This window comes from Crocodylus siamensis, chromosome 10 (genome assembly GCF_052110815.1).
Source record: "Crocodylus siamensis isolate JL-2025a chromosome 10, ASM5211081v1, whole genome shotgun sequence".
NCBI classification, from domain to species: domain Eukaryota; kingdom Metazoa; phylum Chordata; order Crocodylia; family Crocodylidae; genus Crocodylus; species Crocodylus siamensis.
Window position 1 is genome coordinate 2988422 of NC_143404.1, and position 144179 is coordinate 3132600.

The window sequence follows — 144179 nt, forward strand, 5'->3', positions numbered from 1 at the left end:
TAAAGCAAAAAGAGGGGTGGTCCAGACGAGGAAATCCCCAGGGTGTTCGCAAGGACAGAGCGTGGTTATGTCAAACCCAGTGGTCCCTGCTAGGGCGGCAGGCTCTTTTTTGGAAAGGACACTGTACCGTGCAAGAACCAGGGCCAGACAGGACTGGGCACCATCACTGCGGGAAGGGAAAACAGTAAGGAGAATGCAAGCGGGCAGTCTGTGGTGTGAGCAGAGCCGTCCTAACCTTGCAGGAAAAGGATACGAGCTATGGGAAGTCAAATGCATACGGGCTTCTGTGCTTTAGCCCTTTCCCCCATAGCTACATACCTATGGGCAAACAGAACAAATGTTTCAAAGCTGTTGAGCATGGCTTTAAAATTGGAAGCTCCTGAAGAAAGCTTCCCACCTTCTGGTAGGTGCCACACCGCCACGGCCCATCACGCTCCCACGGATGGGGGTGCCCAGGCGACCTGCTGGGTTGCACCCTGCAGAGCGGAAAAGGAAATCGAAAGCTCATCCCACCGAGTGCCACCTTCCCGTATCTGGCAGGAAGGCCCCATGGTTAACACCCCTTGTTAAGTCTTGATTACAGCAGTTTGCAGACAGAGACAGAGAAGCCACCTGGGCTTTTTCTAGGCGGAGTGACCCTACGGCTGGGCAGCAGCCAAAGCCCTCGTGTCTGACGGCTCCCCGGTGTTGCCAGGAGGGCGAGACAAGGCTGCCCAATGATCCAAGCGTGAGGGGGGCAGCAAAACCGTGCTCTTGGCATGCCCCGACCAGGGCATCTGCTTCGTGAGAAGCAGGTGGGGAGAAGGGGGAGCAAACAATTGCCATAGCAAGAGCGAGTCACTTCTGCAGACACCGAGTGTCAGAAAACACATTAAAAATTTATTTTAAATATATTATAAAAGGAAGTCCATTCAACTTTTAAAAACACTATGCATTCTATCCGAACGATCCCCGACGTAGGAAAGCGACTACATTAAAGTGCTAGACATCGTTTGCCCTCCCCGGCTATTAGGAGCTTGGTCCTAATACGCACAGAAATAAATATACACTGCTTTAAGAGGCACCGTCCAGTTTGAAAGTCATAAAGTTAAAATGCATGCAGTACAAGGAGTGAATGAACTCAGATCGTACCACCGAGGCCCCGGAGGCTGCATTTTAAACTGACATCCTAAAAGTTAAGGCTATTTGTTATTACCCTAAGGGCTAATGTTTTAATCTATTAGCTTGATTAGTTTGTATATCATTTCTTGAGCCACATTCACATTCATCTGCTTGCTAGCTGGGATAAGCGCTTTCCTCCTCATGCCAAACGAGTGGTTTTAAAGACCCTGCGGTTCCTCCGTGGTGAAGAGTGAAACCCCATGCAACTGCTGGAATCGCCGCAGCCTCCTGGGCAACACAGAAGCATCAGGAAAGTTGAGGACACAATGTGAAGAGAGGAAGAGCTGGGTCAGCGAGCCCAAAACACCCGAACAAAGCTACTTGACTCTGGTTTTTACGATGGCTCACGCACGGGTCTCTGGGGCAGGTCAGTTTGCTGCAACCCAGGCAAGGCAAGCAGGCAGCTTAGTTGATGGGCAACGAGCCTGCAAGTGAAGACAACCCTGTGCCACGGGATTTTTGCCTCTCAGCTTCCCTGGTCTGGACGTGCCACACCATTCCCACGACGTCGCTTCGAATTGCATTCGCCAATTGTCACTTGGATTGAATCGAGCGACCCCTTTTCAGTGGTACGTGGCAGAGCACTTACCGGAGGAGGTAAATATTGCCCACATTTACAGATGGGGCACTGGGAACTCAAACAGCTGACCAGTAGCTGAGCTGGGAGCAGAACCCCGGTGCACTGGGCCAGGCCGTCTCCCCTGGAAGCGCGTGAAGCTTTGCAGAAACCCCGGCGGTCGCCGATACGCCTCTCCCGTATGTTGACAACGCTGCTTTGCCACATTATTAATCCGTATAAAATAAAGCAAAAACAAACCATTAGAAGACTCTTTGTGGCAAATGATCCTTTCAGAATGGAAACAGCAAAGCGCTTTGCTGGTTTTTATGTTTGGTAACGACTGCCTTGGGCATTTAATGCTCCCTCTGCCACGGGCTGTTAACTCACAAGTGTGGCACTCTCAGCCTTCAGCGTTTGGGTGCATTTCATTACGCGTCTGCTTGCGGGAGCGCAGGGGCCGAGAAGGGCAGTAACGCGGCAGAACGTGCACCCCTGACCCTCACGCACTAAGGAGCCAGAAGCACAGCCAGCCAGAGGGGCGAACCCCTGCTAGGCTTGGGGGTTCGTTTCTTGCCCAGCGTTACGGGCCGATGGCTCCCAGATGTCCCCACGGCCCAGCCACAAGCATCTTCTATCCTGATTGCAGCAGATAAAAAGACCAATGAAAAGCCTGCTCCCCTTCAGCCAAGCGATCCTTCAGGACGGCCGCGTGGCTCCTACGCGAGCCAATTCCCGCAAACCCGCTGCAGCCGCTTGGCTCTGCAATTGCTTTGGGGACATGGCGCTTACGCCAGGCGGCTGTGCACCAGGTTCGCAAACATCTTGTAGGGTTTTAAATAAGCCGGCTCCCAGAGAAGCACGGGGCAAAGCTTGCTGAACTGCCTGATCTAGTTTGAACGCCAGTGTTAAAACATGTGAGCGGCTGCAGAGCGGAGGGAAGACGACGAAGGATCAGAGGAAAGTACGACTGGAAGGGACCTTGCCAACTCACCTAGTTCAGCCGCCTGCTCAGGGCAGGAGCATCCCTGACCAAATCATCCCACCCAAGGAACTGCCCAGGATGGAGATGCCACCGTGTCTAGCCAGTCTGCCCAACGCTTGACCACTTTCAGAGTCAGAAATGTCTTCATTTCCAACCTAAATTTTCTCTGCTGCAGATTTAATATCAGTAGGCCACTGCTGCTAGTTCCTGTCCCCTTGGTCACAGAGAAAAGCCCGTCTCCACGCAGGTATCTAAACAGACTTATCAAACCACCTGCCACTGTCTTCTCTTTTCCAGACTAAATGACCCTAGTTCTTTCAGCCTTTCCTTGCAAGTCTGACTTCCCAGGCCTCTAATAGTCATTTTTGTTGCTCCGTGCTAGTCTTTCCATTCTGTCCACATCCTTCTCGAAGTGTGGGAGCCAAAACTGGACAGCGGGCTGCAGGGGAGGTCTCCCAGGGGCTGAATAGAGCGGAAGAATCACTTCCTCTGATTTGCAAGTGACACACGCTCCTTTTGAAACAACCCAGGATGCTGTTGGCTTTTTTTTTTTCCTTTTCCAACAAGAGCACACTGTTGGCTCACATTCAGCTCATGGTCCACTGCTTTCTTGTTACTTCTGCGTTACGGCATTTAAATGTTTTCCCCACGCTTCCCACGGATCCACGGTGCTGACTTTATAGAAGTCATCTCATTAGCCTTTCGCTTCAGTGGACGGACCTGTGGGACTGTCGGTTAGAGGCCCCGTGTCTGAACAGTTCAAGTATAAAATTGCAAAATCCTGGATGCAGGTTGAACAGATAAATACATGTGCCTTTGCCAGGGAGATCAACACAAACAGCAGCCAGCCAAGAAATCCTGTGATTCAACATCTGTTTAACTCCTACTCGGGGCCGAGAAGAGGCTTTCACCTTCAGCCTTCACATCGAGTGTGATGAAAAGCAATTAGTAGACACCCAGTGCATGTAGAAACCCAGCGGCCTCTGCATCTTCTGACCCCACCTTGCAGCCTCTTGCCCTCCTCCCGTTTGCACATAAAACTGGACATTTAAAAACACACACACGCACACACCCGAATGGTAATTGCACAATGCATCAAGCTTTCTTGCAGCTCCCTGCCCCCCGCCCTCCCTCCCCCTAGCCCCCTTCACTCTTGTCCAGCAAGGCACTAGGAATTGGTTCAAGTTTAAGCATTTGCTGTCCATTTGCATTTAAAAAGGCACGTCTTTATTTTAAGGATGCTGTATTCCTCTTTCACGAAGCCCAGCCCATCATTCCTCTTGGGGAAGGGGAGAAAAAAGGGAAAAAAACCCAAAAACCCACCCTTTCTAAAGCGCACAGGACACCAGCCCTGTTTTGTCTGCTCGCAGGTTGGGCGTTAGCACCGCTATGAAACAAGCATGAGCTGGAAGAGCATTCGGTGCACACCTATGTCAATCCAGATCCCAGAGCACCTCAGGGGCACGATGCCCAGCGGCGCTTCAAGCAGCGTGACTTATGCAGCCAAGGGCAACGTTTTAAATAACCATTTTGGGGGTAAAAACGAAGAGCATGTGTTTCCCATTAAGGGCTCAATGGCATCAAAGCCCCAAACTTGACTCACATGCAAACATGAGGATGTCTATGGATTCATGCCTGAGCAATTTTACTTATAAATAACTAAAAGTAATTGGAATAATTAACTGGCCTGCCCAGCAGAAGCTCAATTAAAGATGTGGATGGTGAAATACAATTTCTATTTCTCCGTCAGCAGGGGGGCTGGCAATGGTAATACTTCCCATTAGTCAACAAAGCCTGTGGGGTACCGACACGTATAATTAATGTCAGTAAATTAACAGATTGAGGATACCACCAAACCAGCAGGCAGAGATGCTGGGAATTCACAGGATGCTCCACCCAAAATCCAGTGCTTTGTCAAATGGGTCAGCAACACACTTGGACGGGTTAGTTTTGGAGATGACAGCTTCTCAGCTTTTGTGCTGAGTCTGACAGCCATGGTGCTAGGTGTTAGCGGGCACGCGTGCATCAAGCAGGGTCTGCGTTAAGCCCACCTACCCATCGGGCGCAGGCTGCCAGCCAGTTTCTCTAAGCCCAATTCAGACTGCTGACTGGGAGGCAAAAGGCTGCCTTTCCTATCGCTACCTCCTCTCTGCAGCCAGCATCTGCCAAAAGCTGAGCAACGGAGAGCTCCAAACTTTGCTCGCTAGGTGAGCCCAAGTACAAAGCCAGTCACATAACTCAAACAGAAGCGGATCCTTTCATTAGGTGAGGAACTAAAATGCAGGCGCTAATGTTACTAGCTGCAGGGGAATGACCTGCCATAGATTTATAGATCATTTACCGACTTGGTGTCCCTATTATAATAAACTGGTGCCATTCTCATACAAATGGCTTCTTGTTCCATGGGTACTAAAACACTCATAAAGACATCTCGTCAGGCCATTTAGCATTCGGCAGTCGGTACCGCCAGGCTAACGAAAGCATTAATAACTTGAGGAAGCAACCAACAGGCATGCAAAGCTCTGGAAACAGGTGCTCTCCCCCAGGGAAGAGGGGAGTGTCTGTAGGGGGGAGCCCTTGAACGCAAAAGGGCCCTTTAATCAGCTAATGCTGACCCAGTATGACGTGGGTCTGGGTCCTACAGCCTCCACTGCTGGATCTGGCTGCTGCTCTCGGGGGACCAGAAACACCGCTCAAGAAAGGGCACTCTTGTGTGCCGCGCTCTCCTCTCCACCCTCCCAATGGGGCACAACACAGCAAGCGGCAGCATCTGAAAATGAAACCTCCACCCACTCCCATGCACATGAATAGCCTGCACTGAAGTACGCAGGCATGCCAAGAGGCATTCGAGGCCCTGAAGAGTTGAAGTCCTGCCTTGTAGGAGAGAGGGGAGCTGCTAGGGAGCTCCCTCGTGCAGCGTGGTAGGAAGAAGCCTGGATCGTGGAGCTTTTTTGTTGCTGCAGAAGGTGCAGGCTTATCAGGTCTTCCTCCAACCTCATGGCTGCTCTTCCCAAGCCCTTCCTGATGCCCAGGCCTCCCTTTCCTATCATGCCTGTGGGGACAGCAGGCCAAGCTGAGCAGCTGGGCAATGGCATGGCAAATGCGTGTGGGCAGCATCTTGGCAAGAGTTACCTGCGGGGTGACTTATGAGTCCTGCCATCACCTAGAGCTGGCCACTGCTTGCTCTCTGCTGCAAGCATCTACCATGAAGGTTTCCCATGACATGAGTTGAAAAACGGATGCCCCACCTGACAGTGTGGCCAGTGGCCCAGCTCACCAGCAACTCCTAGCAAAACCCTCTGGCTAATTTTCATTACCAATACATCAGGAAGATGAGCTAGTCCCAAATTACTATTGCCAAGCACCCAGCATAATCCAGACAGCATATTAACCCGCTGCAGACATCCAAGGCAGAGCCCACTGTGTCCTTAACCTGCACTTTCCTTCCTTTCATCCCAGTTCTGAATCCTACTTGAAGCAAAGAGGCTGCCCATCACATGAAGGGTCCCAGGCAGCGTGACATGGGCACGAAGGCTAATGCTCTAAAGCAGTGGCTCTCAACCTTGTCAGACCCCAGGTACCCTCCATAACATTTTGGCATTCGGCAGCACCCCTGCTTGAAATCTCTGGGTTTATCTTGGCAATCGTGTGTCGGTGTTTACGCACTGACCAGTGCTAGTATTGCATGGCATCTTGAAAAGGGTCTCGTGGCATCCCAGTTGAGAACTGCTGCTCTAAAGCCGTGTTCTCCTGGGGCTTAAAGCTCTGGCTTTTACAATGGGAGCAGCCACAAACTGTGGATGGATGAACAACAGGGTCATGGAAGACCAAGGCCCATGTACAGCCCTGGAGCAGGATTCAGCAAAGTGCAGCTGTCTGTACTCCGTATGAATTTGGCCTTAAGTCTTGAGAAGAAAATGGGGCTGCTCCCCAGAGTGGGCTTTTCCTGCACAAAGCCCTGGGGTGCTCTCAGGGTGCCTCCTGCTGCACGGGGCCTTGGACTCGGTGCTTTTCGTCCTTTAGGAGTAGAAGGTGCCATGACTACCTGAGCAGCAGCCTGCAACATTGAGAAGAAAACCCTACCCTGCTCCTTGGCACGGCAAGGCCCAGCAGTGGGAGGCAGACAGCAAGATGCATGGATGTTTCCCACTGCTGCTTGCCATTTACAGAAATGTGTTTCAACACCTGGCCCTGCTGCCCCATGCAATACATCCCTCGTACTCACGTCTTCCTCTGGAAGATGCTGAGGAGGCCCGAGCTGCCCTGGGTGTATTTTAAACCGGGGGGGGGGGCACAGAAGACATGCTCCATGCCAGGTTGTTCTCTGTTCTGCTGCGCTGGAAGCCTGTGTCTGTGCACCAAGGTCTCCATTACACGGGCTCTGGGCTGTATGCTTGAGTGCAAGGGATGCCTAGAGGTAAAGTGCCTATCTGGAACCGTGGTGGCAGATGGGGAGGGCAGCACTGAACTGTGTGCAGGGCACAGCAATCGCTCGTGGCCGGGGAAGGAAGGACCCCATCCGCACTCAGAGCCCTCTAAATCCAGAGCTCCAGCTCCCACCTCGGCCCCAGAAACGACTCTGGCCAAGCCGCCTGCAATCTCACCATCCCCGCAAGAGGATGCAGCATCTTCAAAATAAAGCCTGGCCTGCCCGCCATGCCCCCTCCTGAGATTCTCCCTTTTACCTTAATTACCTACTGTGTTTCTTTAAAAAAATGACTCTTTAAAAAATTTTTCTGTCACCCTCCCCAGTAAAAATGTAGAGCTGTAAAATAGAGAGAGAGCAAGAGCATGAGAGAGATCTGCAGTCTTTAAAGGTCGAGGTTCCGGTTAAATTTTTCCAGGACTGTTGAGTTCACGTGTTCAAAGAGCCACTGCTGGGTGGGAGACGAGGGGTTGCACGTGTTCATGAAGATCTTGCGGTCGCTCTCGCTGCAGTCCATGCAGCTGCTGCTCACTGGGTGGTAGAGGGTCTTGTCCTGGGGAAGAGAGATGGAGAATGAGTGTGCTGGGCAGGTTTGGTAAGGAGAGCTTTTGAATGTGGGAGTTAGGGATAAAACCTCGATGTCAGAACTTCCTAGACCTTATATGCTGGAGGCTGCAAGTGAGAGAGGAACAAGGGGAAAAACTCTGGTCACGCCCTATTCACTCTCCCGTTCAGCATCCACTCTCTGCCCCTGCGCGATGCAGAAGACTGGGCAAGACGGACCCATGGTCTGACCCCGTACTTATGAGAGAGGCCCACAACGAAAAAGCCAGGCACATTTGACTACCATCGACCTAGCACTATAAGGCTTTCAGGGGAAGGTGGAGGGAAATGTCCTTGGCTTTCCCTCCTCTAGCTGTTTTACCCCTCACATGCTTTTTTCCTCCTTTCCATCTTACTCGCGAGCTTCTGGGGGGTGGCATCTGTACGAGATGGAAAGGACATGGGGATTAGAGCATTTAGCCTAAAGCCTTGCTTAAAGGTTTATGCTCTTGAGGAAGAAAACCTGTCTAACTGGTCTTAAATGTTGCAACACTTGACACTGCCTGTATTAATGGATACCACCTTTCCTGTGCAGGACCATCCTTTGCATTTATAATGCTGCGTCCAGCTTGCACGCGGGTTTCTCCAGCAGTGGTTTCCTTTGGGGGCCTGCCCTTGCCTCACTCCTACCTGCAGTGGCATACATCAGATCTACTAACCCCAGTGCTAGCCCTTGAAATATCTCAGGTCAGCTCTGCCTGTGCACTCAAAATACCATAGCAGCGCACAGCTGCTTGGATTCATCTGTCACCATGCTGCCTTCCTCCCCCCCAGAGCCAGTGCCAGGTCCGGGTCTCACGACATCTGCTTGGGAAAGCAGAGCCAACTCAAAAGCTGCCTCCTGCTGCCTGCAGGCAGATGTTCTGCCCCAGCCTTGCCTTGTGCTGCACATACTGATCAGAGGGGCTGCGAGGGAAAAGCCTTTTGATTAAGAGCCTATTCACCTGTTGCTGCACAAACACAGGGAGGGCTATTCTGTAGTTGCTCGGGGATGTAGGGGGGTAGTTAGGAAGGCCAAGGCAGAGATGGAACTGGGACTGGCTTCCCAGATTAAGGACAATAAGAAGTCCTTTTTTAAATACGTAGGGGGTAAAAAGAAGGTCCTGGGTAATGTGGAGCCCTTGCAGGATGCGATGGGAAACTTGGTCATCACACCAGATGGCAAAGCTAACATGTTTAACGATTTCTTTGCCTCCGTCTTCCTAAGTAGGGGCCAGAACAGCCACCTCCCTGCTGGGCCCCCCTCGGGCCCCAGGGGAGGCACGCCTGGGCCAGGGGTTAGCAAGGATTTAGTTAGGGAGCTTCTGGAGGGGTTGGACGTATTCAAGTCAGCCGGCCCGGATGATCTCCACCCTAGAGTACTAAAGGAACTGGCCGAGGTCATTGCAAGTCCCCTGGCACGGCTTTACGAGCACTCGTGGTGCTCTGGTGTGGTGCCAGAGGACTGGAAGAGGGCCAACGTGGTTCCCATCTTCAAAAAAGGCAGGAAGGAGGGCCCGGGAAACTATAGGCTGGTTAATCTTACCTTGATCCCAGGCAAGCTGTTCAAGAAAATTATGCTGGCACACATCCAGGAGGGGCCAGCGGGGGACTGCATGCTCAGGGGCAACCAGCACGGGTTCATCAGTGGCAGGTCCTGTCGGACCAACCTGGTGGCCTTTCACGATCAGATCACCAGATCATTGGACGCAGGGGTAGCAGTGGATATAGTCTTCCTGGACTTCCGGAAGGCCTTCGACACTGTCTCTCACCCCGTTCTCATTAAGAAACTGGGGGCTGTGGTGTAGACACCCACACAGTCAGATGCGTTGCCAACTGGCTGGCGGGCCGCACCCAGAGGGTGGTGGTGGACGGGTCCTTCTCAACCTGGAAGGACGTGGGCAGCAGGGTCCCCCAGGGCTTGGTCCTCGAGCCCGCACTGTTCAACATCTTCAGCAGTGATTTGGACGAGGGGGTAAAAAGCACCCTGTTCACATTTGCTGATGACACTAAGATGTGGGGGGACGTGGGCACACTGGAAGGATGCAACAGGCTACAATCAGACCTAGAGAGGTTACAAGGGTGGGCGGACGAGAATAGGATGGGTTTCAACACAGACAAGTGCAAGGTGCTGCACCTTGGGAGGAACAACCGGCACCGTACCTACAGGCTGGGGAACTCCCCTCTTGTCAGCATGGAGGCGGAAAGGGATCTGGGAGTCATCATCGACTCCAAGATGAACATGGGCCGGCAGTGTGGGGACGCAGTCAGTAAGACCAACCGCACCTTGTCCTGCATCCACAGATGCATCTTGAGCAGGTCCAGGGAGGTGATCCTCCCCCTCTGTGTGGCACTGGTCAGGCCGCAGCTGGAGTACTGCGTCCAGCTCTGGGCACTGCACTTCAAGAGGGATGTCGACAGCATGGAGAGGGTCCAGGAGGCCACTCGCATGAGCAGGGGTCAGCAGGGCAGGCCCTAAGAGGAGAGGCGACGGGGCCTGAACCTGTTCAGCCTCCACAAGAGAAGGCCGAGGGGGATCTTGTGGTCTGTTATAAACTAGTCAGGGGGGACCAGCAGGCATTGGGGGAGTCCCTGTTCCCCCGAGCACTGCCAGGAGTGACCAGGAATAATGGTCACAAGCTGGCAGAGGGTCGGTTTAGGTTAGATATCAGGAGGTGCGACTTCACGGTCAGGGCGGCTAGGGTCTGGAACCAACTTCCAGGAGAAGTGGTGCTGGCTCCTACCCTGGGGGTGTTTAAGAGGAGGCTGGATGAACACCTTACTGGGGTCGTTTGACCCCAGTACTCTTTCCTGCCATGGCAGGGGGTCGGACTAGATGATCTGCTCAGGTCCCTTCCGACCCTAGAAACTATGAAACACCATTTGCAAGGTATTAATAAAGCTCAGCTGTTTGCAGCAAGATCCTCCATGTTACTGAGCAGCGGATGTGACTGGCCATAGAACAGGCTCTGGGCACAGGAAGCCGGCCAGGGAGAGGAGGCACAGGTGGGATGCCCCCTCCTTGTGCAATGGGTCCCAGAGAGCCTGGGCTTATTGCTGCTCCTTTCCCTTTCCAAAGGGAGCAGCAGGGAGCTGGTTCTTGCAATAAGGGATGCCTAAGGGGATATCAAAAGCCTACCCCTGTATAAGTGACAAGGATGGAGCTACCTGCCTCCTGAGTGAGGCCAACTGCACTCTTATGAGAGCACATGACACACATGCTCTCACTTTCATAGATTTCATAGACATCAGGGCTGGAAGGGACCTCGGGAGATCATCGAGTCCAGCCCCCTGCCCAAAGGGCAGGAAGTCAGCTGGGGTCATAGGATCCCAGCAAGATAAGCATCCAATTTACTCCTGAAGGTGTTCAATGTAGGTGCTTTGCCTAGTCTTCACAGCTCAATACAGGACAGACACTGAGCTGGGGATGCAGATGCTCCCCTGGAGTCCTGGGTCTGGTTTTGGGGCCTGAGCTTCAAGATGGGTATGCACAGAATGGCAAGAGTCCAGCAGAGCAATGAAAATGATGATTAGGGGCCTGGGAGAAAAGACTTACAATGAAAGGCTGAAAGATCTAGGGTTACTTAGTTTGGAGAACAGAAGACTGAGTTGGCAGGGGGTGATTATGGTCTTCAAATACCTGAAGGGTGATTACAGGGAGAAGGGAGATGGGCTTTTCTCTGTGGCCGTAGGGGACAGGACTGGGAGCAATGGACTCAAGCTGCAGCAGAGAAAGCAGATGGGAGATGAGGAGGAACTTTCTGACCCTGAGGACGGTCAAGCATTAGAGCGGGCTGCCTCGAGAAGTGGTGCAATCTCCGTCCTTGGAAGTTTTCAAGAGCAGGCTGAAAGACCTTTGGCTGGGATGGTTTAGTCAGGTTTGAGTAGGGGCTCGACTAAATTACCTGGCAAGGTCCCTTCCAGCCCTATGTCCTGTAGTCCTATGCACCCAGGGCAGCAAAGTATGCCAGTGGCTCCTGGCCTGGCACTCACAGCACCAGAGCGGAGGGTACTGGCAGCTACGCTCTGCCGAACAAGCACGCGTGCACATTGCTTTCACTCTCTCCAGTGACACGTGGCTTTCATGTTTTCTCCCTACTCATAAGCTGTGCTCATGGAGGAGTCCTGCCTTCAGGCCCACTCCCCTCCGGACAGCACCACCTTTGATACTGCCAAAGCGACAAGGATCGGCTTGGAGAGTCTCCTGTCACAGCTACATGACTAGCTAGCGAATAAAACATGAGCTGTTCTCATAAGAAGCCCCAGGAGACCACTGAACAGCCTGACACGTTAATAAGAAAGCGCACACATGCACTCACTTTTCTGTATCGCCAGAGCTGGTTCCCCTTCATCCCGTGGCAGTCGTAGAGGGTCACGGGACTGCTGTGGGAAATGGCGTCGAAGCAGAACTTCTTGGTGTGCTGCGGGTCCCCGGGACGGATGTCCTCTCGCCAGCTGAACGTGAACACCTGCCAGGACACCAGCATGCAGGAAGTGAGGAAGACCCGAAGCTGGGGAGCTGAGGGGGTGTTATTTTGCCTACAGAGTAGGCTGCTCTTCGCTGGGAGGCTCTTTTCTCTGAAGGGAGGGAATAAGCCGCTGCTAAGCTTGGAAGATCTGGTGTTGGATGCGGGGTCGGGGGGGGGCCTGGGGTTTGTCTGCACTGCGGCCTGCCCAGTCTCCACACTGCTGCTGCTGACACCAAGACCCAGCATTGCCGACATGGGGCCTAACGATGCCTGTGGGCTGCCCATGCAGCCGCTTGCGGGATCCGAGATCAGGCTGGTGCTCCCCAGGCTGTGAGAAGCTGTGCCATCCACCTGGCAGGAACGGCAGCTCTCAAGTGGCCCTGTACCAACACCTGCCTTTCTCTGATCCATGCACATGCCGCCCTGATGATGGACCGAAGGCTATGGCAGGGAATAAAAGGACCAAAGAGACCTGTGGTGATATTAGACAGGGCAGCAGCTCTAGCCAAAGCCTGGACACCGGGGTAGAAACACACACAGAGCCGAGTCCTGCTGGGAGTGAGAGGTCTGCGGGGAAAGGAGCTGGAGATGGGAGACTGCAAGGGAGCAGGAACACTTCCTGGAGCAGCAGAGAAGTGGTGTGGCTTCCTCGTGCTGCTTTGAATCCAGGTAGTCAATCCTGCTCTGCTCTCCCCCAGCCCAAGGCAGTTTGGATCCAAAAGAAATTACCATTATCCTTTAGGAACCAGTTAAACACAACCCAAATCACGGTCCTCCTAGACGCACACACCCACCCACTCCTGCAGCCAACTGCTCCTGGAATCCACTACCAGAGCTACAGCCCCTTTTTGATTCCCCCCGCCAAACTAGTTTCACTCCCAGTTTCCTTGCATCCAAGTGCATGTACAGCAACCTGCGATCTCCTCATACTGAATCCACTTCCAGTCATAGATTGCTCCATCACTGGCCCTTGGCTTTCTAGATCTCTTTTCAGCTCAGCTGCTCCACGGTACACAAACCAAGCCTCCCCTCCCGGTTTGTTACAATAAAGCTGTCATTTCTGGCATGTCGTACACCCAGAGGGCAAGTCGATCATCTGGCTAGTTTCATCTCTCGCCAGCAATGACCAGTAAGTGGTTACCGAGCGTGCCTGCAGGCTCATTCATATGCATGAGGCATCTCTTATTGCATCTTCCAGCAGATCCTTCGAAGCTAATATTCACTTCGTTACCTATCATGACTGCCTTGTTACCAGCTTCTGTTTTCTCCTGCTTCAACAACTGGGTGAAAACCTCCCTAAGCAGCCTCCAAGGCTCCAGACCCTTTCCCCCTGATCTTTCCTATGACACCAAGAGCCAGAGCCTGCAACAGAGACCGTTGGACCGTCCTTAGGCCAGTGGGCAAGAACCCTTTCCATTGCCCTGCACTCCCTAGAGAAGTGGAGCCACTGCAATATTTACAGCCCCAGGTGAACATTTAAGGACAGTTAAGGATGGAAGGAGGGTTCAGGTACCTGCACGTTGTTCCAAGCTGCCTCCCCTCTGCCTTTCACACAGGTTTCCAGCCGCAGTGGGGCTCCCAACGCGCCGTGTTTCGTGTCTACACACAGGCCGGTGCCCAGATTCCGGATCTGCAACGTTAAGTGACTTGTTAGTTCTGCTGCTGTAATCTTTGTCCAAGCAATGGTTGAGAAGCAGGATGATTTGAGCATCTGCCTCCAACAGCGGCTGGCTGCATGACAGCCAAGTGCCAGACCTCTTCTGCTATTACACGAGTGAGCTGGCGGCATTTCAGCTGCCGGGAGGCACGCGAGATCGATAAGCCAAAAATGCGATCAATCTTAAATAGCCCAATAATCTGCTTGGGTGTCCTGCACGCTGCAGATGTGTAAAACCCATTATTTCATCATGCGCCGCGGACTGAACCTGCATGCTTATAGCACTGTTTATCTCTAGACCAGAAGTGCGTGGGGATCCAGGGATACTTGGATAAGCTGTTAGGAAACAACTGTTACATCTGCACATTACTACAGTGATCGGCATGGAGCAAAACTATAACTCATACCCCGGTACAAGGTTTAGGCCACCTGTTGTTGCTAGAGAAGTTGCATTGTAACAGCTGATGTCTGCTCCTGACCCTCCCCATCACTTTTAACGTTATATCTGTCCACAGCCAGAATCACTGTCCTTGCTGACCTCCATTTTTGCAGAGGGAAAAGCAAAGGTGCAGCAAAGCTAAATGACTGACCTAAACTCTGCCCAGACACCTGGGTTGTTTCTAGCTCTGCTGCTGAGCACCAGGGAATCATTCTGCCTCCCCCAAGGTCATGCACTGTGCAGAAGCAGGTCAGTATGCCACATCTCCCCATGGCTAAGCACTTAGGGAACGTCATCTAGGGCATCTGCTCTGTTCCTCAAGCTGGCTGGAGCAACCAGGAGAACAGGAACGCCGCTCTCTGAATCACCGAGAGCCGGGGCTGGAGAACACCGATGCATGGTCTGCTTGCGGGAAGGGAGCAGAGCAGTATCAGAGCTCCCAGGAAGCTCTCTGACAACCCCGTGGCCAGTCAGCCCCAGCCGGGCACGTTCAGTGGCCTCACCTCTCCCCATGCTGCAGCTGGGGGCTCCACCGGCGGGTAAAACTTGGGCAGGTCCCAGGCCACCTCGTTCATGAACCACTTGAAGCTCTTGCAGTTGAGGTTGCTGCGCAGCTCCTTCTGGGCAGCCACGTCCCCTGCGGAGAGGTGCCGGTACTCCGGCCTCCGCTGGTAGATGTACTCGGCGTACTCATCCATCCACACCTCGGCCACGCGTTTCAGGTTCTGCACAGGCAAGGGGGGGGAACAGGATGTGAAATGACTGTCTACGCGCCCACAAGGATCCCAAAAAGAGTCGGTGCCTGGGCTTGGAAAGGCTTTTTATTCAGATGCACACCGCCTCTCAAGCTGGAGAAAGCAAGCCCATTTTTATTACACCCTTGTACCCAGGGGCTTATAGGACAAGATTTTTTTGGCTGAGGTCGACAGACTTCTGGAATTCAGCCATCCTGTCCGGCTCCCCACAGCGACGAGAATAGCATTAGTCACAAGTTGTTAAAAAAAACAAAAAAAACAAGCCTGAGAGCAGAACAAGCGACACCAGTAAATGCCGCCGGACATTTAAAGGGCTGAGAAGAAAGCTTCCTGCCTCTCCCACTCTAATTTAGGCCGCCACATCCTTTCTGTCTTCCTTTCTGAAGCCAATTTGCGGTGCCCGCTCCAGCAAGCATCAGCTCACACTGCTCTCTTCTCCGCCTTCAGCTCTGCTATAGAAAGAGCTATTTAAGGGAAACGGGTCTCACAAGCTGTGTTTGATGAAAATAATGCCGAAAAGCCCAGCAGCCAGGAGATCCTTTTGTGAGCTAACTCTGGAACAAGAGTCCTGTCTGTGTCTGGGATAAATATGGCTATTGACAGAGAGATGCAGCAGGTAACGGCACATCTGGAACGACGGTCACTGGATGGCTCCACCGGTCTTCCCAGCTGTTGTGTGACGAGCTGGATGGATGTCAGCGTTGACCGCCACAACCGAGCTGCCCAGTGACAACAGGCCGACACAGACAGCCCGATACCACAGGTACAGCAGGACCTGAGGGTGCCACGGGGCACTTCTCCGAGCCACACACTCAAACTACCAGGCCCAATAGTTTCCAGGGAGGTTTCAAAAGTAGCGCAGGTGGCAGTCGCTCACCACTGCATCATACAGCTGCACTGCACCAGGCCCAAACTGAGCCCCAGACGGATGCATGCTTTAGCCGAAACCGTCCCCTCACCTGGCTGGTTTCCACAGCTTCCCACTGGACTGCCCTGCCTGTCCCCAATTCCCTCTGATGTCCTGGAGGAGCTAAGGAGGAACATGGCTGCACTGCAAGAGACTGTGCGCTGTGAAGATTTCTGATGTCTAAGGCGGCAGAGGACAGAAGAGCACGGGCTCGCTTTGGGTGGGAGCCACATGGTCCAAATCCCTCATTAGCTCAAAGCCCGTTTCGGCAGGGAGCCCTTCAGGACAGGGGTAGGAGGCAAGATCGTTCTTGGTGTTGCTTTGCAGCCTTGTTCCTATAAAACCCGTTCCCACCAGAGGGCACCATTGCCCCTTTCCAAAATCTGCGCTCCGCCAGCAATTTGAGAGAGCCAGCACACAGCATGCAGGCTTACTGCCCTCCCACTCCAAGCTAAACTAATTAAGAAATCACACTGGACAGGCCTTTGCATCCTGGATAATTATAGCTTGCTTCTCCAGTGCACTGCGAGGCTCGAGGCAGATATGTCTTTCAGTCCCCCAAGTGCCGCTACCCCTACTCTGAAACGTGCTGCTCCAAGGTTTTAGCTCTCAGGCACTTGGCATTTCCTCCTGAGAAAGCCACACTGTACATTTCAGTGGGGATGACAGTCCAAGTCGCAACTATACCGGCCCTGAGACTTTCCATCACGGCCAAAGTTAGCGTCCGGATACAATCAGACATGCTCTTAGCAGGGGCAATGGGGAGGAGTGTGTCTGCCCTTGGAAACAGGTTTGCTGTTGCTCTCTCCATGCATGATACAGCTTAGCCGAAGCTCAGCCTGGTCAGCTCCCCAGAAGTAGCTGCCCCTCTGGCACTCAAAGCTGCAAAGGAAGTTAATGAGGAGTATGCTCACCCGCGCCAGGCTGACTCCGGTCGGGACCTTGTATGGCACATACTTCCTGTAGATGTGGCCCACTCGGGAGCAAGGGATGTCTTCCATGCGGCCTCCACACATCCACACCTGTGGGAGGGCAGAGAGGGGCAGACCTGCAGTGAGAACTCACTCCCGATTCAAAGCCCCACTTCCGAAAGACAGAAGAAAAAAAACATTCAACCCATCTCTGAGCTTTAAGTTGCATCTTCTTTGCCAAATGCCCTCTCGGCACTTTGCAAACCTGACTCCCGTTGCCCCGGCACTCTCAATTTAGGCAACGTGTTAGCCAACTGGCTGGACAGGCGGTGCCTGTATACTCAGCCATCAGTTGGCAAGGCCCAAACAATGTTGAGCATCGCAGCCCCATGCTGGCCTAAGTTAACGGGGGTGGTTATGGCACACAGGAGTCATGCCGATTAAGAACTGGACCCTTGTGCAAAACCCTGTGCTCCATATCTGATAGCTGAAGGCAGACAAGACAGCCCTGTAGTTCAGATCATGTGCTGCACAAACACTTTTGAAGAAATTATTCATAAGCCTGCCTAAGCTTCAAACCAGAAAATACTGGCTCCCACATGCCTCTGTGCTCTCGCTGGGTACCAGGGTAAGGCCTTGGATGTTGCCACTGTGATTTTAGTGCTGGCATGTGCCCTTACAATTAGTGGAAGTCCCTGCCTGGTGAAATGCAATTACCTTTAAAAGCCCTCAGAAAGTCAATGGGAGAGAACATTAGTTGCAGAATAACGACTTGAAGCTTGATTAATGTCAAGGTGATGCCAAGAAGTTTATTTTCCAGGCAGAAAGCATCGATTCCGTGCCAACATCCTGCAACAACTTTCTCTGACTCTTAGATTAGCAAGGCTGCAGTCAGAGGGAATGAAGTACAGTGACTGCTGGTCTCTGGGCAAGCAGAAGAAAGCTTTTGCAGGGGTGGAAGGAATACATCTGCATGCTTCGTCAGAAAATATCTAATCGATTATCGACCAAAGCACCTTACATTTTTAGAAAGGGGCTGCTTTATGACTCCATTTGTATGTTTTTCCCTCTAAAATGCTGCCTCGGCAAAAGAGCTGGGCAAACATCCTGATGGATGCTCCATTAAGGGCATTGCTGGCTCCTGCTGACTTTTTAAACAGCACCTTCCAGCTTTCGTTCCCTACAAATGACTCACCACTGTCTTGCTCTCCATCCCCTCTTTGTACCCAAAAGCACTACAAGTTGACAGTGTTAGTGGTCCCTCCATTAGTCATGCCCGATTTGTGCTGCTGCAATTCACTGTACAATGAGCTTAGTAAAACAGTCTCATGTAGGGAAGGCCATTCATTAAATGTCTAGGGCTACAATATTAATTACGTGGCAAGGAAAAGCAACGTTTGGCCAATGCTTCTGCATAGTCACTAGCTACAACTCTCATGTCCTTTGAGTGTCGTCTTTAGCCAACCTCCCCCTGCCATGCCTAACTGCATCAAGCAAATGAAGTTTCATCTCTGTTGGATCAGAGTTCCCGTGGGCAAAATCCCACCAACTCAGGGTGCAGACAGATGTAACAATTATACCAAATGATGGGGGATACACGTTGCTCTGATGCCACTTACATCTGCTTGTTCCTACAGCAATGCAAGAGTCGCAAAACCCCTGCAACCATTTCAGTCCAGGTCAGCTGCAGCAACTTAGTTTACTTAATACGCTGTAGGAGGATGCAGGACTTCTGACTGATGCTCAGGCTGGCAAAACGGTGTTTTCAGTCTGATCTGAATGATTGTCAGCCTGTCTTGGGGCAGGTGCTACAGATGAACGTTGTTGGAAATCACCATTATATCTGCATGTTCTTCTACCAATAGGTGCTGTTGCAGATGAAGAAACACCTCTCTCTGCAGCACAAGACGGCCTGCGGCTGGAACAGGATCCTGCAGCTTGGACGTACCAGAGGACGCACTAGCAACTGAGAAGCCTGCAAAGATAGCTCATGGGCTGGCACCTGCCTGTCTCAAAGACCATCTTCTCCACCCAGGAGCATGGCCTACCTGTGATGGGAACAGGGGCCTCTCAGCCAGCCTACGCTGAACCTCCACTGTCCTCTGACCATGGGCCGGATGCTCTTCTAGTGGGGATGAGCAAGCTGGGAGAAGCCAGACGAGAAAAGCGGGCTTGGCCTATGTAGCCTGGCAAAGATCTCAGCCACGATGGGAAAATACCGTGCATGATACTGCGTGTCATCCCTGGACGGCACACAGCTATACGAGGTCAGGTGCTGAAAGCACGGAGCAAGAGATGGGACTACGGACCTACTTTCCACCTGCACTGTAAAACATCTGGCTGACCGCTGGCTGGTGTGGGTCTGTAGTGTCAGGCGGATGCAACGGCAAAGGCCAGCTGGGTCCTCTGAAACTTTCCAGTAGCTCCACGTGCTTCAAGTGCCGCCGCAGCCCTCCAGAAGCATGCCTGCTTCCCATTCACTCATTGCTGCTTTGATTTATTTTATTAGCGAGCTTCTTTGTGTGGTGACAGAATTCGTCGCAGCCTGCATAAAGACAATTACCAGCCCTTATCTATAAAATGGGAAGGAAATGGCGGGGGGAGCGTGACACTCATCAGCAAAACAGAGCTAACAAAAAGCAACAGAAAGTTAGCGCTAAAGGGAGGAGGGAACGCCCAAGACAATCAAGGGCTTGTCTAGGAATACATGGAGGGGAAACAAACCCTGAGTGCCAGAGCGAAGGGAGGGAGGCAACCCGCTCTGCCTGGCTGTTTTAAAATAAGGGCACTGCTCATCTTCGAGACATCAAGCTGTGTTACGGTGCTGGAGCAAAGTGCAGAAGACGCCTTCCCTTTCCGTCAGGTGGTGTCCTGGGAGCGCGTTGCCTTTATCCCGACTGACTGCTGTCTCCCCATTAACATCGGAGCTGGGGTTTTCTGCACGGTGCTTGAGCAAATATAATCTCTCTTGGCTGACGAGACGGCAGACATCCGAGTTCCGGTTTGATGAGCTGCGCTTCTCAGTTCAGCCATTTGCTAAAGCTCCTCGAGGACAGCTAAATCCAGTCAAGGAAGCCAGTGATTTATGCAGAGAGCTCATCAGGTCGCTTAAGAGAAGTGGGGCCCTGCCATTTCCGAAGTCCTGAGCTCAGAGGCTAATGCACAGGACTTCAGTGCATCTGGGAGTCCGTCTGCCTCTGAAGTCAGTGGGAGTTTTGCAGATGACTTGATCGCAGCTAGGACTGGAAACACGGCTGAAGCCACGAGCTTATTCACGTGCTCGCACACGGGACACCGTTCCCATCTGTTCCCGGGGACTGAGAGCGACAACCCGTATGTGCACAACCACGGGGGGGTCTTGAAATGAAGCACATGGCAAACCCCCAACCCCTCTCCCTTACCCTGATGTTCAACAGCTCCATTCCCTTTCTGCCGCGGCGAGGAGCAGCATCAGACAAGACTTCAGGGGGAGAAAAAAAAAAATACAGCTGCCATTAGTGCAGGCATCCAAGTGATTTGGGCACACGGGGTCTGCAGGTCCTGAAGGCTGTGTCACGATGCCATGCTTCCCTAGAGCGAAGCCAAGAAGTTAGCCAGGACTCAGAGAGAATAGTTTTCTTCAGCCCAGCATAGGAAAAAGAAAGCAAAGGGCTTGGCAGCAGGAAAGGGAGAAAGTTGCGGCTTGTGCAGGCGCTGTCGTGAGGCCCGTGGAAAGGAAAGGAGGATCGGAGCTAATGGATGCGGCAGGGAAGAGCAGCTAGGACCGGTCTCAGCCCCACCACTGTGAGCATCAGCTGCCCCCAGAGCTATGAACTTCTCCACCCTCCCCTGACAAGGAACCGAGGTTCAAAGACTTGGCACAACACGCCTTCCCCAGCAGCAGGCTGCTCCCTGCCATCGGGAGCATTTTACACCACGCCAGTAGCAGCTCCTGATAAGTGCTTCCTGGGTTGACGCCCATCTCCTACCTGGTGCCAGGGCAGAGCCCCTTTGGGACCAACACGATGGAGAGGCCACCTCTCTACTCTACTCCAAATGAACGGAGGAGGAGAGATCCCTTCCCCACTTTTCATGGGAAGTGGAGACTGCACAGAAGGAAGGAGATCTGCTTGGACTCAAGGAAGTGACAAGAAAGCCTAGCCTGGCCGAGGCCGGGCCAATGCAAGAGAGCCGACGACACGCAGAGACTCGGCGGTACGGGCTCGCAACCCCCACGCTGCATGAAACCGCTGGATGGAGGCCACCCCCTCTGCAGCTGTGCCCGAAGCCTGGCACCTGAGGAGAGGCCAGCGGAGATGGAAATCAGCCAGCTGCTGCTCTGGCAGCTGGAAGGGGAAGGGGAGCCAGGCAGGCAGCCCTGCAGATCCCCATTCACCGGAGAACGTGTCACCTGATTTATTGCTGTCGGCAGCAGAGAAGCGTTCGCATCTGTGCTTCTTGAGGAGCATGGGGACAGGTGACCGCCAGAACCAGTGCGGCGTTACCGATGCTGACCACGACAGCACAGGTACTCGACCTACAAGCACAGTATTTCCTTGTCCCTGCACCACCTCGGCACCCTTGGATGGGAACAGTGGGCGCTTGAATTTCTGTATAGGGTAAGAGCCTCCTTATTTATAGCCAAATGATCCCAACATGGAGCCCTAAAAATATGGTTCAGACCGAGGCAACAAGGTCAGATGCTTCCCAACCAGGCTTTCTGACCTCCAAGTCCAGGTGACAACGAAAAAAAATGCAAGGAGGCTAGTGAGCCATACTCTTCTGCCTTTGTCTTTCAGAGGCTGGATGCACTCAGCCCTGGGACTGTCCACATGGAGCCCTGACTTCTCATCTGCTCCCTCTGGCCTAAGCATCAGCACTGGGATCACCTTTCCTGTGCCCTTAATTAGGCAGTGCAGTGAAGACTATGCACATCTGGGAACACGAGCCCTAGAAGGACCAACGTAAGCAGAGGATGGGATAGCAGATGAAATCAGGTGTCAACAAATGCTCTACAAGGTAACAGGCTGGTTGGATCTATTTAAATGCCTCACACATGCTGGGGTGTTCTGAATTAGCTTTAATCTTGGGAAGAAAGTATTTAGCTATCTGCGCAGGCTGCACAACATGGGCATCTGTTGAATGTAAAGCAGTGTTAAAAAAAAATAAAAATACATAGCAGTGCTATTAAAGCCACGTTCAGGCAAAGACATAATGCTTCAGTTCCAATGCCAGCTCCTACAGCGATGACGCGTCCTCACCTCACCTTTGGGTAGTCACGTCCTCTCCAAAGAGGTAACACAAGGGTGTTGGACATATGGCCCATGGAGCCACGTCATGCAGCCTGTGGGCTCTTGGAGAGCCTGGAAATTTGGGGTGGGGCGGTGTTGACCCTCACAGCAGCTTTGGAGCATGCATGCTCTTACCTCTTCCTCCTGAGCTGGCCTCATTCTCCACTTTTCCTTCCATGCTGCCTGTGCAGGGCAGGGGGAAGGGACAATCACTGCATAGACAGGAAATTTCCACACTGAATACCCAGGACAAACCCTAGCACAGCCTAAGAGCTTCATCTTGGCCCCCAGCTGAAACTTAAGCCTCTACTAAACATGAGCTGCATTCTCCTTGCCATTCAGGCTTATCATCTCATCAGATTTGGGTGGATTTGCACACAGATGGCAAGGGGCAGGTTCCTAATCAAGAGGCAAACTTTGTGCCAAAGTTTTGAGTCCTGCTCGAGAGCACAGGGGCACCACGGCTCTGCAGGGAAGTAAAAGTGCCAGAACTGGACCGGGGTGAAACATTTTCCCTTCCAAAACAAATCAATGGGCTTGGCTAGCAGCTTCCAAAACAAGCCAGCCTGAAGACAACATCCAGCCCGGGTGATTGCAGCCTGAATGAAGTTTGGCAAACTGCAGAAGGCCCCGTCTGCAGTTGCTTATAAATGAAAAGCACCAGGTAAGCATAGCAGAGTTGCCAAAATGCACCCATCCTGTGCTCTCAAGAAAGGCTCCCATCTCTCTGCGCCATATCTGGGCGCCCACCCTGCTCCAGCTGAAGGTTGAGAGTTTTCCTGCCGCTGCTCATCACGCTGCATGGAAGTGCAACACTTTGCGCAGGTCCTCCATGAAGCACATTATTTTTCTGTCATTGCTACCATTACCCTAATCTGTACCCAACAATTAGGGATGCTCAGATAACAGCCCAAGCCTCTGCATAGGTTCCAGGGATTTTATTCTTCCCCTGCCCTTGCCTATCTCAACCTATTACTGCTGTACAAACAAATCTCTCACTTTTGATAGGCATCAGTGTTTTCAGTCTTCCACATGGACACATAGCTTTCCTATTGTTTGACAGTTAATTACTTGTTAATGAGCCCTGCTGCTCTGGGATCTATTAGCTGGTATGTTTACACTGACTTAGGGCAGCTGAGGAAAATGAAATACTGCAGGTTTTTGCAGAGGCAAGCAAAAATTGTGACTTACAAAGTTTTTAACTGCCTGGAGACAGACTTTTCTCCTTCCACCTCTGCACTCCTTTTCCTTGTACTTCCCGGTCGTGGCTCTGAACCCTTTGGGATGACTCCTCTGCTGTACTGCGACAGAAAGCTCTTGGGGCCGAGATGGCCCATGCTCTGTTTGTACCGTACCTAGCACAGTGGCCTCTAGCTGTTAATGACCTCCCCAGCCCTATTTAAAAGACAAGATGGTAAGTGATTCAGGAGACCTGTAGCTAAACTGGCTTCTCGTGATAGTTTTCAAAGCTGAAGTGCAGGGAAAGATTCAGTTGGTCATAAATCTTCATGGTCTTCTGCAGCAAACACTTCTAGCCCACCTGCATGCAGGATCTTTGCCCCACCACCGATAACCTTCTCTGGTGCATGCCGCACATGTCCCAAGATCTGAAGGACTCCTCCTTCCCCCCCCTCAGGTCACAACATGCACAAGTCTAGTTAAGCCAATTCTCCCTTTTCTGTCAGGACCGGCAAAGGCATTAAAGGACCAAAGCAACCCTTCTTTGGAGATGGCGTCAAGGAAGTAACCCCTCCATTTATGACTGGAAAGGGCAACCCTCTTTTCTTTTTCCCCTATGTCCTTCAGTGGTCTGGGTGATTGGACTTGTACCATGATGCTCCATGGGTTACCAGCCACAAATGTCTCAATGGAGAACATCCCAGTCCACATTTTCTACATCAAACACCAACTGCACAATCCCTTAAGCTATTAGCAAGGGGCCAGGAGCAGGACAAAGGCCTTGCATTACAGTGCTGAACATTAAAGGAGCATCCTCTGTGTGAATAATCTCTGGAGTGGCTGATCTGTAGAGCTGGCAAGTTGCGATCTGCATCAGAGGACTTGCCCCAACTTGGAGCAGTTCAACCCCCTACCCTTGCTCATCTCCCCACTTTGAAGATCTCACTTCTCTTAATAAAATTAAATCCCCCCCCGGTTCAGGCTCGGTCCTGTTTGCTGAGTACCAATACGTTGCCTGCTGCATTTCCTACAGAGAAGCCAACGCACCGCCACTTGCTTCCCGAATGGAAGAGGAACTCGATGACACCGGTTTGTCTGCTCAGGAAAGCAAAAAGCCACGGCACTGCCAGTTCCTGTGCGAATGCTGGCTCGTGCTTTTAATGGTGCTGGTTATTAAAATAAAAACATAAGCTGCTAGAATAAGAGCACAGGTGCAAATGGATTTGCAAAGTGTGAAATGCAGCGTGTACATGCCTGGCGGGTGTGGGGGGATGGAGGCAGCTGTGAAAGCAAGAGCCACCACATGTAGGTGTTGGTAGCATAGGCAGCCTGGTGCAGGGGACTGAAGGGCCTGTATGTGCCACTGGGATTAGGCTAGGCTGGAAATCTGGCACTTATCTAACAGCAAATGCCTTTCATTGCCTATATAATTTGAAGGTACATAGGGCTTTTGACAGGCATCCATGTCCATACATAAGCACATACATTTAAGGCTGCACCCAGGGCCTTAAATGATTTGACAGCATATCTCTTAACTTTAAAATCTCAGCTTGCTCCTCTAGGTACAAACATAGCCCTAAGCTTGCCAGGAAGTGTCACAGCTTCATAAATTCTCTGAACAAACCTCCTATTCTTGCCATTCCGGCAGAATTATTAAATCTATCAGCCACAGATGAATGTATCAATTTATCTTAATTTCTGAAAATACACTGAGCCTCTTTCAGTTAAAACCTCATTTTTCTGCCACACAATGGAAGAAGAAAGGGGGTCTTTGCTGAGATTAATTAGAGGGAATTTAGCCCGCCATAAATTACCATCTCTGGACTGAAATAAAACGCACTGTTTCAGAAAGGATAAGCAAACAGATGAATGAAGTAGTCTTATTTCCTGCAGATCAAGCAGCACGACTGTCTGTGAAGGCATTAGAAAGACAAAGGGCTTGCATAACCACTGTCATCACTCTCGGAAACTAGCGTTTTCAAAGGGGACCAAGGGAAAGAGGATGAATGCCACCTCTGCCCCCTCCTGCAGGGAATTGCATTACGACACACTTTCTTTACACATAACACAGAGCGGATAAATGGATCCGACTGTAATGGCATCTCCAAGGGAGGATTTATTCTTCCTCCTCCCAACCGAGCGAGGGCAAGAGACCTCCAATATGGCTTTATTACGTTGCCTTCTGTAAAGAATAGGAGAAAAAAAGCGTTGTTTGTTGCGCGGTAATTGCCCGAAGAATGCAGCGCGATTGGTCTCTGAACACCATCAAGTCGCTCCGATTTGGGAAACGATTTGGTGACAGAAACAAACAAGACAGGACTGTTCGCTGGGGGAGGGACTCTGGCTGCTTGCACCGGACTGTGCATTGTCTGTCTAATCGCCGCGACCATCTGTTGGACCCATGCTGAGGCATCTAGTTCATTTCGGTGGCACCCCGGACCATACGACTGAGAAACCCTAATGGAGTCTCTTAAAGGAAACTGCAAATTAAGCCCCCGAAAAGCAGAATTAAGCAGATTTCTTTGCTGAATTTCTCCCAGGCTCCGGGCGGGGCAGGGATGAAGATGACGTTCAGCAGCTTGCATGAAGCAGTGAAGCTGGTGAACCCTCAAACCAGAGCGTGTTTTGACTAGCTCAGTCTTTCAACAAGTAACCGAACCTCCCCATAGGGAGGTGAACAGTCAAAGTCATCACGCGCTACTCTACTTCCCAGGTCCTGGGGGTTTATGCAAGCCAAGTTAGTGGTCACCATCTAGTTCCTAGCACACAGGCACCAAATCAATTGCTGCAAATTTTCTAAACTGGTCTTGCTTTTCTGCATCAGGATAAAGACCAGCAGCTGGATAAGTACAGCAGTGCCTGCACGCTGGGCCTTGTCCAGGTGACAAAAAGGATTACACTCTTTGGGATATGTATGTCCATATTGCACAGGGCAGGATACTGCAGACATGCCAGAGCTAGCTCAGGTTATGGGAACACGCTTCTCGGGGAGGATTTTCCCAGTGGGACTCTGTACTAACATGGCGAGGAGGCTCCTGGTACCCGAGATCAGTTGGCATCTGGAACTCTTACAGGAGTTAAATATACCGTTGCATTGGGTATTGTATTTAAAAGGTGCAAGATTCACAACTAGCAAGACAGTGTGAACATATACTGTTGCATTGGGTATCGTATTTAAAAGCTAAGAGAGCAATACACTGCCATGCTTCAGGATAAGAACTGGCACCCACGGCGAGCAGCACAGAAGAAATTCCCCTTGCTGTCACCTGTCTTGTGCTTCCTGCCAGAGTCCAGGTACTGGCCTCAACGAAGGACTTGTTTCATCCCGGGCGGCAGTTCCCAACTCCTACAGGAGTTCCAGAGCCAGGACAAAATGCACCAAAGCAGAGCATCTCAACGTGCACGGTGAGAGGAGGGGAGGGTTTCTACACACCCAAGGCTGACAAAGCACGCAAGATACAGGGCATTTCAGCAGCATCGCTAATAGCAGGTTTCCTGAGATCCGGGAGCGTCTGGGTGTTTAGCAGTCAGTCACTTCTGGGCCAGGAATAGCTCCTTTGTGCGATAACTGTGCCCTGTCAGAGCTGCTCTCAGAAATTTGGGAATTGTCCCCCTGGATGAAACAAGTTCCCATTGAGGCCAGTACTTGGACTCTGGCAGCGGCCAGACACAGAAAACACGAGATGGGTGACAGTAAGGGGAATTTCTTTTGTGCTGCTCGCCCAGGGGTCAGTTCCTATCCTGAAGCACAGCAGTTTACAGCTCTCTTAGCTTTTAAATACAATGCCCAATGCAACCGTATATGTTCGCACTGTCTTGCAGGAATTCCAATAAACTCGTGGCTTTGTGACATCCAGCGGCACTGGGTTCCAGTTTGATAGGGCGGTGTACACGTTACTTTACCCATGAGCTTTTGCCTGTTGGGTTTAATGAACGTCCCCCTGTTCTTGAGCTGTATTTGCATTTACCTCTTCTTATGCTATGGCATTTTTATAACCATTTTAAATACTCTCTTCCTTCCCTTGCTAATCCACGGTCAGACAGCCTCACTAACTGGTGCTATGACCAGCCCCCTTCCCTGTAAATGCTGCTCCTAGCATAGACCCTGGCGGTGCCCCTGGCATTTGTTCTGTTCACTATAAATTGACTAGATCATTAATGCTTCTTTGTTTTAAACATCCTTTTATTACTGTGCCAATTCTCTTGCACATTATTCCTTCACCCCCCCCACCCCAACCCTTCAAACATCCTTTCGTTACATCCACACATGCAAGATCATGAGATAATTTGTGCTCCATGCCTCAGAGCCTTTTTTTCTTTTCAAGATCTTTTCAAAGCAAAAAAGTAGTTTCCAGAGAAATGTGGCTCACCTTAAAGGATATTTCATACTGTTCTCCTCCCCATATCTCCAGACCTGCATCATACCCTCCCAGCTCCCAGAACCACTTTCTATCGACTGCAAACAGTCCTCCGGCCATTACAGGAGACCTGGAGGAAAAAACCAGACTCCGCATTACAAACATTAAAAGACACAGAGCCCCCGCTCAACATCATTAACAAGGAAAAAGATAGCCCATAAATATTTCTTGCCTCCCGCTCCTGCCAACCAAGGAGCTAAACTCCCTTCAGAGTGACTAAAAGCCACTACTCAGGCCACATGGTTCACCCTCGAGTAACACAAAGCCCACCCTTACCTATGGGAACTCAAGTTATATATCCCCTGCAAGAGGCCACAAACCAAACCTGGGTCCCATGGCGGGATTACAGTTCTCCAGCCTTTGGATGCAGAAGTTTGACAAGGTGCTGCTGTCCTTTAATGCCAGCAGCAGGGCAATTTGTTAGAAAAATGATTTCTGTAATGCACTGTAATCATCACAATCCCTCTAATTAGCATTCTGCCTCTTTTTTTTTTGAACCGGGGAACAACATATTTTACCGGCTGCAGTGTGTTTGTTGTTTTTGGCACAGCGTTAGGGATGCTAACGTGTCTTTGAAGGATCCTGGTAGTAATTGACTGTATTAAATGTTATGCATTACGACTTTAATGAAATATTAACTTCTGCAGAGATTAGGTCTGCAAAAAAAGGGCCGTAAAAAGGAGAGAGCGTTCACAGCCACTGGCCTGAATGAAGCCTATTACCTAACAAAATAAGTAACTGAGAGAGACCAAGGGTACCTGACTGCCAGCTTGCAACTCCCAGAAGACTGAGGTGTAAGCCAACCCTGTAACAGGGCACCTTTTGTTAGCCAGCTATTACCACGCCGCGTTTCAGCAACTTACTCGAAAGGGTCACTGGGATCGGGTTTCTGTAACTCGGGAGGAATAGGGATCCGCTTGTAATACATCTCCCAGTCAAATGCCCCCCGCATCGCATCACCAGCTTGGGTCTCATATCCAAAGTGATCGTGGTCAATCACGTCGATCATTGGGCACACGATCGTCTTGCGGTTTCGGGCGATGCGGTCTGGGGGAAAAAAAGGTTGACAAGACTGTTAGGAAAGCTCCTACCAGGAGGTCCCTGCCACCACTAATTAGAAAATATCACATCTACGGCTTTAGGTTGGCTCCTCTTAATACGTCTTCATGAATCATGGAAGCTGCCTCAATCAGCATGGAGAACTGCTTCATTTTGCTGTATTTCTATTATTCTCCCTAACTGCAGGTGGGCAGTTTGGTGAATATAACAGTACTGGCTACAGCTAGGTGCCATGAGATGCCTGACACACCTCCGCTTGGATCTGGGATATTTCTGGTTCCAAGGAGGCTTGTGTTTCTCTTGGACAGAGGCACCACCTTGTACCAACTTACCTGGCATTTCATGTATTTGACACCCCTGAAGCACTTAAGTCATGCCGACTGTACAGAAATATCAGGCGCTAATACTACAGCAAGCATCACTAAGGTATCAGAGAGAAAAAACCCAAACCTCTCTCAAACCCACCCGCTGATCCAGTGCTGCTTAACGTGGCGCGGTACGTACAGAGTGACTTGCACGTACCGAGTCTGTTGTCCCTGTTTTGCCACGAGACCTGAATGTGAACCCTGCTTGCATTGGTCCAAAGCTACTGCAACAGCACACCGTGCCACTTCACCCCAATAACCTTTCCAGTGCCGTGCTCGAATTGGGCAGGAGGCAATTCAGACTAATGGCATAACGAATCTTAGCAGCATCTAGAAATACAGCTGTGCCTCCCCCTCAACATCTTCTTTCGGCTGAACAGTGCAAGACAGGACTCATTTCTGCCTAAACATCTGGAACTTGTTAAACACTGTTTTTCTTAGCTAGATGTTGCTTTAACTAGAGGTTGGCTTGTTTAAGAGCTGAAGCAGCAGATAATATATTTTAGACTCCATTGCACTTTTGCAACAAAAGCCCTTTTTTTATAAATATAAATAAAATTTAAACGGCATTTCGGCTAATTTTGTTCCCATTCCCTGGGGTGCAGGAAACTGCAAATATTTTACGCTGTGCAAAATTAACGCTCAGTGCAAACCTGACGGGCTGTGAAAGAAACAGCATTACCATTTGAGAATCCAGCTGACAAGTTTTCAACTGCGTTTTTCTCTGTGTGTGCCTACTATTGCCATGTTTTACTAGACGGATAAAATTCCCACCTCAAAGGTGGTTGCATTTTAACGGCACAAGTCACTTGCAGCAGGGTTGTGAAGAGCCTGGATTAAAAATGATGTCGAAAACCAACCACCATGCAGCCTGAAGTTGACTGGATGTTGGAATCAGGCGACTGGCTTTGTAGGCGAAGCCCTTCCAGTCCTAGGATGATCTCCAGCACCAGGCCTGGCACGGTTCACGCAGCAAAAGGAGGTTAAGTGGCATCATCCCACTCAATCTGATTGCGGTGCTAAACTAGGCAGCAATTTGGCACAAGTAGGAGCCTCTTTTCAAGAAAGTCCCAGGATCAGCGAAGTAAATGAGCGACAGATCAGAACTAAGAAATGCAGGAAACAGGCAGCTTCTCCGAAGAGGATGTTCTTTGTTTAACAAGTTATGTGCAAAAGGAGTTTTCCTTATGGAGACTAAACACACACGTTCAGGGCATACGTTCCACCCTTTGTACTATCCACCCCCAAAATATTTCCCATGTGCCTGCGGGCTATGAAGATACTTTAAACGTATTTCCCCATAAACAGAGTTGAGTGCTCTTCAAAGCAAAAAAAAAAAAGAGAAACACCAGATCCACTTTGCGCCCAGCCACCAGTTCCTCTCCCCAAGCTACAGACTGACCACTTAAATGGCCTGCTTTTCCAAGAAACTATCAATTATGCAAGAATTCTCTTACAGGGGAGAAAGGCAAGCATGATCTCTGCTTTTAATTAAAAAAAACCAATTTAGGAGGCTATTGGGAGCTTTATGACTTGCACGGAGAAATGCACCATGTTGGAGGCTACAGGGGACTGACCATTCTCCTTGGGTTTTCTTAGAAAGCCAGGTTTCTGGCTAGTCATTTATGGCCTTCTTCAGATACTTCTGAAGGAGAAGGGCAAAGACCTGGACAACAGCAAACCCAATGCTGATGTCTATCAGGCCGAAGAGCAACTTTGGACAACATTTCAAGTCACTTCCTTACCTAGCAGAGGCGGTAGCCAGTTGACGTTGGCCTCGCAGTGAGAGTCCAAGAAGGTGATAACGTCTCCTATTGCCACAGAGGCACCCAGCATTCGTGTTCTTATTAACCCTTCTCTCTTCTTGGTTCGGAGGATCCTCACGCTTGGAAACTGGGCCATATAATCCTCCAGGCGCTTCTTGAGATGTTCTGTGGGTAAAAGAACCAAAAGTTCAAGGTGGCAGCAACTGCATCATTAAAATGTCTTTATTTTCTTCCCATGCCTAAAAGCCATTTTTGGGGATACAGTACAGAGCAGCTTTTAACTATTGCTTTAAACAGGAAAGAGCCTCTAAGCAAGACAGAAGGGGAACAGCACCATATATTTCAGCCCACAAAGTTGAACGTTCACTTGCGATCTGCACTTTTGGAGACAGACGTGAGAACAAGGTAAGCAGTGACTCGATCCTCTAGAACAGTTTCAAGAAAGCCAAAAACCTCACGGGATTAGTTTTCCTCGAATCTTGTCATGCGCCCAACGTTCATGTTCACTTCTGCACAAGTAGAAAGTGAACCCCTCTCTTCCCAGGCAAGCCCTCCTCTTCTACAAACCAGCAAGAGAAAGGGATGTGGTTAAGTGTGGGCAAGGCACTTGGATGCTCTAATGCCTGGGGTCATACAAGCAACTATAGATACAGATATGGGGAGAGGCATTTCCTGGGATCCCCGCGCCACTGTGCACACTCCTGGCCAGCCCTCAGCTGGGGTATCACGGGCAGTACTGGTCAATCACCTTCCAGAAAAAGGAATTCAAAACCGGCCCGGGGCAGAGGAGGACTACAGGAGCGGTTCTCAACCTTTCTGGACTCAAGACACCCCTCCATAATATGTGAGCTGAGTGGCACCCAAAGGCAAACACAAATTTAGTTTTTACAGATTTATCTGTCCTCTTTGCAGAGGGGCTGGGGGGATCATTCAGGCAGGTACAAGCCTGAGACTGCATTTATCTATTTAGCTTTATCTGCATATCTCCTCCTAGATCCTGGCACTCTTCAAAGGATCTGGTGGCACCCCAGGGTATCCCTCACCCTGCCTGAGAACCACCAGGCTGCAGAGATGGACGGCTTCTTGCAGGGAAACTAAACAGGCTTGGCTTGCTCGGCCTAGCAAAAACGAAAAGCAGAGAGGGGATGTGATTGCTATCTATAAATACATCATGGCAGTAAGCCCCAGGGGGGGAAGAGAGCTCTTACACTGAAGGACAATGTTGGCAGAAGAACAAATGGGTATGAACTGGCCATGAATAAATTTGGGCTGGAAATGAGGTTTCGGCTGATTAGAAAGGTCTGGAACGACTTCCCGAGGGGAGCTGCGGGTACAACTGCTAGTTCGACGGTGAAAGGGATCATCCGACGTGGCGGCCCACGACTGCAGGGCACTGGACCGAAGCCAGAGGGGTCACATTGACTCTCTCTCGGGGCTGCCTGTGTGTACCAAGCACTCAGGAGAGGCTTTTATTCCTCATCCGAGCCCTGGCGTCTTATTTTGGGCAAGCACAGGCAATCATAGGAGCTAATACATACCTTGCATTTCAGCTGTGATGCTGCCATCATCTGCACTGATTCAGTTAATGCAAACCCTCTTGAGTATTCAGCCCTTAAAGTACTCCTGGTAGCAAGGTACTCCCCACCCAAACCCCTTTTTGGGGCCTGATTTAAAACCTCTGGTAGCTTTTCATGGGCCCAAGCTCATTTTCATATTTGTCTGATGTATCTGTACAGCTGGAGCAATTAAAATATATGCATAGGCTGGGCGCCCCAATAAAACCTTTACTGCTTCATACTTTCTAGCAAAGGCTAATTCTTTCTCCTTGCTCTTTTCAAGTCACTTCTGAATAGAGCCTCTGCAGCAAGCAGGACTTAATTTTCTCTAATTGAGTGGATAAATCTTTCAAAAAAGAGACTCTGAGACCAGACAAGATATTTATACTATAATAGTCCTCATGCAGCCACTGAACAGGCAGTAACTGGTTGTTTTTTTTCAAATTATTATCAAAAGAAAAAAAAAAAACACCAAAAAAACTTTTCGTTATAGCACAGACTGATGAGACTACATTAAGAAAGCAAGCAAAAATCCCCCGCTGCCCCCACGTTAAGAAAGAAAGCAAAATCCCCAAAGCCAGCCAAATCCATGCTCAAGCTATAAACTTTGCTTGGTCCCAGCTGCCCCGTGCACAGACCAAAGCAACCAACACTGAAAGAGCTGACACCAATTTATATAATAATAAAAAGAGGAATGCAAGAGCTATAGGTTTTGACCGTCCCTACACCGACTCATAGGGATCACTGCATTTGCTTCATTACGGGCCCATGGTTATTACTGCATCCGATGAGCTGGACATAAAGCATTAATGAGTCGCAGATCTGTTGGAGCTTCCCAGGAACGTAAGTGTTGAGGGGCCATGAAACCACTTCTCCTTCTCTACGAGAGGACGAAGGAACAGGACAAACGTCTCATGCTAAAGAGCTCCGGTCCTCTTGCTTCTTCCCTGCACATAACGCCAAGCCTTGTACGTGCTGGTGTTTGGCAGTCTTGCAGGTGTGCTCCACATCGGGGCAGGTGCACCCCGGGCGACACAGGCAGCCAGACTAAAGGACACGCACTTCCAGCAGTGCCTACCTGCAAGGGGTCAGTAGAAACAGCCACGTTACTCCGACTCTCTTGATGGGGCTGGAGGTGACAGCAAGTGGGAGAGTCGAAGAGAAACAGCCGAGGCCTTGCCACAGCTCAGGATGCAGCGTGAAGGCTGTTTTACAAATAACTATTGCCAGAGACACGTGCATGATTAGCAGTCATTAATGAAAAGATAATAATGAAGGATTCACTCTACTAGCAGAAGACAAAAGGGTGTTGGAGGGGCAGAATTTTTTCCAAGATCCTGTTTTCGCCAAGGCACCAGCAATTTTGCCCCCTAGGTCCTGGTACAGCAACATCCCAAGGGTGGGCTTTTCAGGGGCTTTATAGTTGGGATAAGAAGCAATGAGCACTTCCTTCCTCCTTATCAAATTGCTCCTATAGAGCAAGATTTTTCCCTAAATGCATCCAGGGGGCAATGCAGCAGGTGATGTTACAGGCAGTATTGTCTGCAGAGGTAAGTGAACCTTAAAACAGCCTTCTACTGCTGGCTGTCTGGATAAGGGTCGATTCACAGGAGAAAAAAAAGCCCCGTTTAAGATGCTCTCTCTTTGTGTTTACTGTCCTCAGCATGTAGCTGGATATCCCACCTAATTGTTTTGCTTCTAACCATCAAACTAAGTAAATAAAAAAGAGCAGCTTGGAGCTACAGAAATCATTAGACTGGTCTTTTCTTCGCAAGCCAGAGTCCCCTGGAAAGGTAAAACATGCAAGAATTCTCCCCCAACAACCAGGACAGATGTACAGCTACACACAACGGCTCATGACTGCCTGGCTGCTAGCAGTGCGTTGTGCATGGCCAAGTAATGCAAAGCCACACAAGCTGGGGCGATCCTTAACCTGTTGCAGTCAATAGGAGAGGCTCTGAAAAATCAGTGGGTGCTGCCCGATACAGCCACGGGCCTTCCTGCCCAGGTGGTGCCCATGCACGTGATGCGGTGTGCCATCTTCTGCCGACTGCAAGAGGCGATTCCCCGCAGCTCCATCCAGCCACTACAGAAGACACGATATTTCACTAAACACGAACCCTAAATTTGTGATGAAAGGCAGGAGGAGCTAGCAAGGTGCTCCTGTATCCTTTCCTCTGCTAAAGAAAGGTGACAGGGCTTATTAGACCCTCACAGCAGTCCCACACCAAACAGCTGCTGCTTTGAAAGGGAAAGAACAAAAGGAAACCATGCCCGAGCTGCCTTTTCTCTCATCTCCTTCTCCACCTTCCATCTCTAGCAACATCATTATGACAGCATTTTCAAATTTTTGTTTTTTAAGAAGAAGCCTCAAACAAACACGTTTTTATAAGTCGGCATTAACCGCTACAAAATTTTATGGGGCTTTAAAAAAATATATTATGGCACCTTGTCAGACTGAGTGATTTTTATTACAAGGGCAATTTTCTTTAATGAAAGTTGTTAGGTAAACTGGATGAATTCCAGTGGCTGCACACAGCGCGCAGAGTAATACAGCCATATAAACGAGTGTAAGATTATCTGTAGATTAAAAAAAATAGGCTGGTAGCAGGCTGACAGGCTTTGTAATAAATATGATGTACAATTTATATATTAACATGACTAGTCAGGACTACTTAAATCGTTTGCTTGCTTGATTTTGAACTGTAAATAAAGCTTCTCACAGAGAAGGAACAGCAGCTCCAATAAGAAGGACTGCTTTCAAATTTCACCCACTGAAAGTTGGGCACAACAGAAAAGTCTTCTCCTGGCTCAGGTCTGTTTGTATCCTTCATCCCTTCCCTTTCCTGGAAGCACAGCATCCCGGTGCAAGAGCTGCTTCCAAGTGGCACGAGGCTCACTGCAGCACGGACAGCCTTCCTGGGCTGGCCATTACTCTGCCCCACTCGCCCAGTTTGTGGTCAGGATATTGCATCCTTACCCAGTCAAGTGGTGCCTGTCAGGAGGAGAAAGGGAATTTTGTAATCTAAGTCGCTCTTAAAAGGCATGACGGATTCCAGATTTGATGCGTCTTAACCCGATTTCACTGAAAAAAACCAACAAAAACAAAAACCCCCGGCTCAGCTGGCAAGTAAGAAGAATAAACGATATATTTCCTCATTGCCAACTGTGCCAAGTCGGCATCTGACTATCGATCTGGGTCCATTCCACATCACGCTGCCACACAGGATAATTGAGCTATTGCCTTTGCTGACTCCCATTCAAACCCAGGGGTGGGTCGATAACTTGTTTTTACTGTGATGGGAGTTTGAGTAAGTTGGTTTCTCACAAAGGAGCTAGAGAAAGAGAGCATGCAATCCTTTGCCTTACAACATGGTTTTAAGCAGCAGTTCTGCCACTGCTCTGACTTAGAAACAGATATTCCCCTCACGTGGGCTGCTTTGGAGGTACCAAGGATTATCCCCGTTTTGGGCTCCGTGTGGTTCCAAGCAGCTTGGCAGACCAGAGCAGGCCGCTACGTGAAGCTTCGCCAGGTCATCTCACCACAGGCCGGGAGCTGGAGATAGTTGGTATGAAATATCAAATGAATATATGCTTGGAAACAGTACTGAATGACATCAGTTGCATGCCCTTCATAGACCTGTATGTCCCTCGAACGGCAACGCAGAATACGCATGCTGTACTTTACAGGAGAGCTGCAGTCATGCCACCTTCGGCTGCTGCTATTGGCTTAAGGGGCCTTGAAAAATTAAGCTGTGTCAGGCCTGATGAATACTTGAGATGCTTCAAGAAAGAGGCCTGCGCTTCAGAGAGAAGGTGCTATTCTTCACTGAGGGATAAGGGCTGGGGAAGATGCATCACAAGGGAGACTTAAGCACAGGATCTTGGCTAACAGAGCAGAGAGGCTGGGAAATGGGGAATGCACTTTTGCTGTTAACAGATACCAATAGGGCTGAGGTGCCATAAAGCATCATCAGCTCTTGCTGGTTTTGTGTTTCAGAGGAAGAGAGCCAAGTGCTCTGTGCAATTCCCCATCACTCAGCCTTCGAGCATTAACTTTACACCACAAATGGCTTCCACCACTGGCTTGTGCATTCATCCCATTGCACTTGGACAATCATCTTCACAATGGATGGATTCAGTGGTGCAAACACTTGAAATCTAGTCAGGAAAACACCACCTGTTGAGGAGGGACACATGTAAAACTGGGCTAAATGGCAGTGCTTTGGCTGGTGTGAGCTCCAAGGCCAGGTGTGCACAGCCCCTCAAATCCCTTTGCTTCCTGCCAAGTGGAGTGGAAACACAGGGCAAAGTATTAACTTTGACAAGAGCCTTGATCTCGTCTCGGAAACAACTCCATCCTTGTGCACGTCAGCTGAAAACATTAGGTATACTGCGTTTTTACAGCTCGAGAATAGGAGAAGTTACCTCGCCACCTTTTTTAGACAGCCAGGAGGAAATTTATTTTCAGTTCAGTTTTAGGCATTCAATTTGACCTGCAAGACTGACGCAGCAGCAAACACGGGCTGCGTCCTTCATCTGCTGGAGCCTCCACCTTCCATTCCTCGAATGCATCTGCCCAGCAGTGCCACCATACAAATTTATATGCCCCCAAGCACTTTGCATTCAGAAAATGCTGTCCTGAAAGAGGAAGAGGGCCAACATCTCCTTGATAATGGCCAGCTTCTTGCATCCTGGAGCAACGCATCGTTTCTGGTGTGTATGGAATCAGCAAAGAGCGGGCTGTCAGAGCACTATACGGTGCGACTGCCAAGCTGTGCTTTTACAGGTCCAGAAAACTGCTTCTGCACAAAGCTGAACAGCATCAAGGGGACACGGGGGCTGGAACAGAACTGATATGGATCCTGTTTTGTGCTCCAAGCCTCTGCCACAGGCCGGCAGTGCCAATTCCAGCCAAAGTGGAAAGCTGCATTTTCTCCAGAAGTTGCTTTGGCCAAACCTAAAATGCAACTGCCTGCTTTTCATTTGCTTTCCCATTATACCTCCCAGGTTTGCCCCTTTTCTCCCAAATGCATACTTTTAAGATCACAAATGGTTTCATTTACTTAGATACTTGGGTGGGCCGAAGGTGCTGTTCAACAATCGAAGGTTGGATTTCTCCCCTTCCTGAATTTAATCACACATCTGCAAGACAGAGCTCCCTGAAATAAAAGCATTTCATCATTGAAATCAACTTCTCTCCCCTGTTTTGGCAAAGATGAGTAATCCTTTTAAACACAGAAACGCGCTCTTATCCAAACAGACGGCAGCTACGCTACTCTTCATTTTCTTTCATGCTCTATGCCGTTGGTGGGGAGGATAATAAATTGGTTCAATAATCAACAGGTCAACACCACTTCCAATAATAGCAGGTGATCAAGCTGCTCATAGCCTTTCCCATTTTTCCTTCAGCCCTCTGTGCCAAATCTTCATAGAAACCACACGTGCTCACCTGGATGGAGCGAAATAATGACACCTGCTTCTCTGAAGGGGATTCTACCGCAGAACCGCACGCATGAAAGTCGAGCCCTCCACGGGATTTGCAATTCAAGTGAACATGGGGCAAGTCACAGAGGAGTTGCAGCTGCTTCAGGAGCCCTTGACTTCCATGCCCCATCCACAGCACAGGAGGGTGGGTCTGGAGGCAGGAGGAGGAAGGGAGAAAGCCAAAAAACCTTTACATGTGTTGACCAAGGAGCTTGCTGGCATCACCACTCCCTGGCTGATTTGGACTAAGATTAAACAGGACAAGAAATTTCTGAAGATCTTCACATTTGATTCATCTCCTTCCAGCCCAGGTTGGCATGCTTTAGAGCCGTATTTAGGAGAAACAAAGCCTTTCCTTTAACAAGAGGCACGAGTCTTGAAGATCAGGATTCAGATGCCTGTGAAATGAGATGCATCTCCTCCACATCCAGTTCTGGTCATCTTCGAACAAAATGAACCCTGGTTGGATAGTGCATGAATAGGTGCTATACAAACCTGTAGACGGGTACAGAGCATGGAAATACTCCCAACTGTAGGGCATACCCATGTTGCTCCCTCAATAGATGCAAGGAAGAGATAAAAGGCATACACACTCCCATGGGAGTTTTCTCTTCTCTCTTGGGGGGGAAATTATATATCTACTTATCCTTCCGCTGTTCGAGTTTTCACATTGAAATCAACGGATCATGAAAAAGCAAAGTCCAATTATGTTGGCTCCATCCGTTCATAGCTTCTGTAAGCATCGATTCTAATCACCATGTCGTAGTACCATGAAGGGAAAACACATAACACCGCTAACTTATTCTGGAGTTAAAATTCTCATTAGTTAACAAGCACTCTTCATTTCCCTTCCTGTTTTATTAAATATACATCAAGATTGAAGTATACAATTAAAAGCTGCTTCAGATCAAATGGAGTCAGTAGAAAAAGATGATCTTTATGCGTGGTTAAGCAGTCTTATTTTTTTACTGATTGCTTTTAGCATTCAAAAGAATACTCTCTGTTGCCATAAAAATGAGACTGGTCCTGTTTTCAGCTTGTGAATGCATTTGATATGTCAGAGTATAGCACATAGGTCACCCAGTGCTAAGGACTCATACAGACCTGGTCCCTCTCAGAGTCCTTGAATTGGCATTTATGTCCAGTGACCCCTCAACCCTTTCCAAACAGTTGTTCCTGATTAGCCAGTTCTTTAATGAGAGGGAATATGTGCATTCCCATCCAATGCCAACATCTCTTTCCCATACCTAAACACTTTGTGACCACGTAATGCTGATGGCTTTGATGCATCAAAATAGTCTGAGCCATGACTTGATGCCCATGGTATCCATGCTTGGTGTCTTCAACGCTCCTGCAACTGGGTTAGAAGAATGAGAGATCAAGCTATCCCAAGTCTGAAGAAACCGTCCACCCTTATTTTGCATTAACAACTACATTTTTGCACCTATTAAAGATGAACACCAAATACTGGAAGATTGAATATTTGATAGTGTATCAAGGACGTCAGAAAAAACCCTCAGATTTTTTGGTGGTGTAGCTGGGTGTTTAGAGAGCTAGACATGATTTTCACACGATTCAAACAGACTCAGAAACAAATTAGAAACCCAGGGAGAAAGGAATGGCCTGTTGTGACAGTGGAGCTGGTACAAATGGGCATTTCACGAGAACAGCTGGTCCTAGCCAGTGCTACCTGCTCTTTCACCATTAAAAAAGAAAATTAACTGCTCCTTGAACTCAGAGTAACAGCATAAGGCCCAGATGGGCAGGGAAGGATGTGGGGGAGTCAGCTGAAGATTTCCAGATGAAGTGTTAAGACATTTAAAGTATTAAGAGTATGTTGCAAGTTGTTCAAGCTTTTGGGGATTAGAAATCTTAGAAAGTTGCACAAGCTTTCTGCAAAAGGCAGTCCTTACTGATTCCAGTGGTGCAACTGTTCGCTTTTACCAACTCTATTCAGGATTTCTTACCAAAAGGGATTGGACCATATCCAAAACAATGCAGCAATGGAAAATTTAAAACCAGCACATGTGTTTAATGAAAAAAAAAAATCTATTCAGAGCACCAACCTTGAGACAGGATAACTTTACTTGGAAGCAACTCCAATGTGCAATTTAGGTCCAAAATTTAAACCTGCCTGTGCTCTGATGGGGCAACAGATTTTAAATACTTCTTTTCATATTTAAGTGGCACAGGAAGATCTACGAGCAATAGTGGATTTACAGTGATTTTTGCTTTATAGGTACAACACAGTCTCTGTTACAGGACCAGGAATTATTAGAGTATGCTAACTTAATTAATATCCACAAACGGGAAAAAAACAAATCAAAGCCATGTTTGGATTGTGCTCCATATGTTAGAAACGGAAAATACTATTTGGCAAATAGAAAGATAACCAATCTGGTAGGAGAAAGAACAAAACAAAACACCCCTCAGTCAAACATCTGACACTTTACTGCAAACACTGCCATGTCAAAAGCAGGATTTTATAGCTTTGGAAAAGACTTGACAATTTTCTTCAAAAACAGATTTTTTTCCTTTACTATCCCTTCTTAACTCATTTTTGGAAAACAAAGATAGCTAGTAGAAGGGGAAGCTGCAGAAATCCAAGGCACTTACCAAACGAAAGACCCATCTGTCATATGTAAGTGCATTCAGTCCTGAAGTGCGTCTTGGGTTGAAGCAACCCACGCTGATACCAGAACCAGAATGCCCAGAAACTAAACCATAAAAAGTGCCTGGTCACCTGCCATATTCATTTGAACCACATAGTATAAGGCCAGGGGTCTGAGAGGGTTTGCAGGAAGCTATTAAGTTTGACCTAATCCCATGTGTTGTTTCTTCTTTTTTTAAAACCTGTTCTGGCCTGTGGTGTTTTCCAGCTTGTCCCGTGGGAGATCACACGAGCACCACACATAGTGCATTTTGAAATAGGACAGCAACCTGAACCAGATTATGCAATGATTTTGTAGCAGCTATGAGCAGAGCAAGTTGGGATTTTTTTCAAAGATTTCTCCAAGTGTCACCCTAATTCCAACAGTTTCGATGCGAAGATTTTTAATTAAAGAACATTTGGGGGTTGAAACAACTTGGCTTTGAAATTTAAACAAATTTGCTGTTAAGCAAAAGTTTCTAGAGCCAAGATTTGCAATGCTGATTAGAAGAGCTCTACTGTTCTTGCCATTTCCAAGCGTCTCATAGGAAAGGGAGCCCCTCTCCTTCCTGACTCAACCTACAAGTAAACTTTGTGACGGGGGCAAGGACCAATGGAGCTGATACCAACCAACTTCAGGGGCTCCACCGCAGAGTATGGCTGCTTCTATCAAAACCCCTGCATTACAATTCTTGCTTTACCAAGGCTGCCAGTAATGCCCGTTTAGAAAACACACTATGATTAATCGATAATAGACATCACACATATAAAATATAACTGAGGGTGCCTGCATCACATTTCTAATCAACTGCTACAAAGAAACTTCTGTAAAGCATGAAAGTACTGATTTGAACTGCAGCTGGCAGTTATGCCACTATCTTCTTTCTAGCAGACGAGGACACTTACTTCAAGGTGAGGTGAATAAATTAAAGATGTTTTGCTACAATCCACCACTAATGGAAGCTACATACATAGCAGTGTTCACAGCAGCAAACAACGTCGTTAGCTGATGTTTAATAAGCTGTAACAAGAATGAAAAACCTGCTTCAAAACAATCTCGCTTAGTTAGCCAGACATCCTTCCAACGGCATGGTAATTAGCTTAGAAGGACATCGTTTGACTGTAATAAACCGGGACCCTTTTTATCCACCCCTATAGCTCCCCTCTCCTGAACAGTCTTCCAGCAGCGGGCAACTGATGTTTCACTAATTATCTGAGTGAACTAAAAAGCAAACTGCTGGTAAGTATAAAACGCACATACCTGGCTTTGCAACACGTTTGCTAGGAAACAGATAATGGGGGCTCTCTCAACGCTCGCGCCTCCTTTCACATGCCTGGGAACCCAGACAACATTTTTAATGCTCTCTGGCTATTTATGAGATTTTAAATGCTCCAGTTCTCATTTCAATGACTTTCTGTCAAGGCATACGCACATTTGGGCGCAGAAATAATACTAACCATCTTCTAGGTTGGAAGAGTTCACATAAAGAATGAAGCACTATTACTCCAAGATGAAATGTCTGTCAAATGAGATCATATTGCTACAGTGGATTTTGGATCCAGTGCCAGATCGACTGGTTATTAACAGGAATCTAAAGTCACATCTATAAAATAGCAGTCAGAGGGAGGAGACGGGGAGAATAAATTAGTTAGACTCTCTGCAAGGCAAGGCAAGCATCCACGCTGGACCGTTAGCTAACTTAGCTGGGACACCCCAGGATGCCAGACTTGCTTAGTTCACAAATTTTACTACCGTGCCAATAAGTGATCTGCTGCCTCTGAGCAATGCTGCTGCAATGTAGAGAATGACCACTGCTTCTAGACAGTGGGTAACATTTTCAAAAAGTGCTCAGGTGATTTATGGGCCTGAGGCTCATTAGACTTGCAGCAATGATCCCTTTTGAAGATGAGATCCCCAACCGAACATAACCTTCAATTAGCCATCTCCACACCGGTAAAAGTGCTTTCTTAACACAAATGGTGAATGCATGCAGCACCTTCCTTCTAAAGCGCTTAAGGGCTTGCAGTGTTTGCGTACGACTTCAGATCATTGCAGCTCTGATCACCAACTCTGGCTCCAATACTCTGCTCCCACCTACAAAACCAGCTGCACGACGAGGGCAATAGCAGAATCCCTCTGGTTGTCATCTACAGCCCCAGCTTCAATGCATCATTCGCGTCCTCCAACCCCTCCTGGAAAATGACGGCCGTCTCAAGGTAGTCACAAGGAACAAAGCTGAGACAGGCTCCCCCCTACCTTGAACGGCATCTCTCAAAAACAGGCAAGTAAACCCTGATTCTCACTGAACTAGCAGACCTTGCAATGCAAGCTGGACCGAACAACATGGATCATAACATTCAAAGCTCATTCACCTGCACCTCTGAGGTCCTATATGCTGTCACCTGCTGACAGTGCTCCTCTGCTGTCTATGTTGGGCAGACGGAGAGACCTCCGTGTGAACGAGTGAATGGACATCAATCTGACGTCCAGTCTAGCAAGACACACAAGGCTGTGGCAGAACACTTTAACTTCCTGGACTTTCCATCGCTGACCTCCGATTTATATGGCAAAACTTTAAAAGCAAACCCAACTATGAAGCTGCAAAACAAGGAGCCATCCACAGACCGGACTGTGTTAGGTGTGGTCTAAACAAGGACTACCGATTCTTAGCCCATTACCCAGATTAGCTTTTGGGAAACCTTTGCCCCTACAGGTTTATTACTTGTTTGCCTCTCCCCATCCTGCCCCCTCTGTCCACCCCATTTTTCTATTCAAATCACACTTTCTACCTGATGTGCTGCTTTGTGCGAGTCCTTTCACAGCATCTGATGAAATGAACTTAGGCTCATGAAAGCTTAGGCTATATGTCTCCGATTTAATTAGTCTATAAAGTGCATCTCTTCCCTGCCTTCTGCCTGACTTCAGACTAATGCGATTAACTACCTCTCACACCCACTGTCAGATCTCAGTATAAGGTACTGAGCCCAGAAACAGGCAATGGGAGGCTGGTGGTTTGACACAAAAATATTAGCAAGAATATGTTCTACAATAACAAAGAAATCCACTTGTATAAAAGACAAGCCTAGGAATGTCCAATTTGGTCATATTTCCAGTTTCCTTCAATATCCGAGAGTGTCAATCAAGCGTGGCATGCACAAGACAAGGGCACACATCTCTTTAAAACGTATCCAGGAGCCTTCTAGGAGTCAAAATAAATTTGAAGGAGTCTAGAACTACTTCCCAAGGGAAGACAACTGCTTTCATTCTTTGACTTTTAATTTACAAAAAAGAAAAGGAAATTGATCTTTTGACAGGTCCTTAGAGAAAGCAACCTCTGAGCAGTAACTGAGAGTTTTGTTACTAGGCATTGCTAATAAAGACAGGCTGACATCCTTTAACTCAGAATACAATAATGTTAAAAAAAAACAGACTGTTGGCATAAAAAACATTTTTAGAAGAGGCACCATGTTAGTGTGATTTACATCAATGGTGAGTGGAGAGCATTTTAAGGGTTAAAAAAGAAAAAAAGAAACTTAAAAGGATTAATTCAACATTTAGTAAGGACAAACTGGCAACAGGCAATTGTGATCTAAGTATAATTGCTGCACATTTATAAAGATGTACTAACCGCATGCACTCCAGTGCATCTAAGAGAGAGAGAGAAAAGCCGGCCTTGTAAAATGGCTGTGTCTACAGATGAAAAGATAATCCTTTTAGCTAGGTAAATCCTTTGCCATTCCATTTAAAGATTAAAAAGAAATTAAAGCATTAAACCTTTCCCCATTTGAGATATTAAAAACATGGTTTCTCTCAATTAAACCCCGGCACTCACGTCTAATGGACGCGGGCCGTCTTCGAAACACACCTGATGTTGCGCAGCTGTCAGACGGGCCGTAGGTTCGAGGCATGCTGCCTCTGACAGCGCCTACCCGCCTCTGACACCTGGGTTCGCTGGAGAGAAAGCAGACTACCACGTGGCTGCAACTGCCCAAACAGCCTTGCCCACACCGGCTTTCCTATTCAGGCAATTCTCTTTGTGCATCTATAAAAATCGCTGTTAAGAGGACAGGAAGGAAGGAGACTAAGAAGACGAATGAGGACAAAGGGACTGGTCGCGAGCATCTCTGGCCCAACGGGTGACAGAGCCACCCAAGGTAAATCGGGCCTTCCCCTGAATGATGTACAAACAAGGCAAGAACGTGGGGCAAAGCTGGAAAGGGTTACGAGGCCGGAGTATGCAGAAGGCGGTAACGGAGAAAAGAGCTGCTGTCCCCGAGGTGGCAAGAGCATTTTCAAGATGCTTTTCAAAGTTTTGGGACAAATATGCAACTAGAACTTAGAGCACCGAGGTCCCCAGTAAATGGCAAGGTCTATAATACTCAACACAGCTTGCTGTTGAAATAAAACCTGGAAGAAGTGGTGAAGGCAAGGCGACAGGGTGGGGTGGTGGTGGGAATGGGGAGTGGGGGGAGGCTAGAAGGACAGATATTCCCATGACTCTCCAGCTGTATTTTCACAGCAAAAAACAGAACAAAAAACCCTCTTGGAGGTAGATGAGAAAGTTCAGAGGATCCAAAGAAAGTGTCAGTTTTAGGCAACAGAGAGGGAAAAAGCTCAGTTCCAGCTTCCAGGAGGTGCAAGGTCAAGGGGTTACCCAAGGAGAGCCCCCACCCAGTCCCAGAGGCAGGAATAAAACCTTAGGTTACTGCTGTCCCATCCCTTGCACTTACCCCAAACCCCCTTTTTTTGACCATTACCAACATACATGCACACAAAAAAAGCAAAACAACCATGTTTGCTCTCCCCTCACTTGACCTTTTAGCTCACTTTGAACGCCTGCTCTCAGTTTTATTAGTCTCATATTTGATCTGTGCAAACAAAGGTACAACACTGCCATGAGTCCTAAGTGATGCTCTAATTCTCATTCCTTAACAAGGGGCGATCCCCAAATCTTGCACGCTGTGCCAGTTGCACAAAAGCTGCATTAAAAGCGAGCGAGCTGCATTAAAAGCGAGGGACATTAGTCATCGGGCAAGTGACTGAGCATCGAAATGTGACTGATGTACAGAGTTTCAATGCCGAGCAAAAGCCATTGATTTCTCTTCTATTGAGCTGCGTAGTGAAATAAATAGGATTTATCAGAGGCGCTTGCGAACCCCCCGCGTGGTTTATACATTTCCATTTGCACATGGTGTGTTTTTTTTAAAAAAGCCAGCTTGCACAGCAAGACAGCTCTTCAAATGATTTTCAGCAATTACATCACAGCCCTCCAGCAGACAGTAAAGCTTCGTCTTGAATAATTTAAAAGTTTCCAGTGCTATGAAAGGTGAACAGGGAGAAATACACCATGTTTTGCATTTACGACGAGGCTGCCAAATCCGAGGCTGTTTCATTCCAGACAGAAAAATTTATATGCCGGTAACTACTGTAGCATTTCAGAGACCACAGGCTCCCCTAGATTGTTTTTCTTCTTGATGACTGACTCAACTTCTTCTCTGGGATAAGTGTGGCAATGAGAATTATGGGCAGGCACAAGTGTAGCAGTTAATTTAGTGTCATCTTCCAAGATGTTCCAACTCACTAACTCCAAAGTTTCCCCTTCCATGAAAACAGCACTGCTGGCGTTCAAGTCTCGTCCCCGGCTGGAAGCGTTTTTGCTTGTGAAAGAACACGAACAACACGCACCACCGACGGGACAGAAGAGTTTGACTGCTGGCACATAACGGTAGCTCACGGGGTGTTCCCCAGCTGCAAGTGCTACGATGCTCCACAGACAAGGGAGGAGAAAGGAGGAGCCAGAGGCTGATGTCCGTCAGACCAGGCTGCGCAACCTCAGCATAGGAGGGGTAGCTTCCCAACTTGGCAGGCATGTACCTGTTAAGGGAAGCTAATTTGGGAGAGGAAAATCCAGAGCAAATGACCCCAGAGTAACTGCATTGTGTCTACATGCTGCTGGCAGTGCGAATACTACTCCTATTTCCATTCAGTCCCTTTGTAAACTAACCGCAAGCTCCTGGGGGTGGAAATGCAGTCAAGAGGACAGCTCATGCAATACGGATGGTGTAACTGCACAGGCATACACAGGAAACAAACTATTTGCTTCACACAGGACCAAGAGGCACAGGTGGATCACAGCTTCTGACCTTTTGCCGTCAGGACCTGGCTCTGACCAGCGACCTAGAAATAACTAGCTCCCTCGGCCATGACCCAAGCAAAAGCAAAGCTGGTTTGCATATTAACTCCTCGCCCACCTCCCCCATACAGTAGTATGGACACCTTTACCAGTCAGCAGCATTATAAAGCAATCAAAAGGCAAACAAATTCGACATCTGACCGTCCCCAGGAGACGCATGATGTACATCGGAGGGGGGAGGAAGAAAAAGAGACTCTTCGTTGACTTAAGGCCATTCTGATAACAATAGGCTCACAGGGATGTAATTAGTGTTCCGCAAGCCAGGATATGAAAGAGCTTAATTTAACTCAGATCAGAATTAATGAATCACTGTTGAAATTAAAACATGAAGCCATAAATCCATGTAGAGCTACCTTAGCTAAGCTTTATGATCAGGAATTCTGAAGTCATGATGCATGCTTCAGGCATCTGGATTTTCTGCTCACCCAGAAGGGCTGATGCTATTAGGTTTATGAGCACCTGCAATAATGAAGTGGATGTGTGTGGGGCCTGGGAAATGCACGAGTCCTGTTAAGTCTCTCTACCTGCACACTCAACTGAATACCAAAGTGTCTGCTGGGAAGTGTATGCTGGACAGATTGGGGCCCCATCTTCCAACGACGTTTTAGCGCTCCTCCATTGCAGCTAACAGAAGCAACTGAATCTACTTTAAATGTCAAACATTTGTGGTACTTGCTAAATTATTGCAAATGTGTCCAAGGAAAGGGTGCTTTTCTAGCACCTAAGGAAAGCGTTCTTTTCTATTCAGGAACAGACATACAGATGTTTTGGTTCATCAGGAAACAGCATGAGGACTATAATGCTCTGGTTGCCTTACCAGGAATGTGGCTTAAATGCTGGCAACCAGCTGTGTCCAGGTAGAACACAGGCAGGCAATTATTTCGGGTGGAGAGCCGCTTACCGAGTTTTGGCAAGCTGTCAAGGGCCACATTTTCCTCTCTGGTGCTAGGCAGGGACTTCTGGTTGGGGGTGGGGTGGGGCTGGGCAGGCCTAGCTGCTGGGTCCTGCCACTGGTATCCCCTGGGTCCTACTGCCCCCGTCTCCTGTCATCTTTGACAGGCAGCCAGGAGCAAATAAATACTAATTTTCTAAATTTTTTAGGGGCCCCACAGGCCAGGTAGAATGGCCTGGCGGGCTGGATCCGGTCCCTGGGCTTTATTTTGCCCACCCCTGAGGTAGAAGCAGATTTCAAATAACAGCTCCAAGTCACAATTTTTCAACAACAGAGTTGAGAGGCTAAATTAATTGTTTTAACTACTGTTTCATAATCCCTCTTTGGATCATGACAACATGGTGAAGAAAGTTAGGGCCACAAATTCCACACAACAGGCCAAAGAAGAGGCCCTGTGTCAACAAGAACGGCAACTTAAGAGTGCAGCAAAGCAAGCTGGGCACTCCCACAATGGTGCAAAACCCTCAGTAAATATTTAAGTGCACTTTCCAACAGTGACCATTTAAACAACATGTTTTTAGAGAGTATCCTGATCAACCCATGGGTTATTGGCTGATGTGCTTGATCAGAATAGCTTCTGATCGGCTCCATTATGCTATGGGCATAGGAAAGCAGCAGGGGTGAAAAGCACAGAGCATTGTATTTGCAAAAGAAGGAGGTAGTGGAGTGAGAAATTTAACATTTCAAAAATCCTGCTTAGTAAGGCTTTCCCTGCAAGATATTAAAAAAGCCTGGTGCAGTCAGAGCAACCTGTTTTGGGTTGAAAAATGTATAGTGCTAAAGGTCACAAAACTGTCTCCCTCCCCAGCAAATTAAGAAATAAATAGCTGCTGACACTTCCATGATTCATTAGTTTGAGAGCTCCATTAGTACACGACAAAGCAGTTGGCTCTCATGGCAGGCTGCAGACCGCAGTATGGCAGCTACCAATTAAACCCAAATTTGTATTTCTTCCATTTCATAACCACTTCTGCCAGCTCATCAGTCGCCTTCCCCATCTCCCCGTACACCCTGGCACCAGTAACTCCTAAGCGCTCCTTCAGCTGGAAGCTCAACATGGATGAAAAGAGATATATTAAATATCTGGCAGGGAAAATAACTTGTGGCTGTTCTCGCCACGTTTCCATACCAACTATGTTAATCGTAAATGGGATCCCCCTTGCTGTAGCATTTTATCCTGAAATATAAAGATTTTCTTATCTATGGAGAAGCTGAGAAAGAAAAGAAAGTGGCACAAAAATAAGTGAGAAATGTAAGCCATCTTTCTTTGCAGACAAACTTGCACTAACTTAATGGCACAGCTGAGCCAGAAACAGGGAAATGCCCAGGTGAGCGTGGGAGAGCCCTGTGCTCAGCAGCACAGCACAAAATGCTTGGATTGGGGGCTCCATGCCCAACCAGCTTCACTGCAGCTGTGCAGCTTTTTAAAGGGCTGTTACTAAAAGACAAATCAAGGAGACAGCGCACAGGTGCTCTCAAGTTCAGAAAACTCAAGTATTCGGCTGCAGAGTGCAGTATTTTATTATACTGCTTACGGGAGTGACCTCTGGACAAAATCCTCTTAAAAAAAATCCCTACAAATATGCATGAACCCCTGCCCCGCTCCACATCCACTGTGTGCCTGTTGCTCTTTGCACCTGCTATGTGCCTTTCTTCTGTGGGCTGTGAGCTTTTTGGAACAAGGTTCACTCACTATTTATACCATGTTTTTCACAAGAGAGTCCTGATCACAACAGCATTAAAAGGAGGGCAGCAATTCGGGAGGGATTGGCAGAAGCACATGGGGCTAATGACTGGCACAGCCACCGGAGAGTCACTTTTAGTTTTTCCAGACCTGCCTCATTCAAGGCTCTGAGCCATTACTCACAACTCTTAGGAGTGTTCAAATTTTAGCAGACTGAATTTGCTCGGATTTAAAACAGATCATAAGTTGGGGGTTTTGCATACAACCGCTCTCACCCACTTATTTACGTGCTGGCACAGCCCAGCCAGCTGTCATAAGTCTCGAGATGCACGGTCTCCGATTCTCAGCCATTTTCACGTTCGGGCAAGCCTGTAGCGATGTCAGTGTGCAGACTGGGGCTGAGCCCAGTGAAGCGACACAGCCCTTTAAATACTTGAAGGGGAAAGCTTTGCTGGAGAGATGCACAGCAGTTATTTTTCAGCTGTTCACTTTTTGACTGTTCAGTCCCAGGGCCAGTCTTGGATGAATTTTTAATACAGAGGCACACAACTGAATCCAAGCTGCCCATTTCAGGATTTGTTGCTGCTTTTGCCTCCTCAGAAGAATTCTATTTAAAGAGAGAGGAAGGGATTTGGCAGTCATTTCAGGGAGGTTAAGGGAGAATACCAATTGGTGTCAAAGCAGATGAAGCCAGCAAGAAAAGCCACTGTGCAGAACAGAAGAATGAAGTTTTGAAGAGAAACAAAAATGTTCTCTATCCTAGACAGAAGCCGTCCTCCTGTGCAAGATTAACCAGGCAGTAGAAAATCAAACTGGTGTTTGGTCTGGTTACAACTAACCTGCCTCTAGTGTGCTACACTGAAAAGCAGCAGAGAGGTCCTACTGAAAGCGCATTTTCTTCCTAGTCTCAAAATGCTTTAAATGTCACCGAAGCCATGTAACTACAGCTTAATGAGCTTTTCAAAAGTACCATGTTATGCCCGCAAGCTACTGGAAGTTACACTTCAGAAGAATTAGTGTAGCTATTGGGCAATGGGACAGGTCAGTTATGCACTGGCTGGTTTCAGAGGGCATTTTTTACATGCATTTCAGAAGCATAGGAGCCATGTCTCACCTCAGGATTTTTTCCCTTGGAAACCTCTCTCAAAAACAGAGCCCTGCGTTCCTTGTGCACATCTGTATAGAAGAGCTTTAAGAGAACCTTGAAGCAAATAAGCTGGAGACTTTATCTTCTTTAAGAATTAAAATAGAGAAAACTGAATAATTAGTAGACCAGTCAGATGAGCCAACAAAGCTGCTCTATCATCTCCAACTACGGACAATGCTGGATGCATCAGTAAGTATAAAGTCCGTGAGGTTTTCAACTGTATAATACACTGGAGGGTGAGGAATTAATCCTTTCCTATGATAGTCACTTTATGCCATGAAGCATAAAAGCTACTAGCCTTTATTTTATCCCTTCTACTTAAGCTACAGCTTAATTTGTACAGCATAGCACAGGGTGGCCCAAACAGTTCAGAAAGCATAAGATCTTTTGTAATGAGACTGGCACAAGTGCAAATTAAGCTCCAGAGTTGCAACCACAAGGCTCGCTGTATTTTCTGGTGATGCGCCACGTATGCCACTTGCTTAACTTATGGTGGCTATGTGTCCCAAGGTGTCAAATCTGCCTCTCTGTACTTCAATTAGGGCAGAAGCAGGAAACAATTTTATGGGTCTGTAGAAACAAAGATGGGAAGAAAGCAACTGTTCACCCTAGGGTTGCACCGCAAAATTCTTGCTGAGCAGTTTGCCGAGACAAGACACTTGCACGCCATAGGCAAGTGGGAGGTCAGTCCCAACCTACGGGCTACACTTAACCAACTCTAGCAAATGTTCTCAGACAGTGCAATCTCCACTCCTTGAGGTTTTGTGCACTTGAAAGAGGAATGAAAGGGTAAGGGAGAAATGGAGGCAAGTGTGGAGGATACAAAGCCAAGACATGCGTGTTGTGGATTTTCCAAACGTTTCTACAGAGGTTAACGCACAAAAACTGATCCTGGCAAATGGGCTTCAGAAATTCACACCAAAACCGCAAATCTCTTGTACAGGGGAAGAAAAAACTCAAAATGCAAACAGGGAATCAACATTTAAGGAACTGCATGCGAAGTGTGTAGGAGCAGATCTTCCATCGTACATGCCAACACGTGCTGAAAAAAAAAATGTGCATGCATCTTTTTTTACTTAGCAACAAACCAAGCATTTATGCAGCACCATGAAGCACTTCTGATGCCATCAACAACTAAAGCCATGCAGCAGCAAAAGGAAATGCAACTTTCATCTTGGTTTAAGGCTTAATGCTACTAGCAAATATCACAGGGGACATTGAAATCCTAACGCTTGGCCCACAGCAAATATCAAACTGCTTCCCTACAATATACTTCTATGGATTTTGTCAGGTAGGTGTAAGGGGAGATAGTACTGTACCTCTGTCACTAAAATCATCCACCAGCACAATCTCCGCAATCAGCTCAGGTGGGGACCGATTTAGGACACTATGCACTGTCCGGAGAAGAGATGACCATCCTTCATTGTGGAACGGGATTATCACGCTAGTGTTTGGGAGCTTCTCCAGATACAGCTTGTTCTTGCAGCTAGACATGGATAAAAAAAAGTATCAATGAGCTAAGCAAAAAAAATTCACCAGAACTGCAACAGCAATTACTGGGATAAATCCTCAACACCCGATTATAGCTAGGATATTTACCCACAAAGCACCACTCTCATCAGTCAGTGGTGATTTTTCTATAGTAACAGACTAAAAGTACCCATTCCATAAAATTAAATGGCATTAACCTGAGAAAATTTAAGGTGCAAAGATAGCTCATCACCAGCCAAAATTGCTTTTAAGAGGTAGCTTCTTTTATAGGTCGAAACACAGAAGTCTTTTGCCTACTTTCTGGTTCCTCTCCTTTAAGTCTCAAAGACCAACTTCTCTAAAAGAATCATTTCAAAGGCTGAGAAGCTCAGTGCTGCCCAAATTTAAAGGGCCTGCATTTCAGAGGCTTAATACCACACTATAATTTTGCTTTTAATATTCACCTAGCTGAAACTTGGCCATTTCAAGCTGGATGGAGACTTTCCTGAGCAGCTGCTTTCCAAAAGGTAGGGAAATACACACACACTATTATTTATATATACATATACCCACACTATCCCAAGTTAAATATTAATATAACGATCTAGATCTATCTATCTAGATACAGATCTATATCTATACATCTAACTTGGGATAGTGTTCTGTAGGAATGCATTCCTGTAGACAGTCACAGGGACCAATTTCTGCCATTCAGGAGGATACCTATTATTAAACCAAAGGGGGCAAATATCTCCAGGGTAGTGTGAAAACCTGGTTAAACACAAACCTTTGTGAAAGCAACCCATGCTTTGCCTCTAGTCACCCAACCACAGCACCTATTATCCAACCTCTTTCCATCTGCAAACATATTCCAAAGAGCTGGATTTGCTTCCAAGGGCTGTCAAGGCCTGCTCAACCAGCTGCTTCCTCCTGATCAGAAAGGTCTGTTTCAGTTTTCTTCTTCCTTGCGTTTAAATGATCAGACTAGCTTGCAAAGAGGAGCAGGGTTCTCTGCTGCTCTCGGTTTTCAGCTGGGGCTTGAGGGATTGGGCATCAAGTCTACCTACTCCTCTTACTACAAGCCATGTGGCATTGCTAATACCTGGAGAGACAAGGCAGGCTTTCAGGTTGTTAGGATCTCGTCTGTAAGCCTCCTGCGCTTACAGATGAGGCTGAAGGGCCAATGGGCTCTGACAGGCTCAGGGGAAAGCTGTGAATTTTTACCACCAACGGACAGACAAGCAACAAAATAATTGCATCTCTTTCTCTTGCAGCTTTGAGCCTCTGGGTAGGAGGAGGAGGTGCCACTTGGAAGAGTGCTTCTGAGGCCAGCGTCAACACATTTGTCATTACAGCCATCATTAAGCAGGCTGGCTGGCAGCAGTGCAGAGTACAGGGAGGGAGCACTCAGCATCATTCCTCACAAATACAGACAGAGCAATGAACGCTCAAAAAATTGATGGTGTACCTGAGTAATGCTTGAATCACCTCTTGGGGACTCGCATATGGCTTTGTAGATAGCGACAGCAACATAACTGAAACCTTCGGGGAATCTTCCATTCATTCATTTCTGTTGTATTAATATATTCGTATTTATGGTCTTAACACAATCGCACTACTGTCGATGACAAGTGATGACTATAAAGCATAGGTCAGAAGGTTGTGTCTTTATAACAGCTTGTGCAACTCTTGGTTGGTCTGCATGCCAACTTGCACGAGATAAACGATTTGCTGCATAATTGTAGAAGATTCAGCAATTGCAACTTTGTGATCAACGATAAATTCCACAGCACTGGGAAACCCTGTCCCTTCATTCTTTGCTAAGCGTTTATAGTTTGGGTACAACAAGCAAAGCCTGCACATCAGTCATCCTCCTGGAATAGTCTTTGCTTTGTAACAGCCATTTCTCTACTGACGCTGCAGACAGAGAAGACTACAGATGGTCGATTTGGGGGAGGGTGGGAAAAACTGGCTCAACTTCATTAAGATCGCTCACGTCCTCCAACTACACTTCAACTCTGTACAAAAATACAGTTTGCTACTGGCAGTAGCAATAGGAAAAAAAGGCATATTTTAATTCTGTGCACAAGAGCAGTAGCGGTGCATTTTTGCTGAAACGACCGATTGGTCACCCAACTGCTGACTGCCGAAGTTCCCTTCAGCAGGGATCAGAAGCCTTATATTGTGATGAATGGAAGCATTTCCAGTTAACTCAGACACTGCTTCTGTCTGAAGTCTGCAAAGCTGCCCTGAATTGGTTTGCATATGGAAGATTAAGTATTTATAAAATGCTGCACGGATTTGCAGCACTCTCCCCTTTTCAGTGCTACTCTCAGCTTGATTTTTCAATTATTAACCTGTTACCTTAGCTCTATTTTAACCCTGCTCAATGGATCAGATATATCGTCCTGTCACTACAGGCTTCCGTGCAGTAAATACTGCAAAGCACAAAATGAAGATTGCCAAGTGAAACACTAGAGTTTGGAGGGAACAGAATCAGGGCTGCCTGCACCAGCTCCATTCTCCCCCCATCCCTTCCAAGTTGTTCTTGCAGTATATAGCACTGACTATTTACACGATTGCTAAATATTTTCTCCTTAAGGGATCCCCATCTTTCAGTGCATGGGATGGATCTGCTTCTAGGATGAAATTTTTGTCCATCAGGTCCTTCCCTCCTTTATTAGCTGAGAAGGAGGTAAGTAGCAAGTAAGATGGGACTGAAGAAAGAGATGGGATTGTTTCATGGTGAAGACAACTGAATGCCCTACCCTGGTATCACTTGTGACAGCTTAAACAGCTGGAGACCAAGACACTTCACTTACTAATTTCAACTGGGGACTGGAATTGGAACTTCCACATCTTAAACAGAGAAAGGAAAGGAAATAGTAGTGAGGAGTCAGCATCAGCCCCTTATGCGCCATTAGGGATGAGCCTATATATTAAATTGTCAGGTGAAGGGAGACTGGCATTGCCTAACACTGAGAAAGCCTCTGAGCCCCAAACAATCCCAAATAAATAGAAGCTGAGCAGAGTCCAAGTTCACTGAAGCTCACTCAGGGGTTTTTCAAAGTAGATCAACCAGACAAGATCTCCTAACATGCTCCATTTGATCCCTCTCCTTTCAAATACTTGAGCTGCACTCCCAAAATGATGAGTTATGAGGGACTGGATTAACACCTTTTTTTTTTTATACTTATAATTTGAGGAAGGCATCTGCACAGGCTGCTCATTTTTGCTCTGATTGGTGCCTGAAAAAGCCTAAGATTTAGTGAGATAAAACTGAGAAAGAAAAAAAAAAGTTTTAAAAACCTCAAGTCTAATTTGCTTTCAAGTATAGATGTCTTAGATGAAATTACTGCCATCAGGATGAGAAAAAAAAAACCCCAAGCCGCTTTTCATAGATGAAATTTGCATTCGATAGCTAAAGGTAGCTTCAGATGATTAAGAACCACATGCACTCTACAATTAAAAAGCACTGCAGGGTTTTGAGTAGAAAAGGTTTAAATCCTCACTCAAGACTTATTCCAATTGCCAAGGAGAATCTCCTTTAAGTTCAAAGTCAAATATGACTCATGAAAAGGAAAAGACATCCTAACATGTTGAGTTCAAATCCAAACAGTTCAGCTAGAACCAGTTTTTATGGCCAGCCTTACAATCTCCGAAAAAGGTTATTATGAGGCCATTGGCATTTCTGACTAAATTCCCTTTAAACATAGTTCATGACATTGCTCAGATTTTGTTGACACATTCCAAAAAATTAGTATCCTCTCCTAGATAAATGCGTCTAGATTGGGAAACTCGAATCATGGTAGAACTGCACAGGGAATTCATGGTTTATAAAATTGCAGCTACCTCCAACTGGTCACTTGGGCAAAACTAGACCAGGTAATTAGCAATAGAGTCATTATTTGACTGCTCTTTGGGGTCATCTGTCAAGTGAGCCAGGCATTTAAACCCACTTTCCACTGGACAGTTAAAAATGAAGTTACCCTGTGTAACTGCTACAGTTGCTAGCCATTTCAGTAGTCTCAAAAAATTAAAACTGGCACCAAAAACGACCTCACGGTTAAGACAGAAGGGCAGGACACTTCTAGGTCAGGGTTGAGATGTACTGGCAAGTGGCTGGGGAAGCTACTACTACTGCTCACTGAGCATTTGCTCTGCATATAAATGTAGGTTTGCTGGGGTCAATCAGCACTGTCCAGGTGCACCCACAAGCAAGTGCCCTTATTTTTTTTTGCCTCAATTAGCACGCCCAGCACTGTTTAGCAGGATAGCAGGCAGCAGGACTGTTGTTCTGAAAGGCTCACACATAGGAAAGTCCAAGATAAGAAAGGGAGAATAAATTCCCACAGGAATACAACTGAAGGCTTCTCTCATTCATGCACGTGCACAGTGGTACTCACTTGGGGTGTCTGATGTCTGGAAGAGAGCGATTAAGGGAAATTCTATCGCTGACAAAGATATTGAAGCCATTTTCCCTGTACGCTTGGTCCACTCGCTCTGCGTCCATCATTGGGTATGGTTTACCTTGCTCTCCATTTCCTGTGGATGGATACAAAGCAAGCATGCATCATTACCGTTAATTAGTATTTAACCAGGCCAAAGCCTGAGCCATAAATCAAATGGAAAGCAGTCATCTCCCGTTGTTTGAGAACTCTTCCAACACCACTGCCTATTAGCTCCAATTGTGAGCTCTGAAACATGCTTCGCACTAAGCTGAATGCATCAATTTACCTTTTAAAAAAAAAAAAAAATGGTAGCACGTTTTGATATAAACCACTTGGCTGTGAGAATAGGAAGCATTAAGCTCTTCATTCTGACACCAGAATTAAAGGGATGCTCAAGACAACAAGGAATGAAATTGGATCCGCAATGTTTGTTCTCATTCGCAGGTGCAAGTGCCTGCACATGATATAAATATTCCTCATCTTTGCCTCGTTCTTCAGCACAGCACAGAGGCTGACATTCAACAGCAACCTTGACAAAGCTCTTATAAGGAGAATGATACAGTTTGTGCAAATACATGGAAATGTATAGATAGCATCCCTCCCCACAGGAGCCCTTTTGTAAGAGAAGTTAAGCATTTGGATTTAAGCCTCGAACTATGCAAACAGCAGATTTTATAAGGACTTGTGTTCCTAGGATTCCTCCCCCACTTTCTTCTCCTTTCCTGGGTCTACCATACCTGTCCAGTTCATAAAGATGCCTGTTTCTTCTCTCTTCCAAAGTATCACTCACCTCAGAGCACCACCACAGACAGCCCAAATTGCTGCATTATTCATTACCACTTCTGAACTAGCAAGAGCGAGTGGAAAAACAGCGTCCTGAACCTCTCCCTGGTCATGGCATTGACCACATCGTTCCACCTTCCTCTGGCTGAAAAAGGATCTGTGCTATTTTATAAACTGTTGTCAATAAACAGGTATGGTCTTACACACCTGTGCGCTCCAAGTCCCTCCTTATAGCTTCTTTATCATGCCAGTCCTTTTTCCTTTGTCCATCACCAAAGTACAGGTCTTTCCTCTGCCTCATGTGCGAGCCCTTTGAAAACACACAAAAGATGAGATGCATTAAGCATTTGCAGTCCCTTTTCAACACCCATGCAGTGAAGAGCCAAACTCGCTCCTCAAGGCTGGCAAACCTGGCGGAAAAGATAGCTTTCATTTGCAGTTTTTGAGAAGCGAGGCTGTCCGGCACATTCTGCTTGCCCCCAAACCACTCTTCCTCGCTGCAAAGAGGCCAAGTTTGGTGTGTACCATTATGGCTACAGGACCCACATCTTTAATCTGTGAGTTCATTAAAAACTAATTTTCATTTTTAAAATATCTAATAAGCCTTATTTCCTATTTAATTAGCAATAGAGCTTCTTAATGGGTGATCTATTTTAGGATCATTAGTAATAAGCATACTATCATAACTGTATAAAATCAGAACAAGAGAGATGAATAAGATTAAGGCAACTGTCCATTAAGTCTCTCTCTGCTCCTCTTAATAGCAAGCTTTTACATGTGGCATGACCCTGTTTTGAACCCCAGAACAGCTGCTGCTTTTCATGATAGCTTTTGAATTTCAGGAGCAGACTTCAAGCATGTCAGGTATATGAGTGTGCAAGAGAAAGATCAGATGAATAAAGAGGTAGGGTGAACTCAGGCTCAAAAAGGCAGAAATTGTAACATTCGGGGACTAAACTTTAATGAATCTCATCCCAGAAAGTTTCCTCCTGAATTTGGGGAGAATAAAAATATGTATAGTTAGGAAAAAACAGATACAGATCTAGTTTTTGCCAAACATGTTCATATGATGTGGTAACGCACCACTATGTATTAAAGATGTATTGCTTGTTGCAACCACATCCTATACACAGATATTTAAAAACAAAGAAATTATAAAACTGCTGTGGGTTTGGTTTTTTTTTTTTTTAAATCCTCCTGTCCTGCCCAGTGTATACTTCTACAAATTTCTGGAAAAAAAAATAAGAGGTGCTATTTCCCTGCAGGCTGGGAGAAATTTTAAAGGCCAGAAAGCAGTGTGCGGATATGTGCATGCATTAAAAGAGGTCTTCATTATTTCATCTGTACCCTTTTAACATAAAAAATCCTGTCAGTACAATAAAGGAAAGCGATGGAGCTCACAGCCTGGAGAGAAGCATCAGAAAGATGCTTCGGATTTCAATTCTTGCAGGAACCATTTAGCAAACTTACTTGCGAAAGCCTCAAATCATAAGGCCAGACTTACGTTCTACATACCGCCACTTTCCCAAGAGTGCAGAGTCCCTCTCAGACAATCCTATTACTCCAAGAACAAAACACACTAAAGTGGAACTAATATTTTGGTCCTTCTCGCATGCTTTGGTCTTGCGTGCACAAAAAGGATAGCGGGGTTTGGGCGCTGAAGGAATTTCACCCGCTTAACGATTGGCAGAAGATAAAAGAAGTCATCCCAGCATGGCTGGAGCTAGTGCTTTGGATGTCAGCAGGTCTTATTCAGTCATATGCAAGCAGCTTCATTACTTCTCTACACAGCGGCTGAATAATGCAGCATTCTGCTGGCTCACGCCAGCCAAAAAAATCATTGGCTCAGCATCTTGCCTGTCCTGATAGCAACCCCCATCTGCAAAAGGCTCTTCTGCTTGAACAAATAACTTACCAACTCATCAATTTTATGTCTCAATTTGGCTGTGAAAAATCCATGCCCTCATGACACTCTTCTTTGTTTCCTACCCCAATAAATACTCTCAAGGACAATGGTCACCGAGGCTTCGGGCTTGTATTGAACAACCGATCAGAGACAGGAAGCCTACCTAGAGACTCGGGCCACTTGACCACATGGCAATCTACCCATCTGACAGGTTTAGGACCCCTGGACATCATGTGCTGTGGGAGGAACCCCATGAAACTAAGCTATTTCATCTCATTAAGAACGATGCTTTCAATGCCACAGAACAGGAATGGTTCCATGGCACTGGTCTGAGATATTGTGATAATACCCTCGAAATCTAAAACTTGCTGGGCTTTTGGTTGTAGTCATGTGAGTCTAAGGACGCAGGCAAGGTTCTTTGGGAAGATGCAATATCTTTTATTACACCAACTGCATAGTTGGGGAAAAAAACCAACCCACTCGGTTTGGTCTAATAGCACGCATGGAAGGACTTTAAGAGGGTTTCCAAGGCTGTGGCAAGGCTGGCGCAGCACACGCACAATACCAGCAATAAGCAGACACCACGGGAAGTTTTCCCCCAGCATCAGTAGCTTTGAATGCAGCAGAACCCCAAGGACCAGCCACCCTAGGAAAGTGCAAGCAAAATTAGTCCCTCCACCGTGACTGATCGCTGGCTGAACTCAGTACATGACACCATGCGGCAATCTGGAGGATCTGCAAGCAACAGCTGAAAGCAAGACAGAGTCGTTTAGACTTAGTTAAACAAGATCAAGGCCTTGGTGGGGGCAGGCGAGTGCAGGAAGTCAAATGCAGAATTCATCTTTCAGAGGCGGCATGTGATGCTTCCTTCCAGCTCGGCCGCTTCAAGGCGACAACAGAACATGTTGGGCAATGGTGGCTCGGGCATCTAAGCAACAGTTCGGCCTTTCTAATGGACTTAGCAAGTAAAATCTACATTTTGCATGAACAAATCCCGCTCAGCAGTGGCAGAGGCCAAGGGAGGATGAAGAAAACAACTCTCATGACATGAAGCTGCTGCAGAGGCAGCTCCAGTTATTTTTGGCTCCAAAATCTGAATGAGTTTGTGGCACAAACCACCAGGCTCTGTCCTGCCCTGATGAAGAAATCCATGCATCTCATCTGCCATATTTGTAATTATTCCCAGTCTTTCAGAGAGCATGCCACCACTACCTATTATGACTCAATCTGCCCAAGGCAAAATAAGGCAGTTTTCTCACTCGCAAAACCCAGTTCTGCTACAGGACTGCCGCGTTTTTTGCTTTCTGTTAAACAGTGCCGGCTTTGCTCGCTAGCTTTTACATTACCAGTACATACCCCGGCCAATCCAAGTCCTGGAAAGCTGGAGGCAAACAGGACAGCGTCCTTGCCAGGAGAATTGTGCATAGAGCTGCAGACACTTGCAAAAGGACTCCACTTGAGCAACTTGCCAAAAAGAAACTGCAGATCAAGACTGGCCTTCTGAGCTCCCTCGGCCAACCGAAGCACCATTTGCTGGGCTCCTCCATCCATTCTGCTGCTTGCTGCGAGCTGGCACTCATTAGGGAAGCCTGAGAAGCAGCTCTAGAAATTTCCCATAATCTCGCACTTGTCTTCAAATCCTCATTCTGCAAAACGAGTCGAGGGCTGGATGCCAGGAGCCTGGCACAATGCGGCCTGTGCCTAGCACGATGCTGAACATGCAGCAGCCTGAGCAGGTGTACAGGCTCCCAAAGGGATGCCTGGTGGGAGCTGGGTTGTGTCCTTGAAACCGCCCCTCTCCCCCCAGCCCACTGAACCCTGTTGCATGCTGACTCCTGGAAAATGAGGCAATGTAGCTGCCTTTGAGTGACCTTCAACACAAGCCCATCAGCACTCCTTGGAGTGCTGCGAGCACTGCAAACTGCTCGATTCAGGATGAACCTGACGCTCTCCTTCACTTCTTGTATGGTTTCTGCATGGTGGCAGAGCTCCGCAAAGTAAAATAGATAAATAAATAAATAAAAAAAACCCCACGAGTTTCTTAAGCACCAGCTAGGCAGGGACCTTCTGGGGAACAATCTAGTTCTTCGGCAAAATTTAGGCATTTAAACCCCACAGCCCATACTCAGATCTAGTCCGAGAATCACACTGACATCTGAATCTCGCTTGCAGTCCATTTCACAGTAGACGGGGAAGGAGGAGACAGCATCAGGTGGCTGTTATCTCTATTCCTTCCCCTGCAACTGATGCCCATCATCTTCTCTTGGGCCTCGCTGCCTTGAGAGAAACTTGAGTGTGCGGGCAGAAAAGAGAACACATTACATGGACGAAGGGCAAATGTTAGCATGTTCTGGGTAGACTCACTCTTTTATGAAAGCGAACGCAAGTCTCGCAGAACAGGCTAATTGCACAAGACGGACACATCAGCATTATCCTGCGTTTCTGGATCTCTTTGATCTCAAGCAGTTATGCATACATTATTCTAGCCCATTCCAGCCAGGAATGCTCCATTAAATTTCACTCGGTTCAGATAAACGTTATGAAATATTTGCTTTAATTGCACCACTTAAGACAAATGTTTTCCAACATTCAAAAGGGGTTTTGGAGGTTGCCATTAAAATGCTATTTAAAAACCTACCTGAGTCATTCACACAAACGTCAACAAGAATAGCTGCTCAATGTTAGTCCTAGACGAACGATTCCTCCTCCACTAGCTCAAGAAATCAGCCTAAGATAGCTTGCCTGATTCAGGGCAACTTCCCAGCTTCCTTAATATAGGCACTCCTCGCTCAACGTGCCTGGACAACGCTGATGGCGGACTACCACGCTCTGGGGGGCGTGCTGAAGGAGATGGGTGCACAGGTGGGTTTCTCCTCTGTCCTACCAGCCGGCAGAGGCGGAAGACGGCATGCGACGTGCATCGCACAGACCAACTGGCGGCTTTGGGAGCGGTGTCTCGAGGCGGGCTTTGCCTTCCTCAAAAACGACTTGCACATCACGATGAGAGACATGCTCAGATGGGACGGGCTCCACCTTTCCCCTAAAGGTAAGCGTGTGTTTTCTTCTAGGTTGGTGGATCTTCTCCGGCGGACTTTAAACTAGGCTCATCAGGGAAAGGGGAAGATGAGGGTGGAGGAAGCCTTGAACTGCCAAACCAAGCAGCACCCAGAAGTACAGCCCAGCCTAGACCAACAAGCAGACATATACGTAGGTAAGCAACAGGGGCCAGGGCAATGCTGAGATTAGGGGGCCAGTGCGCACATCCATAGGAGGCCTTACATGCCTCTACACAAACGCTTGTAGTATGGGGAACAAACAGGAGGAACTTACCCTCCTGTAGCTGACTCCAACCCAGACATAGTGGGACTCACTGAAATGTGGTGGGACACAACGCATGACTGGGCGGTGAATATCAAGGGCTATAGGCTGTACAGGAGGGACAGGACAGGGAGGAAAGGCGGGGGTGTGGCGCTCTACATTAAGGAGGAATACACATCCTCATCAATTAGAAAAGAATCAGAAGAGGGGCACACGGAAGTGCTCGGGGTTAGAATACAAGGCAGTCGAGGGGAAAGAGACTTAACGGTGGGGGTCTACTACAGACCCCCAACCAAGAGGAAGAGCTAGACCAGAAATGCTTAAGTCAGCTCACGGAGGTAGTTAGGTCAAAGGACGTGGTCATCATGGGTGACCTGAACTTTCCAGACATCTGCTGGGAGGAGCAGTCAGCCAGGTCTGACCGCTCACGTAGGTCCCTAGCCCAAATGCAGGACCTCCACTGAACCCAGGAGTGCACAGAGTGAACTGGCATCATACCAGTTCAGGCTGGGGAACTCCCTTCTCGTCAGTACAGAGGCGGAAAGGGATCTTGGAGTCATCATTGACTCCAAGATGAACATGGGCCGGCAGTCTGGGGACGCGGTCAGGAAGGTCAACCGCACCTTGTCCTGCATCCACAGATGCATCTTGAGCAGGTCCAGGGAGGTGATCCTCCCCCTCTATGCGGCACTGGTTAGGCCGCAGATGGAGGACTGTGTCCAGTTCTGGGCACCGCACTTCAGGAGGGATGTGGACAGCCTGGAGAGGGTCCAGGAGGTCACTTGCATGGTCGTGGGCAGCAGGGCAGGCCCTACGAGGAGAGGCGACGGGACCTGAACCTGTTCAGCCTCCACAAGAGAAGGCCAAGGGGGATCTAGTGGCCTGTTACAGACTAGTCGGGGGGACCAGCAGGCACTGGGGGAGTCCCTGTTCCCCCGAGCACGGCCAGGAGTGACCAGGAATAACGGTCACAAGCTGGCAGAGGGGAGATTCAGACTAGACATCAGGAGGCGCGACTTCACGGTGAGGGCAGCTAGGATCTGGAACCGACTTCCAAGAGAAGTGGTGCCGGCTCCTGCCCTGAGGGTCTTTTAAGAGGAGGCTGGATGAACACCTTGCTGGGGTCGTTTGACCACAGTACTCTTTCCTGCCACGGCAGGGGGTCAGACTTGATGATCTGCTCAGGTCCCTTCTGACCCCACTAATTATGAAACGTCGTCCCGGTTAACGTTGTTTCGCTATTACGTTACGGATCTATTACAGAACACAATCGTTTAAAGTCGCACACGATTTGGTTTTAACACTGTTTGGCTGCCGCCTGCTTGTAGGTAACTACTGCAACGTAGCTGGACTGACTTAACATCATTTCCCTTAAAGTTGCATTTTTCAAGAAGGTAACTACGACGTTAAGCGATGAGTAACTGTATTCATAGCCTGAAAGTATTTTAGGCTTGTGATACCAACTGCAGAAGACCTCAAGTCAAGTTTACAGGTGACACAGGCACTTTTGTGGTGTACTGCACTGCTTTGTGAACTTTGGGATTCAAAGGGATTTAACATATAGCATTTTTAACCTTTGAGCCCAAGGAAGGTGGTGTGTGCCTGAAAACTTGCAGAAAAAGATGTATTTTTTTGGTGATTTCTTAGATTGCCTAAAAGGTATCATCTCTGAACCAAGAGGTCTAGAGTTTTGCATTTCATATTTCAAATATATAATATGTTGGGCATATTTAAAATATATGCGTACTTAACTATACAAGGGTGAGAACTCACCCGTGAGAACTCCATGATTATGAGACGTCACTCACGCCAGCATGGCAGAAGAGCACAGATTTGAAGCCGTGGACCAAAAAGGGCCTGGGATTATTACAAATACACACACCATCCTTTTCATCTGGCTATGGGGACCATTGGTGACATGTATGGTATTTTGTAATTTGAGAGCCGAAAACCTCAATGCAACTAAAGACAGACTGCAACTTTTAACGGCACCCTTCAGGGAGGCTGCATGAGATTTATTTTCATTATGTAAATTAAATAATTTGATGGCACCCCGTAAGAGGAAATTCTGGACTGTTGCATCGAAACACGCTGTAACACCAGACAAGTCTCTGGGACCAAGTTGAGCTTTAACTTAAAAAAAATGCCTCCGAGGGTATAAGCCTCATTCTTAAACGTGACTTTAAAGTTCCCCAGTTCTAACGCTGGTTGTGCACTTTCCCACCACATCAACAGACATGACTCGTTTTTGCCCAACAGAATTAGAACAACGATATCTTTTTTTTTCAGTCTTGTTTTTAAATCAAAACTTTTCACCTTACCTAAGCACAAAAGTCTGCTTGCTGACAACTGCAACTACAGAACGGAGAAGCGTTTACAGATAGAGAGGGCTTTGTCCTGAAAAAAACAATGCCTGGGCATAGGTACAATGATGCACAGAGAAATGCAAAGCTGTGCAAATGTGAAGGCAAATGGGGACTGTTACGATCGAGTCGAGTCTCAGATACACCCAGGTTGTGGAATTCCACTTAGTAAATCCTACAAGCCAGCCCATGCCTTCTGCTTGAGCTCAGGCATATTTTCCTTGCCTTGAAAACTTCAAGTTGTTTACCACTAAGAAGTGATTATTTCTCTAGCGATGTCTTAAACTAATCTCCTTCCCCTGCTTCCATAATTCATTTTTACTGAAAATGAATTAAAGTCGAAAGGCATATTAAGCGATACACTGAAAATGGATTTAGACAGATTGCTGTAAATAGCCTCTTCTGTTGTCTACCGCACTTTTACTTAACATTCTCCGCCGAAGGAATCGATTAGCATTCAAACGGCCAAATGCACGCAAAAATGGAATTTTAATCTTTTGTTTAATCACTATTTAGTGTGCCTGGCTCCAGCCCGAATAAAAGAAGAGCGGATGGAGATGTAAGCCAACTGTTTTCTGTAAGGGGGGAGGAAGATTTGTTGAAGTACATACTCTAATTACAATGCCACACGGTTTTCAAAACCTGTTTAAACATTTGCTTGGGCCGGAATCTGGTCGAGTCAACAGAGAGAGCAGCGGTGTGCGGGGACCTGGTGTTGGGAGGTCTGGTTTTAACGCGCGTCTCATGCACAACCACGTTTCCCTGCCAAACTGTATTCTAAGTCTTGGGACCAAACAGGTGGTGCTAGCTATTCGGCTTTTTCCAAAACAACCAGAAAGGGGTGGAATAATTCCATCCACTTTTGCAAAAAAAGAAAAGTTGAGTCTTGACATACAGCCACAGCGATATGCTTACATTTTAAGTAGATTAGTAGGTTATAACCATGAGTTACAAAGCACAGGAAAGCTTTAGTTAAGAAGGCCTAAGTAAAGGTTGAGCTCTTGAACCAATCTTGTCTACTATTTTAAACCTTTAAAAAAAAAATATAGCTATGGCAGGTTGGATTCTCTCTTCAGCTGTAGACAAAAGCTCAGTCCTGAAAGGTGGGAAGGAAGGGTGCTTCATTTCTGAGCGAGTTACAGTCTGAACTCTTGGGGGGGGGGGAAGAGGGAGGGAAGTAGTCAAGAAAGGGGTACTACCTTAGGGCTTGCACAGGAAGGTTGCATCAGACCAGTTTGCTCACCGTATGTGCAATGCAACTGCTGAAGCAAAGTGCTCCCAACCCTGCTTGGTTATGCTGGCTTCAGGTAGTTTTCTGGGTCAACTGTTGCAGTCATGCAATTCAGCATTTTTTCAAGAAAAGCACTTCAAATCTGGGGTAGTTATTCCACGGTGCGGTGGTCTGACAGTGAAACTCAGTGCTCCAACAGTTCTCACACTGCATCGAGAGTCCAGCAAGCTCCCACATTCATGTGTTTGGCTAAAGCTGTGTTGGAACAGCTGTCAGGCACCAGGGAAGACATGCAATGAGGCTATGACCCTATGAATGATACCAATGCGCTCAGCCTTGGCAGCTGAATAGGTTTGGATACTCCAGCAAAATGGAAGGAAGGGCAAGAAAAGAAAACAAAACAAAAACCCAAGCATTTATTTCTGCAGTGCCTTTATTTGGAGAAGCTTTACCTATACGGATGCTGTTTCTGAGCTCAGTTTCCTAAGCCACAACTGGTGGGACAGCACCATGACTTGGTAATGCGCTGACTAGTAATGGCAACAGAGCATCTGGATAATGGTGGCCATGCTCCTAGAAGCTCGTACAAGGACTCACCCAGGATGTGCAGCAGCAGAATACCAAGCCAGGGCACAGAGAAAATCGGAGAAGCATGCTGTCACAGCCATGGGGAAGCTAGTCGCACATAACTGCAAGCACTCAATAGCGAACGATTTGGTGCTGGTAGATCAGCCCTTGGGGCCATCGTCACACAAGGGTGCTGTATCTGCAGTCAGCAGCATGCAGAAGGTGCAGAGATGGCATTCTCAAATTGTACAGGGAGTCCTGATGGGCAACATGCCTATTCTTTGCTTACACCACAAATTCAAGCTCCAGACAGCTGTGAGATGTGGATGAACCCTCCTGAATGGTGCATCAATATTAATGGGGGGGGGGGGTCCAGAAAGGCCCTTAAGGATTTTTAGAAATGTGCGCCCGTTTGCTAGAATGACCAAGGAGTTACTCAGCCTTTTTAAACAAGAAGTTAGGGGCAGAAGAACCCATTTTGACCCTTTGCACGTGGGGTGTGGGGTGGCTTTCTGGAACATCTATGCTTTCATTGCTAGGTGTTGGACAAATTTTTAAGTTTCTCTAACTTATCTTTTTACTCCTGTCCCACCTCCCACGATAGAGAGCCTATCTCCCAGTTTTTGCTGTCAAGTGATCCGTGGCATGTAACAAAACATGACATCTTCAAATCAGCTTGCAAACCGCACCCCGGCCTAAAGGGTTTTGCCTTGGACTTGAAAAGCCACACGGCGTGGAGTCAAGGTTGTCCAAGGCAGAGGTAGTGTACTATCAGAGAGAGAGAGAGCACTACTAAAACCCTGCCCTGTTATTCAAGTGCTGTTCAAGTAGATAAGGGACGGAGGGGAGAGGTTAATTTTTGAAGCCTTATCCTTCAGCTCATCAAAAATATAGAAGCTACATTAAATATGGTCCTTCTGCTCAACATTTTAACCATTCGAGCATTGAGAGACAATGCAAACCTGTATACTCCTCCGATTAATATCGTAAGAAGCAAGAGTCATCGGGCATCAAATGTAGCACTATGCCATACGCTCTCTCACCTTGACTCTAAGTTTATTCTTCATTTGCTCTCTTAAGAACCATTACTGAAGTATTTTCTTCTCTACACTCACTGGTTGACTACGTCGCTCCAGCCCCCCAAGCGTACGATGCTTTTTCCCCAATATAAGTTGGTGCACAGCTCTATGCAGCTGAACACTTCCCTGGGTTTTGGCACATCCAGTGGCAGCACAGTTGTCTATATGTGCATTACCACTGTAGCCCTGGACCATCTTTTTACTTACTAAAACCCCAGCTGGCCTATTTCGTGGTTTTCATTTGAGCAGGATGCATGTAACTCATTGCTTTAATGTGTCCCTGCGTAATTCGGATGCAGCTTTCCATCATCACTTCCCCATGCACTACAGCGTCTCATGTCCCTCCAAATAATCTATGCAAATCTGCTTCTCTCCAGGAAGCAGAGCTTTCTTGGAGACTGGCCCAAGAGCGCAGAACGAGCTCCCACAGGAATTAAGGAGCACTGCAAATCTCGCCATCTTTTTCTGCATGATGTGTAAAACTCATTTCTTCCGCTTGGCCCTCTAGCCAACGTACAGCGACATGTTAGGTACAAAATCCCAAACCAAAGGCACTCTTCTGCACGCGCTCCCCCCCGCCGAGATCAGAGAGCAAGTCGGCCGTGTTAGTCATGCTGCGTAATGCACTCCTGGAAGGTGATCTTACCCGGTGACAATGATCATATAAGGTTTAAAAACCTTGCAGAACGAAAGAGTCATTTTCTAAATTGCCGTTCAGAAGATGAGGATTCTTTTTCTACACCTTTTTGCTTCATTTTCTTGACGGATTTTGAAAAGCTCTGTATAATCTCTAGGACCTGTCAACTGATGGAGAGCGCTTTCATCTAGCTTCCCCCCAAAGCTTTGCTTTTCTGTCGTATTTTGTCTGGTGACCCGTGCTTGATTTCTTCCCAGATCTGCAATTGAAACCAGTTATGAATCCCTGAAAAGGTACTCTCGAGTTTTCTCCCAGCACTTACAGCTATTCTCACGCTGTATTTTATAAAACCAGAACATGCCTTATTGCTCACGGAAACAAAAGATCAAACCGCCTTGCTGATCAGTTTGTGAGGAATTCAACATTCAACTCTCCTTGAACAGCAGCTGTCCGTCAGAAGCTGGCATATGTCTGTGCTTCGTTTATCTGTAAGAAGGGGCAAGCAATTCTTGATAGAAGCGGTACAACACGGCACAGCATGCTTTGAAAAACTGACTTTTGGGGTTAAATCTCAGGATTAGAGAAGTATTTCTGCATGTGCAGCAAAATCTGCATTAAGATTTAATAGAGGTGCAGAAGGCGTAAGACCGGTAATAACATCGTTTGTACAAAGCTCCCTGTATTTGAACTAGGAAACGCCTGATCGAATGATGAGAGTTTTAAACCAATCCAACGCTGAACGGTGCTTCAAAGCATCCTGAATGCTAGCCAAGTATCATACCTATTGACATTTCATTAAAGGATGCTGCAATGAGAACGCCCCTTGTGTTCTAAACACAACAGTTTGCAGGAGTTCAATATATATTCAGGGAGTACTCAGGGAAACTAAACTGAGCACTATGAATAGGTTAAATGATGATCTGTACGCAGCTACAAAGGTGACTAATTAAAAACCCAAGAGTGTCTAAACAAAATCGGTCTATGAGAACGTAGCAGATTCCACAAGGAACCAAGCGAATATTTTTACTTTCAAGGAGTAAAGGCCTGAGACACAGCAAGGGAGGCTGCAACACTGGTTGATGGAAATTCGGGAGTGATCATAGGAGGGAGAAAGAGAGTAGCTATAATATTTTAACTGCTAGTGAACTGCAGAGGGAAGAGACCTACCTAATGACCCAGGTAAAGATGGCAGATCCTGAATTTAGGTTTTTCTCTCCACCCCACATGGGGTAATAAACAAAACTAAACGAACCCTGGTGCAACTTGTACAAAGTGTTGTATTTGGTCTGCAAATGGCACTACTGGGCTAGTCCCAATGAGGAAGAGGACTGCGTTGCAAATTGTGCATTTCATGGTTTGAGGCAGACTAAGCCATTTCAGTGAGAGCTTGCCAACAGTGATCTTGCACCCTGATGATCGATGCAGTGGTCTTGATTACATCTGGCGAGGAATGGTCAGCGTCCTGCACACCAGCACGAGCGCCACAAGCAGTTTTGAAGACACTTTGCAAGAAAACACCGAAGAAGCAATGACCATGTCTAGCAGAAATATGGCTGAGCCCCACTTGATCCATTTGGAAATGGGGCTGGACCCAATGATCTTGTGAGGTCCCTTCCAGCCCTAACATCCATGACATTTATGAAAAAATGCAGACTACCAAAAAAACCCACCGTCCTTAGGAGGAGCAAAGATTTGTCAAGACGCACAGAGGATGCCAGTCCATAGAGAGGACGGCCCCTTGACTTTTCTTTCAAAACATTCAGAAGTGACGTTCGGCGACTGACTTGGAAAGCTACGTTCAGCTCATACCAACAGTAGCAGTAGCCCATGGAAAATCACAATAGAAAGACCGCAATGCCTCTCCCATTTCATGCCATGTAAAGTTATCACCTTGCTCATTTTAATTCATCCATCTCTTGTGTTCCTCCCCCTCTCCCAAAATGAACTGTTTGAAAGACATAGGGAAAGGTTCAAGTATAGCAGTGTTTTTTTCCAAAGCCTCTGGTCTGAACCAAAATCACAGAAAAAGCTAGAAGGGACAGAGAGATTTTCTAGCCTTTTTGCCTCAAGGCAGTATTGACTGTAACTCTTACTGACAGGTGTTGGTCTAACCTGCTCTTGAAAGCCTCTCATGATGCAGATCCCACAACCTCGCTCTACTCCCAATTCAAAGCACTTCATGTGTATACTGCGACTGCTCGAGGGCTACCGTCTTTGCTTCCCACTTCATGCTCCTGGCCCCGTCTCAGCAAGTTACCGGTTGCAGGGCTTTGCAATGCACAGACCGCGACGTGCAAGATAATGGAGGTTTTCCTGTTTTTTGGTAATGGTCATTGCAAGTGTTGTCATGCAAATTCTCCACTTGACAGATATAATCCCAGGCTTCACTTCCTGCAAAAAAGTATCATGTTTGCCGGTATTAGCAAACCAAAAAAAATACTCGGCATCACCTCTTCTCCCCCAGAAGTTACTTGAAGACAATCGTTGCTCGAACAATATGCAGCACCCAGTGACAGCCAGTGTGCAGATCAATCATGCTCCACTCAGAATCAGACTTCCTGCCGTTGCCTAGGTTACCTGAACATGTAGTTTTACTGCACGGTCTACAATCCCCTATTTACCTTCTCCGTTCTTCAAATGTACTCTTGCTCTGCTCGTCTGTCCGAATGCTCCTTTGGCAGGCAGCAAACAGAAGAGTCCTGCTGCATGCTGCGAAGTGAGGGAAGAGCTGGGGACCAGAGGACACTGCTGTGCGGGCGACAGGTTCGGAGTGGTGTCTAGTAAGCAGTGTTAGGTCCAGGGCCAGCTGCAATTTCCTCCCGAGATGACCAGCCATAATTATGGGCTCTATTATTCAAAGGAGTTAAAGCAAGACCTCAAAAAGCAGTGCCCTGTGTGCAAAAAACAAAACAAAACACCCATCCCGTGCCATGATTTTGGTCTTTGCGCTATTAAATGGTTCTGGGGAAGTACCATGAGATCAACTAGGCTCCGTACAAAACAAAACCACAAAGCACAAAGCTGATGTGGCTCAGAGCTGAAGAGACCTCAGGATAAGGGCAAAGCTAAAGGCTGCTCTTTATTATTAAAAACAGGAGATGAAGGCAAAGCTCCTTAAGGGATTTAAATAATAGTTAGGGATAGTTGAGAACAGCAACCCCTCCCACTGGCAAAGCCTGGTCTACGTTTCCATAGTGTTGTGTCTGTGAGCAATGCCCTGTCCACTCATTCCCCGATTCAGAAATGAGGCGATGCATGTGCCTTGCTTGGAGTGTGCACTAATGGGTAGATCCAGGATGGAGAGCCCAGGATGTTGCCCCGTTGTCAGAAGCTGGTAGGGAACAGGCAAGGCATCACAGAGGTGGTGAAGTCGTGCCCCAAAGAAGAGCACATTGCAATCCAAACAGTCCCTTACCTCTCCAGAGCGAGTACCCACTCTTGCTCTCCCGTGGAAGTGGCTTTTGCAGCATCTGGACTTGGAGTCTGAGCAGTCCTGGACAGGAAGGGAGTGAGGTGGAGGATGTGGGGACGCTTGCGTGTATGTTCCCGACACCAAGGTTTTGGGGCTTTATCCTGCATGGACACTGCATGCACCCTTATCAAGCCACCCGGCTTTATTTTGAAGGCACAGCTCTTTCCTCTGCTTTATTTGAAGACAGAGGTAAAAAAAGTCCCCAAAGTTTCTTTCATCAAAGCCAAGCAGAGCAAGGTTGAGATTCTTCCACTCCTGGGGTCCATGCTATCCTCCCAGGCTTTATTCTCCAGCAATGCAAATCCCACACCTTCCACAGACAGCATATTAAGGACCAAGGCAGCCCTCCTGCCAACGGGATGACCACAATCCCCTGTTTGCCTACCATACTTGCACCAGGCCCTTTGAGATCATTTCAGCTGGTAACTTCTGTGCAGCAGGCAATTACTTTAGAGAGGATGAACTTTCAGGATGTAAATTCCAGCTTTAAAAACATTTCTTTTTTTTAATCAGACATTTGAAATGTCACCTTCAGCCGTTCCAGTCTGAGCAAACTGGAGCTAAGATATGCCGTTAATATTAAAAAATGATAACAACCAGATCTTAGTACCACAGGAATTCAAAGATCAATCTTTGGTCCACATAGTCAGTCTACCAAATTGCTCTTTGCTTATCCAATATCTGTCCTGGAAAGAGCTGTTCTTCACTGCTCCAGGGAAACCTCAAGTCCTAAGGGCAAAAGAATAATAATTTGAGGTGAAGCAGGAGCTCACCCTATAATAGCTAGCTCCATTCAGGCTGCAGCCACTGCTTTGAGCAATCTTTTCATCCACGGAAAGGTTTATACACTCAGAAAAATCACTTCTGGTTTTACAAAGACACCTAAGCATTTATTTCACAGATGCATGGTCTGAGATTTCTCTAAAACATCTGAAAGATATTAGAGTGCTAAGCAAGCTGTTCACCATTTTTGCATTCCTGCAACACGCGCGCCCAGGATTATGTTTCTCTGCTCTGATTTACGGATGCAGGTAAAACCTCAAAATACCACCCTGGCTGTTGTCGAAGACAGCTCTGTGGTACAAACATTAAAGCATCTTGCAATGCAACCTTTCAGCTGAAGTGATCAGCTAAGAAGTTCTGACCGACTTTGCTGTGATGGTGGACGTCACTAATTGCTTCGTTACGTACTCCATCTGATCCTACTAATAATCATTCAAGCGCCAAATCTACTACTAAAGCCACTATTGTAAGCAATTTGCCTCTATACAAAATCTTAATTTCATGCTCTGTAAACACATCTCCTTGTAAGGGACCAACCTACCTATAAAGGTTTCTTTCGGCGGCCTGACAACCATCCTTTGCGACAAGTGTTTCAATGGCTTTTAGTTTGTAGCAACACCTGTTCCCCCACCAAGATGAGACAAGACAAGACAGGAAGTACACAACATCCATCTACAATGACATGCAAACTGCAATAGTTTTTAAATTAAGGAGCACTGGAATGAATTTTCAGCTTTTGCGGAGCACAGAGCTGGGTACTCCTAATTCACATGCAATTTGGCCACAGCAAAACCTTCAAGTGGCATTTGTATTGCTGTAATAACTGTGTGCGTTGTGACATTTCAGCAATAATAACCATGGTAGAAATACCCTCTGCATGGTATTTCTCAGAGGAAAAAAAAGAACACAGGACTCCAGCATGAGGAAGTCGAGTTAGGCAAACTTCAGATGTTCTTGGGAAGGTCAAGACAGCGAGCACAGAGTAACTATTAGTAGAAAACTGGTGCAATATCCTATTTTGGAGCTCCAATACCTACTACACAGCATGCTCACCCTGCATGTGCTGTTGATGAGATGGGACACTACTTTAATTTCCTATAAGCAGCTTCAGTCGCTCTCAAAACCAGATCCAGACAAGTACGTGCCGACTTGCTGGTAGTTTGGCACAAGCCAAGGCCACAGCAGGAACCACTCAAAACTCCCGACTGGCAGATGGGAGGCGAGGGTTTGGAGAGCAACAACTTGGCACAGGGTTTTTTGGGGGGGAAGAGGGCGGGGGGTGTTTTGTGTCGTTCTTCAACTCGGCGCATTTAAGCAATCATTTGCCGTGGAAGCATGCAATGAAAACGCAGCAGGAAGACAAGTTACCATTTACTTTCGGAGAAGGGAGACAGAATCCCAAATACGCCTAGCTTCCCCGTGCTAGGAAAGGGCAGCAAAAGCCTATTTGAACTTGAGTTATTAGAGACGCACGTTGCGAAGCCAGATTCACATCGCTCCATAATTCATAGCTAGCCTGAATAGCAAAAAATTAGCCTCTGTGCTGCACAGCAAGCTGTCAGCCTATGAAGTCTTGCCAGAGTACGGGAATGTCCTTTTTTACAAACACGCACAGAGCAATGAAGTACCTCTCCTCCTGACAAGGCTTTTATTTCTCTTATACCTTGATCCAGACCTATTTTTGCAATGCCTCCTCCTTCAGGGTCTTGCTGTGCTGCGCGAGTTGGCCCAACTTATTTCGGAGACGCTCTCTTTAAACCAGTCTCATGCAATAAGGCAAAGCGTCTTGGTGCTTTACTGCTTTAAGTGATGCTCAGCGATTAGAAAATACATTTATGGTGCTGCAGAAATGTGTTTAGTACCGAGACAAGGAAAGTGCACTCTCCCAAGACCTGGGGCTGCAGCACTGGCACACTATCCATTACAGCGGTTGGACATGTCAATAATCCCAGGAGCGGGGTTCAACCAGGGAATCAGCAGGTGTTGCAGCATGGCTCTCACATCCATCGTAATCAATAAATGGCCAATAGCTATGTAGGGGGGGTGGGGGAAAAGGACAGCCAACTTTCTACCCCAGCTTGGTCCCTTGGCCCATGCTACAGGCATGGCACCAGTGCTAATTTACACTGCAGACTCCAGGGGCCCCCATTTTGAGAGCCATCGAAGATGCATCACTGGCAAGTTTAATACTTTGCCCATAGTGGGATTAATATCGAAGGAATTATTGAACTGGAAACCGAGTATCCCAGCCAGTGGGGTGAATGCAGCTCGAATGCATCCGACTTCAGGCAGCTTTTCAGTCAAGTAAGAGAATATATGAAGATATCATAGACCTCATACTTACCAGTTTCCCCCTGCAACTATACGAAGCCAATGTGGACCCTCAAGCCTCCCTGCAGTCTCCTTACTACAACAATACTCATCAATTTTCATTAACTTTTAGATTCATCAAACCGAAAGGTTGAAAACCATCGACTTCTTAAAACAGAAAAGATGCTTACTTTAAACTAAAGAAAAACCTCACTGCCAACTTGAAAGAAATCAATAAGTCTTCAGGTGGGAAATGCAGCACGCGGAACTGCTTAATTCAATTCAGATTTAAAAGTTTCTAATGAGTCTGGTTGATTATGGGGGTTGATGCAAACTACCCCAAAAAACTTTTTAAAGAGGCACTCACTTTGGTGGCGGGGACTTGCTGCCCTGTTTTCATTGGAGACGCAACTGGAGATGAGCTCAATTAAATAACAGGAGCTCCACAGAAGCCGCATGCTCCATTTGAATAATCTTCTTTGCAAGCTTCAGAAAGACCACTGCATGCTAAAGTGGCAACACGCACGGGGTTAAAGCCTTCATTGCTTAATCCTCCATCCACAGCCAGAAGCATTTTACCAGTGTCTGGAATAATTTATACAGTGGCTCTAATTATAGGAAGCTAAAACATTTCATCCATGAAGGGAAGAGCACGAAGTGTCTTTTGTACATAGGAAAGCCCATAACTCAAGAGAAATAAATTACTTTAGACAAGCCAAGATATCCCATTTAAGCCAGAGGGACAGGAAACTACCCAAAACCCAGTATTTAAAACAAAAGTCAACTTCTTTTTCTGCTCGACTCAGCTAGAGGAAGGATCAGAGATTGCTTTTCTGTTGCCGAGTAGAAGAAATAAGCCAAAATTCACCCCGCTGCTCAGGATCTAGAAGTAGCTGATGTAAATCAATCTTCTAATCCTTTCTACAAAGGCAAGAAATGTTTATGCTTCTAACTTTATCTTTGTTTTTAAATGTTTTCTAACAAATCCCCTAACTACTACTTGTCCTTACACAGCAAATATCGAGCGTCGAAGAGGCACATCCTCTCAACAGGGGTTTTTAAGCAACATATAAATGATATTCAGCTTCGCTTAAATCCTAATTCTACTGCAGAAGAGCATAACATTAAATATCCACTTCGGTCTTCCTTGTGAAGGCTAGCAGGTGCTTTGTGGAAAGTTTTGCAAAGCACATGTTCAGATGCTCTTAGCAATGCACGAAGCATTTGTATTTGTGCTATGTTAAGGCAGGCATCCTCGGAAGCTTCTGGTCACTACGGGAAGAAAACCCAAACTTTTGCAAACTGGTATCTTATTCTAGAGGCAAAAATGACAGCTGGGGGTGGGGGTAAAATTTCTAACTGGCCAATGTTCTTGCTTGTACCTCCTTATAATGAAGCATATTTACATAATAGATTTTCTACCTTGTAGTTTGTTCCCTACCACATGTCAATACTCCTATTGGTGACATCCACTGTTTTAATTGCAGAACCCAAGATTTGCTACCCAGGAAAGAGTAGGAGATCAGCACAGAAGTTGCATAATGTTTTCCTAAGATCTCCACTCCTGCCGCGATATCTGCATTAGTGTAAAACTCCCTGTGAACAGGCTTGGGCCTAAAATGCTTTTTCAAATTGGAGCCCAACTGTAGCAGAATATTTTGAAGTTGTTGCATCCCAATAAAAGACAAATTAATAGCAAGCTGTTCACAGGAGCCGATTCGATGCCGCTTTTTATTTATTTATTTATTTTTTACATTAAGATTATTTAAAGGAGGATTTCTTTTCAACACAGTACTTATGAACTGCCGCAGCAATTCTCCCCACCAAGCCAAGAGCTGAGTGCATGGGTTGTTGCAGGCTCGCTGTTCAGTACAAAGAGAATGGACATAAGGGAAGACAGGGGTTCTTTGCGTTCCTGAAGAGAGCAATTAAGCAACTACAGCAAACTGAGAATTGATGTTGCTGTGAAATCCTGTGTGCTAAAGGACGGGAGGTGTAGACCTGGGTAAGGGCCTGGACAGATGTCCCAAGGTTCATGCATGTGCTGGCATGACCTCTTTGGGCTCAGAAATGGAGCCCACAGTCAGAGCCTGGGTGGGTGCATCAGGTAAAACTACTCAAGATGCGCAAGCTCCTGTCCACTCTCAAACATGTCAGCTTGGCTCTCTAGTAAAGGTACTCCTTACCACGTGTCCTGATCTTAAACAAGCACTGTGTCACGAGGGAGAGGAGGAGGACGGAAAATCAACAGCCGCCTCCCTAATGTTCCTGACTAGCGATGCTCGTCATCTCTCCGTTATCCATCAACTCTGCTAAACACATTCAAAGCCTTCATGCAGCAGTGAGAAGCGACAGCCGGGCTTGCCACTTGTTCTCCATGCCATTCATTTCACTACAGAGACCAATGTGGACACGAGCATGTCCAGAACAAAAGCATGTGGACCAAAGCAGAACACGGATAGCGCAGGTGGGCTTGTCCCATAAGAAACAGCCGCTGGGGGAAAAAAAAACAAAACCCCAAATGGTATCCTTTAACTTACAATTCCTTAGGTTACTCAAGCCCTTTTCTGTTATGCTCTTAGGGACATGGCAGGATGTCCAGCCCAAAGCATGCACCTCAGCGCTAACTTTGCTGAAGCAACCCACCACGCTGGAAAACTGAACTGCCACGAATAGACAGGTGTACACCTGGAAAGCATCAAACCAGCCTTTGACTGGAAGCTTTACATTGTTAGTTTGCATCGACAGGAAGTAGCATCTTCTGCTCCTAGACAAGTCAGAAGACTCTGCTTGATTACATTTTCTTCTTCCGGCACTCGTGAAAGCCCTCGTTTAGCTGCAACCAATCAGTAGAACATCAATGCTCAGAAAAATAAGAGAAAGAAAGAAAAATCAGTGTGCAGAAACAAACCCTTGCTGTCTCCAGGCATGAAGAGATTTGCTGGAAGGATTATTTCTAAGCCATTTTAAACACCGAGGTGAAGTTGCAAAATCCAAATCATTAGACTGGCATTTGGTCTGATGCACCTCCCTGCCAGAGGGCACAAGCCCTGGTCCTTTGGGACAGCAGTCAGGTCCAGGCTCCTGTTGATGCCCATTGATTCTTGCTGTCTCTACCCCACTTTTTGTACTTGTTCCCCAGCGCCAGACAGACTCCGGGGATGTGGAGGAAAGCAAGCTGGCTGATGCTCGAGGGGATCAAGGTCTTGGGGTACAGGCAAGGAGCATGCCAGTGCCCACCAGGTACCTTGCATTGGAGCAAATTTGTGCACTGCTAGATCACAGAATCATAGAAAATAAGGGTTGGAAGGGATCTCAAAGTCATGGAGTCCAATCCCAGGTAACTGAAGGCTCCTATCACATCCCCCCTCAGTCTTCTCTTCTGCAGACTCAATCAGCCCAGTTCCCTCAGCCTCTCCTCACCAGTCCTGTGCCTCAGCCCCTGAAACATTTTCGTTCCCCTCCACCAGACTCTCTCCAACTTGTCCACATCCTTTCTATAGTAGGGGGCCCAAAACTGGACACAGTACCCCAGGTGTGGGCTCACCAGTGCAGAATAAAAGGGAATAAATCACTTCCCTCGATCTGCTGACAAGGCTCCTACCAATGCAGCCCAGGATGCCATTAGCCTTCTTGGCAACCACGGCATGCTGTGGACTTATATCCAGTTTATTGTCCCCTGTCACCCCCAGGTCCTGACCTAATGTGCACGGATAAAGTACCTGCTTTACTGATAAATACTCATTCATCTTCTTTTCCTGGTCCCTTCCTCCACTGCCAACTGTTCTGCAGCATGTAGATAAAATCAGATGCATCAATTATGAACCATGCTTCACTTTGAATCTGAATGCAACAATTCAAGCCGTGTAAACGGTTCTGCAACAAAAGAACTTGGTTCTCATTATTCCCAGCATGGAAAGCTTGCTTTCCAGAAGACAAATTCAAAATGCCTTATTACTTCTGTGCTGAGAAAAGTTAGCAGATTTGCTAAAGTTTGCTAGGAAGTTCAGGTCAGGGTTTGGGTCATCCTACAGCCTGAAACACTCACAGATCATCAGCACCTTCCACACAAAAATCAGTCATCTCAGACATTGTAAGCAGAGGCACAGTAACTTTAATTTACAGGCAAGAGGTATGTAGCAACAGCTGTCCCCAAACTCTGCTGTCCCCAGAGAGCAAAGCCCGTCTCCTCCAGGGCCACGGAAGGATCCTTTGAGCAAAAAGTCTTGGTGAAGGGTTCTTGGGTTCCCCTGGAACTAGCAGCCTGGTGCAAAAAGCCTAGTTTTCATCAGAAATATACCGAATGTAACATTTACAGAGCTGTCGGCTTCCAGGAGACATTTGTCAAAGCCCATTTACAAGTGATAATGCCTAAAACATCTGTGGCTGGTTACAGTACAAAAGGAAAATCAATTTGTCTTGCCCTAATGCTATGCCAGGGTTTGAAGGGGGTGTGGAAAAAAAAAAAAAATCAAAACCATATGCCTGATCTTAGTTGAGTCTCAAGTGATCTATATTTTTTAAGGTAACTTATCATTAATTTTTAAAGTCCCACGAATTCGATTCTGCTAATTGGACGTCTTGGCCTTTTTTCTGATAATTTGTAGCTCCCATAAGCCCTGCTAACGTGGATCATGTATTCCACCAGCATTCACGCTCCCTCTGGCAAGGAGCCAAAAGACTCAGAGGTTTGCAAAAATGCTATGCGCAGCACAGGTGCCTCCCCAACCTGGCCTCCCATGCCGACTGCTTGGTCGGACGTGGGTGCGCGAGGGTCAGACAAATAACTGCTCTGCCGGTTCGGCTGGAACCAAGTTGAAACGGTCAGGTTTTACTGCGCCAGACAAACCGTGCTGTTGCACCTCAAACAGCAAAGCGCTAGATCCCTGTTGCGACTCCAGATCAGCACCTCAACTCCAGGTTACAGGGCAGTCCAGTCGTCCCAGTGTAAATCAACGTACCTACTGGAGCAGGGACCGGTGAGCTCAGGAGAACAGCAGACTACCAGCACTTTGGTTAATCTAGACCAGTGGTTCTCAACGTTTCCAGGCTCATGGCACCCCTTGGAAAATGTTAGCTCTTAGTTTTGATTCGTTTTTTGATTATGGAAAAATAAGACAGCGATTTTTCTGTTGCAAAGGGCAGAATTGTTTTAATGCTGCGGATCCTTATGCAAAATTGTCGGCTTTATTTTGAATCGTGTTTGCACGCCTAACCATGCTAACCAGGACACCCCACAAAAGGACCTCAAGACACACAGGTGCCGCATCACACCGGCTGAGAATCACTGATCTAGACCCAATGAGGTTTTTTCCTTCCCTCAGCCAAAATGACCCGGGAATTTGGGTCATATTGGCCATGCAGCTTTGGAACACCCCAAACTACATTTGCAATCGTGGCAGGTGGATTCAGGGTCAGATCCTGTACTGGCTCCTAGAGTATCGATCTCAAAATTTAAAAAAAAAAAAAAGTCTGAAACCTCAGAGTTGAGAGATGTACCTGTGGGTCAGCTCCTAACATCTGTGTAACAATAAGGAGGATCTTGCCAGATCATAATATAGATTGCACTTGAAGGCTGCAAATAAATATACGGGGCTTGAATCAAATCTAGGTGCAGGGTTTCAGCACCCGACTATGCTGGGTCACCAGCCGAGTCCTGCTTTCTCACAGCCTTCTGCTGTGGGGTGGGAAACGGGAAGAATAAAAGCCTACTAGAAGCAGTACACCTTCAAGAAACATGTAATTATTTTTTTCCAATTCTTTTTTACTGCAGCCATAACAAAGCGTGAAACTGCTTCAACCTCCCCTTCACCTGCCCACTTTCTCCAGGGGCCTAGAGCAGAGGAAAATAGCTGTCACAAGCTGCTGTGCAAGACTGGGGGGCCAAGGCGAGTCTGGAGAAGTGCATTTCTTCCCCGTGGCCCAAACTCTCCGCAGCTTTGCAGATAGCACCTCTCAGATAGATGCTCACTGCAAAATAAGCATACCAACAGACTAAGAACTTAATTCCCTCTCCGAATGAAGCCTGTTTATAAAAGAGATGCTATCAAAGTGAGTGGCAAGAGAGGTCAAATGCGTATCACAACACGACTCAGGAGTGATTACACCCACTTTTCTAAAAAGGCAGAGTTTTCACCAGTTTCAAATGGATCAAAGCACTTGTTTACAGCAGCTGTTAGATAATAAAGTGATGGGCCTCTCTTCTCGGCCCAAAACCTACGCTGGCCCACACTCAGAGGGACAGTATGCAGCAAAGCTCATCAGTTGTATAACAAGGACCTTACTTTCACAGCGGCACCCCACGTGGCTGACTGCTCCACCAGGCCGCCCTGGCGTTTATTAAAATGCATTGGCATGGATGTGCTGGTTCCCTGCCATGGTGGTTGACCAGATTTCTCCTCTGATCCACAAGTATCTATAGGACCCAGAAGAGAAGCACAGTGCAAACTCACAACAGGGGAGCTAACTTCTCCTCTTTGGCTGTTGGACCAAAGTGCTGAGCAGCAGAATCAGGAAGGTTATTTGCAAACTCAGGAAGACAAATGCTGCATTGACTTAACCTTCCACGCATGAGTCTAGTGTCTCTTCATAACCTTAAGAGCTAACAATTAAAAAAAAAAAGACAGAAGCTTAATTTTGAAGGACTCTAATTGGCTTCAGCAGGGCAATAGGTTTAATCTCCCTGAGCAAATAACTTTTTCAGACCCCGTTTGGTTAATGCAAGTCCAGTGTATATATTCTATCAGAAGATCCCTTCTGCAAAGTCTTTTTGATTGTAGCTGTGTTGGTCTAAGACTCCCCATGCCTGAAGAAAGACGCTTGTGCCCGAAAGCTTACAAAGAACTTTTCCTCCTGCAACCATTTAGTTGGGTTAAGAAGACAGATCACCTCTCCCCAAAGACGCTCATTTGCAAAGTCTGATGCTCTTAGAAATGAAGCATGGTTTAGGCTACGTACCCTGCCCAGCTGCTTGCTCCACATTCAGCCCTCGCAACAAGAGCCTTTTCTCCAGAGGCTTCATAAGAGGTCAAGACAAGCGGATTTCACCTGCTGGGTCCAACTCCATTTACTAGAAAAGGGTATGAGCTAGGTAATGGCTTCCTCATGCCTAAGAAAATTAGTTCAAACCATATATGCCTTGAAGTATTTGATGCATGCACAGGTTGCTTTCTTTGGAGAGGGGGGGGAAAAAAACCCCTCGTAAATACCAGAGAGCGACTTAACGGCAGCATCAGTCCACAAAATGCCAAACTGCTGCAAGAGGAGAACGCTATAAATTTCACTCCCACTTGATGGCTCTAGCCAACTATTTTGTGGGTTACAGATCTAGCTGGAAAGGAATTTGCCACTGGGCTTCCAAGGTCTTCCAGGAATGCTCAGGACGTTCCTAATAGCTTAAAATACAAAGTTGAAGAAATCTTTTAATTAAACAGCCCTGGAAAATATCTGCAGAATCACGTGGAGTCCCGGGGAATGCAGGAAGGCTGCCAAGGAAGTCTCCACCTCACTAGACTCAAGGCTCCCCTTAGAAAATGCTACCTCTTCGGTTTTACTCATTGTTTTGACTGTACAAAAAGTGATAGAATAGTTTTTTCTGTTGCAAAGACTGCAACACGGGAGAATGTTTGATTTCCTCCAGAGCCAGGATTGTACTCAATATTTGCACGCAAAGTAGTGCTGTTCAAGCAGGGTGCCACAGCGCCCCAGGATGCCTTGAGATCCTTTCAAGGGTGCCATGCAATATTAGCACTGCTACACATGCAACAGCAATTCACAGATTTCAGTGTTAAAAACAATCGGAAGGGTAGCACGTACCATGTTCAGCATTCACATCCTTTGCAGATATACCCCATGAAGAAGGCATTACCTACACTATGGCTGCGCAAGGCTGGACTTGCAAGACTTAATTGCTGCTGGCCTGTATGATGAGAATGTATTAATCCACAAGTCCCTTGAAAAGAAAGCAAGTGAATCACGGCAAGGAACATCAAGCACCACTACAATGGTGTATAGCCTCCAAAAAAAGACCGCCTCAGGAAGTTGTAGGCTCCCCGTAACTTGGAGGTGTTCAAGAAGAGGTTGGACAGCTACTGGTTGGGGAAGATCTAGACAACGCTATACCTACTTTTTACCATGGGCATTTTTCCCATGCTTCTGGTCTTTGCCGATCGATCCCGCCACACCCTTCTTTTTCTGCTGCAGGTATCAGGGTGTTTTTTAGCCTCCCCAAGAGACACTGCATGTTGGCTAAAGCTAAGGCTGGGGTCTTCATAGACATTAGGGCTGGAAGGGACCTCAGCAGATCAATGAGTCCAGCCACCTAACTTCAACTGGGGTGTGCTGATTCTCCTGCTAGGAGCAAAGCTGGAGGTTCCTGGTTAAAGGATCGTTCCCCTCTGCTCAGGGTCAGACGGGCATATTTAGGGTCAGGAAGGATTTCTACCCCATGGTCATATTGATATGGACTATGGGGTTTTTTTTGCCTTACTCTGTAGCAGAGGATGTGGCCGTCTACCCCGGGACCTCTTAAGCATCTACTGACAATATTTCATAGAAGCAGGATAGATTGCTGTGGTTTCCCTGCTGTACCCGTGGCAGGTTTGGGTGTTGGGTCTAATGTTGTGTCAGGGTAGTCTTATGTAGAATTTAGGTTATGGTTGTATGGGATGATGGGGATAGGGATAATCCTGCTTCAGGCAGGGCGTTGGACTAGACGGCTTTCGGAGGTCCGTTCCAGCCCTACTTCTCTATGACCAATAACTCAAAGCACTTGCTTGCCACATGAGTCAAGAGCAAATCGTCCCTTAGTTGAGGCTGCATAGCCTAAGTGGCTCTTCCCAGATACAAATGAACTTTCCTTCAACAATTTAGAAACAGGGGATGCCTCCCTTGAACTGGGAACTGCACAGAGTTATCAGAGACGCAGAGATGGTTTATTTGCAGTAGACAAGCCTTCTGGTGAAGTGCTATTTTGTCGTGTCCTTTAGAGAATGGGCACAGAAGGTCTCTGTAGCAAGGAGAGGAGGGTTGAACTGTTTACGCATGCAAGGATCCAAAACAAATGCTAATTTATTGATATTGGGATGCCTTTGCATACACACATGAACCAGGACAGCTTGATGCTGGTAGACTAGGGAATAATACCAACCTGTGCAAGCCAAACAGATTCAACCTTGCCCTACCCAGCCTTCTTACTGTGCTCCAGGCAGATCCACCTTCCCCTCCCCATCACCTCTCTGGGAAAAGCGATGCTGCCAAGACAAGAGCTGATGGCAAAGACCCAAGAGCTTGCCGTGCTCCAGTACTCCAATCCCGGCAGTGGCATGGCTCGACGTAGAGGATTTAGCTAAGCTTCTGTCATTTGACTTTAACTCTTGCTGCAAGCTAAGCCACTTCCTCAAGAGTTCAGTGTTCGAGGAATACAAACCGGCATTTGTGGCTGCTGTTTCAGCCTCGATCAATCTTTCTCGAAAGACGTTCTGGAATTATTTTGCTAAAAGCACACTGTTTAAGTGCTTCCACCAGTCTGGCTGCAGATCAGAGTAATCTCTTGCGGGCTGGCTGCAAGTTGCGTCTAAGCTGTTTTGCAGACGAGCTAGGAGAAACTTTTCATGGTATAAACTAAAGCCCGCTTAGCTTTCAACTAAACAAAGACACTTCAATGTGGGGACATGCACGGGCAGCTTTGAGGAGCCACAGGATCTTGTCTTAACCCTGGTCCTTCCTCCCCACCCTGCGGCAGCTTGCTAGTTTATGCCGCAAGACCTTTGGGACTGGGACTCGTTGTTGTGTAAGAAGTTTAGCACTGGTCACACAGTACGTGGGACTGCTAGGAGTCAGTGCTCCTTGCATGCACGAACTTGCTCTCTCAAAATACTGGATTACAGTTCATTAGATTTAACGACACCCAAATGCCAAGCCATTTCACGGGATCTTCTACATTAGCCACCATCCTCCCTTACAGAGGAGGCTGCTATAAAAAGTTTCTCAAGCATGAGACGCTTTGCCTCATTTTGGGAAGCAAGACCTAGGGATAACTACTAGGTCCTCCTCATGCCACTCCGAACCTCTGCTGTTGTCTGCACGCAGCAGAGCACCGATCCGACGACACACGTGACAAATAAAACATGCTAGGCCTGCGAAGACAGCTGAAAGGAGTCCTGAACGCGTGAATTCAGCAGCGCCGAACGTGTGCGCAGGACTCGTCCCCGGGCCTCCTCCTGCTGCGAGCATACGATGAAGTTACGTTTATCCATAAAACAGGGTGGAGGAGTGAAGCAAGGATTTTCTTCATGCCACGGACATAAGCAAGTCATCCCGAGAAAAAATCTAGCTGCCCTTAGAGAAGGGAAATCTCTGACCACTTGATAAGGGCCTTGAATTCAGGTGACTTCCCTAACCCAGAAAAAAAAAAAAAATACCCCTTTTCCATTCCAGACTAATTCCTCCCTGGGGTAAAACCGTGTCCTCTCTCAAGACAGCTCTCTGTTCATGTGCAGCTACCCTAAAAGTCTTGCAGTCTCACGACTCTCCATCTTGGGGCAACTCTTAGTGCAACTATACAGCCAACCAAGGCCGATGAAATTGCTAACACCTCTACACCTACTTGCACTAAGAATGCACCCCAGCAGTTGGTTAACTAACAAGGCACACACAAATGCCTTCGTTGTATTTAATTACTGCTGAAAGAGGAAGGGATGGCCGGGGTGCTTTACTGCTACTCTCCAGATCAAAGCCATTCCTTTCACTTTGCTGCCCAGAACCAGCAGTCTTTGGAGAAGCCACTTATACTTACAGCTCTGTTAAACAGGTGCCCTGCAAGTACAATCAGACCCAACCCCGTGCAAACAGGTTCGCAATGACCCCAATGTCAAGGAGTGCAATAACACTCTGCAGAAGCCGGGCTGTCATTGCAAAGGCGAGCTTCACAAATGAAGTAAGCGGATAGCCTTCTTACTGCTATCAAGGGGCTACAGATTTAGAAGCCAGCTTCTTTTACAGCTCTAACAAGCTGTGAGGAGGAGGGAATCAGACCCAGGAATCTCATTTCCAGGCCATGAGAAGATTTAGGCCTGAAGGAATAGCAATGCATCCACAGGCACTCTCTACACATCAGACACCGAGAATCCCTAAGATCTTCAAAGCTCTGGGTTCAATCCTGGAGAAAAATCCACGGTCCCTTTCAAAGGAAACAGCAGAGAACGGGCAACATTATAAAGCCACCTTAGTATATTCCCAGAAAAAAAAAAAAAATCACATTTTTGATACAGGGATCTGCAAACAACCGGATGCATAAGGTTATTTCTAAGGAAACACTACAGGAGAGGAGGATAAATGGATTTCCAGTCAAGTTACACTTTGTTAGAAATGTTTTCCACCGACTTAAACATTTTTCCTTACAGCTCTGATCAAGTCTCGTCTGTGGTACAGTAATGCAAATACATTCCTGTGAGGCAGTTCTGTCCCCAGCAAGTTTTGTCCTAATTACTGCAATGCTCTAACAAGACTATTATTGGCCAGCACACATACAGATTATATATCTATCTATACCTATATATAGATCTGTAGAGATCAAGATCAATCCATCTAAACATTTCTATGTAGGTCTCTCACTCAATCTGTTAAAGCTTTTGTATGTGTAAAATTCTAGAAAATGTTACAGATTAGACCAGAATCACAGCAGCCCCTATTTCAAGACAAGAGACACAAGTACTAAACTCATAGCTTGGATTGAGCGGGACATCAATTACCTTCTTGCTAAGGCCCTCAATAGGAGAAATGCCCATGTTATTGCCCCAAGCAGTATTAACCGCGAACCTTAACTGCTTCCTGAATTTTAGCTAATAGTTCTTGTAAGTGATCGTGGAGCAGGGGTGGAAATTGGGGTCCTCCATCTCCCAACCCGCTGTCCCAATTGCTGGGCTAATCTGGTGCTGGAAAGGCGGCAGAAGACATCTGGACTTCCTTTTTTCACAGGGCCCAGCTTCAGCAGAAGGAGAGGGGCATCTTCCACACCAGATGTGCCAACAGCCAGGAGCTCAGGGCAGGCCCCTGGGAGGTGGAAGATGTGCTCTTCTTCCCTAAACCCAGAGGCATGTGTGTCAATCTGAACCCTGGGGGAAGTGGAGCATCCTCCCACCTCTTGCATATTTTAAGGAAACTGGCCTTGGCCACTGCATTCAGCATGGAGTTGAACGCAACCTCGCTGGTATGCATTAGGACTCATACCCCTCCAATAAAGGCTTAGGGATGGCAAAGACTGACTGGCAAGAGGTACCAGCCAGGCAGCCCTGCTTTGGGCACAGCAGGACGTCCAGTGCTTCAGAAACTTCACTACCCAAGCCAGAGGTGCTTAGTTAGATACTTTAATTGCCTATGTGGCTACAGCAGGGCTGTTAAGGACTACACTGCTGGATTGAGGTGGAAGGTAGGTGCCTAAACACAACTCCTTTTCTGAGCCTACCCCTCATATTTGAGGACTTCCAATTCAGTCCAGTCAAAACAGCTGAAGTGTACAAGCAATAAATGGATGCAGAAGGCAAGGAATGAAGCTCCGTAGAAAACCCGGCTTTATGGTAGAGGGTAATTAAGGGAAATTTATACATGATGCAGAAAAAAAGTTAAAAATTGGGAGATGCCCCATCAAGTTAAACCTAAACTGACTTGCAACATTCAGAGAGAGCCTTTAATACACATTACTCCTGGCCTATTTTAAAAGCAAATGGAAAAGGCACTGCATGCCTTATTTTATATTTTGTCCATTCAGCTTTTCACTGCACAGCTATATTTCTCCCATTTTATCCTGCAGTGCTGGTCTCACTAATCACCAACATATGTTCCAGCATGGAGCATTTCCTCTGGCAAGCTTTAAAAAGAAGCGGTGTCACCGAGTAATGTAAGCATTGGCAAACACGGTCTGTCAGTTTTAGTTTCAACTACTATAAAAATAGTCCTCACTGCATTAGGCTGGATAATTCATACCCTCAAGAAATCATCTTGAAATCAAGTTTCCTATTTGTTGTGTTTGTTTTGCTCTTTTTTGTTTCTGGAGAGCAGGTTTACATTTGTATATTGTGTTTAATATTCTCAGGTTAAGCTAACTTTTGAGTTTTCATGCAAGGCTATTGACAGTTCCCAGTAACATGTATTTACAGTGCTGCTGCTATTTCCCCTCTGTGCACCAGATGCAGTTGCCTCTCAGACATCTTCCTCCCTATTCTAGACCATCACAATGAAAGCCACAAGCACTTCTCCCATCCCCAAAACCCAGGAAGTCCATTCACTGGTGGCCATCAAGCTTTTCATGAATTACCCTGCACTGATAACACCCTCAGTGAGGATGAAGAGGGAGGAGGGTCTTGGCGAGGCTTCTAATTTTATCTTGGTTCCTTGTTCAATTTTTGTGATGCTTTTTCTCTTTGGATTCAGCTATTGCAAGTCTGTATTTGCAGGGATGCTGCAGCTGAAGATGCTGCATGTCTTCTTTTCCTTCCCTTCCAGGGGATCCTGGGGCAATGAAGATCAAAGAGAGTGCAGTTAGATTAACTCAAGTTTACTTTACTAAATACTGCATATCCCCATTTGGAAACAGAGGACAAGAACCTGAAGAGAGGGAGTCATCCGAGGAAGGGCATGAGGCTCTCTCAGGTCTTTGCCAGGAAGTTTAGAGGAGCAAATGCATCCCTCGGCCAACTCCACAACCAACAGGTTTGGGATCTGGGGGGGGTAGTTGTCTCCTGAGCTTGGACACTGAAATGGTTGTTGAAGAGCTGTACAATGCCTGACCAAGGACCCTGAGGATTAGCTTAGGTGATGAAGTACATGGTTCAGCCTGCTTGGGAGTACCCAAAAGGGAAAAGGAATTGGTTCTTCATCGGCTAATAGATGGGGACGGTCAAATATAAAATAAGGAACTCTAAAGGGTCTGCTAATGGACTGGTTTGGACAGGAACGACCCCATCTCAAAAGGTCCTACTTCTCTACGAGTCTGTGAAACCGAGGCTTGGGTAAAACTGAATTTTAAGCTGATACCCGAATGGGAACACTCGCTTTGCAGCTCCAACGAGAGTCGTCATGACAGGGAGTAAGACAAGGACCAAAGAGTAGGAACAGCGTGGCAGTCGTCTGCACACGCTACTCCCTCAACCTTGCATCGGATAGCACCTCCTTGAAGGACTGCACGCACGCCACGAGAAACCTGCTAGAAATGCTGGAGAGTACAGGAACCGTTCTTCCAAATCCCGCGGCGGGAGAGGAAGAAGTGCGGTTCGCCCTTTGGTTGTGTCACGAAACATAGCACTCCCAGTGAGCACCACCAAGGAAATCTTCACCCCGTGGTCCGAAGACCTTCTTCGCTACCAGCCTGCTGCCAAACCTCATGGGGAGGCTCGAGCCAGAGGCAGTCTCAGTTAGAAGAGACTTCTGGGGGGGGGGGGGGGGAAGAGAATAAAAAGCACAGCAATTAAAACACAAACCGATCATTGCAAGAGCTGACTGAGGCAGCAAGCAGGGAGGGTGAAGGAAAGATGCAGCAGGAGTCTCTGGATCTGCTGGAATACACAGCAAGGCAGATGAAAACCAACCCCTACCTTGCAAAAACAGGGGATACCTGCACTGAAGAACAGGAATTGGGAGCCAGGAGCAAGAAGGCGGTTTAAAAGATATCAGATTGACCCAGAGAACCATGTCTGCCTATGTCCTTAGACCAATGCAGCTACAACCTACACCCCCGAGAGCTTAAAAAGAGAATTTAAAGGGTGGTTGAGGCTGTATTTTTCTACATTTTAATACTCCTGTTTTAGAGGCAGAGGACAGGCAAAGCTCTGACAACAGAACAAGTTACACCTGCAGCACCTGAGCAAAAAACCCCCCTCCAGGTCTCATTGTATGCACTTGGTCCCAGATATTGTATAACAAAGTTATAATTACTGGGAAATACTATCATTGGGTAGGTTCTGACTACACCTACAAGGAAGAAAATCACAGCCAGTGCTTAGCGAAAATTAATGTTTTGAACTACAAAAGCGTAAGTATATGCTCAGCTGAGCACAGAACAGTCTCCTTTACACGCATCGCTCCAACAGAGATACGCTCAAGCCATAATTTAACAGCTCCCTCTGCAAGGAGCACAGACCAGTATAATTAATTCAGATTCTGTAAAGCACCGGGTTTATCTACCCAGTAGTGTTAGCTGGGGTGGGATGGGGTGGGGAGAGAAGAAAGATTGTGCACCATGTATTTGCACTTAAAAAAAAAAAAATAGTAATAATAATCACCACATCACGTTTCCCCAGCTTTATAGGGCGTTTTTCTATAGCTTAAATTGCTCATGCTGAAAACTGCTTTATGAAACTCTGTCTATTCCTCAGTGTGCCCTAAAATCCTGAAGCATTAATGGGCTTCGATGATTCAAGGAAGAATTCGAAAGGCTGCAAGCTGGAACATAACTTCCTCCTCGCAGGCCGACCTGTCCCTCTAGCCTCCTTCGAAGGAACGGTCGTGAATCAACAGCGGCTGTGGGAAAACAGCCCTCCACAGCACCATAATATTCCCTTAGTCTACAATGAATAGTTATGCGCAGGTATCAATTCTGTCCTGGGATCCTGAATCGCGTGCGCTTGATGCCTGGCGGACAGCTTGCAAAAGAAAGCATTGCTTCAAATTTATTCTCGCAGATGGCGATTGGGAGACCAGGCCCAAAACGCACTCAGTGGGGCATTAAGACTAATGCTTCTGTGTGGAAGAAAAGGCAAAGAAATGTCCTGGCTTTTTGCCTATGCTTGTTGAGGGTCGGGATGTAGCTGTTTCTTGTTGGAAGACTTTTGGAGGGGAGGAGAGAGAAGATAACCGGCTATGTACAGAAAGGCATTTCCTTGAGAAGAGACTGGCCTTTCCTGGGACTTGGCCAATGTGGACAGATCAGCTCAAGTCAGACAGAGCAAGTCAAAGACAATATAAAGTCAAAGACCTTCTGCCATGTTACAGGTAATAATTCTGCCTGAAGATCTTGATAGCAGAGGACCAGGTCTTGCTTTAAGAACTTGATATTTGGATGCCTTCCCTGTGCCCCCCACCAAAAAGCCAAAATGTGTTGTTTTTATTTCCTGCAACCCAGGAAAGTGCAGGCTGTTAAATGACGGGAGACACTTCCAAAGGGAAATAAGGATTAAAGCCAACCAGAGCATGTGTGGCATGGCAGGACGTATGACTGCTGGGATCAGATCCCATTGCACACCCATTTTAATGGATGCCAGTTTCCGTGGTGAGATTTGCACTAGATACAAGGATTGCATCTTTACATTTCACATGGGAATTCACTCCATTCTGACATGAACAATTTAGAGAACAGCTGAATTTTCCATACTTTTATTTATTTATTTATATATATATAATTCTTTTAAAAAAGAAACATAAACCTTGTTCTGCAAAAAATTAGTATAAGACACTTTATTGAAGTGTTGCTCTGGCAGGCTCACTGGACTGGAAGACAGGCCAAAAACAACGTGGCTCAAGCAGCAGTTCAGGGCATGCCCTTGAGTGAAATTATGGATGAGTCACTAGAGTTTCTGCTATGAAATGTATAGGAATTCAGGATCTGAAGTCCATGCACCTGGGTCTTGCATTAAACAGAAACACTCATGGAAATGGAACCAAGTTAAGCAGGTATCAAGGATGCACTCTGCTTGACAAGGAAGGACATTATTATTCCCAGCTTTCAAACTTTCTTTTCCATCCCAGAAGCACGGGCAAAAGCCAGGTAAGCACTGTATTAGACTGGAAGAGGAGGTATCAGGCTTCCTAAAAATTAAGGGAGAACGCCACGATCTTGGATGCATTTTTGCTCAGGAGTCCAGCCCCACAACCCTCCTCACTCCACTCTTCGCTTGCTCTTTTGCACTGAACCGAGACAGCAGTGGGCTTGTCTGCATGGGAAAGCCACACCAATCTCACTTAAACCAGCTGGAATAATCCATTTAAATGAGCGTGAACCCGTGTGCAGGTTCTGATTTAGGCTTAAATTAATCTGGCATAAGGTTAAACCTGTTCCCAGAGAGTAACTAAACCAAACACTAAACTTACTCTGACATGAACCGAGCGCCCCACCTCCTTATCTACGGCAGTTTCAAATTCCATCTTTTGTTAAACTGCTACAACTTTGGGCTGACAAGGTCAAGGCCACTGCCTGCAGTTATTTGAGAATACCTGGAGGGAAGCACAGATCTGTGTGATAATACGAACCACAGCTCTGGGTTCGAGTAAGCAGACACCAGACACCTGAAAACTGCAGGCCAGCACAAATAAAAAGGTAAGTGGTATCAACTGTCTCATCATTTGTCTCCATGCTCACCTAGAGGGGATGTACAGCTAATAGTTACCTAACCCTACCTTTTCAGTGATTACCTGGGTAAGGGAAAAAAGTTGCACTTCTGTTACCGAGATGGAGGATAACAATAATTCAGCAGCACCTTTGACACCAAAATTTATCTATTCTCTGGGGAGCAGTGGCATGGAGAGGCTGTATACACACTGCTGCAGTTGTGGTTAGAAATCTTCAGTAATGCCAGACTGAAAGTTGGCCTGCGTGTATGCTCCAGATACTTCCTTTTAATGCTGAAATGAAGACTGGAGCGAGAGGAATACATGGGAGAGAGGAGCAAAGAGGAGAAATGTCACGGGCTTCACAGCTTTTGCTCCTTTGCAAAAGAGCACGTGATTTAAAAGCTGAATTCTGCACACCTTTGTTCCTAAAAGGGAGGGCAGAGGAGCTAATAGCTTTGGCAGAGATCTTACACCGGTACACTTGTAATAAGGGGCATGCTCTCTGCACTGGGAGGTTACACACCATGTTAAGATTTTAGCAACCTGCATCACTAGCACAAACTGTGCAAGTGGTTCTGGTCAAGTTACTGTTCTACCCAAGCCCATCTGAAAAGGGAGGGGGGGGGAAAAAAAAATCTCTGGTTCTCCAGTGGCCCATTGTATTATACATCAATTTACTTATCTCCTGCTTTCGGCACTCATTTGTCAACCCTTTTTAATGCAACAAAGGAAGTGTAGTCCAACAATGCACCCATAATGTGATACCCAGTACACCCTACACTTCACAAACCTGGGTAGATAAACATGCCTTTTCTTATCACTTATCCGTGATCTAGCCAAGGTAATATAAGAAATGCAAGAGATCCCACTAAGAGTGTCTGTTACGCACATGGAGAAGTACTCCAACACAAAGAAGGAGCTATGCATTGAATACAGCAAGCAAGCGACACTTCCTACTCGTTGGACTTTTGGCAGTCCAGGCAGGCTTACCAGATTTGAAGGTAACACTGCAGGTTGCCTCTTAAGGCTTTCATTTATTTAATGAAAAGGCCTAGAGGAAATTCATGCCCAAGAGACGAGATGAAAGACCACCCGAGCAAAGAGCAAAAAGATTTGCAGCTGCGGAGAAAAACCTCTATTATCTTCAACTAGGATAATTCTGCATTGCATTAAATATTACACTCTCTAAAGTGCCCAAGGTGTTAGTGTGGTGCTATATTTATCATCTTGCAACGACTCTTTATCCACCTGCTCTGTTCACAGGTAATAATTCCTACCCCAATCCCCACTAACACAACCTGGGATCTACAAGTCAAACCAGAGCTTCTTGCACCTTATTTCCTGCAACGTGGCATATGGGCCAAATTATACCTGCAGAGAGCCTCCATGCAGCTCAGTTGTATTGGATGATTTTAAAGTGGTTGAACCTGGGAGCTGATCTATGTAGCAAGGTGAATGCAAAGGATCTGCCGTGCTCACAGAACTGGAAGACAATGGGCAAACAAATGCAGTTGCTGGAGTCAGATAACCTGCTCCTTATGCATATTCAGGCAGATCTGGTGCAGAAGTGCATTAGCCACCTTTGTCACACAAATTAAGCAATTTCACAGACATTATTACACCCAATATTACTTCCCCCCACCAGACTACACAAATGGGATGAGCAGATTTGCAAAACCAGCACCGTAGGAAGGAAAGAAGTAGAGAATCAGAACTAAGACGACCAAAGAGGACACAAAGAGCAATGAAGTGACTCAAGCTAGTGCATTGAAACTGTGCCAGTTTACTCAGAAAACCAAGCCCAGCCCTTTCCATGTAATCACTAAAACCAGCCAAGGTCTTACTTCCCATCGTCCAGAACTTATCACACAGCCATATAAACATTTAAATACTGCCATCCTTCTGCAAATAAAGTATGTTAGTACGTGGGCCAAATTGCGAATGAAAAGCAAGAATAGGATTGTCTGGTTTAGATGCACGCTAATAAGCTGTGCATTAGCATTTAGGAAAGTGGTGGAAAACACTGAACTAACTCACAGAGCAGGGCTGTTTTCATCAGGGTTTTGTGCATAGCCGAGTTGTTTATATCCTGGCCTTTCCATCTGAAATACTTCAAACTGACTGAAACTTATGCAATATATAATTCTGCTTCTACTGACATATTGGGCACACTGTTACTATGCAACATCTCTTGCTAAAATCCAAGTTTCCTGAAAGGACTCAAAGGCTACCTGTCTGTGCTGCCTTTGCAAGCTACAGAGAAAGGTTATGGAAAACCAAGAAGAATAAAGAATGCTTGTGCAAAGGACTGCCACTCACAGGGTAAATGCAACCACTTTGGCTTTTAGGTTGCACAGCTTCTACGTGACTCACCTCGAGACAAAGGTGAAGTCCTGAAGTTTATTTGTACAAGAGCCCTGATAACATCCAGTGCTGCGTCAGAATATTTCCATTGTGACACACATAACTAAGTATAACTATCAAGGAGGGGAAGGTAATAAATTGTAGCTGCAAATCCTGCAGGAAAGATTTGGCATCAAGTTCTTTACGTGAGTATAGTAGATACCATAAACTAAGCGTTGTCATGGATGGTAAGGAGCATCCAATTAGGGGCCATTCATTCACCTAAATGGGTTGATAAACTATCTAAGAAGAGGATTTATAACTCCAGCTGCATATAAATCTCATTGACTGTCAACATCTGATCCATATTCATCGGAAAACTGGAAAAGCAAACAGCTCTTAAACCGACTCCTGGACCACACAGGTTTCACTAACAGGATGCAGAAAGCAGTCCAGATGTTTCACGCCAGAACAATGTCACAACCTTAAAAAAAGATCTGCCTTTGGTAAAATGAAGAGCGGTAGCCCTTGCAATCCTGGGAAGCAGCACGCGGGGTGGGTTTAGTGGGGCTCAAACCAGGCATACGGCAAGCTGCAGAAGCACCAGGTCTGTGGTGGAGGGAAGGATGGTCTCCTTTATGCTGTGTGAGCCCCAGGAGACAGCCCATTTGTTCTCTTATCTCTTACCTTAGCAGGACTGTTCCTGCCAAAAGCAGCATTACCAGCTCTGGTAAGAAGGACCTGGAAAGCAGCCAGGTTCAACTCCTCACCCCACCCCACCCCAAATCTGTCAGAAACTCTATTTCTGGCCTAGCAACGGGAGATGGTTTAGCTCCTCTGGATGCGGACAACTCCTCTGCAGCCTCACCAATAGCCCCGCGTTTGCCCACCCAGAGTTAATCCTGCAGCAACAAGGAAAAGCTCCTTTCAGTCAGCAAACATGCTCCATCCAATTTAACAAGCCTGGGCCCAGAACGACCTTCCTCGTTCTGCCCTCCGCTTCCACAGCCCCATGAGTACCAGATCTCTGCTGGATCAGCCCATGCCAAAAGCGAGTTGTCCTTATAACAGGTTTGCTCAGATTTAGTGCTTGTTCAGAAAGCATGCTGTAAAAAAGGAAAAAAAAGCACCTGGTACTTTAAGGTAAGGTTTTCAAACCCTGAGTTAAGAAGGCACCTGCTAGCCAGAGGGACAGAAGACGTAGTTGGCCGTGTTAATCTGAAGTCCGGTAGAAGGTGGGGTATATTTGCACCTTAGAGATGAAAACTAAATATACATTCAGTGCAGCAGATGCTGTAAAGAAGCCAAGAGGGAATTTCAGCAAGGTCTAAAATCAGCCCAATGGCAGTGGAAGAAACACCAAGGTGCTGCCCAGCCTCTACTGGACAGCTCTTCCTTAGGGAACCAACAAGACTCTAGTACACTGGTACCCAACTTTTGGGCCCTGTGGGGTGGGTGAGTGGTGCGGGGTCAGCCCATGGGCTGGAAACTATGCAAGGTCAGTCTGCGGGTGCAAACCCGTATGCTGGCCCAGCCCTGTGCACCAAATGCACCCATGTACTGACCCATCTCCATGCACCGGGAGCAAGCTCATGAGCTAGGGTGACCCAGTGCGATCTAGCACACAGGGCAATGTTATCCCGCCTGCAAGGCTCCCCATGGGTCCAGATATTTGGCACAGGGGAGTGGAAATTAAAGTTGCTACGGCTCTCCCATCGCCAAGTTACTAGATCCAGGGGAAGCCCTGCAGGCCAGACGCCATGGCTCTGCGGCTGGAGCTTGAGCACCACTGCTTTAACAAGTTCAAGATCATAGTCACAGTCTGCCGACTCCTCCAAGATCATCCATCGCTAGTCAGAAAGCGACTCTCTGTGCTTAGCCTGTGCTCCAGCTTCTGGTTTTTCAGGTCCTCTTCTTCATGATTAGCTTTCCCCAGCGGCAGTGACATTTCTTGACAGTTTTGCAGGAGCCCAGAGGGGAGAAGAGCAGAGCCTGGTTCATTTCTACCTCTGATACGAACAGCAGCATCATGGTTTGGCTATGGACACAGGGAGATGGCGCAGTAACATGTCCCATTCAGTTCATGGCCAGAAGGACATCGTTGCCACTATACAACTTAAAATATCTCTTCTACCACAGCCTACAGCTTGCAGTCTCAAACTCATCGGGAAAAGCTCCTTAATTAAAACGTCATCATTGAAAGTAACTCGTTTATACAAGTCCTGACAACTAGCTGAAAGTGGATGCATCTTGCTTTACTCTTTCAAGCTAACAGCAGAGGGCACCACTCTGAATAATCACCTGTGTGATTTATGTAGTTTTATCACATGCCGCTGAATTCACAGACTACATGTTATAGCCACAGCCAGCTACAGGGCTGCTCTCTAAAGTGTACGCACAAGCAGGTAATAGAAGCAACAGAGACTGCAGGGTAGCCAATTTGCAATCATCATCCTATTTGGCCATTCTGAATACGAATTTTACAAAGCGAGTTTTCATGCCCTGAACCCCTCCCCCCCCCCCCCCACTAAAGTATATAAAACCAGAAAGGAAAAGAGTCGGCATTTAAAAAAAAAACAAGTTCCCTCCATATGCGACAGATCTGGTATCTCAAAGAAGTGCAAGTAGGTTCCCCAGTTGGGACCTTTCGAGAATGGGTTCTTGGCCAGCTTTTACCCAGTGTACGTGAGCAGGCCACAAAGCCAAGCGGGTAATAAGGAGGGATTACTGCACCCCAGGTCACAAGCATTCCTAATCAAGCCTGGGCACCATCAGCAGTAGCCCCTCTTTGCTGCTTACGATAGGAAGCCCTAACTCAAATTGCTGGCTTATATATCTAGCCAGCAGACCACGAGTCTGGAAACAAAGGTGTCCTCACTAGGGAAGAACTTCAATAATCTGCACTAGTCAGGGCACACCCAGTGTGCAGCAGCAGTGGCGGATAAGACAGTGCTGAAGACAGTCTTCAGGGCACTATCAAGAGCACAGGTGGGTATCCCGACAGCCCCAACGTAGAAAAGTGTGGCTCTGCCGCAGTAACAGGCAGTCTGCAAATGCAAGCGAGAGAGTGGGTGAGTCAACTGTACTTTGCATTTAGCAAGTATACACACATACACATCGACTCCCCTGCCCTCACATCTGCATCCCTGTTTCTGCCAACTACAGCGTTTCACCTAATATTTGTATTTGCATCTTTTTTGCCTTCAGCAAAGACTTACAAATTTTGCTATGCAGGTGTCCTGAGATTTGCATGAGAGTTTATTTCTAAAGTTAGGATCCTAGAGCAGGAATGCAGTGGAGCTTGTGCGCCGTTTGGTTATCGGCAGAAGGGCTGGAACACCTGCACGCCGCTGTTACAGGTGCTGAGGTATACGCTGACTTTATAATATCTAACGAGCAATTATACCAATGTAACAGCGCGAGGATGCTTCTGAGCAAGCAGTCGTAGAACAACTCTTAACATCAATGTCTCTAGTGACATCTGCAAAGCCCATGACTTCTTACGGCTTTGTTCTTCCACAGAAAATAATATAAAACCTTCACATTCACAACTCCAAAGCACAAACCCAACAGCAAAAATAAAGGACGCCAGCAGATCTAATCCGCAGTATTAAATCAATACCTTCTTTTCAGCCAGCCTTATGTTTCACCTGCGCATGCAAATGTGGAAGCGATTAGCTGTCTAGGCATTTAGGTGGAAACAATTTAACATAATCTTTCCTAGAACATATTTACATGGCCTGTGATTGCTTAATTTACTGATGCATTTGTCTCAGGCACTAGAAAGATTAAATAAGGTAAAATCCCCTATACAGATTGGTTGCCATTCTAGAGGTAACATGAAGCACAAAGATGAAACCCAGATGCATCCCCATTATGATTTAAAGTTAAAAAAGAAAAAATCACTGGCGTTGCATCTTTGTTCTAGGAATTGCTTTTTATATTTTTAATCCGACTGCTGCCGAGAAGGTTTTTCTTCTGTGCCATTATTGTGAAAGATGGAAAACTACTTAGTGAAGGTGGCATTTACAAAAAAAATTTTTTTTAAAAGGGAACGAGAAGTTTTGTCATAGTTTCATAGTTTCTAGGGTCGGAAGGGACCTTCATAGTTTCTAGTTTCTAGGGTCGGAAGGGACCTGAGCAGATCATCGAGTCCGACCCCCCGCCATGGCAGGAAAGAATACTGGGGGTCAAACGACCCCAGCAAGATGTTCATCTAACCTCCTCTTAAACACCCCCAGGGCAGGAGCCGGCACCACTTCTCTTGGAAGCTGGTTTCAGATCCTAGCCACCCTGACCGTGAAGTCGCGCCTCCTGATGTCTAACCTAAACCTGCCCTCTGCCAGCTTGTGACCATTATTCCTGGTCACTCCTGGCAGTGCACGGGGGAACAGGGACTCCCCCAATGCCTGCTAGTCCCCCCGACTAGTTTGTAACAGGCCACTAGATCCCCCTTGGCCTTCTCATGTGGAGGCTGAACAGGTTCAGGCCCCGTCGCCTCTCCTCGTAGGGCCTGCCCTGCTGCCCCCTGCTCATGCGAGTGGCCTCCTCTGGACCCTCTCCATGTTGCCACATCCCTCCTGAAGTGCGGCGCCCAGAACTGGATGCAGTCCTCCATCTGCGGCCTGACCAGTGCCACATAGAGGGGGAGGATCACCTCCCTGGACCTGCTCGAGATGCATCTGAGGATGCATGACAAGCTCCGGTTGGCCTTGCTGACCGCGTCCCCACATTGCCAGCCTATGTTCATCTTGGAGTCAATGATGACTCCAAGATCCTTTTCTGCCTCCATGCTGACAAGAGGGGAGTTCCCCAGCCTGTAGGTATGGTGCTGATTGTTCCTCCCCAGGTGCAGCACCTTGCACTTGTCTGTGTTGAAACCCATCCTGTTCTCGTCCACCCACCCCTGTAACCTGTCTAGATCTGATTGTAGCCTGTTGCTTCCTTCCAGTGTGCCCACATCCCCCCACATCTTAGTGTCATCAGCAAATTTGAACAGGGTGCTTTTTACCCCCTCATCCAAGTCACTGCTGAAGATGTTGAACAGTGCGGGCCCGAGGACCGAGCCCTGGGGGACCCCACTGCCCACGTCCCTCCAGGTCGAACATGACCCGTCCACCACCGCTCTCTGGGTGCGGCCCTCCGGCCAGTTGGCGACACATCTGACTGTGTGGGTGTCTATGCCACAGCCCCCAGTTTCTTAATGAGAACAGGGTGAGAGACAGTGTCGAAGGCCTTCCGGAAGTCCAGGAAGACTACGTCCACTGCTACCCCTGCTTCCAATGATCTGGTGATCTGATCGTGAAAGGCCACCAGGTTGGTCTGACAGGACCTGCCACTGATGAACCCGTGCTGGTTGCCCCTAAACATGCAGTCCCCTGCTGGCCCCTCCTGGATGTGTGCCAGCATAATTTTCTCGAACAGCTTGCCTAGGATCGAGGTAAGACTAACCGGCCTATAGTTTCCCGGGTCCTCCTTCCTGCCTTTTTTGAAGATGGGGACCACGTTGGCCTTCTTCCAGTCCTCCGATACCTCACCAGAGCACCACGAGTGCTCGTAAAGCCGTGCCAGGGGACTTGCAATGACCTCAGCCAGTTCCTTTAGTACTCTAGGGTGGAGATCGTCCGGGCCGGCTGACTTGAATATGTCCAGCCCCTCCAGAAGCTCCCTAACTAAATCCTCGCTAACCCCTGGCCCAGGCGTGCCTCCCCCGGGGCCCGAGGGGGGCCCAGCAGGGAGGTGGCTGTTCTGGTCCCTACTTAGGAAGACGGAGGCAAAGAAATCGTTAAACATGTTAGCTTTGCCGTCTGGTGTGACGACCAAGTTTCCCAAAGCATCCTGCAAGGGCCCCACGTTACCCGGGACCTTCTTTTTAGCCCCTATGTATTTAAAAAAGGACTTCTTATTGTCCTTAATTTGGGAAGCTAGCCCCAGCTCCATCTCTGCCTTGGCCTTCCTAACTACCCCCCTACATCCCCGAGCAACTACAGAATAGCCCTCCCTGGAGATGACCCCTTCTTTTCATTGGGTGTAAGTCTCCTTTTTAGCAAGGAGACATTCCCGGATGCTTCTGGTGAGCCACGGAGGCTTGTGTGCTCTCCTGCTCCCTTTGATCCTCGCTGGGCTTACCTTCCTTTGGGCTTGGAGGATCGTCTCCTTAAGGAGGAACCACTCTCCTTGGACACCCGGCTCCCCTCCCCTCCGGGACCTCAGCACTTCTCCAACTATCCTCCTTAGCTCGTTGAAGTCTGCCCTCCTAAAATCTAGGGCCGCTGCCTTGCTGCCGGCCTCTGCCACCTTGCGCTGGATGGTGAATCCCAGCAGGCGATGATCGCTGTTGCCCAGGTGGTCGAGCACCCCGCAGCCCCTTCACCAGGTCATCACCCGTGGCCAGCACTAGGTCCAACAAGGCGTCTCCCCTGGTGGGGCTGTGCACCTCCTGGGTTCGATGGAGGTCCTGCACTCTGGCCAAGAACCGACATGAGCGGTCAGACCTGGCTGACTGGTCTTCCCAGCAGACGTCCGGGAAGTTCAGGTCCCCCATGACTACCACATCCTTAGCCCTCACTGCCACTGTGAGCTGACCCAAGAATTCCTGGTCAAGCTCTTCACCCTGGTCGGGAGGTCTGTAGTAGACTCCCACCGTTAAGTCCCTTTCCCCTCGACTGCCTCGTACCCTAACCCAAAGCACTTCAGAGTGCCCCTCCCCTGACTCCTTGCTAATTGTTGAGGACGTGTATTCCTCCTTAATACAGAGTGCCACGCCCCCACCTCTCTTTCCTATCCTGTCCCTCCTGTACAGCCTATAGCCCTCGACATTCACCCCCCAATCATGCCTTGCGTCCCACCACGTTTCCGTAATCCCCACTATATCGAACAGTTCAATTTCCACATCGTATCAAAAAATTGTTTCAGATTCCACAAAGCCTTTTGATCAGATCAGCCGCCACAGAGAGACAAATCAATCCCGGAAACAGGCAAATAACCTTTTTTTCCCCACCATCTAGCCTACCGGATTTTTAGGACCACCGTCTTCTACAAGATTATAATTAGAAGTCATGCTCTTAAATTCCTTGCCCTGGCTCCAGGAAGAGACAGCACTAGATAATATCAGGACGATTATCTGATTTACAAGCTGGAAGATGATAAATCAAGAGAAAAGGCCATGAACGCTTATCAAACCTGATAAGAAGAGGCCAAAACTGGCAAGTGTGCGAAGGAACCCTGGTCCTATAGAACTTCCTAATCAGCTAGGGGACACATCTGTGACAATCATAAAACACTGCTTTTGTTTTAATTCCCTTTCACTTCAAGTTATTTCTTCCTAGAGAACCAGCTTTATCCTTACGGACAATTCTTCCCCCCTCCTTATAGTTGGAGCAATCGACTCCTTAAGGCCTGATTCTGCCAAAACAGACATCTTCCCTCAACTTGACTCTGATTTTCCCCCCTGGAGTCAACAGAGCTATAAGAATATAATGCAGATGCTTGCAGGACAGAGCACGTACTCCATCCTCCCTATAAACCCTCACCACTCTGGGATTTTATTTAAACCACAAACATATTTCCAATTACGGCATATACGGCAAGACAGATTATGTAGCCTTTGCCCTCCCTCCGTGTGCAGGATTTCCCCTTCTGTTTTTCTGCCTTAAAAAAAAAAGAAAGGAAGAAAGAAAGACCGATTTACAGGAATTAAATATAAATGAAGCCAGCCACAAATTAAGATCGTGAGCAACGTGGGACAGGGAAAATGGGTTTTCTGTTAGATAAAATGACAAGCCTGCTGTGGGCGCTACTATTCAGCGGTTACCAAGATATCCCAGGGCTTGTCAACACTAGTGCTAAAACCATTCCTGTCCTCCACAGCATGCCATCCAAGCTAAAGGCAAGGCTAAATTTAGTGACATTTGTCAGAAAAATAAGTGTAAAAAAATTAGCAGGAGGAGAATGCAAAGCATCAACTCCACTGCTCAGTCCAGGGAACGCAGAAGTCTTGCAATGAGAAAAACCGGATGACACAGGACAGAGGAAGGAACTGAAAGGGCTTATTGCTAGTCCAACACTGAACCATGCTACAGAGATGATTTTGAAAGGCCAAAATAAAAAGCCACCTTAATTCACACAGTCTTTTCAGCCTCTGAAGACTGAACTCTGGTTAACTCTTATGTTCCAGTAAGGACCTATGAAGACTTCCCTGAGGATCAAGGCAAATCTTCCCTTCTCCAAGGGGGGACAGGATCTCACATTACACCACTCCACAAATGATGTGAAGCTGTAAAGCAAGGGCTGGAGTTTATCACAGTGCTTGGCAAAACGGAGTCACGACACGCAACAGAAACACAAGTGATAAGGCAGCAGCGCTATGCACTCCAGAGATGAAATATTAATTGGGTATCATCCTAAAAACCCCCTCAGGGCTGCTTGCAAAGTCCCTACACATCCACATGCCACGGGGCACTGGCTACAGGCCCCGACACAGACGGCCCCACCTCACTAGCAGCTGGGAACAGTCCCGGGGGCACGACTGCAACCAGCCCTTGCCCCCTCCCGGCTGGATGCTCCGGTCTGCAATCAGCTTCCTTTTGGACTGCTCTTGCCCGCTCGTACGGCCCTGCAAGCAAGTCTCCCGGGACGCAAGGACTGAGACGACGTTGAAGGATGGAGGACAGAGTTGAAGCGGCTCTGCACGGGGGGGACTCCCGGTGACAGCACGCAGAGACATCCGGGAGCCCTGACCCACTGTTGAGCCGCGGCCAGAATGGGAGAGGAGAGAAAGCCAGGAGGGAGCTTCAGGCTTGGGGACCCCCAAAATGCCACCCGGAGCAAAGCAGCACCAGCCTCCACCCCCGCCTTCCCCACAGAGGTGATGGAGCTTGGAGAGGGGCATCGGGTGCCACCTCTCAGAGACAGGCCCCGGAGACCTCCCCTGCTCCCCCAGCCCCAGGGACGGCCGGAGGCAGGGGGCACGGGGCCCACCAGGCGAGCTCCCGCATGCCTAGGGGAAGTGAGGGATGGGGGTGGGGGGGGGCCCTCGGCAGGCCGGTTGGGGGGCAGCTTTTCTGCCCTCGGTCCCCTAAGCAAAGCAAAAGGAAAGAGGGCACGGTCCGTCTCCTCGCCAGCCTCAGCCGGAGCGGGGGGGATAATCGTCCATCACCCCCATACAGCAAAAGGGCTGCACCTGGCAGGCCCGCAACCCCGGCACCGCTTGCAGCCCCCTCCCCAGGCACGCACCCACCCCCACCCCCATCCCCATCGGGGCCTCCCCAGCACCTCCCCCGGCCCTACAGAGGCAGATCCTGCCCCCTCCCCATACATCCCCCATCCCTTACCCCCCCAGGCCCCCTCTCACCTATAGCGGCAGCTCCACAGGGGCACAGCCCCCACCTCCTGCCCTACAGGGGCACCCCCCCACCCCCCCATTGGGCCACGTCCTCCTTCTCCTATAGAAAGAGCTGCCCCTCTCCCCCCCGCAACCCTTATAGGGGCAGCTATCCCTAATCAACCCCCCGTAGGTGCAGCTCGCGTGAAAGCCGTGCACGAACACAGCCTCCTCCACCCCTGTAGGGGCTGGCCCTCTGCCTCCCCGTCACTTTCCCCTCAGGTTTCCAAGGCCGTGGCCCCCCCGGCTCACCTGCGCGGGGCTGGCGGCGCCGTGGGGCGGGCGCGGGTCGCGGGCGAGGGACCACAGCCCCACGTTGGGCAGGAAGACGAGGGCGGCCAGCGCCAGCCCCAGCGCCTGCAGCAGCCGCTTCTGCTTCCGCCGCATCGGGCCGGGCCGGGCTGGGCCGGGGGCGCGGGGGCGGCCGGGGGCCGGATGGAACTTCGAGCGCGGCGGCAACGGCCAGACGCGGCACTTCCGCTCCGGGGGGCGGGGCCGCCCCGCCCCCTGCCCCAGCCCCGCCCCCTCCCCCGCGGCGCGGGCCCGCCCCTCAGGTGTGCACGGGCGGCGTGCAGCCGTGCAAATAGGGCAGGGGGTGAGTCGTGCCGGGCTGCTGCGAGGGGAGGGGCCGGTATGTGAAGGCAGCAGCGGCTCGCGCGGGCGGGGCTGTGCGGGATCCGTCGTGCAAGAGGAACGCTTGTGCAATGGTGTAGTGGTGCAAGGGGACCAGTAGTGCGAAGGACTCGCTGCAGAGGAGGGGGAGGTAGTCGTGCAAAGCGGGAGTTGTGGCAAAGAGGAGCAGTCGCACACAGAAGTAGGCGTGCAAGAGGAGCAAGAGTGCAAAGGGCCAGTTGTGTGAAGGGAGGTAGTACAGAGGCATCATGGTTGGGGACAGGAGGGCAAAGGATTAGTCACGTGAGGGGGCAATGGTGCAAAGGGCTAGTGGCACAAGAAAGGGGCCACAGGGCAAAGGGTTATCTGTGCAAGGGGGCAGCAGTGCAGAGGGTTATGCGTGCGTGCGAGGGGGCAGCAGTGCAGAGGGTTATGCGTGCGTGCGAGGGGGCAGCAGTGCAGAGGGTTATGCGTGCGTGCGAGGGGGCAGCAGTGCAGAGGGTTATCTGTGCAAGGGAAAATGCGTGGCCGCGGGCTGGGGCCTCTGCAGTCTGGGCTGCTGGGCCGTCTTGCACGTTACAGACCGCTCGTTAATTAGGGGCATGTCAAGAACCTTAACGCTTCTCTTTTCCACGCCCGCTGGAAAATAGGAGTAACTTTCATTTCCATAAAAATGATCCGGTAAAACTCATTTGGAGGGGCCGGGTTAATCATCTCCTGAAGACCCAGGGGCAAAATAGCCTGTGTAATAATTAGCAAAGCTTCCCCTCTGCTCATGCCGGCTGCGGTAGCCGGGATGCAACAAAGGCATGCGAGAAGCACAGCTAAAGACCTCACCCCTGCTTTTTGGGCATCCGGCTCCCCTGAAACATGGAACATTTTTCCTTCCTCGTTGTGGTGTTGCGCTTTATGGGGCGTGTTTTATGAAGCGGCTCCCGCAGTCCCTGCCATCACACTCCTACTCCTCAGGAGCCAGAGGCCTGTGGGGCATGTAAAGGCTAAGCGTTGTCACCTTGCCATCCTTCCCTGGAGCGCAGGCACATCCTCCTTGAAGCCCGTGTCTAGGTAAATGCAGACATAAGAATGGCCCCAAAAAAACTTTTAGGAAAAGCTGCTATTCCTGCCCATTGTGTCGGTTTGCCTGCGACTGGTTCTTTTTGGGCAGAACGAACACCCACACGGACCAATTATAGCCTGGAAGACAGACCAATTCAAAGATAAAGCACTGTTTTCTTATTGCAATAAAAATATCACCTACAATATGACAAGGAACGAGCTGGCGCTTATGTGTATCATTGTCTGTTGGTGGTTGGAGTCACAACTACGTAGTCGCATGTCCTAGGATCCATATTGCAAACAGGGAATGAAAGATCTTCGGCTCACAGGAGAGGGGATTTGGGTTTTGGTTTTTTTTTTTTGTTCCGGGGCAATCTGAGCTCTCTCCCCGATGTGACTGTGGCCACGGTACATAGCACAGCCTGATGCTACATGATGGCCAGGAGTTTGCTTCTGTTTGAACATTGCATATCATTACAGCTGTTGTCATACAGTGTTTCTTTGATCCCTGAATGCCTCCGTCTTGAGAGTGGGGAACCCGGGTCCTATTTCAGGACAGCCAGCGGGGTCCAACTTGAAACTGAGTCCAGTGGATGTGACTTTCTGACTTCTAACTGCAATGGGGTGGCTGAGTGCAGCTACAGCCAACAGGAAGCAGTGGGGAAAGATGATGTGTTAATTGCTTCTGAAAGGCAGGGTAGGTCCTCTGTGCTGGAAATGAACATACCCATGAAGCAACGGTCCTGTTCGCTGGAGTTCAGAGATGCGCGGGGCACAAGCAGGCGCTCGGTGATGTTTCATGTCTTTAAAAAATGAGCAGTCTACAAAGCACGAAGCACATTAAAGTATTTAAGATGTGCTGCTTTGGCAGCGGCAAGGAAGCAGTGAAGGGAAACCGAAAGCGTGAGTCATCTGCTGGGCTTAAATGGTGCAGAAGGCCTGTGTGAGGCTCTCTGCAATGGAGTGAATTGCATCCAAAGTGAATAAAAGCTCACCCAGCAAACAGAATAGCAATTAATATTGCACACTGGTAAACAAGCTTAGAGGGAGCGCTGCGTGCGCCTTGTAAGCAGACTTCCTCATCTGGCTGTGCCGCGATCCATCGGCTGGCATTATGGATGGGCCTGATTGCCCCAAATCAGTTCTCTAGCAGCGGCTCCCATTAGGGAAGAATGCTGTTTATCAGAGTAGCAATTAAGTGGATTCTACTGCACCAGGAACTAGATGATTTATAGTCATTAAACATCAGTTTGAAAAAAAAAAATCCTGTAGTAGAGCTTTCCAAAAATAGGCAATTGATTCATTTCTTAAATTAAGAGCAAACAACCCACGTCGTCATGAAGACTCTCGGCGAGCAGAACAGCAGCATGGCGTGGCTAATGGAAATATCGGATCGGTGGCAATCCAACGTCCTGCTGGGGTTACAGCGAAAATAAATATCAGGTCTCTGGCAATGGTGACTCCTGCTGTTACATTTTTATTTCCTACAACAACAAAATAAATCTAAGAAAAACATTACCACCAAAAAAAAAGAGAGAACGAGAAAGAGTTTTCATTATTTTCCAGAGATGAAAGATTTAAACGTAAATTTATTACACAATCCGCTAGGTGGCACCTTCCAGCAGACTTCTGTTTCCTTAGGTAGCAGCCAAATTATCAAAGAAAACATTTAATTTAGAGAGTAGGTTCCAGCTTCTGAGCCTAAATACGTGTTCGGGCGGCTTGTACTTTCTTTTTAATTAGCTCCGCCAATTTGTCACCGGCTTATTTCCTTTCAGAAATGCTAATGTATCTATTGTCCCTTCATATATTCAGGGGCTACAAAACCATGAATTCACTTTTCTTCTGTCTTTTGAGCTAAATGTATTCTCTGCCTCATCACTGAATCACCTCCAGTGGTGCGGGGAACAGTACTTGGGCCATTGCTGAATAATGCATAGCCACTAAAATGCACAACAATAAAGAAAGATATACAGAACGCGGCACTTTCTCTATGAGGAAATGAGTTACAAAGCTACCCGGCCCCTGATTTAAGACTGCAGCACTATTCACCGGCTTGTACTTCTTGCATACAACGTGCTCACTCCTTGGCTTGTACAAACACGATTTCCACGGGGATGTGGAAGAGCACACAGCCTTGCAGGTACACGCGCGCAGGATTGCAATCTGCTCTTGGCAGAACACATAAAAAAAAGTGACAGCACAAAGTTTGCAAGTTAAAACTAAAGTAGGAGCTGCCTCATCTCGTGTTCAGATTTAGGACCTGGAGCCTGCTTGCTGTATTCAACGTTTGTTTTGTAAGCTGACTTCAGAGGAGTTGCACCAGTTTCCGATTTATCCCGAGCCGCGTGTAGATCGATGTTGTGGTTGCTTTCTGGATCGCTACATCATTTAAGAAGTTTTGCTGAAGACGGACAGACTGCCTGCCTGTTGGCAAAGTTGCTGAAAATGAATATTCCTCACTTTAAACTTAGACCCGAAGTCCAAACCACCCGCTCTACTCATGCTGTAAGGAAACCCCAGAGTGGTTCCTGCTGTCCCACCAACCTCAGACAAGCCACGTAGGAGTTACACAGGCATAAATGAGAATTGAATTTGGCCCTCCTGGTTATTCTTGCATTGCTTTATGTGGACGGCAGCAATTCTTACATGTATTTGGTGGAGTACGAGCTTTGGGCAGCAAAAAGGCATAAGCGTTATTAGCCTCTTCACATCGCTAACAGGGCAGGCACAAAGGACCTGATGCCTGTTGGCATCACTCTGCTGAAATAAATGGCCTGATGCACACCACCGAGAGATCTGCCCAGGAAAGCGGGTTTGAAAAGCAGCTCCTACCTCTGACTCCTGCTGGGAGAAGGCTCCTCGACCTCTGCTGACATCCCTCCTACCTGGTCACAGGTGTCAGTCCAGAGCCCAGGAGCCCTGGCCCGCCGCACATTTCCATGCTCCAGACAGCTCCGGGGTCACTCCTAGCCCTGCCTGGGCCTCACCAGGTCAGCTTGTTGTTCCCAATCTGTGGTACGGGTACCACCGCTGGTACGCAGACAACCTGTCACATTAACAGATGTATTAGAATGACCTTATCTGACAAAAATTTGCTGGTGGTCCCTAAGGTTGAACTGAAAAATTTGCTGGTGGTCCTTAAGGTTGTATCGTTTTAAGTTGATGTCAAGGGTCTGTCTAACTCATTCCTCCTCCTTCTCCCCCTCCCCAGTGAGATGCCTTCCAGTCTGAATCTGATTCCGGACCTCCATGCGATTAAGGGTTTTGTAAGGGAACTACAAATCTGTTGTATGACCGAAAGCAGGGCTCTGCCAACACGAAGGCCAAGACTGTAAAGCTTTCTCTGCATGGCTAGACCCATTTGGGGAGCCTACAGGAGGAGCAGGGGGCAATGCCACGAGTGGAGGTTTAGCAACTCATGTGCTGTAACAGTGACTCTCTCCAGCTTGCTTCCTGAGCACTGCATTTCACCGTCTCCATGGGCTCCTGCTTCTCATGATGTGTGCCCTTGTTGCAGGTGAAGACGCTGCTTCTGGTTTCTTTTAGTACAGAGCAGACGCTTCTTACTGTGCACCCCTGGCTCTGTCACTCGTGGCACAATGTCATCACAACAAAGCACTGTGCCTTTCGTTAACACAGCTGCCTCCTCCTTTACTGGGGTGTTGGGTCTGGATCTCACCTCTCAACCCCTCATCCCACCCACAAAGGCCTGGATGCGGAGGGTCTATGCAATCAAGGAAGTGTTATTTCCAGAACAAGGGGCCTTGTGTTCAAGACATAGAAGGGAGCACCCTCCAAAGAAGGTCATTTCTTTCTGGATCACCCAGAAAGAAGGAAAAACCCTCCAAAGAAGGCCATTTCTTTCCTTGCCGCTTCCCCAGAATTTAATGGCAGGTTTAGAGGGTGGAAGAAATGCTGCACTCAAATTTTTGACTTGTTGCATGCAACTGTGGCAGGATTCATTGCTTACATGTGGAACAAACATGGATTTTGATTTCGGGCTAGGAGGAAAGCACGCAGGTGTCAAATCCTTGACGGGTAATGCAATCCGTGTCCTGGCTGAGGCATGCTAGAGGAAAACAACCGTCTTCTGCTGCTCTCCCACCTTGGGTCATCTGGGTTGGGCAGGCTTTACAAGACAGTGCTCTGAGACCCCCCAGTGAAAGGTGCTGTGGGAACAGCCTTGTTAAGAGACATTAAGCCAATGATGCTGTGCATTAGGCCAAAGAGGCCTGAAGAATATTGTATGTCAGCCATGGGAAAGGGCCAGAAGGGCATCACAAAGGCAGACCAGCATCTCTGGACATACTCCATAATGCCCAGAGATGGCATCGAGCTGAGAGAAGGCAGAGACATGGGTGGGAAGCCCTTTTCTCCTTCCTTCTTTCTGTCTGTACTTGATGGTAAGTATGATGGTTGCTGATAGGGTCTCCTGTGCAGGGCCAGGTGGCAGCCTTGTCCATACAGGGGAGTGATGGAAATGTAAGGGTCCCTTCGATTTCTTTACAGGGATCCACCACATTGCAACTAGCAGGAGAGCCTAAGCCAGGCCATCCAGGTGATGGGGGCAGAGTGGTGGCTCCATGCCCAATTTCTGCCTCCAAAATGCTGTTCCTTGCAGCCATGACAGCATGGTCCTGGGATACCAACCTATGCCATGAAATGGGGGAAATGTCGCTCAGTCTCCCAAGTTGATCTGTACTCTGTTTCTGGGAGCTACCTGTTGTCTGCTGCTCCGCAAAGCCCCGGTCCAGACAGCGTGTCTTGTGCAACGGGGCTCTCAGCACAGCTGCGATCTCTAGCCTCTGCTCTGACATGCACAGACAAACTCTCTCCTGTCTAACCTCTTGCACCCAGGGCCGTGTGTTTTCCCCAGGACTTTCTGCAGCCTGGGGTACATGCACGCGTCGCCGAATGCTGACTTTCATATCTCGAGGCATTTAAAACCCAGCTCCACACACTTGGTACAGTTTGGTGTGCTGCCCCTGCTCTCACCTTTCTGCAAATCTCATCTTACCCAGGGAAAAGCAAAGGCTGTTTGAGCTGCAAGAGACACAACAGTGACACAAAGGGATTTTCTTGATGCCATTTCCTTCCTCGCCAGCGTTGGTGCAAGTTCGACGCCAATCTCATGTGAGCAGAATTGATTTGCAGTTTTCCTGATGAAGGACACGGCGGCTCTGCATGGGATTTGGGTCACCTGTTGTCAGGAGAAAAATGCTCCGCTGCTCAATATCTCTGTCATTGTAGCCAGGCTGTCTGCAAGATTAAGACTGATCACGACCGACGCGCTTTGTGATGTGAAAATGCAAAGACACGAAGAGCTCAGGGAGTAGGAAGGAATAAATGTACTTGAAAAGAAATCATGTGCCTGGAAACCATGGGTAAATTGACATCAGGCTCTTTCCACCCCCCACAATGGAGCTGGCAAATGGAGACTTGTGTGAAAATGCTTGGGTCCATGCCCATTGGCACAGGGAGCACGGGTGTAACGGGGAATGGTTTAACTGCTCTGACCGCAGGCCACATGATTGTGACACAGTTCTTCTTACTAGCCCACCTGGATTAGCACTGTTTATTGTGAGCAAATAAATCCCCAAAGTCAATGTCAAAGCCCAGTATGCTCAGTTCAAGCACACAGACGTGACTATTGAAAAATAAATGCTCTTTGGAACCAGCCCTGTTTCCTCTTTGTAGGGCCAGTATCTAGGAAAAAAGTTTACAGCCTGGCAGAGGGACCAGCAAGGGCTATGTCCTCTGCAGGGCTGTAATTCCCTAGCTCTTATGGGAAAAGAGAGGAGAGACAGGAAAGTGGCCTAAAACACCAGCAGGTGTGAAAGCAACGGATCTGTTGGAGAACTTTCCTGGAGCCTTGCACTTCCCTGCCCTTAAATTGTCTAGATTTCATAGACATTAGGGCTGGAAGGGACCTCATGAGATCATCGGGTCCAGCCCCCGAATAGATAAATGAACTGGTCTCTTAACAGGGGCAGGGATTGCTCCCAGCTAGGTGCAGCCCTGAAGGGAGAGGTCAGAGAAGTAATGTCAACCATCTGCACTCAGTGCTGGGTTCTCAAGTAGCTGCTACAACCTGGGAAAGGAACTGCAGAGTTCTTGTAGATCTCTTAAAAGGTCAGCTCAGCATGTGCTGGTGACCAAAAAGGCAAATAAAATGAAAAGGGAACTGCAAACATCATATCACTATACAGATCCATGGTGCACTCCCATCTTGAATCCTGCATGTAGTTCTGGTCTCTGCATTTCCAAAAAAAGGATGTAGTACAATTTGAAAAAGTACAGAGATGGGGTATGGAGCAAGTGCCAGACCAGGAGAGACTACAAAAAGTCTAGGGCTCTTCAGCTTGGGAAGAAGGCTGCAGGGGGATATGATAGAGGTCTATAAAATTACCAAGCGAACGAGGAATTGTTCATCACCAAGTCCCAGAATACCAGAACAAGCTGGAACGAGCAGGAAAAAGGTTTAAAACTCACAAGAGAAAGTACTTTTCTATGCAGTGTGTAGGTGATGTGGAATTCATGGCCCCAGGAGGTGGTAGAGGCAGACAGTATAGCCAGGTTCAGAACGGGACCAGACAGATAGCTCCATTAATGGCAATTAAGCAGAACAGTTGGAGATGTTTCTTCTGGCATATCTGAACGAATGATGGTGGATGTTGGGGAGGGTAATAAACAGGGGACAGAGTACCAACATAGTCCCTGGATTTGCTCTTTCCAAGGAAAAGCTCCTGTAATGTTTCCCGAGGTGATAAGCTGGATGCCCAAACAGGCTGCCTACATCTCTTATATGCTGGGCATGAGGCATAAAATAACCAGAGCAGCAGAAATCCTCACTATAATGTGCAAGGCAACTCAGTGAGTCTCAGAGAAGTGATGTTGCTTAGTATTAACACTTCTAGTTTCTTTATGGTAGCACATAGATGTCTTAGCCAGGGGCAGGGCTCCATTGTGGAAGGGGCTGTGCATATTAATTATGGGGCACCTCTGCTCAGCACTGGTGAGGCCATACCTAGAGTCCTGTGTCTAGTTTTGGACCCCCTACTACAGAAAGGGTGTGGACACATCGGAGACAGTCCAGTGGAGGGCAATGAGAATGGTTGTGGGGCTGGGGGACAGGACTGGTGAGGAGACAAGGAGGGAACTGGGCTGATTTAGTTGGGAGAAGAGAAGACCGAGGGGGATTGAATAGCCCCCTTCACCTCCCTGCCGGGGGGCTGCAAAGAGGATGGAGCTGGGTTGGTCTCAGTGGGGGCAGGTGGCAGGACAAGGAGCAATGGGCTCAAGCTGCAGCAAGGGAAGTTGAGGTTGGATATTAGGAAAAAAACCTCTCTCACTGGTGGAGCACTGGAACAGGTTACCCAGAGAGGTGGTGGACTCTCCATCCTTGGGGGTTTTTAAGGCCCAGCTCAACAAAGCCCTGGCTGGGATGATGCAGTTGGGGCTGGTCCTGCTTGGAGGAGGGGGTTCGACTAGATGTGACCTCCCGAGGTCCCTTCCAGCCTCATTTTCAATAATTCTTTGATTTTATACATCTCAGAAGAGACACATCCTGCCCCAACATGTTCTCAACCTGAACAGACAGGACAGAAGAAGAGTGGGAGGGAAAGTGACTTCCCAAGGGTTATTGAACAGAGCAGTGGCAGAGCTGGGAACTGACTCCATGTCCTGTGCATTGCCCCATAGACCCCTTCATGTCATCAGAAACAAGGTGCTGCCACAACCATAGCAAGCGCCTAGCCCAGGCGCCCCACATGCGCTCCACATCTTGCAGGAAGCCCGACTGAGAGCTCTTGCCACTGCTCCAAAGCAGCCATGAGACTGCGTGCCTGGTAGCGTGGTCTGCCTCCCAGGAAAGAGGAGGTTCTCTTTAACAGGGAAGCCACCTGCTTCACCTCGCTTTTCTTCAAAAACCAAGCCTGTTCCTTGCAGCCCTTCAGACAGGCGCTGGGGATACCACCTGTTTGCCCTTCCTGTTCTGCTTTCTAAGGTGGTGCTCTCCTGGAAAGACTCAGACCGACTCCAATGATGCTAAATGCAGTGCGGTTGTAGCAGAAAGCCTCTAGCAGAAAGCCTCCAGCTCTTACCTCTTTGAACCTGTCATTACATTTTTTAGGCCCCTATTTTCCGGAACTGCCTGAGGGATTTGGAAAGTTGCATTCATATTCCTAAGGCAGCTTTAAACCGCTCAGCCTGAATGCTAATGTTCCTAAACCTCACCTGATTTCCCAAGGCTTCCGCCCTTCCAGGTCCTTCAACCAGTGCTGGGCACTAGGTTCACCAGACCTGAACAGAATCAGTCCTTCGAACCCAGCCCCTAGAAACACGGGCATGGCTAGACTGGAAGAAACCAGGGGGATCTGCAGCTTTTTCTCTGAACGTGCATCTTCTGCATGAGAACGGGTCAGGGAGGAGACGCCTTGTGGCAGGACCGTCCCTAGGGGTGCCGTGACCTCCCCTAGTGCCCTTGCCTACCGTGCCAACATGGGTCTTCAATGAACCCTCTATCTCGCCTGCCACGTCTTTGATCTTATTATTATTAATGGGAGGCTGCCTTCCCGCCCTCCTGGGCACGGGCCCAGCCTCGCTATACTGGGATTCCGCTCTAAGCGGCCTGCCCCTTCTCGGGCCTACTCAATCTACTCGTTCCTTCTCTCCGGGGCCTTCCACTGGGCTCGCCCCCTTCCCGGGCTTTCCCCTCCCAGGCCTGCCCCACTGGGGCTCTTCCCGATGTAATATAGGCGCCCTCTCCCGAGGTCTGTCTGATGTCCAATATACGCGCCCTCTCCTGGGGCCTGCTCCAAGATACTCGTGCTCTCCCCCCACATTAGGGCCCTTGCTCGCGCTCCCCGGCCCGCACTGGGGCCCTTGCTCGCGCCTTTCGCGCTCCCCTCGCCCACACTGGGGCCTTCTATGCCCGACGCGGGCTTCCCAAGGTTGGGGCTCAGGCGGCCTTAGCCTCACCTGGCCCCCAGACCCGCCTTCTTGGGCCTATGCCCCACTGGGGCTCTTCCCAATTGGGGTTCCCAACTGAGGCTCATCCCAATATCGCCCCGCGGGGTCGGGATCCCCCCCACTCTCAGACCCGCCTTCCTGGGCCTGCGCCCCACTGGGCTTCTGCCTCTACCAAGCTCTTCCTGAAGCTGCCCACACTGGGCTGGGGTCGGGACACCCCCACAACGCGGCACCCTCCGTGGTGCCAGGAACACCCCTACTTTACTGGGGAGCTCCTGATGAGGCCTCCTCCACCCCGACAGCCTCGCCCGGTCCTCCGGTTCGTAATTACCACTATCAACCCAAAACAGAAACTCAAAGCCCCTCAGCTGCAACGTAAATCTTAAGCCAACCTGGCTAACCGTCTCTCATCCCTGTAGGGTCCTCTGCACCCGCACGCTGGTGCACGACACCGCCCTGCTCGCTCTAGCAGAGCTCTTGCTCCTTAGGCTGCCAGAGGGGAACTGAACGGTGGCCTCAGCATCCTGTTTATAAAGGCCAGGCCCCGCCCCTTCCGGTCAGCTGACACCATCAGTTGCTTTAGCAGCCCACACCTGTGCTGCCCTATCGAGTGGCGGCCAAGCCCGTGTTACCAGTACTCGCCTGCTGCTCTTCCAGCTCTCTGCAGATGCCGTTGGATGGGGCGGTGGTGTTTTGACCACAGAGCGACTGCCTCGTTATGGGCTAGGTGCAGGACGGCGCCTCTCGTCCTCCAGCCAGAGGCTATTTGCATAGTGTGATCAATGCAGCTCCCCCATTAAAGAGACAAGCCTTTCCTGGAAAGGGGAAAGAGAAGGACAGTGCTGCTTAACCCAGCATTAAAATGCCTAATGATGAAGATAGCCAGGGGAGGGGGGGAACAGAGGCCGGTTACGAGGACATTTAAGTGAAGTGAATAAAATCTTAAATGATATAGATAATGTCAGCTTGACTTACTGCCTGCCACCCCACCGAGGGGAGAGAACGAGGAGCTGTAAAATGGAAATTGAGGGGAATCAAATTCAGAGCAGATGTCAGGAAGCACTTTGCTGAGCGGAGAGTCATCCATGCCTGGAGTGACCTCCCCGGCAAGGTTGTTGAAGCAAAAGGGCCTGAGTCTTGCAAGGCGCAGGCAGGTGGCACAAGGAGAGACCGGCCATGCTGATGGGCAGGGATTGAGCCCAGAGGCTCCCAGCAGCCCCTACCAACCCTCCTTGCTTTGCTCTTGGTTCTTCCCCTTCTTCCTTATTCATCCGCTTTTTAAAACTAATCGCGAGACTCGGTTGTATCAGGAGACGTGTCCCTTGGGCAGCGCCGGCTCACCCTTCGGGAATAACCTGGCTTTCAGGACAAGGGGGATTCAAAGGCTAGTGCTCCCCAAACAGGGATCCCTGCTCAGTTTTCCTCTGCCTCTGTTTGCCACCCATCTCCCCGCCCTGACGCTTGGAGACCCTGGAGCACTTCCAGCATTTCTCTGGGACCTGCCTGCAGAGCTGAAGTGAGAGGCTGATCGTGAAGCCCTTTGAGGCCAGTGGGAGTCTCTCCATTTACTCCCGTCAGGCCCATAGGACAGAGCGGGTGGAAGTGGACGGCCATGCAGCGGGAGCATCCATGCAGCTGATTCATTAACTAACGCTGGTCTGATCCACTGCAGCTCTTCTGCTGGGCTGCGGATATTTCTGCTCGCTGTTTCCTTCCTCAGCTTTGCGAGCGCTGATCCAGGGAGATCTGGGTGAAACCCATGCTGCTCTCACTCTTACAGCGCTCCCCTCCCGAGGGGCCAGCCAGCAGCTGGAGAAACGCTGGCATTGCTGTGCGACCCTGCCTTCTTGGCTCTGGAAGTGGCCAGGTTCAGCCCTTTGTATTGTTTCTCTAGCCAAGGTCAAAAGGGTTGTCCTTGTTATTTATAGGAATTCCCCAGGCCATTTCTGAATCCTGTGGGCCTTTGTACATGCAACAAAATAGGCCTTTAAAGCGGCTTAAATGCCCTTTTGCACCGCTTTAATGGTGTTGCTATTCACACGCTTGGTGGCGTATTCCGCTTTAAATGACTTTGTAGTGTAGCAAGGTAAAACCCGTCGGAGGTATTTGAGTTTGCTACCTAACGAAGTGCAATGGTGCACAGGTCTCTGGAAGCTGACGTGCTCAGGGAAGCTGGGGTACCGGAGCTTACCTGCCTCTCCTGCAGTGGTGGCGTGGGGGGATGAGGGGGTGAGCTGCCGGCGTGCTGAGCGGTCCCTGAGCTGCAGGGAACCCCAGAGCCTCCCTCCGTGGTGCTCCCTAAATTGAAACGGTGGGTTTTTAAAAACCCACCGTTTCAATTTAGGGAGACCTAAACCCCTGTTCCACAGACAAACACCCCAAGGCTTCAGCGGTGCCTGGTGCAATGAGTTAATCATGCGCTGCAGACCAGTGCATTGCTTAGTTTTTAGTTGCACTGAATGTCCCGTGATTTATTTCAGTGAACACATGGCAAGTCGGAGCACTCCCTTTCCTTCCTCCTGCCCAGGCATCCTTTTGTGCAACGCTGTCGCGTCCCCTTTCATTCACCCCCTCTCAACTCTAAAGGGCTTCCCGTTCATCACTCCTTCTTCATAGGGAAGTTGTTCCAGGGTAATCACTTGCAGAGCCCCTCTCTGGATCCCTTGGCTTTCTGCTACCTAGTGTATCACCTGGGGTGAGCAGAACTGATCCCAGCTGTGCTCATTTACATAATGGCATTTTAATGCCGTTGGCATTTGGTAGCCCACTCTTCACACCTCCTGGAAGTCCTTGGGTTACTGTTTTCCAGCCGCCTGTGGTTTGGGGTGGGCGGGGGTCTATGTCCTTACTCTTGGCTTTGTGCCACATGCGAAATAAAATCAAAATACGGAGGAAAAAAGTGGTCAGAGCTGCTCACGCTGTGCCCAGCGATGCATGCAGGAAAGAAATCCGGATGTCTCCCAGCTACGGGCCATAAGACCCATGAGGCAAAGAGGGTCTGCTTGGCACGCTCAATGGCATGTCAGCACCCAGCAAGAAGCATCCTGCAGCCCCTAGTCTGGTCCTAGCAATGCCGATGCCTGAGGAGTGGGCAAGCGGACAGACCCAGGGGTAATCGTTTCCCTTGGACTCTTCCTTTTTGGGTCCAAGCCCTGGTAACAGAGGTGGCGGGAGACTCCTCCGTCGGCTCGGAAGGAAGTTCCCAGGCCCCGTGGGTTGGATGGTGCAGGAGGGTTAGGAGCAGGGATTAGAGCAGTGCGGCACATCCTTTTGCTGCCTTTCTCCATGGCCACTAGCTCCAGGAGGGGAGCTAGCACCAGCTCCCATCTCCTCCTGCAGGTACAGACCCCATCCTCCCAGAATACATTTCCCAGCGCCCGTGGGTCACGCCAGTGACCGAGAACAGCCGTCTGGGGCTACCTGTGTACGTGGGGCTCATTGATGCACCAGGCATCATTAAGACACCTCACTGTGTCAGGGCTTCGCTTGGCATCCGGGCTCCCCTGGCCAGGACAGGAATTCATACCCAGTGCCCCTGGGGCTCCCTATGCACTGGGGCTTGGCAGGACGCAAAGCCTGATGCTGGATGAAGTGCAGGGCAGGGAAGCTTATCTCCTCGGGGCAAGCTGGTTAGGATAGGAGCTCTTCTGTAGATCAGTCCAGAACAGTGAACCAGCTCCTCCATGGGCCTGGATCCAGCTGGTTGTGGGATAAGTGTGTCCGCGCGGGTTGTCCTGGACCAGGAGCTGAGCCTGCATGCTCCCTGGTCTGTATATAAAGGGGTCTGTCCTAGGTCTTGCTTGTGCAGTGCACACTCATTGCTATACCAGTCAGTGCTCCTGGCACACTCCATGTCCCAAAGGTTGGGCCCTCCAGTCAGTGTGCAAAAGGAGAGGCAGACAGCCGCAGCTCCCACTGCTGAGGCAACTAGCAAGAGCAAGAGGTCTGCTCTAGCACTGACCCACCTACCTCCCAGGTACCCCTTCCCCTGTCCGCACAAGAGCTCACCCCCTTCATCCCTTTCCTCCATAATGCAGCCTATGCCTTGAGCACTTGGGAGACCAGACCCTTCCTGAGCGGCGGTGGATCTGGGCGGCTGCATGCAAACAGCCGGTGTGTTTGCACATAGTAAACTCCGACCTCCTCGGAGTACAGGAGCGATATCAAGGAGCTTACACGGGCTGGCCAACCAAGCTGGGTCCAAAGCACATCTGCTGAAGCGATAAGTGTGGGAGGGACCGGCTGTGCGTGCCCCTCACACCCGCGGCAGCGAGCTCTCGCACGTAGGAGTTCCTGCGCAAAGCAGGAATGCATTTGCATGCTCACAAATACCCACAGCTGACAAACAGACGCTGGCTTGTTTGGTTTCTTTAGCTGCTTCCTTCTTTCCTGGCTCTGGCTGATGCCACGTGTGAAGTTCCCGCAGAACAACTGTGATCAACATCTGAGGAGCTGCAGGCACTGTGTTCTGGGACTGTCACCCCCCAGCGAGGAAGCTTCCCGAACCCCGTCCGAAAAGCACAGGCAAGCTAGGCCTGGGGCAGCTTGATGGAGGTGTGACCCTGTGTAGGTTGCCATCTCTCTCCGACCCTCCAGCCATTCGCACAAAGCTTGGTTCTGCTCCTGGGGCCCCTGGGGCCAACCACACAGCCCTTGCAGGCTCTTTGCTGGCTTTCTTGCCTGGCGGTGTTGCCAAACTCAAGGCTGGGCTGCAGCCTGGGGGACCCCCATCACTCCCAGGGACACCTAGGTTTTTGGCTACCGCTGTCGCCTGTACAGCCACGGTGCTTTGCAAAGACGTCAGCATTACTTTGCCTAAAACAGGCTATCAGGGAAGTTGTTACCTGCTCCCTTAATGATACTAGTACTCCTAATGCCCAGGGTAGCCTGCTGTATGGACCACAGCTGCTGTATTTGTGACTTGCACAACTTCTTTGGAGGTTATAGGTACCTCTGATGGTTTCCCCCGACTGCAATGCACTAGGTGAGGCCGCTTCCCAAGGAAACCTGTGATAAGAGCCTTCCAGGAACGCTAGCTTCTTGGGAGATCTTCCTGTCACCGGCTGTGATGGACAGCCCGTGAGTCACAGGAGACAAAGGTCCTTCACTGAGTGATTCACTTGGCCAAGGGTCACAGACTGCCTGACTCAAAGGAGATTCATTATGCTAAAGAGGGAACACAAGCCTGGAAGCTTTCTTGAAAGGTTTCCATTTGCTTCCCCAAGACACCGGCAATGCAAAAGTTGGGAATTGCCTGCCTCTTGCCTTGGAGATGTGAAAAGGGTGGAAGACGTGCAGGCGTGTGTCCAGCCAGGAGCAAGATACCGAGAGGGTCCTGCTGTGCCCTTGGACGGTCTGCAGTGAGACGGCCGAGGGTTGTCCTGGGTGACCCCAGCTTCCAGGAGAGGCTTGTGATTGTCCAGCCCGCGCTCGCTGTCCCAAGGGCCTTTCCCCAGCTGAAAGCAGGGCTCCACGTGTTCCCCTTCAGCATTTCCTGCTGCAAGAAGGTGCCTCATCCCTTCATCCAGATGCTAGTGCAGTTCTCATGTTTGAGCATGCACTGTCTTCCCCATCCTCATCCCAGCACCGTTGAGCAGTGCCGACGGGCCCTGCTAGGGGTATGAGCACTGCTGCCCATTTTGGAGGCCACTCACTAACCTGAAGTTCACCCTTAACTTAGTCGCAGGGCCTGGAGACATTGCAACGGTACTTTACACTGATGTCAAGCAAGCCAGGATCAGGATGGACAGACAAACAGCGCTCCTGGGGCGGTCGCGGCCTTAAGGGAGGATGAACCAGGCAACCCCACACTTTAGGGGGCTCGCATTTTTTGGAGGGTGAAGTTTTTGCAAGGAAGTGGCTCCATTTGCAGTTTAACACTCAGCTATTTATCTAATTCCCCCAAAGAATATTACAAAGACCCACGATACAACTGCGGTGGGTTAATATTTACCTCTAAGGGGCCCCAATTCTTGCCCAGGGCTCCAACAACCCTAAGGCTGCCATTGCCTGGAGTATCCTGGGGTTGAGCCGCATGCCTCGTATCTGCTTCTTTTTATTGAATCCCAGTGTAAACCAGGCGTCAGGTGCGAGGGTTACACCCTGGTGTGAAACGAGGGGACTGGGGGGGTGGGGGGGGTGTTGTCTGATTTGGTGCCCAGTTCTGCAATGAATGCTCCCAAGAAGGGGGGAAAGGTGCTCTGGGAGGATGTGCTGGAGCAAGTCGCCAGCCCCAGCTGCAGCTCGAGAGGCTTGGTTTTGAATACCGGGCTTCACTGTTTTCATCTGTAGTCTGATGTCAGACCCAAGGCCAGCCTCAGAAGGAGCTGGCTGTCTAAGATGATCTGAGCAGGAGCGGGGGAGGAAGAAAGGCATACGAGCCCCATTTCACAGAGGGGCGTCTGAACCACAGGGAAACTGAGGCCAGGCTTGTGTAAGGACCCAAGGGAGCCGCAGAATTGGGATGGGAATTAATTTCCCGGCGCAGAAAGTCCAGCTGAGCCCTGATCTCTTGACTCCTAAACTCAAGCCCATGCCAGCCTTCCCCTCCTGGGCTTTGCCTACATGCACGGGGTTGCACACGTTGCCTGTATGGTAGGCAGCTCTCATGTCTGATAGAAAACCAAGGTCTTTTGCTGACCAACCACACTCCTTTGCTCCGTCTCCAGGGTAGGGGGGTCCCTCATCATCAGTCCCCAGCTGGGGAGCAAGGAGAACAGCTTTCTCCTGGCTTGGCCGTGGCTCTGAAGCTGGCTTTGTGCTCACAGCGTATCCTGGCACAGCCCAGTGGAAGCTCCCGGCTGATTGCTAAAGAGCTGGGCAAGGCAACAAGAATCTGAATGGAGCAGGACTGGCTTGTTTGGTATGTTACTCAGGCCTCCCATCCAGAGCTTAATTATGCAAATGGATGCTCCAGGGGCTGTGCTCTTTCCACACGCCATGCCTGGGGGCCTAGAAGAAAGAGAAAAGCTGGTGACCGGGCAACACAGAGATTAACCCCTTTGAGGGAACTGGCAGGAAAAAGGGCAGGGTGGCACCTCAGAGACGGGTGCAGAGAGGCACGAGCTTTTCTACTTCATCAGGTGCCAGGAATGGACTGGCAGAAAGGGGAAAGTGATGTAGAAGGGATATGGACCCATGGAGGGGAGGCTGCCAGAGAGGCGATGCGGCAGATGATTAAGGGGACACAGTTAAGGGGAACAGGGCAGCTAGCACTTGGAGGGACACAGGACTACACAGCTAGTCCAGGTAACGGAATAGGAACCCACAGTTCCTGCTGAGACCGCGGTATCGGCACCGTAACCGGCATGGGACAGAGCCTGTCCCCCAAATACTCGTTCCCCTTCGTTTTCATCATCAGAGGGGGAAACCATACGGGAGGAATAGCATTTCCCCCTCCTTGACAATTGCCTGTATTGCAGGTATTTTTCCAGCATGTGCCTGTCCGAGATAAGGAGATAAATGGTTATTAAAAACCTCAGAGCATTTCAAATAAATGCTAAGTCTCCCAGCAGCAGACCTGCTGAGCAGACAAAATGCAGATGCAGGGACATTTTGGGTCGGTAGCATTTTGCATCTGCTTTGCACAGGTGCCGGTTGCAACCCTCTGTCCATCCAGACCCAAGGAAGGACACCAGGAGCAATAAACCCTAGGGCGAGCCCTGCTCAAAAACACATATTCCTGCAGGGAAGGAAGGTGGAAAATGCTGTGTGACCCCTTTTTGCCCAGCCAGTGACTTGCTGTTGCTTCTGGTCCATGGTTCATTCCCAAGGAAGTAACTTTGAGCAGTAGAGGAGAAACCTTTGCATGGCACATAGGGAGCTTTGGGGGAGCAAGGCTGTTCAGATGGGATGCCAACAGCTTCAGAAAGTGGAGAGGAGCTCCTGCTGGCATCTGTGCTCGGACGTGCATGGAGCGGTGGTGGCTTCTGCTTCCCATGGCAGACCCCACAACGCCGTGCCCTGCCTGTGATCTCCTAGGCATTGCAGCCTCTTGTGCACCGGGAGATTTGCAAGGCAACAGCAACTAGTGTGACCCCCCCACCCCTGCATCGTTTCCCTTCCAGGGATTCCCTTAGCAGCCCATGCATGGCCTCCAGGAAGACTCCCATCCCGATGTGAGCACTTCAAATCGTGGAGGCTCCCCCATGTCCTCAAGACACCCAGAGTTTCCCTTAAAATAGCCCTGCTCTCCAGGATGAAGCAGCAGCGCACTGTGCTTCTCCCAGAGCCTCCCATGCAGAATCACAGAGCAGCCTCGCAAAGGACTTAGGAGACTCGCTGCACGCGGACATAGGAACTGGACGGAGAAGCTGTGGCTTTCAGTCCTGCGAGTCTTGATACCCAGGGAAATGAGCTTCCTGTATGAGCGTGCCCTCACTTCTAGCTCCATACCCAAGTCCCAGAGCACCACGCCGGCTGCTAGAGCAAGGAAGGGAATTAAAAAAAAAAAAAAGGTGCCTTTTTCACTTTCAAGTCTCCCGAAACATGGGGGGAGAAAATGGACAATTGCTGCAGAGTGGGTGTTGCAAACAATGGAGCGGGGCGAAAAAAGAAATTAAAACAATAAAAAAGCAAATGACAGCATGCTTTTGAGCTTTTGCAAGCATACCCCCCCCACACACACATGCACACACTGCTGCATTTTGTTGGGATTTCATCACTGGATCCTGAAGAGATGCATTGTGTGTGTGTGTGTGTGTGTGTGTGTGTGTGTGTGTGTAGATATATATTTAATGATTTAGATGGGGGGAAGGGGGAGGGCGTGTATGGAAACCATGCTGGAAAAGAAGGGAAAAAAAGCTAGAGGAAGCCTGCTAAAAGCTGCAAGCTGCCAGTGTGTTCTGAGTTGCTTTATTCTGAATCAATATTGAACTGGAGAGGAATTATAAATCTAGCAGATTATAGCTGAAGTACTGCCAGGGCATCTGCTTCCAGAGAGGGTTTTTTTGTTTTTGTTTTGTTTTTTGTTTTGTTTTACTAGCTAGAGCAGCTGGTTTTACAAGAATCCACAATAAAAGAGTTATTAAAACAAAGGGGGAAAAGAAACAACAATAAATAGGAGATATATAGCAGATGAGGACCAGAAGGGACACATGGCTAGAAATTAAGGGTGGGGGAGGGACCGGCAGCAACAACAAACATTTTATAACTGGCATCAGGCACTAAAAAATCTGGAGGAGTTTTTAAGAAGACAGTGATTCAAAGCTCTGGGATTTTGCCTGGTGATTTATGATGTCGGGCAGCTGCTGCAGAGGTTGATCTACATACAACAGGCAGCAACCGGGGGGGGGAAATCGTCCTTGTCCCTTGCTTGTTGCTCCCAAAAAGAAGGGGGTTCATTGGGAGGGGGGAGAAGAATTGGGCCAACAGGTGCCTGGCGGGTGTAAAGCAGTGCAGCTGTGTCGGGATGTCCGCTCGCTGAGGTCCGGGAGCACGCTGGGTGGGGGATGCTCTCTACGCAGCTGTCTTCTGCTCTTACCATATGGCCAAAGACTTGCCCATGCTGCCATGGCTTCATTGCTGGGAAAAGGCCTGTGTCCTCAAAAGATGATACAGCTGGGAGGAAGACCCAGCGTCGACCCCTTCGGTGGGACCTCCTTCCTCCGCTCTTCCCTTAAAAGACCCTGCTTTGGGCATTGGACGCAGCTCATTCGAGCTGGCAGAGCCATTAGTTCAGAGGAGGCTGGAAAGGTTGACTGCTTACATTAACCTTGCTGCAGGTTTCTACTTCCAAAGGGAACTTGAATCACTTCGACTCTGAGCTCTTTCTTTTATGTCAGCGTGGCCGGCATGGTTGGGCTCATAAAGCTACACAGGGGAAGTCCCAGGTTCAAGTCCTTGGGCTCAAGCACAGTGGGAATTTGAACTCCAGCTCTGGAGGGCTTTAATTTTGGGGGGTTTTTGTGTGTGTGTGTGTGTGTGTGTGTGTGTGTGTGTGTGTGTGTATGAAGATTACACCTTTTTTAAAAGGGATCCTTGACACAGAAGTGCCATATAGCATTTTAAAATGATGACATTGGATTGATTGCATAGAAGCGCAAGAGACTGCTATAGTCCTCCAAGGCACAGAAGTCAACCAAGAGTGTTTCTTTTTCATCCAGATCACCCTATAAAATCCTAAAGAAGAGAGAAAATTCCCTGGAGGACAGTTCAAAACTCTTTTGGGAAAGCCATGTTTTTACAATGACATTTTACAGGACTTATCCCCAGCGTCCTTCACTCTGGTAAATGGTCTCTGATATTCTGCAGCTATAACCGAGCTCGTCACATCGGTGGGGATTGCAGTGAGCTCTGTGCTGTGAAAGCCTCTCCAGATACTTTTAGTAAGAAAAGTATTATCTAAATCCCAATCCTATTCTTGTTTCAGTGTGTGTCATATTTACATAAACACGCTCTCCTTGAAATCAAGCAAAGGACTCTTTTCTATGAGTAATTTATTTGAATAAAAAAGAGCTCATGTTCTCCTCCCAGCAACTTCAACTCTCAGGGGAGTTGCTTCGGTACAGCAGTGGAAAGGATTTAGTGTAATATCATCATTTTCTGGGACTTTTTAAGGATCACTTGAAATCTGGAGACAGCCGATGTCTGGAAATGCCATCGTGCTTAATCTCCGGTAGCTAGACCTGAACTCTGCTCCCGAAACCCCTATATATACACTGTGTGACTACTTACTAGAAGTCCAAGCCAACACCTCCTGAAGGCAAGAGAAAGGTTTTTATTGCACACACTTGCGATTCGCACCATTCGTCTTTGCAATGACGCGTGCCCGCGTGCCCTCAAATGCAGGTGTGCTCTGCCCCTCGTGTGACAGATCTTCCACAACACCCGTATTTTTTCAGACGTGTATTTAATTTAATGGAAGGCTTTGTTGGCAATGCTCCACGGACGTGGAAAGACAACTGATAACCTGCGCTGCGCAGACCTGCTTTCCCATCCACGCTGTGTTTGAACTTAACTCGTTTCTAATAGGAAAGCAGAGGGAAAATTAAAAAGCAACTGAATCCTCTGGAGAGAGAACTAGAAAGGAGGAGTGGATTGAATGTGGCTCTGCGTGCCGAGCACCGGCTGGTGTGAAAACAACTCTATTTTGTTCTCCAGAGGTTCGGTCTCCACTTAATATTTGTGCTGGCAGAGTGTAAGAACAATTGCAAACTCTCACCAGCACAGCAATGCCAGCAAAAACCTTCCTGTAGAGCCAGCTCCTCAAACGAATACGTTACGGGAACTTGGCTTCACTTATCCCGCCAGTGAAAACTCTTTGTGGGTACAAACTGTGCCTCCAGCTGGATGCCCGTGGAGGTGTGCCACATTTCTGGGTCACTAGCAGCAGGGTATGGAGACAGCGTGGCTGATCTTACAGTCACAGCATCCTAGACAATGAGGGTTGAAGGGCCCTCAGGAGGTCACACCCAGTCCAACCCCCCGCTCCAAGCAGGACCAGCCCCAACTACATCATCCCAGACAAGGCTTGGTCTAATTAATGACCAGGTCACTAATTAGACAAAGCCGTGTCTGGGATGTGACTAGTGACCTAGTCACTAATAGTGACTGGGGACTAGGTCACTAATACTATGCTATGACCTAGTATCAGGTATAGTATTAGGTCACTAATACTATGCTATGACCTAGTCTCAAAGATGTGGTCCGCCCTTCTTGGCAGTGAGTTGCACAAAAAGAAATGGTTTTAAAGATTCCAGATTTTTAAAATGCCTTTGAAATATGGCATTTTTGCAGAGGAACTGGGACCTGAAAGAGTCCAAGAAGGGTGTCTGGGTGCAACTACGCTGGAACGGAGCCATTCTGGAGTGGCTCCGAATGATTCGCACCAGTGCACCTGAAATCTGAATCAGCCCCTTCTCGGGGGCTGATTGGCAGCATCAGTTCGGCAAAAAACTGGGTGCAGAGACAGCCGTGCTGAATGGCTTTGCAAACCCTGCCTCTCCCCACTTCCTTGCCTGTTGCATGGTGGATTTTATTCTGCAGAGCCCCATGGGCGTGTGAGAACGGCAGGAATGAACAATTGATGAGGCATCTCTATGAGGAGAGAGGAAGAGAGGATTCAGCGAGACGCCGGCCTGATCACAACCCCATGCCGCTCCACTCTTCAGCTCTGTGCCTTCATTCCTCGAGGCGCCCTTCCCTTGCTCCCACGAGCAGTCAGAACAAGGATCTCCCGTCCCTTCCTGCAAAACGTTGCTGCAAACCTCTGCAACAGAGAGAGGAAAGCTGGTTTCACACCCAGAGCCTCGCGTGCAGAGAAATGCAGTTTTCCCAGCTCCAAAAAAACCTGCTTTCTCAGCAGCTCAGCTGCATGGAGGAGATGCATGGCCCACAAAGGGCCTCCATGCAGCGGGGACAGACAGATGATTTGTGCAAAGCCGTGCCACACATTTTCTAGGCTATTTTGTTCCTTTAGGCTTAGCAGCACAACTTGGCATTTACAGGCATTATAGTCGTGAATTCTTTATTAAAATAATAAAAAAAACCCCCAAGTCTTTATCTATATGTCTTTTTTTTTTTCTGTTTAGGCTTGGGAATTATTATGTTGTTTCTAAAAGAGATTGAACTTTAAAGCCTGCTCTTCCAGGGTCAGCTTCTTGCAATATTTTATGATGTTCCTGCCTGCTTTGTCCTAACCAAAATCCTGGCCTGGAGTTTCTGGATTGAAAGCCTTGTTTTCAGTCTCCAGCATTGCAGTAGTACATACATATGGGGAACTGGGCAGTGATGCACTTGGCTGGCTTCATCCTTGGAAGATCCTGTCATCATCTCTAATCCAGAGGAATAATGCCTTTCAAGTCCCAGGGATCCTAACAGCCAGGGGACAGAGAAAGCAAAGTGCCCCCTGAGTATCTAGCCCTAAGGTCCAGACTCTCAAAGGTCTTTGGGCAACTAAAAACACAAGTAGGCATCTACTAGGGTTTTCAAAAGCACCTAAGCAAGTTTGGTGCCTACCTCCCTATGTAGCATGTGTGCGTGCTTCTGAAAATGCCCATGAAGTGCCTGTTTTTCTCTTTGAAAATCTAGCTTTTTATCTCACTCCCCTGCCACCAAATGGAGAGAAATGGGATTCTCTTCCCCCATCCTGTCCGACTTGCCCCTTTCGATAGCTCCCCCTTTGGAGTTACCTTACTTCTGCTAAGGATCCGGCCAGCACCGAGAAGAATGGGGCCCAAGGTGTCACCACAATACAAATTACCAGTAATAAGAAAAAACATTTGCAATCTGCTCACAGATCTTCTGTGAACAGAAAAGAAGCAAATTTCCTCTGAGCCATTATCGGGTACAGATTATTCGCACGGTTCCACTTAGCAGTTAATTTGGTTGGTAGGGACCAAATGGAAATAAATGGTGCTTCCTTAATGCAAAGGAAAATAAATAGAAAATGCTTTCGAAGGATACATTGACCTACGCGTCGTATCTGATGCTGCGAAGACAAGTGTCTACAAGCCTCTGTTTAATGCAGCGTGGAAATGTATTGGGTTGTATTTATGCCCATATACAATACTTAACCGGCTATTGTGTTGATTAAATATTTAATTGGCTGTCTGCAAAGGGAAATGCACCATTAGTTTGTAGGGAATTAAACTGTTCCTTGTTTCCACTTTTAAATAAAAAGTGTAATTCATTGTCACTTAAGCATAATGTTAAGTGCCTATTAAGGTGACATTTCCAAGGGGAATACATATGGAGACTCTGCACTGCTGGAACGAAGTCAGAGCTCTGCCAGGTGAGTTTGGGGATGTCTCTACCCAGTGCTTCTTAGGCAGCCCGTAGCTGCATCGGGTACCATTCAGAGGGGCAGCAATTCAGGGGCTGGGTCCCCGAGCAAAAGCTTGATGGCGGGAGGACACAGCTGCTGCCACTGGTGCCCAAGCTACCTGGGGTAAGCAACTGTGGGGATGTCAGCATGAGCTGCAGTCCCAACTTTGGGTTGCAATATGGACATCCCTGTAGGAGACGGGTGCACATGTCTGATAGGACTTTGGTGCCTTTTGGTTACTGACTGGAGTCGTTCCGGAGAGCAGCGTGGGTCCTGGTCAGCACAATGCTCCGGGAGCAATGCTCTGAAGGAAGAAGCTGCCCACCCTGCGCAGACTGTGATGTGCGTACTCCCAGTGAGAGGGGCCTCTTTGGATTGGTGGCAGGGAGCAACCACGGTGAAGAGCGGCAGTGCGGCATTCGGGGGATGCACGGATGGAGTCCAACGAGAGCTTGCCCCTGGGGCTCTGCCTGGCTTTCCATCCCATCGTACAGTGGAGGGGCAACTTCGTTCAGCCAGACCGTGTGCTGAGGCCCAGGCAGGCAAAGGGGAAGGCAAGTCACATTGAGGAATGCAAGCACACGACCGCCACACCTACAAGCACGCCCTCCCCAGTCCCTCACTGGGGGCTTTGCTCTCTCATCCTCCACAGCTCAGGAGTCTGCCAGGGCTCTGCTTCGTCTTGTGTGTGCTCTCAGTGCTGCACAAGCCTCTCGTGAGAGCCCTGTAGAGGCACAGATCCCTGCACTCAGTAGCTGAGCACTGCGGCAGCCAGGGAATGCATGAAACGCAGGGACCAGAGACACTCTGAATATGCACATTATGGCTGGTGAAGTTGAGAAGTGATGTAACTCCCATTGAAAGCAATGGGAAGGCTCCCCTTGTAGCCACCTCTGGAGAAGTGGCCTTTAAAGCTCCCGTAGTAAGGCTATTTTTTGCCCATCAGACCACTACATCCAGCTGCAAAAAACAGTCTTCTAAGTACAATGGATCGATAAGAGGCTTCCTAGTGATACCAGCGTATATTTGCCTTTAAGACTTGGTACTTCTGACTCTCCCCTTCATATTTCTCTATCTTCCTCTAGGAAGCGTGAAGATACCACTTCTGGCTCTGCAATTTTACAGGCATTGATTGCTCCCCCTCCCGCTCCCCCTTTCCTTTTGTTTTAAATCAAAACGCAGTGGTACAGGCCACCACCTTAGACATCTATCAGCACAGCCGCTCCGCAATCAATCGAGTTGGGCTGGTTTGCACCCAGGGCAGAGCTGGTCCTTTATTTGAGTTAATTTTGAACACGCAAAGAAGGTAGCTCTGGGATGAGCCAAGTGTCCTGTACCCCGTGGGCAATACCAGTTTCTGAGACAGTCTGCACATCTTCCTCTCCCAGTTGTAATGTGCTGGTTGATCCCCTGTTCCTTCCTCCAAATAATCGGTACGATTTAAAGGGAAGAACATACAGTGGCAGAAATGAACTCAGGGACATCAACCGCATTTAACCATCCCTCCCAGGCAGCTTCTTTTATACAAGGCAGGAAAGCAAGGGGTTACTGGCAGGAAAATACGTTGGTGCATGATCGCCAGGGATGATCTCAAAGCGATTCTGAGCAACGTGGGTTTTCTGCACTGTTAAAAGGTTCCACTGGCACCAAGAGGGATTGCCACAGGCTCCTTTTAATTTAGGAAGCTGCCTTTGGTAACGGGCTTTCCCTCCAGCTGATTCAGAGGAAGGCAGGCGCATCCCTTAATGCACACACCTGCAGTGGAATCCTGGCCACCGCATTGAAATCAATGGGGGATTTCATGCCTGGCCTATTGTTCAGCACAGTGCAGTATTATGGGAAGGGAGGAAGAAGGGACAGGAGCCTGGTTCAGCAGGCACCCAGCTGCCGCTTTGATGCACGGAATAATGTCTAGCGTTTGCTGTATATTTCTTGTCGCGGGGCTCATTTTGGAGCATGAATCTAGACGGGGCCTGTTTCAGCCTTGGAGGATTTGAACCAACGCCCAAAATGTGAGTTCTCCCCCCCGAAGGGAAGCTCACATCTGGGTCTGAGATCTGACGTGGGGTTCCTGTTCACCTTAAATTTTAGGAGAAATCCACGGGCTGGGCTGATGCCTTTGGGCGTTTGTACACAACACGTTTTTTGCTCTTTCTTTGACTCCAAAGGGACATGCCAATTTAGACCTGCTATGGAGTGGGTCATACCAGCTCAATGCTTGTTTTACCTTGCAATCAAAGGAGAGAGGTTGGGACCTACTTTTTCAGGACAGCTGAGAATTAGCTAAGCCGCGGCAGGACGCTGTTAAACTCAACTGCCTTAGCACCAGCCAGGAAACAAGGCATGTTTTGTCATTAGCAGTTGCAGACCTTTCTCCTTTCTGCTGCTGTTTGGGGTTATGAATATAAATGCAACCGTGGGGGGATATGAAAGCAAGGAGTCTCTCTTCCCTTCTCCAAGATTGCCCCTGAGGCACAGCAAAGGCAGAGAAATAACAAGGACCAGACTGCTCTGACTCTTCTGTCCCTTGTAGATTGCCTTGCTGGACTGAGCTGAATGCCAAGGTGAGGCAAACAAGAAAAGTGCATTTTGAGCGGTGTTCCTTTTCTCTCCCTTAATGAAACCCCTGGACCCTGCAGTACACAAGCGGATGGAGTGGGCTCTCTGCACTCATACTGTGACCCCCAGCAGAATGCACGCTGACGTAGGCATGGCTGTACACAAAATCTTTTGGGTTAAAGCTGACCTAGGGCTATTTGATTCATTGCATCAATACAACACACATGGAATAGCTGATCTCCCAAGAGGGTCAAACTCGGTAGTTCTGCGTTGCTACATCCCCTTCTCTCTCTTTCCATGCACACCGTCTTAGCTTGCGAACCTTTTCCTGAGGGTCATTGCTGCTTGTGTGCGTGCCATGCCCCTTGGGCTGCCTCCAGTGGTATGTATCCAGACCAGGACCCAGGAGAAGATGGTGCAACTGTCAATAGCAGCAGAGCTGGCCTGGAGATCTCTTCTGCAGCAGGAGGGCTGGGGCTGGAGGGTTCATTTTGAATTTACTGATGGACAGAAGCAAAGAAGGCTTCAGGGCTGGAAGATCCAGGTGATGGAAGAGTGCATTGCCAATGCTGCTGCTGCAGTTTCTTAATGAAGTCCAGCTGCTCCAATATTCACAGGCCCAGGCTTAGAAAAGCCGGGAACAAAGCGTGCCAGTACAACGGCGCTCTGTGCTCGTAGCTCAGAGCGCTCTTTTCTCTGGTTCATGCATATCAAAGGGGCGGCAAGCTACTGGGATTCAATAGCGGAACAAATAGACTGAATAATGTGGTTTCATCTGCTTATTACAACAGCGTTTGGCCTCTAAATATCTCCTAAGTGCAGCTGCTTGTGGCTTTAACGAGTTCCCTGTAGCTGAGTTACCTTCACCCTCATGTTAAAGGTGCTCGGGAGTCCAAATGCTGAGGATGCTAATAGCTTTGACCTGGAATCACATCCGGCCTGGCAGAGCTGGGAAGTGACCCCTGGGGACTGGGAGTCCTGCTCTTTGAAGGGTCGAAGCAAATGCTGGTTCCCTGCGGTCACAAGGTTATTTCGAAGGCTGAAATAAAAAGCTGCCGGCAGCTGGATGTAAGTGAGGCCTTGATGGTTTCAGTTGCCAGCTGATATCCGTTCTTCCCCAGCGGGCAGCTTAATCGGTCCCTCTTATGGTATGCGGGCACTTTTCAGGGCTGGAGCCACTGGGTGCTGCGCTGAGGGCAGGGGACCAGATGCAGTGACCGAAGTGATGCTCCTAGCTCCGGCGCCTAGCAGAGGGGGGCTGACCCGGCGGCGAAGGCATCCCAGACCCATCAGCTGTGTCTACGCTGTGGGGCACGGGGCTCCTTTATGCTACGGGCCGTGGTGGTGACTCCGGTGGGTGTTCACCGAGAAAGCGCTGCCTGCAGCAAGGCAGAAAGGCCCTGCCACGAGCACCAGGCTCTATCTAGGTCAGGTTGACATGGCGTCAGGAAAGGCTCCCTTCTCTCGCCGCTGTTTTGGCAACGCTTTGCTGCTGGGACCCGGAGCTGGAGCTGGTACGGCTCAGCCCCTCAGCATCTCTGCCTGCGCGATGCCGCCCGGCGTCCCCGGCTCCCTCCCGAGCATGCACGCAGTGTCTGGGGGCGGTGGGGGAGGCTGGGAGAATGCATAATGAGCCAGGCAGGTTTCTTCCCAGCTTTCACACCTCCCCATCACTCTATTTTTGATCCGTTGAGTCAAGGCTGAATGCAATCCTCCAGCAACCCGCGCGGCGAGCGAAGGGAGCCGTGCCGGGAATGTGACAGCTCCCCCGCACGCCTGGGCCAGCCTGCCTCGGTCTCCCCCTCTGCACTGCTATTCCAGGGCTTGGCTCCCACCCCTCTCCGCCATGCAGCGAGAGCCTGGCCTGCTCCCCGCCTCCCCCAGGGCTGCATGCAGAGAAGGGCATCGCCACCCCGTGCGGAGGGGGAAATAAAGGGCTGGACACGTCCAAAGGCAGAGGCGTAATTGCGGCCCACTGGCACTGCCCCGAGCAAAGCCCGACTGCGGGGAGGAGATCAGAGGGATGGGGAAAAGGTGCTTTAGGGAGCAACAGGGAGGCTGGCCCACGTGACAGAGGCTTTTCTTGCAACACCCGCAGGGAGGACAGGGCGAGAGGAGACGGAAAGTATTTACACGGCACTGAATCTGGGTGCCTGGGGACCCTCAACCCTCAGCTCTGCGGTGCTGCACGTTGGTGGAGCTGAGCATGATACAGGCGCTCTGCTGCCCAGGGCAGGGGTCACCCCCATTGCTCAGGTCCCTCTGAGCGCAGACCTTTGCAAGAGCCGTGAGGACCGAGGTGGCGAGAGGCAGCTGCGGACACCAAGCCCTGTCCACCGGTCTGATCCTGGTCCACCCCACGGTGCTGGGGTCTGGAGGGTGCCCAGCCCCCTCCATGGCCCAGGGAAGGGATGAGCTCCATTCTCCTGCTTGTCTTTTGCAAACCAAGTTGCAGTTTAATTAAAGCGAAGCCCAGAGCTGCAGTGGGGGATTAAGCAGATTATCTGCCAAGTCGCTGGTTATCAAATATTTATCCAGCTAGGAAGGGAGAGGCTGGGAAGAGGCTCCATGCATGCAGTGCTGGGGACCAAGGATGTGGGGAGCGTGCTCTCAAAGCCCGGCTGCGGCACAACCAGAGCCCGAGGCCCTGCGGGCACCCATGCCAGCTCCCCATGCTGCACCAAGGAAGGGAGGGCGGGGAAAAGATGGGGTGCAGCACTACACAGGCTTGTCAGCACCTGCCCTCCCGTGGGTTCCCGTACAGGCGTGTACTTGTCTATGTGCCCAGCGTAGGCTTTGCGTGCCCAGGGGATGTACTCTGGGGGCAGCTCGTGCCCCAGCACCCTCCCTGGCTGTGGCTCCTAGGAGCTGTTTTAGTCTGTATGAGCAGTGCAAGTCGTTCCTTGCACCTGGCCTCCGGGCAGGTCGCTCAGTGCCTGCTTCTGCTTTCCTCCTGCCTGGGGCTGGGTCTGCCCTGTCCAGGGATCCAGGCCAGCCCTGGGGCGGGGGAAGGAGGAAGGAAACACTGAGATGGGGGAAAGGGCTCCCTGGCCTTTTGGGAGCAGAGGACAGGGGCATGTGGGCAGGCAAAGCTGGCAGAGAGCTTGCCGGCAGGCTCGGCGGCTCTCCTCGGCTGCGTCCAGCCTGGGCTCCACTTCTGCAGCACCGCTGCAGCAGCTGTAGTCTCACGGCCCCTCTGGAGCGGGTCAGCCGCTGCTCCAGCCCATTTGTAAACCAGCCAGAAGCAGAGCCAAGTACTGGGACCACCTCTGGGACCCCCCCAGTTTGCCCAGTTACATGCTCAGACGTGCCTTTACTCTGCAGGCCGTGGCCCATGCCTCCCACAGCACGCCACCCCGCCGAATCCACATGCTCAGAGGGATGCGACCGCACCTAGATCATGGCAGGGAAAGGCATAGGTGGGGATAGGAGCTGGGGTACACTGACACTGCCCCCCCCGACTCTCGACTGAGCTCCTTTCCCCTTTACTGCCGTCACAAGCTTAGCACGTGCGAATCCACCCTAGGCCATGTTAGGCACGCGGGCTCCATGTGCGGTGGGAAGGGAAGAGGAGCACGTCAGGCAGGAGCCGTGCCATGGTAAGACATGCTAGATCGGATCCCGTCGGAGCTCGTTATCCGTCCGGCTGACTGCGGGTTTAGTGCTTGGATGCTTCATTAACTGATAACAATGAGTCACTGTACGTGCCTCATGGGCGCTGCAACTGAGACAGTGTCAGAGGGCACCGCTGGGATGTGGCATCTCCAGGGCAGGGGCCAGTTCTGGAAACATGGATGAAATGTTGGAGGTTATTCTTGTGCTTCAAATCCAGATACGTGGCCTCCTCGGGAAACTGGAGTGACAGGGGTGGGCACAGAGGATACCAAGACAGGGCCTTGGGTCAGGCTGGCTCTCTCAGGCTCATCCCTGTTGTCTCCTGGGTGGTCCAGCATCCAACATCAAGGCCTTCTTCTTCTTCCCTGGCTTTGCAGCTAGGCCATTCTTTCTCCCAGGATTTGGTGGAGACCCAAAGTTATTTCTCCCTTCCAGACATGGCAATGGTGTGGGTGGTTAATAGGTGCCTCCGGGGGAGATGCCATGTGAATGCAAAGTGTATTTCCACTTGTAGTTCCACTGCCTGGGGAACCCATGGCTAAGCAAGAGGGCAAGGAGCAGAAGGCTGCTCCATCCGTGAGCTGGACGACAGCGTGCGTTGCACCTTGGATGAGCAACATGGCATGGGGTGTCGCTGGATGAACTGAAGTGCCCTGCAGAGCCGGGTGCCTGGAGATTGCATGGCTTGCCTGCCCTGAACCAGGCCTCCTCCCGTGCTACGAGTCAGGAGCTGGAAAGAGACAGGTAGTTCCCCTTCAAAAGCAGCACGGATTAATGTATCTGACCTAAATAACGCAGGGAGCACCAAGGGGCAGCAAGGCAGGGGCCAAGGAGCCAGGAGATGGAATAAGAAACAAGTCTTACATTGCAGCAAGGGAGGTTTAGGTTGGATATTAGGAAAAACCTTCTCACTAGGAGGGTAGTAGAGCATTGGGACAGGTTGCCCAGAGAGGCGGTGCAGTCTCCATCCTTGGAGGATTTTAAGACCCAGGTAGACAAAGCCTTGGTTGGGATGATGGAGTTGGGGCTGGCCCTGCTTGGAGCGGGGGGGTGGATTAGACGTGACCTCCTGAGGTCCCTTCAGTGTGAATTTTCTATGCTTCCAGCTGTGTCAAGTAATGATTGGGGTTAAAGGGGCAAAACTCCAGACCACTCGGCACCATAGGAATGAGAGGAACAAAGGCAACAAACCACAACTGCAGATGCTTTTCCACATTAGTGCCTGGGAATGGAGAGGAAGGAAGTGGGACCTAGATTTGCCCACCAGCCAGGGGTGCAGCTTGGCACGTAGCCTGGGTGGTGAGACAAACGTGGCGGGGATCTCACGTGGAAGAGATTCTGGGCATGCAACCAGAGGACATTTTTGCTCCAGACCAGGCCATGAGCGCACTCAGGGGGACAGCGTCTGGGTTCAGATAGTGGCTACCAAGGGTGTGGGAAGGGCTGGGGGGTGCTGCACTGATGAGGTCTCACTCTGCAAGTATCTGAGCATCACTCTGGAGTCACGTAAAGCATGACGCTGGGTGATCCAGCCGTATCAGGGCGGGTACATGGCTAGCTGAGCAGGGGGAGATGCTAGCCACATGGTTTCCTTGCATGCTATCGGCCCCAGAAGTTGGGGTAACTTAGCCATGTGGGCTGCAGGGTTTGCAGCGATGACCATCCAAGGCGGTGCAAGGCCAAGGCTGATCCCTTCCTAAGCGCAGCGCCCTCCCGCAAGGCTCAGCAGAAACGATGCGCTGTCAGGGACGTGGACGGATGGATAACAGGAGGAGCTGCAACGGGCTTCTCTTGTGATTAGTGTGAGAAGCAAATGACGGGAGACAACAACCAAACGATCTCCCTAACTGCCGAGACAGCGCACACCGCTCTCCCCAGCCACCAGCAGCTCTGGCATTAGATTTGCTTTCTGTGCCAATTAACAGATCTCCTTAGCTTTATTTGACATTACATGGATGCCCGTCAGCTCCCATTTCGTGACAGGCTGTTGAGATGCGGAGTGTGTTGTCTGGGTGATTAGTGTGTGTTTGGGAGATGGGGGTGCCCATGTGTATTGGCTGGGGAGGGGGCAGGGGTCCCACGCATGCAGGTATGGCATGCAATGGGAGAAAGGAGTTGGCAACCTCAGTCCGGGTCGCCATGGACCAGTATCAGATCATCAAAATAGCAGTGCCCTGTAATTGCCACCTGCCAGTTGAGTGTCTCAGAGACCCCAATAGGCATGACCCATGCCCTTCATCCTTAAGATCTCCAGATGTTTGATGCAGCACTTAAAGGCATGGGAGGTGTTATTGCTAGGATGCATTTCAATTGCAGCAGTATATGAAGGTTTCAGACCGGGAAGGGGGCTACAGCCTTCTAGCTGCCCAGCGCATGCGGGAATTAAATCCTCTCCCTACAGTCCTTGAGGATCTGCTGGGCCCGTTCACTGGAGGAGCAACCTACAGGGCCGTTCAAATATAAAGGTAAAGACAGCCAAGGGCTCCTCAAGGGCCCCAATGTGAGGGGGGACGCCGGCAACCCAGCTGCAAGAAGAACAGGAGCTGAGCAGAGATAATTCAAGACCACGTGAAATCAAGAGCAACAGCAAACATAACTCCTGCTGGGCTTGGCAGAGATGCTGGTTTGCGGCTCTGTGACTTTCAGCAGCACAACCCCAGGCAGGAAAGCCAGGGGGGATTCTCTCCCCAGCTTAATTAACAGCAGGAGAAAGTTCCCCTTTCCTGCTATGGGCTCATTTGCAAGATAAGGAGTGAGTACAATCAGGTGAGACAGGTGCATGCTGATGAGAGTCACCTCCAGAAATAATGTGCAGAGACCTTTGTGCTTGAGAAATCTGAGTGACCAGCCGTCCCTGCTACAGCTAGTGAAGCCAGCCTTGGACTGGGGATCTTTCCGAGCACTCAAGCCTTCAGCCCTTAAACCCCAATTCACCCCCAACTCCAGCCGGAGCTGTGCCTGGTCCATTGAGGAAATACAGGGACTTATAGGAGCAAGGCGTGCTGCCTTCTTAATTGCAAGAAGCTGGGAGCGTATCCGAGCCCTGGGTGCACCAGAAAAACAGAGCCCAGGTGGGTCTCGGGATGCTTTCCTGCACTCCAAAGCTTCTTGCAATTATAGGAGTGAGGAGTGCCGCCTTCTTAAGTCCCTGTATTTCCTCAGTGGACCAGGCACAGCTCTGGCTGGAGTTGGGGGTGAACTGGGGTTTAAGGGCTGAAGGATTGAACGCTGCGTTCACTCCACGTGTGCTTGACCTGGTAACACAGACTGCCATCCCCACCGTGCTGGCACCTCTGGGGGCTTCCACTTCCGCTGTGCCCCGGAGGGTCCCGGCCGTTAAAGGGTTGTGGTAGCCGGTGGAAAGCATGGGGGTATCTGGTGGGGTGGGTGGGGGAGCTGGGAGGCAGGTGAGTCCAAGCTGAACATGGGGAATCGCAGCCCTTTGCTGAGCCAGAGCCATCAGGCGCACCGTGTGTGTGCCCAGCTCTCTTCCCCCAAACAGCCCCTGCATTTCTGCTGTCACGTTGCTTCCAGCCACGGGCTGAGAGTTGTCCTGGTCCAGCTCCACCTTCACTGCAGACCGTGCACCAGTGTAACGCATGCATGTTGGGGTCAGTGCACCCATGCTCGGGCTCGCCTCCCAGGACAGGCTGAGGCTGGGGGGGAACGGAGGAACGATGGATTTGGATCGGGCTGCTCCTTCCTCAGCTGCGAGAAAGGTGGGGATTGAGGGTGACGCTGAGCGCGTGGAGGCCTGCACAGCTGATGCCAAGCTGCAGCGAGGGCAGGAGGTGGCTTCCCCTTCCTTTGAACTGAAGCCACTGTCCATGAAGGACCCTGGAAGACAAAGACCCTTTGCCTCTTGTCTATTTGCCGTGGAGCGTTTCGAAACAACCGTGGTTGGGGAAGGGGGGAAGAAATTTAATAAATAAATTGACCCCCCCGTGCTATTTCCCCAGCCAGAGACCACCCATCCCTGGGGAGGAGTTTATCACCCCCGTGGGAAACAGCCGTGGCCAATTCAGAGCACAAGCGTTTCCCCGGCCTGTATCACTGTAAGCCCGTTCCCACCTCCTACTGCGGCCGTGATTTTGGGTGTGCCTAAGATAGTTAAAAAACTCCTCATCCTCCTTGGCCCTGCCCTCCTTGCTCTCCCCTGATGCTCTCAGCTTTTCTTATCAATTTTTTCCTCGTCTGGAGTGACAGCCACCCCCTACCCTCTTTTTTCCTATTTGCTATGTATTGCTTTCTTACGCCTAATTGCAGCCTTAACATCACCACTGAACCACGGCGGGCTTGCACTTGTTCCCTCTTTTGACCGTAGCATCAGGCTTTCCAGCCCTCCAATAAACCCTTGAAGAGTCCTTCCCCATTTCACATTGCTTCTCTCTAAATTCATCCCAACGGCCCCTTCTGCTCATCATTTCCCTTTGCTTTGGCAAAGCCCTTTGAACCGCAAAGTGCACCCACTGCGGGTCGGGACTGCCCTCTCTTTGCTAATACTGAATGTGAGCAGGTCGCGCCCAGTGGTCTCCAAGCAACTGCTGACTTCCAGTCCAGTGATTAATGCCTCTTTAGCCATCATAACAAGGTCTAAAATAGAGTTACCTCGGCCGGCTGCAATGCTACGTGTGTCAAATGCCACCCTCTGCGCCTGAGTGGAGATGTATAAATGTATACACCCCCAGCTTTATTCCCCTCTGCAGGAAACCACCGCACAACCGGAGGCCCCCGTTTGTCTCCACCGGAAAGTCGAGCCCCACTGGCTACGTGGGCTGCCTCGCCACCACCGCCCGCGGTCCACGCCGCGGGAAGAGAGCTCAGCTCTCGAGTCTCAAAGCTAATGGCAGCAGGGTGCATTGGAGAAGCCCCTCTCATTTCCATCAGCTCGCCTTGCGTTCACTTCCCCCTCAATTAGGCACCGCCGTTGGCTAATGCACCCTTCATCCATCTCACGTCCTGGACAGCGGTCCTAGCTCGCCAGGTGATTTTGCCCGTACAGGTCTCTGCTGCGCTCGCTTTTGGGAGACGCCGCAGACGCTGGGCTCTGGGGCACGTTAATCTGCACCTCCAGAGGTGTTGGAGGAGGCCATCGGTGCTTTTTGTTGGTCCCTGGCTCTGCAGAAAGGGGCTTTCTCCTTGTGAGCTCTGTCGTGAGCTCGTCCTGAGGGGCGAAACCGAAGGTGTGGGCTTGGTTTTGCAAGGGGTCTCGTTGAATGCTAAAATGAGCTGGGGGCGGTGGAGGGGACCTGAGACGGACCCGGTATCTGCTGTTCTTATGCTCCTATGTTCACGACAGAAATATGTTCCCTCTGCATTGACAATACCTAAGACTTGCTGTGATGCTCAGCAGTGCTGTGGACAGGACAGTGGGCTGGGAGAGCCCTGCGAGCAGCTTGTCCTGGGCAGCATCGGGGCTGGACGGGGATGGCACCTTCGCATGGCAACGTTGCAAGAAACCTGCAGCTCTGCCCAGGCAGAGGGACCACGAGTCTCCAAGCAGATGCTTTTCCTCTTCTTACAAGCAGATCGGAGGGCAAAGATCACTGTAACAGCTGGCGTGGGAGCTCCCCGGTACGGGCTGCTCCAACAAACAAGGGCTGCCATTGGGAAAGCAGCAGGGCTTGGCACCCCGGGGATGACTTGTGCTGTGGAAGTATTGTCTCGCTCCCACGTGGGAGCTGCTGGGTGGAGGATGCAGCTGCAACGCTCCCAAGCTCTCTGGGGCACTGGAGGCAGCAGAGGTGCCCCATCTCCGGAGCTCACCCCCGATGTCTTGGCCTGCAAACGGCAGGGAGGGTGGGTGCTAATTCAACGCTGGCTGGGCACTAATTAACCCCTGGTGCCCAGAGGCCTGGGCTCCTGAGCCTGGAGGCCTCACCTCCCATGGGCTCCCAGAGCCCATGTGTTTTCCTTGACCCGTGAGGTCCCCAAGCCACGTGTCCTTGGGGCGCTGCTGCGGTCCATTTGCCAATGATGGAGAAAGAAACCTTGCACCTTGGCTAGGGGCTTCTTGGCAACGACCAGCGAGCTGGGCCCCTTGCTGCCTGACCCACCATGGGACAGGCTGGCAACGAAAGAGGGAGGAAACCCCCCAAATGTCGCAGCCAGCTCCAGCAAAGGGGCTGTTGCCTCTAGCCTGACTCAGGCTAGGCGTTGGGTCTCCTTCCCTCTCTCAGACCCAAACAACTCAATCAATCGAGAAATACTGAAACAATGGCACACACAGGGGGTCTTTTATTTGCCTTCTGTGTGTTGAACCTCTGGAGCGGCCCTGAATCGTATCTTCAAGCTCTTCTCCATGACTCAGAGAGCTAGAAACAGGCTCTCCGGCTAATGAAGGCAGAGAGACAATCACATGAGGCAAGGACTGGGGGCTTGACGACATGCAGGGCGCAGCATGAGACTCATGGATGTGAGCAGCGTTTTGCATCATCAGAGCCACTCTAAGGCCCATTGCAGCAACGGCTTGCATACACGCTAGCATGCTCACACACACACACAAAACGGGGAGTGAGATTTGCACTGCACCTTGGTGTGTGATCAAAAACTGCTGAAATTTTGCAATGTCACAGCCACTCCTGACATGAGCCATCCTCTACCAAACCCTGCCCAGGACGTGGGTACACGCCCTGCCACCCACTGACTGCATTTCTAGCTAATTAAGCCCCTTCTCGTTGCATGGATGGCTGGCAGGTTGGGGTTAAAATGATAATGGAGATCACACGGGAATCAGAAGCATCTTCACGAGCCCTCTCACCTCCAGCCACCCCGTTGCTCCCAGAAGACTGGATTAGCATTGATCGCTTGCAGGCGAGCAAGTAGATAAAACCAAATATCCAGCGGGAGTGATGGAGAGCCGGGCGCTCTAATTCACAGTGTTGGACCACGCTCCCGCTTCCAGGACTTCCTAAATCCATCAGAGAGCACCACGTCCATAGCCCGTGATACCTTGTCTCAGACAGGCTGAGGGAAGGGGAGGATGAAAGCGTGGATGGATGGGCTAGGAAGAAGGGGGTCTAGCACACCAGCTCCACTGCACCTCCTATCCTCCCTGTCCAGACCGCAGCTGGGAAGAGGTCCCTGGCTAGCAAGGGGAGCTGGCTGGACCCAGGTGAGCTAGAAGCAGACGCATGCAGGGTAGAGAAGCTGGGTAAGACCAGGGACACCCGTTTTGAGGCAAGAAGTGCAAGACCTTTATCATCATCCGTCTGTCTTGTGGTAGCACGCGGCGGCCCAGCTCCTGGATCCCAACCCCTCTATGCAAGGGGCTGTGCCTCATCCAGTTTGCTCGGTGATGCCTTAGGTCCAGCTGCAACCAAGACCGTGTCCTGCAAGTAGCTCTGATGGGAAACCAAATGCAACCACCAGACAGAAGAGACAGCTCTAACCATAGCTCAGTCTTTCTCTTTGGGACACTGAACGAATGCCCCATCCTTCCCCAGAGCAGAGGTTTTCAACCTCGTTTAGATTTCCCTTGGAAAATCCCAGCTCTCAGCTTTCCCTTCCTTCTTGACTACCGAAAGGTAACGGAGCAGTTCTTGTTGCCAAGACCAGAGCAGAGCTGATGTACTGGATCCCCGTTTGCAGTCTCAGGGTTTATCTTGTGGATCCCGCACAGCTGTTTGCAAACCTCACCGTGCTCATATTGCACAGCACCCTTAAAAGGCTCTGAGATCCTGCAGCAGGGTCCGAGACCCTTTTAAGGGTGTCGCGCAATATGAACACGGCGGGGTTTGCAAACACCCGCGCACAATGTCTGCAAACTCCCCACGATGCTGCATCACCCTTGTTGAGACTCACTGCCCTGAAGCTCGCCCTTCGCTTGCAGTCTGCTCGGGCACAAGAAGCAGAGAGAGAAGCAGCTGGGCCACGTCCACCCAGCGGGTCCGTAGTGGCACCGAGGTCCTCGCCATCGGCACATCCATGCTCTCCCAGCTGACGGGATGGAAACCTGTGCAGGCGCTGATGAGATGAGGAAACGGAGAGCGGGGTGGGGAAGGAAAGAAGCGAGGCCTGGAGCGAGCCGAGACTGAGGGAGAGCTAGTCCGCTTTGTACCTCGCCTGCCTGGCAGCCCGTCACCTCTTTTCACGGCAGCTGAGAAGCCTTTCATGCAAATAGGAGGCAAACAATTTCTCGGTCCCCCTTTCAGAGCTCCGGGAGGGCCGATCTCATTTCGGGAGCAGCGGGGAACAATCGTCAGCCTGAAGTGCCTTCCATCCTGAGAGCCGGCGATAAGAGCCGCGCCGGGGCCTAACAGCACTAATTTGACGTTTGCAGCTGACAGCTTTGCCGCTGACAAAAATCAAGGAGCATAAAAGACCTGTAACTCGGCAGGCCCTGCCATCACCCCCTTCAGCACCGCCTGGCTCCGCACAGCGTCCGCGCGCCCAGCCCGGCGCTGGCGCTGGTGCAGCGCTGGCGCTGATGAAGGCAAGCTCGCAGGCAGGGAGTGAAGGAGCAGAGCCTGGGCGCAGCAGTCCCACGGGGACGAGGGGGTGCCTTAGCCCACAAGAGCCTGGCTTGCAGGGGGCACAGGAGAGCCGTCCCTGTCCGGGGCTTGGCTGGCCTCTGGGAAGGGGTGAGCCCTGACCACCGGGTGACCTGCCATCAGGGTTTCGGGGCCAGCAAAGACCTGCCACTCCCAGAGAGGCCACCCCAGGTGTTTCTTTTAGCCTCGAAAAGGGGATGCTGCAGGGGTCTGCAATGCGGGGTCTGAGACCCCCCTGCCCCCAGCTGCACTGCTGTCTGTGGGAAGTGCACTGCAGCTGGTTCCTTTCCCCTGACCCATCCTGAACGGGGGCCAGGAGCCATCCTCCTCCCTCGTGGCATGGGATTTCCAGGAGCAATGCCTCCGGGGTCGGACGCAGGTGTTTTTGCAGCTTCAGATCCTTCCCACTGGAGGATCCTCAGTCGGGCTGCGCTTTCCTGGGGGAATGATGCTGTTCTGCGAAGGACACTTTTCCTCGGAAACTCACCCCGTCTCGCTTCTGCTCCTCCCACCCTTTGCTCGGGGTACTCCCCTAGGTGTTCATGCAGCAGCTGATCCCCGGGGGCCTGTGTCTCCCACGGCGGTTGGTTGCCCTCTGCTCCCTTCCTGCCTCCGCACTTCGCCAGGCATCAACGCGGACCCCTTCGGAAAGGGGCTGCTTTGTATGCACGGTCCTCCCTAGCACCTGCAGCATCTTCTTGCTTGATATCCTTCCTCCCCACTCAACAGCTTGGGTTTCGGTTGAGTTTTCCTCGACTCGGCCTGGCTGCGTTCCTGCAGCAGATGCGCTGACACATGGTCGGATGAGGTAATGGGCTTGATTGCATTGCGCCGGGAAGCCGAGCTGAAGGAGAGCTGCTGCATCTACCGCTCCTGCAATCCCTGTCTCCCTAGCATTTAGCAGAGCTTCTCCGAAGCAAAAAGGGAACCGGAGCAGGGTGCTTCCTCCCTCCCTTCACGAGGGTCTGAGGACATCCAGGCGTGGTGCAGGGATCTGCCTCGGGCCAGCGTCGGAGGGCCGGGGTGTGCGGTGACACTCATCTGTGGCAGGGCACTTGCAGACCTGGCATTTTGCTTTCCCCTGCTAGAGTCAGGGGCGTGCTGGACCCCGATGCAGA

The 144179-nt window shown here is 49.1% G+C and overlaps 1 protein-coding gene across 1 annotated transcript; it reads right to left on the bottom strand.

The window, feature by feature from the left end:
- Positions 1–859: 859 nt before the first annotated feature.
- Positions 860–104500, bottom strand: GALNT10 (polypeptide N-acetylgalactosaminyltransferase 10). Its single transcript, XM_090064751.1, has 12 exons — positions 104242–104500; positions 57487–57589; positions 56452–56590; positions 51895–52061; positions 30885–31070; positions 28579–28762; positions 27668–27785; positions 16852–16959; positions 14779–15000; positions 13693–13809; positions 12030–12179; positions 860–7681 (listed from the first exon to the last, which is right to left on the bottom strand). Exons 1-12 carry the CDS (start codon positions 104374–104376, stop codon positions 7514–7516), a joined length of 1797 nt encoding a protein of 598 aa, XP_089920877.1. The 5' UTR covers positions 104377–104500; the 3' UTR covers positions 860–7513.
- Positions 104501–144179: the final 39679 nt, after the last annotated feature.

Excerpts from the sequence above, each read along its gene's own strand:
- GALNT10 (XM_090064751.1), bottom strand. The coding sequence starts at position 104,376 with ATGCGGCGGAAGCAGAAGCGGCTGCTGCAGGCGCTGGGGCTGGCGCTG. Across the intron at positions 13,810-14,778 it reads CAGCTGCAGCATGGGGAGAG|ATCCGGAATCTGGGCACCGG; the intron begins GTGAGGCCACTG and ends TTAACGTTGCAG. Across the intron at positions 7,682-12,029 it reads AGCTCTGGCGATACAGAAAA|GACAAGACCCTCTACCACCC; the intron begins GTGAGTGCATGT and ends TCTCTTCCCCAG.